Below are 144,179 nucleotides of genomic sequence, written 5' to 3'. Positions count from 1 at the left end.
CGGCGCTGTGCTCCACGTGGGTGCCTCCCGTAGCGCTCTCTGCCGGCTGCATCGGGCGACTTCCTGGAGGGGGGCTCGGGGAAGCTGCCCTGCTCCTGCCTGCCTGGCTGCTCGCTCGCTCTCGAGTGAGGCACGTTCTGGGGCCATAACGAGGTGGAGAGCTCTCGAAGTGAGGGGAGAATGGACATTTCAACACCTTGCTGCTGCCAATAAAGTTTCCTGAGTGCTTTCAAGCTCTGCAAGCCTGCAATCAGCCATCATACTTCAGCAAGAAGGTGCAGACTCAAACAAGCATTGGCAAGGCCAGCCACGTGGGGGCGACATCACGTCCAAGCACAGGGAAACTATAACAAGCATTGGCAAGGCCACCCAGACAACACAATTACAATAAGCATTGGCAAAGCCAACTAGAGAAAAAAAAAAAGACAAGCAGGACTACCCCGAGCCAACCATACAGTGGTAACACAACAGCCACACCCAATACTGCCGCACAATGTCCACAGGAGCCGCAGCAGGTGCGGGCACGCCACAGGCTGGCTGATCCAATCAAGGCGCCGGCAACAATCCTCCGCTGCCACCGGTGTTCTCCCACACCGCAGTAGCACCGCTGCCACCGTTCAGCGAGACCGCAGATCCGGCCACAGCGGCGCCAAGGTGGAAGGCCTGGGTAGGGCGCTTAAATCACTACTTTAAAGGGACCAGGGAGACCGATGGGACAGTCAAGCGGTCACTTCTCATTTACTATGGCGGAGCCGAAATCTATGATTTATTCGACATGCTTCCCAACACACGGAATGAAGATGACTACGACGCAGCGGTTAGAGCACTGAATGCGCATTTTGACCCCCAGATCAATCCGGATTTCGAGAAGTTCAAGTTCCGGAGGGCGTGGCAAACGGACACGGAATCCGTCGACATGTTCTATGCGCGGCTGCGCCGGCTGGCCAGCACGTGCCCCTTCGTAGACCAAAGAGTGGAGACAAGAGACCAGATCATTCTAGGCTGCTGCTCCAAACTCTTGCGCAAGCTAATCCTTCGCCAGCCAGGAATCTCGCTGGATGAGATCCTCGTGCTTGCCCGGTCCCATGAGCTGTCGGATGACCGGGCAGAAGAAATGGAGGCGGCCCTCCACGCCCCAGTGGCTACGGGGTCGGGGTTCAAGAGCACACCCATCAAGGAAGAAAAGGTGGAGCCGATCCAGCGACGTCCTGCTGCACCCCGCCAAGCGCCCAAACCCGCGCCAGGAGGGTCGTGTGGGTATTGTGGGGAAGACCACCCAGTGACGGCCGTCTGCGGGGCAAAAGGGAAGATATGCTCCCGCTGCGGGAGGATGAACCACTATGCCCGAGTGTGTCGGGGCGGGCGGTTCCGACAGCCGTCATCGCGGCCCAGGTCTGGGCCCCAGCAAGTGTGCCAGATCTCGCAGGAAGAGCCACTGGCGAACCAAGACCGCCAGCCACAGCCACGGCCCCCGATATACGAAGACGAAGATGACGAAGTCTTCGTGGTATCATACGTCAGCCGGACGGGATCCCGGCGAAGACCGCCGCCCATGTGCTCTGTCTCGGTGGGAGACACGGAGATCCAAGCCCTCATAGACACTGGGGCCTCGGTCAACGTAATGGACTCCGACCAATACGACCGTCTGTCACCGTGACCCCCCTTGACGCCGTCCAGGGAGCGCATATACACATACGACGGAACAGACCCTCTTCCTCTCCGTGGCGTCATCAGCGCCACCATCACCAGCGGGGGGTACTCCACCCAGACACAATTTCATGTCACGGAAGGTAAGAAGGGGATGCTGCTCAGCTGTCACACGGCGGAAGATCTCGGTCTAGTGGTCTTTGCAAACCAGATTCACGAGTCCCACGCCGAAGACATCCTCCAAGAGTTCCCTACACTCTTCACCGGCCTGGGGAAACTCAAGGGCAAATGTTTCAAATTGCACATAGACCAGTCAGTATGGCCAGTAGCCCTCAGGCATCGGAGGGTGCCATTCAACTTGCGCCCTCAAGTGGAAGAGGAGCTGCGGAAGCTCGAGGAGCTGGACGTTATCGAGAAGGTGTCTGGCCCCACCCCCTGGGTGTCCCCGCTGGTCGTGGCACCCAAGCCGAAGCAACCGGGGGCCATCAGACTCTGAGTGGATATGCGGCTACCCAACACCGCAGTGAAAAGGGAGCGGCATATCACCCCTACGATGGACGATATAGTGGCAGACCTCAACGGGGCGAAATGGTTCTCGAAGCTAGACCTCAATGCTGGCTATCATCAGCTAGAGCTTGACCCGAGCAGCCGGTACATCACCACATTTTCGACTCATGTTGGGCTCCGGAGGTACAAAAGGCTGAGCTTCGGAGTCTCCTCGGTGGCGGAGGAATCCGTGAGACTCTGTCCGGGCTGCAAGGGGTGATCAACCTCAGCGACGACATCTTGGTCTTCTCGAACACGCTAGAGGAACATCACGCGCACCTCAGGGCCATGCTCCAGAGACTGGCAGAATGTGGGTTGACACTGCATGAGGCAAAATGCTCGTTCTACCAAGACAGCGTGGACTTCTTTGGATATACCTTCACTCGGGAAGGGCTCCTAGTGGATCCGAAGAAAGCCGAGGCCATCAGAGCCGCCCAGACGCCTCGCAGTCCGACGGAAGTAAGGAGCTTCCTTGGGATGGCCACCTACTGTGGGCGTTTCATCCCTAACTTGGCCGCCATATCAGAGCCTCTACGCGCCACGATCACCCATGGGAATGGACACCAGCAGCCAACAAGGCGTTTCGAGAAATCAAAGAGGGACTCCTCGACAAAACGATCATGGCCTACTTTCACCCCCGAAGAAAAACGGAGTTGGTGGTGGATGCCAGCCCGGTGGGCCTCGGGGCGGTCCTCCTGCAGGAGCACAGTCACGAAGTGTGGAAGCCAGTCGCGTATGCCAGTAAAGCCCTCACTGATACCGAAACGAGGTATGCCCAGATTGAACGGGAGGCGCTGGCTATCAAATGGGCCTGCCAGCATTTCCATCTGTATCTTTGCGGACAAGAGTTCACTGTGGTGACGGATCACAAGCCACTGATCCCACTGTTCACGGGACTATCCAGGCTGGCGCCGCCGAGGATTAAGCGGTGGGCTGTGCAGCTCCAGGCGTATGACTTTAAAGTAATTTACAGACCCGGGGCCCACAACCCCGCGGATTATCTCTCCCGTCACCCCGAACCAAACACACCGTCCGCCGCAACGGAAGACACCTTCGGCACAGAGGCGTTTGTCCGCATGATCACACAGGGGCATGCCCCAAGGCCATGACGCTGGAGGAGATCAGTCAAGCCACTCGTGAGGACCCCACCCTCACGCTCGTCCGCAGGGCTCTGGACAGCAACGGATGGTCCCACTTCATGGACGGGGCCCGAGCCCTGCGACCCGAGGTTAGCCACGCTCGACAGCAACTGTGGCATGTCCGGAGTGAGCTCAGTCTGGGAGAAGAAGGAATAATCCTAAGGGGCCGCCTCATCGTAGTCCCAGAAAGCCTCCAGGACAGAATTCTTGCACTGGCGCATGTGGGCCACCAGGAAATGGCCAAGACTAAAGCCCGGCTGCGGGACAAGGTCTGGTTCCCAGCCATGGACTCGAAAGCGGACGAGATGGTTCGCCAGTGTCACACCTGCATCATCACTGGGGGAGACCCAGCCCCCGCTCCTGTGATCACCGAAGCAGCATGTGAAACGCCTTGGACACATCTCAGCATGGATTTCGGAAGCTTCCCGGACGGTCGACACATGATGGTCATTGTCGATTCCTTCTCCAAATTCCCGATCATCGAAATACTGTCATCCACTGCATTTCCCTCAGTTTCGGGCCCTAGGTCGAGTGTTCGCGACGATGGGGCTGCCAGAAGAAGTTAAGACTGACAATGGGCCCCCCTTCCAGGGGAGGGAGTTTCAGGAGTACCTGGCAAGTCTAGCGATCCGACACAGGAAGATAACTCCCTTGTGGCCCCAGGTGAATGGAGAGGTCGAGCGACTGATGAGGACGCTCAACCGAGCGCTGAGGATTGCCGTGGACGAGGGAGAAGATCCAGAGGCAGCCCTGGACCAGTTTCTCGGAGTGTACCGCCAAACACCCCACAGCACCACCAAGTGTGCCCCGGCTCACATCCTGTTCAAGCGGGCCCCGCGGGACCTCATCCCGTCCGGTCCAGGGTGGGTCCCCGTGGAGAGAGATGGAGCGGCCATCCAAGCGAGGCGTGAAGGCATGAATCAGAAGGCGAGTGAGTCTCGAAGAGCCCAAGAACCACAGGTACGAGTCGGAGACCGGGGTGGAAGTTCCGGACACCATATGAGCCCGAGGTGTGGACGGTAGCGGCGGTTCAAGGGACCATGGTGACCGCCAGGCGAGGCCAACAGGTCATCACAAGGAATGTGTCAAGTTTCAAGGCAGCTGCCGGAATGGACACTGATGGTGACGAGCCCCAGGCCCGATGCCTATCCCGGCGTCTCCCGGCAGGGTGCCGGTCACCTCTGCGGAGCGAGGACTGTCCAAGACCCACTGGCCCAGATCCGGATGAGAGAAGGTCGCTGACGGATCCTCCGTCCAGTCCCCCGGCATCGTACACCCGGAGCCAGAGGCCTGGTCTACGTCCCAACCCGGTCCCCAGCCAAAGACTGGCAGACTTTGTGTGCCCCTCCCCGTGAGGAGGCGAACGGGGAATTTGAACTAAAACAAAGGAGGGATGTAGAGAGCCACCCGGACTCTCCCCAACAGTGTAGCACATAACACGCATCCCTACACCCCTCGGGGCAGGCTCGTCCCGAGGGGATAAATAAAGGTGGGTAAGACCGCACGTGGTCTTCCGGCCCAGAACTATATAGTGGCGTCCGTGTGTCCTTTACTGCTGCACAACCACAGTAACTGCAACACCAGGCCATGCCGCGCTACACTGCCCTATCTCTTTACTCTACTGGCGCACTAGGGTTTCACCTCTCGATTTCTTCAACACATACAAGTACTGTACACCCTCCCCGCTGCCTCTGTATGCCTCAATGGCATGGTCTCTGATCCATTCCACTTCACACGTGGCACTCGCCAGGACTACTCTATGTCACCACTCTCATCTGCTATGGTAATGGAGCCCATGGTGGTGTTAATCCGATAAAATCATGCCCATCGGGGACTGGGCTTCACTGCACGCGGGCTAATAGTTTCCATATATGCCAACGATGTGACCCTCTACATTTGAAATGCCCAAGACAATCTGGCTCCAGTAATCCGTGCCCTTGAGAATTCCCATAGAAGGCCATGTTTTGGTGACAATATGGGCTTCTATGGGAATTCTCTGCGGCATATTATCAAGCCCATTATCGCCGCTTTAGCGGCAGTTTTCTGACGCTAAAACGGCGATAATTTTAGCTCCATGCTTGATAATATGCCCCTAAGTTTAGAAACTTGCACCAACGCAGGCACCCTTGCACCAGAGTGCAAGGGTGTCCACGTGCAGCGTAGGATTGTTAATGTGTAGGAAGGTGTCCCTTCCTGCACATAAACAATCCTAAAATGCCATTCTGTCACTTTCATGGTACTGCTTCATGCATATGAAAGCGGCGAAATGGCATTTTATAAAGGTTTGTTTATGTACAGGAAGGGACACTTTCCTGTACATAAACAAACCATGGCATTTTGCTTTTTCCATGTGTGCTGCACAAGGCAGCACACATGGAAAAAAGCAAGAACGAGGAGAGATAATGCATTTCTCCTCGTTTCTCCAACTTAAGACCAGGGTTTTCCTGGTCTTCATTTTGGTGCTACCTCCTATGCCTCCTATGTACGCTACCCTTGTACATAGGGGGCAGTGTCAAATACAATGGGCGTTGCGGTGGAACGCCCACCACAACACCAACTTCACAACCCTTTCATGCTAACCATAACGTGAAAGGGGACAGTATGTACAAGGCAGCATTAAGCCACGTTAAGTGGCGTAACGCTGCCTTGTACATATGGCGCGTGGAACTGGAACTGGAACGGCATGGTGAGCAAAAAAACGATGGATTTAGGCCCAGATCTCTGTACTGGGGTGAATGTATGACATTGTTCTGCATTCTGTCCATCAATTGTTGTTTTTGCAATTGTCACCCCGAGTGGAAAGGGTATGCCCAGACGTGGGTCCCTTGCTCTCCATGCCACTGGAAATCAAGCAAGCCTGGCTGAAGACGGCTGAAATGCCAGAAACCGGTCCTAGGATGCTTGTTTCCAGTCCAGGGAGGACCTGGCTTGGCAGTTCGGGCTGGACTGTTCCCATGAGGCACAGGGTCAAGACTGATTTGCATATGGCTGGGTTCAAACTGGAACGGCATGGTGAGCAAAAAAACGATGGATTTAGGCCCAGATCTCTGTACTGGGGTGAATGTATGACATTGTTCTGCATTCTGTCCATCAATTGTTGTTTTTGCAATTGTCACCCCGAGTGGAAAGGGTATGCCCAGACGTGGGTCCCTTGCTCGCCATGCTACTGGAAATCAAGCAAGCCTGGCTGAAGACGGCTGAAATGCCAGAAACCGGTCCTAGGATGCTTGTTTCCAGTCCAGGGAGGACCTGGCTTGGCAGTTCGGGCTGGACTGTTCCCATGAGGCACAGGGTCAAGACTGATTTGCATATGGCTGGGCTCAAACTGGAACGGCATGGTGAGCAAAAAAACGATGGATTTAGGCCCAGATCTCTGTACTGGGGTGAATGTATGACATTGTTCTGCATTCTGTCCATCAATTGTTGTTTTTGCAATTGTCACCCCGAGTGGAAAGGGTATGCCCAGACGTGGGTCCCTTGCTCTCCATGCCACTGGAAATCAAGCAAGCCTGGCTGAAGACGGCTGAAATGCCAGAAACTGGTCCTAGGATGCTTGTTTCCAGTCCAGGGAGGACCTGACTTGGCAGTTTGGGCTGGACTGTTCCCATGAGGCACAGGGTCAAGACTGATTTGCATATGGCTGGGTTCAAACTGGAACGGCATGGTGAGCAAAAAAACGATGGATTTAGGCCCAGATCTCTGTACTGGGGTGAATGTATGACATTGTTCTGCATTCTGTCCATCAATTGTTGTTTTTGCAATTGTCACCCCGAGTGGAAAGGGTATGCCCAGACGTGGGTCCCTTGCTCTCCATGCCACTGGAAATCAAGCAAGCCTGGCTGAAGACGGCTGAAATGCCAGAAACCGGTCCTAGGATGCTTGTTTCCAGTCCAGGGAGGACCTGGCTTGGCAGTTCGGGCTGGACTGTTCCCATGAGGCACAGGGTCAAGACTGATTTGCATATGGCTGGGTTCAAACTGGAACGGCATGGTGAGCAAAAAAACGATGGATTTAGGCCCAGATCTCTGTACTGGGGTGAATGTATGACATTGTTCTGCATTCTGTCCATCAATTGTTGTTTTTGCAATTGTCACCCCGAGTGGAAAGGGTACGCCCAGACGTGGGTCCCTTGCTCTCCATGCCACTGGAAATCAAGCAAGCCTGGCTGAAGACGGCTGAAATACCAGAAACCGGTCCTAGGATGCTTGTTTCCAGTCCAGGGAGGACCTGGCTTGGCAGTTCGGGCTGGACTGTTCCCATGAGGCACAGGGTCAAGACTGATTTGCATATGGCTGGGTTCAAACTGGAACGGCATGGTGAGCAAAAAAACGATGGATTTAGGCCCAGATCTCTGTACTGGGGTGAATGTATGACATTGTTCTGCATTCTGTCCATCAATTGTTGTTTTTGCAATTGTCACCCCGAGTGGAAAGGGTATGCCCAGACGTGGGTCCCTTGCTCTCCATGCCACTGGAAATCAAGCAAGCCTGGCTGAAGACGGCTGAAATGCCAGAAACCGGTCCTAGGATGCTTGTTTCCAGTCCAGGGAGGACCTGGCTTGGCAGTTTGGGCTGGACTGTTCCCATGAGGCACAGGGTCAAGACTGATTTGCATATGGCTGGGTTCAAACTGGAACGGCATGGTGAGCAAAAAAACGATGGATTTAGGCCCAGATCTCTGTACTGGGGTGAATGTATGACATTGTTCTGCATTCTGTCCATCAATTGTTGTTTTTGCAATTGTCACCCCGAGTGGAAAGGGTATGCCCAGACGTGGGTCCCTTGCTCTCCATGCCACTGGAAATCAAGCAAGCCTGGCTGAAGACGGCTGAAATGCCAGAAACCGGTCCTAGGATGCTTGTTTCCAGTCCAGGGAGGACCTGGCTTGGCAGTTCGGGCTGGACTGTTCCCATGAGGCACAGGGTCAAGACTGATTTGCATATGGCTGGGTTCAAACTGGAACGGCATGGTGAGCAAAAAAACGATGGATTTAGGCCCAGATCTCTGTACTGGGGTGAATGTTTGACATTGTTCTGCATTCTGTCCATCAATTGTTGTTTTTGCAATTGTACATATGGCGCAGCACCTATCGCCACCACAACATCGGTAAAAGTAACATTGTGGTAGCGATAGGAGCTTGTACATATGCCCCTCTGTGCCCTGGCATAGAACCTTCACTATAGGCCCTTCCCGACACCATTTCAGCCTTACATTGCAGTTGAGAGAGAGCGATCTGCACCCTAGCTGCTATCTACTGCAATCTACTTTCCAAATTGCCAGGTGCCGAAATGGACATGGTGAAGTGCATGCACTGAGCATGGAATGGTCTGTGGAGGTGTACAGTAAAGTCCCATTCCTTTATTCCCCTTTCATGCCCCTGGGACACAGCCCCCAGCTGCCACTTTTGCAAGACTCCGCAGCCAGGTTGTGTGCTCAAGAGCGTGGCCTGATCACTTTTTCACACCTGTACCCGGCAGATAATTTTCTTTCACCATTCGATAGCCAAGGACTTATGCCTTCAACAGCATTGAACACACTTCTATTCTATCAACTCCATGCTAAATGGTGCATAATCCATGTCACTTTTCCCACCCCTCCCCTGACACTCCAGGCACTGGAGCATATACTCACCAACTCACCCCCAGGCAAACTTGCTACCCACCTCTGTGCTACCATGCAAACTTGTGCACCGATCACAAAACTTGGTGCGTAACTAGCATGGGAGGAGGACCCAGACCCACCCATCACCGACGCTCAATTGTCCTATTGTACTGAGCTCACAGCACTTTCACCTAACTAAAGGCTGAGTCTAATACATTTGAATTTTTAAGCCAGTTATATCGCTCTCCTTCACAGTACACCTCTCCGGTCCACCGCAATCGCATTCGGCGATTGATTGAGTGGAGAAAGTCTCTTTTTTTTTTAACTTAGCTTGCATCTATAGCGGGCGCCATTGTCGCAGTCAGCACTCTAGTACTCCCCTGGGGTATAAAGCTCACCACATTAGCGGGCGCGCCAAAGAGAAGCCCGTCTGCGCCCGTCCACGCCGGGACGCGGCTAGCGGTTTGAGGATGCGGCCCTTTCCATGGCTGGAACCATTATCTGGTAGGAGATGCTATCCACGAGATTCACTACTCAAGCTCAATCATCATTCCTCATGTAGGGGGGTAAGTCTAAACTGCATGTAGATGACCTCAAGTGACATGAGGGAGGTTGGTACTGTGGTTATCGTGGGTGGGCCCCCAGTATATGCCTCCCTTAACCTACAGTGTCCCCCCTGTAATGTGCATAGAGAGGCGAAACATAGTGCGGAAACAGAGTCTCAGAGTGGGGTAGAACAGATAGGTGGCATGCGTGGGCTATACTTTAATGCCAGATCGATCTCAAAACATGTAATGGAGATCTGGGACTTGCTGGATGATATTAAACCAGACATATGTCTCATTACGGAAACCTGGTTGAACCAGGACTCCACCCCGATATTGGCAATATCCTTTCTGGCAGGTTATGTGGTCACCCGATTGGATAGACCCACGAAACGGGGCGGCGGGCTAGCAATTGCCATACGCTCTCCTTATTATATTAAGACTCTGGACACAGTCTCCCTATCAAATATAGAGCTACTTGTATTTAAAGTAGAGCGCAATTATATCCCAGTATGGACAGGAGCATTAGTATATCATCCACCAGGAGGCAGTATGAAGGAGTTTTGTACCACGCTAATGGAGAGGGTTGCTCCGCATATTTTAAGGGCTAACAAATTCCTTCTAGTTGAGGATTTTAATCACCATTTAGAACATCTTTCCAATACAGAGGCAGGCAGCCTAATGGCAGCTATGGAATCACTTGACTTATCATCCAGAGTTGATAGCCCTACTCATTGTGCTGGTCATATGCTTGATACCATATTTTCAAATATTCGTGAGCTAGTGGTCAAACCTCCTCAAAGTTTAGGTTGGACAGATCACTCAGCACTTAGTTTTACCTTGATGTTCCCTAATCTAACTGCCTGCAGGCAAGGCCACATTGAGCGCCGCAGGCCTTGGAAAAGGGTAACTGCCGCCACCTTCAACCAGGCATATAAGGCTCCTTCATTTATCCTGGGAGAAGATTGTGACGCAGCTCTGGGAAAGTTGGAGGATGCAATTACAGTAGCTTTGGATGGTATAGCACCATTCAGAAGGGTAAGAGTGCAGGTTAGAGCAGCCCCGGCTCCCTGGTACTCAGATTCCCTCAAGAGGGAAAAAGCCACATGTAGGGTCATGAAAAGAAAATGGAGAAAATCTAAGACAGAGCAGCATGAACAACTATATCGAAAGATGCATAGAGCCTACCTTAATAGCTGCAATATAGCTAGAAGAACATACTTGGGCTCCCATATCATTGAGGCAAAAAACTCGTCGAAGGAGCTATTTAAGATTTTGATGGAATTTACTAATCCCAAGGCCAATAACCCATTGCCACCGCCCACTCAGGAGCGCTGTGAAGAGTTAGCCACCTATTTTACGCATAAAATTTATGTAATTTATCGCTCTTTTACTCGAGTGGAGCTAGATCCTCCTGGAACTTCCTCACTGAAATCTCTAGATCTTCCCAGGCTAGAGCACTTCCCTCATATCACTAGTGAACAAGTGGGCTCTCTACTAAGGCTTGTGAAATCAGGTTCTCCTCTAGATCCTGTACCACCGACTGTTATGTCAGAGCTTAGCCCGGTCCTTGCTGTTGCGTTGGCAGAGGTCTATAATATATCATTAGACACTGCCACGTACCTGAGGAAGTGGAAAAGCGCACGTATTAAACCTCTGCTTAAAAAACCGCTAGTGGATTCGACTGACCATCAAAAACTATCGGCCGATTTCGCTTCTCTCGTGCTGCTCGAAGGTAATTGAGTCATTGGTGAATCAGCATTTGTCTCGCTACCTGGAATATAATAACCTTCTGGATTCTTCCCAGTCCAGGTTCCGTACCTCGCACAGCACTGAAGCTGCTTTACTGGAGGTTACGGATACAATAAGGATGTCATTGGACAGGGGGATTCCAGTGATTTTGGTCCTTCTTGATCTGTCAGCGGCCTTTGACACCATCTCTCACAGGATTCTGTTGGACAGACTGTGGGGGATTGCTGTCAGAAACCTGGCCCTCAAGTGGATACAAAGCTATCTGGCCAAGCGCACTCAGAGCGTGCAGTTGGGTATCTTTGTGTCACAAACTTCATCGGTGGACAGGGGAGTCCCGCAAGGATCTATCCTGAGTCCTACCCTGTTTAATATGTATGTGGCTCCATTGGCAGAAATCATCAGAAGCTGTGGGTTTGAGACTATCTCGTATGCCGATGACACGCAGCTGATTGTCCCCATTGGGGAGGACATTTCATCCACTCAATTAAAATTTAAAAGCTGCATGTCTAGCATCGCAACTTGGATGAGGAAGAACTTCCTACAGCTCAACTCAGCAAAGACAGAGATACTGTTGTTTGGGAAGGCCGATGAGATCTGGTCCCCTGATTGGTGGCCGCCTGAGCTGGGTGAGGCACCTGCCCCAAAAAAATGGGCCAAGAATCTTGGCATCAGGATCGATAACAAGTTATCCATGGAGGAACATGTGAAGTCTTTGTCAGGGACCTGTTTTGGAATTATGAGGATGCTAAGGAAGATTTTTCCTTGGATCCCACTCTCGGGTAGAACCTCCCTTATCCAGTCACTCTTGGTGAGTCGACTGGATTATGGCAATGCTTTGCTTGTCGGAATAAGGGAAGACCTATCATCCAGACTACAGGTGGTGCAGAATACGGCAGCATGTCTTGCCCTCAATAAGCCAGCCCTTACTCCCTCTGCTCCCCTTTTGAGCCAACTTCATTGGCTTCCCATCAGGAAACAAGCTATATTTAAGATGCTATGTGTGGTTTTCAAGGCCTTACAGGGGAGGGGCCCTGCCTACCTTAACAAGAAAATTTCCTTATATAACCCTATGCCGCATTTAAGATCTAGTAATCGTAATTTTCTGTGCTGTGACTTCATAGAATTAACAGAGTGAAAATGGGGGGCCGTGCCTTTTCATATCTGGCCCCCAGTCACTGGAACTCCTTACCAGAAAATATCCGATCTTGCACCGAGATATCTTGTTTTAAGAAACTTCTGAAGACGTGGTTGTTCTAGGAGACTTTGACTATGAGTGCTCATTTCTTTAAGCGCCGAGAGATCCCTGCTGGGATGATTCGCTTGCGCTGTACCAGTGAGCAAATAAATAAATAAAATAAATAAATAAATAAACTTTGCTGTATGTGTCTGTTGACTGATCCTTTTTGATGTTGATGTAATACTCCACAAGCCTCTTTCATACACCTGGCCTGCTTTAATGTAATGTAACTGGGTCGCCTCATGATACTAATATAGTGCATAGCTCGACTGTGACACTGTGCTTCTCATCTTCCCTCTACTCCTCCCTTCCTTATGTACTTTCCCTTTACTCTCTCTTTCTGCTTGTTGCTGACCTTTTTTCTGCCTCTTTCTGCTCATTGCTGATCATTATTTTGCCTCTTTCAACTCGTTTCTCACCTTGTTTTTGCCTCTTGATACCGGTTGCTGACCTTTAGTCTTCCTCTTTCTGCTCCTTTCTCACCTTTATTTAGCCTTTCTGCATATTGCTGACCTTTATTTTGCCATTGTTCACCTTTATTCTGCCTCTTTCTGCTTGCTTCTAACCTTCAGTCTGCCTCTTTTTGCATGTTTCTGACTTTTGTTTTGCCTCGTTTTGCTCATTGCTGACCTTTATTCTGCCACTTTTTGCTAGTTTCTGACCTTTGTTCTGCCTCTCTCTGCTCATTTCTCACCTTTATCTTGCCTTTTTCTGCTCGTTGCTCACCTTATTTTCCTTCTTTCTGCTCCTTTCTCACGTTTATTTTGCTTATTGTGCACAGCAAGAGGAGTCTCAAGGCCTCCGTGGTCCCAGCCTGCTTCCTGCCTCGTACAAGAGCCATCTTTGCTGCTGCACAGAGGGAGCTGCTGGAAAGGCAGCTCCCTGCGGGCAGGAGCAATTGTTTCATCTCTGTCCCTGCCTGCATGTCTGTGGGCAGGGAAAGAAATGAAACCTCAGTGGAAGAGAGAACTTTGACACCTTCCGCCTGCTGTAACAGAGGTGTTTTAGTATGTCGGGAGCACTAAGCTCCCGCCAAGCTAAAGAAAACAGCTATGTCGCAGGAGTGGGCACCCTGGGACATAGCAGGAACCAGCCCTGAAGGGTTGTAGTACCCAGGGCCGTGAGACCCCACCTTCTTTTGTTTGTACATGCCGACCTAGGGAGTTTGTGGTCCCCGGGGCCGCAGAACAGCCTGATATGGGGGCTGCATGGCCACCTCCTTTTTAAACAAAAAAGAAAGCCCCAAGGAGGAGGTGGTTCCCAAGATGCAGGGGGTCCGCACAGCCCCTTGCTCCATATTTAACTTAGTCCAAGGGAATTGGTGTTCCCTGGGACTCGAGGGAGTCTGTGCGGCCCCCATTTCAATTTATTTATAGCCCTGGGAGGTGATGCACCCCCTTCTTTATTTAAAAAAATCCTGCATACCCCTGGGACCTGGCCCATCCAGGGGCTATATTATAAACAAGTGAAGGAGATCACACTGTCGTATTCCCTCTGCAAAAAAGTGCTTTTGGCCCTCTCTGGGTGACAGGGGGACTCCAGGACCACAGTTACGGGGTCAGGGTGTTCCTACACTGCCCCCTTTTCTTTTTTTAAGCATATTTGTGGAAATAAACGGAAGCCGAGTCCCAGGATGGTTGCCTACTGACCATGTCATGAATGATGTAATATGTGACGTCATCAGCAGTGCATAGCTGGGGCGTGAGTTATAGTTCGCTAAACTAACTATAAAGGTGGAATTTCTCTGGTTTTGTAGGAGTGAAATGTCCAACTAACTATTACGTCCCTGACACCTGTGGTTTTTTCAGTGAATTTCTGAGGTTATTTAAATGCTAATTTCTAACTATAACGTGCCTGAAGCCTATGATTTTTTCATTAAATTTCTAAGGTTTTTTAAATGCTAATTTCTAACTATAACGTCCCTGAAACCTATGGTTTTTTCACTAAATTTCAAAGGTTTTTTAAATGCTAATTTCTAACTATACCGTCCATGAAACCTATGGTTTTTTCAGTGAATTTCAAATGTTGTTTAAAGGCTAATTTCTAACTCTGCCTACAGAGGTAGGACAGTTGCAAAAAGAGGAAGAAAGGCGCAGAAAGAAGCAAGAAAAATGTAGAAAGAGGCAACAGAAGTCCATAAAGTCGAAGAAAGGTGCAGAAAGAAGAAAGAGCTATGCAGAAAGAACCAACAGATGTGCAGGAAGAGGCCTTGTTGCAAAGTCCTCCTGTGCCCCCAACTTTTTACTGACTGGCACTGGTGGGAACTGACTCTGAATAACCAGGCGTGAGCAAGTGCTATGCTAAAAGACACTTAGAATACAGTGAAAACACCTACATACACTAGGGTACAATTTGGGTTGTGGGAATCCCGGTGATTGGCATAACCTCCTGTGTAAGGCCCTAGTATATAATAGGGCAGGGGGATTAAAACTACCTCTAAGTCAGAGGTGCAGAAAGATGCTTCTTTAAATAGCAGTCACGTTTGCAGAGTGGTGGAGTAAGGGTGGTGGGCCTCCGACCAGCGCTCTGGAATTCCACTGCATAGGACTTACAGGAGGTACCAGGAGGGCTTCTTGGCACCCAAACTCCCTCAGGAGTAAATTGGACTTCAGCCCCATGCCGTAGTCTGCCAGGAGGTGCGTTTGCAGAGTGGTGGAGAAAGGGGGCATGGCCTACGAAGACGTCTTAGCAATCTCACTGTGTGGGACTTACTGGAGGTAACAAGAGCAGTAGTTGGCCCCAAGGACATCCTTGGGGGCCAAATACCCCTCATATTACCTCCAGTAAGTCCCACACAGCAGCATAGGTAAGTACTCGTAGCAGGCCATGCCCACTTTGCCCACCACTTGACAAACGCACTCCCTGGTGCGCTCTTGAATGGGTATTGAAGTCCACTAGCCTACCTCTTACCTTACCTTCAGTAAGCCCCACACAGTGAGATTGCGGAGAGGTGGACAAAGGCCATGCCCCCATGCCCCCTTTCTCCACAACTGTGCAAACATGCCCCTTGGCAAGTTATAAGTTGGGGGATTATATCCTCTTGAATACTGAGGGTCCCTGGGGGCCAACTAGCCCACCAGGTACTTCCAGTAAGTGCCACACAGCTGGATTGCAGAGAGGTGGTCTGAGGCCACGTCCCCTTTTTACACCACTCTGCAAACATGACTCTTGGTGCACTGCTGCTCAGGGGATGAAGTCCACTTGTGTCCTGAGGTCCTCAGGACACAAGAGGACCTCATCGCCCCACCAGCAGTGCACCAAGAGGTGCGTTTGCAGAATGGTGTAAAAAGGGGCGTGACCTCAGACCACCTCCCTGCAAACCATGTATGTGGTGATTACTGGAGGTACCGGGTGGGCTAGTTGGCCCCCAGGGACCCTCAGTATTCATTGGGACTTAATGTCCCAACTTACAACGTGCCAGGGGGCGCGTTTGCACAGTGGTGCAAGGAGGGGGCAGGGCCACCAGCGTGATGGCGGCTTATTTATTATTTATTTTTTAGAAGAGGGCTGTGTGCCCCCCCTTCTTTTACTATTTTTGGGGCCCTGAGGACCCCATCCCCAGGCCCTGACCCCTTTTCTTAAACAAAAAAAACAGGAAGGGAGCCACGCGGCCCCCCTCCTGAGGCCAATTTCGGCCCCGGGGACCCCATCCCCTGGGGCAATGCCTCCTTTTTTTATATATTTATAGGGAAGGGGGGCCGCGTGGCCCCCCTTCCCTGGGCCTCTTTTGGCCCCGGGGACCCCATCCCCGGGGCATGGGCTCTTTTTTAATTAACTAATTACAGGGAAGGAGGGCCACGTGGCCCCCTTCCCTGGGCCACTATTGGCCCCGGGGACTCCATCCCCTAGGGCTTGGCCATTATACAAAATATTTTTACTTGAGGAGGGGGGCCGCGTGGCCCCCCTCCCCAGGTCAATTTTGACCACGGGGACGACATCCCCCAGCCATTCTTTTTTTAGTTAATGGGGAGCGGGCCGCGTGGCCCCCCTCCCAGGCCACTCCTGGCCCCGGGGACCCCATCCCTGGAGGTACATGGTGGGCTAGTTGGACCCAAGGGGACTTAATCCCCCAACTTAAAACATGCCACGGGTGCGTTTGCACACTTGTCACATCAGGCCCGCCCCCTTCCTGCACCACTGTGCAGATGCACCCTCTGGTGCGTTTTAAGTTGGGGAATTAATTCCCCTTCAGTCCTGTGGATCCCTGGGTGCCAACTAGACCACCAGGTACCTCCAGTAAGCGCCACAGGGCTGCGTTGCAGAGAGGTGGTCCAAGGCCATGCCCCTTTTTACACCTCTCTGCAATGTAGCTCTGTGGCGCTTACTGCAGATACCTGGTGGGCTAGTTGGACCCCGGAGACCCTCAGGATTGAAGGGGAATTAATCCCCCAACTTAAAACACACCAGGGGGCGCGTTTGCAGAGTGGTGCAGAGAGGGGGCGGGACCTGATGTGACAAGTGTGCAAATGTGCTCTATGGCGAGTTTTAAGTTGGGGGATTAAGTCCTCTTGAATCCTGAGGGTCACTGGGGGCCAACTAACCCACGAGATACATCTAGTAAGTGCCACAGAGCTGCGTTGCAGAGAGGTGGTCCGAGGCCATGCCCCTTTTTAAACCTCTCTGCAATGTGTTTCGGTCTCCACTGAGACCTTGCTCACGATAACCGTCAGCAAGGTCTCAGTGGAGACCGAAACGCATTGGTTTGTTTGTCCCAGGAGAAATTGTGGATTTAAAACAATAAAACATCAAGGATTTGAAACCGAAGTCAGCGTGCAACCCTTTTCTTTTCTTCCGTAGAAGGGAAGTGTTTGGGAAATTTCACGGCGGCCGGGCTCGGGCACAGACTCATGCACAGCCAATGAGCGGCAAAGTCAGCAAAAGGAGCCAAAAGACGATGTATATATATATATATATATATATATATATATATATATATATATATATATATATATATATATATATATATATATATATATATATATTCACTGAAAAAACCATAGGTTTCACACACGTTATAATTAGCTGGACATTTCACTCGTACAAAACCATTGAAATTCCCCCGTTATAGTTAGTTCAGCTACCCAAGATACATAAAAATATTACGAGGCCACCGGGTAGACCCATCATTGCTGCCTGCAATGGACCCCTAGAAAATGTGTCTAGATACATTGATTACTTTTTACAAGACCATGTGAAAGAATTGAAGTCATATGTGCAAGACACTAGCGACTTTTTGAGAAAGGTCAGAGATATAACATGGGATTAGAATTATTTACTTATTGCTCTGGATGTAACGTCTCTTTATTCTTGCATCAAAAATATAGATGGTCTCAGAGCAGTAGAACACTTCTTATCCAAAAGAGCTATCCAATTTGAACAGCACAACAAAATGCTCTATAACATGTTAACATTTTGTCTCAATAATAATCTCTTTTCCTTTAACAATCAAATGTATCAACAGACTCAGGGAGTAGCCATGGGGGCCAGCTTTTCCCCCAGCTATGCCTGTTTATTTATGGGTTGGTGGGAGGAGCTGGTCCTCATGAGGCAGCATGAACTAACATTTAAGACTCACATTGTAAGTTGGTTGAGATTTATAGATGACTTATTCATTATATGGAGAGGGAGTGAAAAGAGCGCATTAGAATTTATAGAACTCCTCAATATAAATAATGTCAATCTTAAATTTACTCATGATATAAGCAGTGCACAGGTTACCTTTTTGGATGTCCAAATCAAAATAGTCAATAATAAATTAACCACTACCCTATATAGGAAGCCAACTGCGGGCAACACGCTTCTCCATGCAACTAGTGCACATCCGACACACCTCATTAATAGCATCCCATATGGGGAAATGCTACGTATACGCCGCATATGCAGCGAAGAGGAAGAAGTAGATAAAATACAAGGAGAGTGTCGCAATCAGTTCCTGGCACGGGGATACAAGAGTAAGGTAATTGAAGCAGCTATCATGAAATCCAAACAGAAAGCTAGGACAGACCTCCTACAATATAGGAACAAGTCTGATAACAAGAAAAATGCAGTTGACCCTATCAGACTAATTCTGGGGTTTTCTAAACAGGATAAACAAATTCGCACCATCGTCAGACGTAATTGGCCACTAATTAAGGATGATCCTATCATAGGGAAGCTCATAACAAACAATTCCTCCATAACATTCAGGAAGACTGCCAGCATGGGCAATGCATTAGTAAAAAGCAGCCCAGAAGACCAAGGCAAAACAGCATGGTTAACGTCTAGGAAAGGTTTCTTTAAGTGCACCACCTGCAAAGCTTGCCAACAAGGTATCAATACTAGCTCCTATTGCACTGCATTTGATAATAAAATACATCCTATTAAACAACATCTTACCTGCAAGACTGAATTTGTAGTGTACGTGTTGGAATACAGTTCCAATCTTAAGTACATAGGAAGCACCAAACTAGCAGTGCACAAAAGAATCCTATAACATATGAGGGCCATTACTAATAATGATGTTACATACCCAGTTGCGAGACACTTCAAAGAAATCCATGACAGCAATTTAAAAGACCTCAAATATTATGCCCTAGATTCAGTTCCAGTACATAAAAGAGGTGGTGATCGCGAGGGTAAATTAAGACGGTTGGAAACTAGATATATTCTAGAATTTGATTCTAAGTACCCTAGAGGACTTAACACGACTGAGGATTTGCACACATACATATGACATTATCATTTTATCATCTTTTAGTATTGTATTGTATATGTGTCATTTTATCGAGTTTTAAAAGGTCCGCCAAGTAATTTATACCGATTGAGGTGTTTTGACATATACTCACAAAACAGGGAAATCCTTTTCCATTAGTTGGGGTTCCTGTTATTTTAGATAAGTATATAATATATCAACAGGTATATTACAATGTGATTCCTAATTTAATTTATATTCTATATTATATTTTATTATATTTGATAGTAATTTTACTTGGTGATTCCCCACAATACTCGAGATTACACATATATTTATCTACAAAGACTATTTGAGGCACTGCTCATGATCACTGAGAATAGACTGATCTGTACTCCTTGCGAGAACATAATAGAACAACTTTATACATGATACACCAATAAGAGAGGGTAAATTCAGGAATGGATGGGAGAGGTGTGTTGGAGTAATAACCAGGAAGTTGGATTTTAGAATATTTATATAATTCATATTTTACAGATTTTTATATTTATATGCACAGATCTATATTGAACGTTTTCTTAGAAATTGTTTAAAATGTGTATTATATTTATTGAATGTATTTATATGTAATATTTATTAATTAATTTTAACTATCCTCCATTACACAGCCAAGGAGTTATATGGACAGGTATACATCAAATAAGATCACCTCCTAAACCATTGAACCATCGCTCGTATTTCTCCCCTCCAAACCGTTTTTACCCCACACACATAGTTTTATCTTTGTCTTTATCTCCTACTACAATTGCCATGAATTTTATATAGTTTTCATTTTTTAGCCAAGCAAGTATATTGTATTTAAACTAAATACATCTTGGCTGCACTGCACTTTATTATATTATATATATAATTTTATAATATAAATTTAAAAAATTCAAACACATAATCTCACTCTATTCTTATTTCTTTTCCTCCTTCTCGTTTACCATAATTATGACAATAATTTTTTATGTAATAATAAGATTTTTTTAGGCTTTGCTATTTTGCACATGATTAGCTTATGACATACACATTGGATATACTTACTGACTAGAGTTAGCATTTATGCATTTACTGATGACTATTTTTGTATATAGCGGGCGTGGATTACTAATTCATTGGTACCATGAGGGTAGTATAATTACAACCACGAATGGTTTCTAATTCAAACATCTCAGGTATTATTGTAAACCACATATGTATTTATACGAGGCTCGCTGTATCTTTAAAGTATTTTGTCTATGTCTATCATGTACAATTGAAGCACTGGCACTTTAAAAATAGCTTTCACAGTCTGTAGCATGTCATGTGATCAAGGCCGAGGGACGGCCGAAACGCGTCATGGCGGACTAACTGGTGGTGTGTAACCAATAAACCTATTGCAGCACGGATTTGGGTCCATACTCGTCTTCTTTTCAACAGAAAACAGCGAAAACGAGGAGGTTAAATATATATATATATATATATATATATATTATCTACTGGCGGTCGCCAGTAGATAGTTATAGTTAGGACCGAGTTTCCATAGGAAATCTCAAAATTCTATTTTGAATAACTTTGGCGGCGATTGACGAATCCTCGCGAAATTTTCAAAACTAATGGGGTGCTCCGCTCCGCTCCTACCCTGAAAGTCTCGGGGTGATTCGTCAAGCGGGGGCCGAGAAAAAGGGGGGGTCCCAAAACACATTTTCCCCATGGATTTTTCCATAGGGACTTTAGTCACCGCTACAGCCCGAACGGCTGAACAGAATTACGTGAAATTTGGCAGAGAGGTAGCCATAAGGTCCATGAAGTGCCTTTTGCAGGTTTGGTGTAAATCTGCTCAGTATTTCCAGAGAAAATAGCATTTAAATCAATATATATATCTGTACGCGCGCAGCGTGCGCGCTGGGTGCTCGCACCTTGCCGTGCGCGAGCGCAATTCTGATTGGTTGTTAGATCTTAGTAAACATTCGAATCGGTCGAAACCAGGAAGTGTCGGCCACCATTTTGTCTCTCGCACTCTGAGGGGGGAAAAACAAATGTGGAGAACGTGAAAAGGGGGCAGGGTGGACAGTTCCTGACCCCCTAGCCGTGGTCAGGGGGTCCCAGAAGGACCCCCAAGGGCAAAATGTTTTTTTATTTTTTTTTCGAAAAATTGCCGCGCACCACCCAAACGGAAAAAATTCTGCGAAGTTCGCGCAACGTGCGCGCACTCCATGATTTAAAAAAAAAAAAAAAAAAATGTATTTGGCCCTTGGGGGCGAAGCGCTCCGTGCCCACCGCGTGTGCACGGCACTAACTGCGAAAAGTGGGCGCGAGGTGCGCAAAGCGCACTGCGAGCCCACTGTGTGCGCACGGTGCGCGAAGCGCACCGTATTCGCACGGCACGAACAGCGTAAAGTGGGCGCACTGCGAGCCCACTGTGTGCGCACGGTGCGCGAAGCGCACCGTATGCGCACGGCACAAACAGCGTAAAGTGGGCGCACGGTGTGCGAAGCGTACCGTGCGCGCGCCGAGAAAAAGTTTTGTTTAAAAAAATATATTAATAAATACATAACTTAGCATTTAAAAAAACGTACAAATTCACTGACAAAACCATAGGTTTCACACACGTTATAGTTAGGAATAACTATAACGGGGGAATTTCAATGGTTTCAATGGTTTTGTATGAGTGAAATGTCCAGCTAACTATAACGTGTGTGAAACCTATGTTTTTTTCAGTGAATTTGCAAGGTTTTTTAAATGCTAATTTCTCACTATAACGTGTGTGAAACCTATGGTATTTTTAGTGAATTTGTAAGGTTTTTTAAATGCTAATTTGTGTATGTATTATTACATTTTTTATATATTTAGTTTACAATAAACTACCTATGTATATAGTTATAGATTGACTGTATCCTGTAATATGGAATGGCTCAGCTCTTTTTTTTGTATTTGGATAAAGTTGAACAGCATAGTTAATATCTTCTATAAACTTATAAACAGTTTAAAATGTTTTTTTTTTTTTAAGGGTTTTTCACGGTGCGCGCACCGTGCACGCACCGTGTCTGCACAGGCAATTTTTTATCTTAAAGGAAATGTTTTTTTTCGATTTACGAGGTCCTTTAGGGACTCCCTGAGAAGGTCTAGGGGGTCAGGAAGTGTCTTCCCTGCCTCCTTTTCATGTTTTAGAAATCGGGTTAAAAGTAATTCATTTCTGATGCGTGCGAGCACCCTGCGTGCACGGTGCGCGCATGCGTGCGAGCACCGTGCGCGCACCGGCAATTTTTTTTATTAAAGGAAATGGGTTTTTTTTATTTACGAGGTCCATTAGGGACCCCCTGAGAAGGTCTAGGGGGTCAGGGAGTGTCTTCCCTGCCTCCTTTTCATGTTTTAGAAATCGGGTTAAAAGTAATTCATTTCTGATCCGTGCGTGCACAGTGCGCGCATGCGTGCGAGCACGGTGCGCGCACGGTGCGTGCACGGCAAGTCATGTGATTACGAAACAAAACTTTTCATTGGTTCATAGTAGTTTCTGTTCCAGAATCTTCAAACACCACACCCACTCCCCTCACTATTTCTTCTTATTTCCTGGGACAAGGAGCTGAACAGCTACTCTAGTAAAATTTTACTGGAAAATGGCAGAACAGCAGTCTACTTCAGGGAGTGAGGAGGAGACCTTTGTGGTACCACCAAGGAAGACGAAACAAAAAGACTCTTTCATCTGGAAATTCTTCACCTTTCCAGAGGGCCAAAAGAAGGTGAATGCTCCGAAGGTGACATGCACTATTTGTGGAACTGTCTTATCCAGAGGAGATCCCAGCAAGAAATACTCATTTACTATTTATTCAATGCTGAGGCACTTCAAGACAGTGCATCCTGTACCTTATGCTCGAGAGACAACTAGAGCCCTAAGGGACAACCCTCCACCTGCTCAGCCGAGCACATCATCTGCGGCCGCAGATTCACCGTGTACCAGGCCACTGGACATCCGCCCACTTTTTCAGAAGGTGCACATACATTGTAATGTGTGCAATGCTGTTCTTTGCTACAGTGAGAGCAGTATTAACTTGATTGAAAACAGAATACAGCAGCACACATGCTCCAGCCCATAATTTTTTTCATTTATTGTTTTTGTTCCTGTTGAACAGTTTTTCATTACCAGTTTTTTTTTGGTGCTCTAAAAAAATCAAAAAAAATACAAAATTGTTAAAAAAAAACAAATACAAAACAAAAAAGACAAAAAAACAGTTCTTTTCAGAACTCACTTCACTTCTCCAAGAAGAGCTATATTCCTAATATACTGTGTTGTAATTTTATTGAATGAATGTGTAGTGTATACATGAATGATTGAAATGATTGAAATGACTGAGTGAAGAGGAGGAAAGGACAGACAGAATGAGTGAGAAAAGGAAAGTATGATCAGTCATGAAAGGGAAGTGAAAGACTGACTGCAACAAAAGGACTAAGGGTAGAGGATACAGGTAAGAAGAGTGAATGAGTAAGGGAATGGCAGTGAGTAATGGAGAGTGAGGGAGGGGGAGTGAGAAAAGGGGAGCAAGGGACGGAGATAGGAAAAGGGAGTAACAGATGAAGCGGATGAAGTACAGCAGGGTAAAGGTATTGAAAGTAAGAGAAGTGGAGTGATGGTGAGATAAGGGGTATGAGGATTAGAAAAGGGAGTAAGGGAAAGTGAGAGATGGGGAGTGAGGGGATGGAGGGATTTAGGAAACTGGAGTGAGAGAAAGGGAGTCAGGATTTCAATGAGCAAAGGAGAGTGAGGGAGAGTGAAGGAAAGAATGTGAAAAGATGAAGGGGTGTGAGATACAGACAGGAGGAAGTGAAGTAGGAGAATAGGAGTGACTATGAGTAAAGGATAGTGACAGTTAGGGAAGGTGAGGGAAGGAGAATGACGGAGAAGGTTACAAAATTAACATAGATGGAAAATGAGTGATAGAGAGAGGAGGAGTGGTAGAAACAGAGATGTTAAGGAAATTAAGGGTAAGACACACAAAGAGAGAGAGACAGAAACAGAGACAGAGAGCAAGGAACTGAGAAGGAGTAAGGCAGTTAGAATGACTGAGACATAGGGAGACAGGGAGAGAAACATGGTTGAAAAAATAGTGATGGAGGCAGCAAACCTAGGGGAGTAGTAGAGAAGGAGTGAGGGAGTTACGAAAGAGCAGTAAAGGAAGAAGAGAGAGGGAAGGGGAATGAGAAAAGCAGAGTGAGGAGAAGTGAAGAAAAGGGAGCATGACAGTGAAGGGGTGAGAAATACAGATATTTTAAACTTACCTGACCAACAAAATAACTTAATTAGAAATAAATGTTTTTTTTTAATTACAAGAAAAATGGATTCAATTTCCTAAATTTTCTTTCTAGATCTGAAAAAAAGAAAAAAAGTAGTAATATTTAACAATACATTTCAGAATACAGTACACATATTTTCATATTTAACAAAGTAATTTTTTGCCCTTTTTTGCTGTTTTCAGAATATGTTGAATTTCACTGAAAATAGTGATATCAATTGTATTCATCACTTAACAGCGGGCAAAAAAATAAACAATCTGAAAGATTGTTTAAAAAAGCCCTGAATCTATCCTCAGTAAAACATACCTTGATAGAAATGTAACATATATATTAAAAATATCTTCTAAGAACAATAACTATTTGCAATAAATAACGTCTGTAAATCTTGTTGCTTAAGCACATACACCAAAATAATATCTGTCAGAGAAGTCCACAATAGAAACATTTACCTTTCAATGAGGCCAAATGGTAATTTTTAAATCCTTTTTAGGTGAAATATCCAATGGTAATCCTATAAAATCAAAATAATGGTTTCTTCAGATGCTGCAATTTGTACCTAAAATTTTGGTTTTAGAAAAATTAAGTAGGAATTTGGTAATTCTGCAGGCAAAAGTTGCTTGAAAATCAATTGAGAATCATTACACAGTGTCCAGCCTTTTTCACATTTTAGATAAACTGTGTAATGACCAGAAGTTATAGAAGGTCCATCATGGAAAATTATTGCAACTGCAACAAAAGTCTTTCCTGATATTGATAATTGATTTCCTACAAACTTCTTTATTAAAGTGTCCAATTTTGTTCCATCAGCTCTACAACGTTGCATCATTAAAACTATATACTGTCCATATTTCTTTAAAAATAACGTTGATAACATTTCTGATTCACATTGAGAACATTCCATGTTGTGATTTGCATCTCTAACTAATTTACTAAAAGTCACTGATTTACTCTCTGGTAATGTTAAATGTATGAACCTTTCAGAATCAACATTAGTGTTGCATGTGTTCATACAGTTTTCACAACAATGTTCCCATTTATAAGAGAGACCAAACATTTTTTTCTATTTCCACCCCTTCATCTTCCAGTACCATAAGCATATACATTAAGAATTCCTGTGCATCTTGCTGGACATTTTGTGTAAACTGTGTACATCCAGAACATACATCTAAAAGATTTCTAACATCAGAAGCACTTTCTATTTTAGTTTTATCATTACTCAACTTCTCATAAAGGAAACTCAGCAGAGAACAAAATCTTTTTTCATGATTTAGTATTATCTGCTCTTGCAAACTTTCAAGATAAAATACAACATTCAGCACTACATTAGTGTAGCAGTTGACACCAGAGCTATTTTCAAAATGACAACCAACAACCTCTTCAACATTGTCCTTTTTCTTTTTGCTTGCAATCACATCACTCTCCTTTTGTTTTCTCTTCTGTACATCCTCATAACAGATATTCTCAATTCTCCTTTTCCGACAAACAACACGTTTTTCAAACACAGGATACTGACCTAAATGAGGAGCATAGCTTCTTCTTAATCTATTATACTCCTTTACACAATTCGCATCAGCACTAACTTTTGAGTCATCAAAGTCTATCATGAATAAACCAGATAATTTTTTCCCTCGTGGCAAAGCAACATATGCCATACCTTCTTTAAACACACTAGAGCCAATGTTTACAAAAGCACTATCTACAGTTAATCCTTGAGATTTGTGAATAGTTACAGCATATGCTAGAGAAAACGGAAACTGCTTCCTACGTACATATAAGTCTTTCACAAGCAAAAAACGAACTGAACAACGACTAATGTCTTTAACCTCTTCAATCTGATCAAATTTTATTTTTAAAAATTCAATTCCATCTTTTTTCTGGTAATTAACAAAACCCACAACTTTACCCATAGCTCCATTCACTAAACCTTTTTCTGCATTCAAATTACGTCTTAAAATTACTCAACAGTTCATACATACATAAAGATTCTTTTCTAAACCAGCTGTTTTCGATATGTTTTTCTCCAGAGAATCCAATTTAGTTTTCAGTTTGCCTGTCAATATAATAGTTATTCCTTCATGCTGTATTTTATCCACGGCTTCCATTTTCATAATCTCTTCATTTTCCAATTTCAAAAGTTCTTCATTGAATATAGAGCATTCATGTAGTGTTGGCATTAAGCAGATTACAGTATTTTTTTCTGCAATTTTCTTGTATATTTTCTCTGGAACTATTTGTTCTGTTGGAAACAAATTACATAGCAATCGACTCTGTAAAGCTTTTCTGCCATGTTCTGTGAGTAGTCCAATTCTGATATCTTTGAGAATACTTACATAATCATCATCATTTGCTTGCCACATATTGGTAATGAGTTCTTTGTACTCAAAGTATGACCAAATATTCACATTACCTATACTTCCTAATGACTTTTTCGTGTCTTCATGTGAAAGAGTATTAAATACTGGTTGTCCTTTAACTGGAGTGAGCTGCAGTAGATCCCCAAAAACTATAACATGTTTTCCTCCAAATAACACGTCATAGTCTGTCTTTAGAATTCGCTGCATTCTTAAATCTACAAAGGCAAGCATTAAGTTTGATACCATGCTTACCTCATCAATAATGAGAACTTTCATTTTCTTCAACACTCTTGAAACTTCAAAACATGCTTCTCCTGTTAGCTTGTGGTATTCTATTTTGTTCTCATGCTCTACTGGTAACATTAGCAAACGATGTAAGGTAATTCCTTTTATGTTATATGCTGCTAACCCAGTTGGAGCAGTAACAACACAAGACAAAGTTGAATCAGTTTTTTTTTGTAGGTAGCTTCTAATTACTTTAATTAAGAAACTCTTTCCAGTTCCAGCTTGTCCACTCACATACATTCTGATTGGTTCAAATGATGTGCATGAGCACTCTTTACTTTCATGTAGTAATCCATGATCAATTTGTTTTGTGACTTCTTCATAAATCTGTTGTTGTTCATCATTCAGTTGCTGTTCCAAATTTGGTAAGTCTATTAAATCTTCCTGAGCTTGATTCATAGCTGTTTCCACTTCAGTCATGGCTATTGCAGCTTCATTTTCTACGATTGATTGTCCTAGGGGATCTTGACTGAGCATACCAGAACTTTGGCTGTCTTGAGAACTGTCTCTAGCTACTTCAGCTGCAATTGTAGCTTCTTGTTCAATTTCTTCATTTAACATTTGTACAGAATTTGTGAAAGTACTGCATTCTATGCTATCTTTACATGCATTAAAGGAATCTTCATAGCTCTGAAAATCTCCAAGTAATTCATCCTCTGAACGCCATGGTTTAAACAGCTGTAAAAGTGCTAAGTAGTAAAATTCCTTTTTGTCAGTAGTGTCGCAACTCAGCTTCCTGTGATTAATCAAACTTCCTTTTGTTTTTTCACCAAACATCCTTCCTCACCAATGACTTTATATTTTCCATTGTTGATGTCTTCTGTGGCATTCCGTGTAAAAATGTAGTTCTGCAGCACTTCAAAGTGACACATGTTCTCAAGATGATGACTTCTGTTTGTGTAATATGTGTCCAACATATTTGTTTTCAAAATGTCTGTACTTTCTGGTTCGTTCTCTGCTAAATATTCAATTTCTCGAATAGATTTCAGTACCCGATTTCGCATTCCTGCAAGGCCTAAACTTACCCAAATTATTCTTCTGGATTTGGAGTACAGACTTGCAGATGATAACCTATCTGAGCATTCGTATGACCCAATTTCTCGATGCGATAACATCTTTAAACTGAAACTGTATAGCTTTTTACTGACAGTCTTCTCGTGAGAAATCTCTTCCCACATTTCTTTCAATTCCGTTTTCTCAGATTCAGTGATGTAAGATGTGACATACCGAGCAACAGCAATAGAATTGTCAGCTACATACTGAATATCCATGTTAGCATTCCACATGGATAAAATGACTGGGTTGTAGTCATTTATATATTTTGACTCTTCTTTTCTTCTTAGGTTGTAGGTATTTTTCAGAGATTTTCTTGTAATGGTATGTCGCACAGCTGACATAAAACTGTTTACTCTTCCTTTTGAAAGAACAGATCGTGGAAATCCAAATCGACATTTTGTGTAGAATTTATCTTTAGTCTTGTACTTTCGTCGACAGTATTTTCCACACCGATGACTTTGAAAACGTAAAACTTGCTCTTTTAAGTTTTTTTCTTCTGTGCTTTTAGGTATAGCACATGTTGCATATTCTTCAATGAAAGATAAAACTGCATCATCAGAATCTGTTCCAAATTTTGGGGCATCCTTGATCCACAACAGCATATGAATATGAGGAGCACCTCTTGCTTGGTACTCTTTTCTCCAAAAGAAATCCACAACTTCTCCAAGAGATGGATTTTTTTTATTGCAGATGAAGGACATCATAGCCTCAAATCTATGATTGAAATATCTGCAAACATTAACCGGATCCAATGAGCACAATTCTCCTGCTGTCTTGTATTGGATATTTTCAATATTTGAATTTGCCTCTCGAAGAAAATCCAGTAAATCATCCCAAGCGTACTCAGCACAGCTTAGGGTAAGGAACCATGTAGGATTTCCTAAATTCCGTAACATACATTTCAATTCTCCATGGCGTCGGTACCAATATTCATTAGTTCCACGCTGACAAGCCATCAGATTAATCAATTGAGATTCCAAATGATCATCTCGCTGTTGCACTTTGTTCATAAAATCCTTTGTAGACCCATTATGTAGATGTACTCCAGTTTTTAAAATGTGATTTACTGCATAAGATAGTGCAGACAAGTCACTTTCAAATAAAAGATGGAACAAATAAGGAATACTTTGACGAAATCTTGGATCTTCTGCATATAATCTTGTAGTCCGATACTCAGAAGCAGGATTCTGTACTGGACGTTCATCATATCGTCCACCTTTTCCTGTAGGAAACAGCTGGGGAAAACAACGAGCTTCCAAGCTCTCCTCCCATACACTCACGGGAGTTCCTTTTGCTTTTTAATCTGAAACAGATCAATAGTGTTTCCCATAACTTCGTTAGAATGAAGAGGATGTATGCTGAAATGTTCATAAATTTCTTCTTCTTTTAACTTATCCACTTTTTCAATGTGCCCAGTTGGTATTCCTGTGTCTGCTAGTAAAACTTCTTCATCTTCATCCATATAAATTGATTCATAGTACTTATTATTTATTTTCAAATATAAATTTGCTCTTTGTACTTTTCGTACATCTACTAGCTCCTGCCAAATTTTCTTATTCTTTGTAGGTACACCATTAACCAGAATAACTAATGGTTCAGTTTCCAAACTATCTGCATCAATTGTTTCAATATTCTTTTTCAAATCTAATGGCAAATAGACAACTCTTCCTTTTAAACCTCTTTGTAAATCTGAAGGAGGTGATTTACCTGTTTTGGGCTCCATACGAACTATATTCTGAAACGTATGGACACATTGAATGAGTATAGACTCATACGTATTTAAATCACTAAGTTCTGCAGGAATATCAACCAATTCTAAATTATTATGTACAGCTCTAGCTGGCATTTTATTTTCTTCTAACTTGTTATAACAGTATTTACAAATACGCTGATCTTCACCCAAATCAAAACAATTTTCCAGAAACAAATATGTAGCAAAATCCTTCCACTCATAATTATTTTCTTTTTCACTTTTTTTATAGAGATCAACAGTCCTTGTTTGAGTTTTATAATGGCTTCCCCGGCAACAAATACAAGTAATATTTGGTCTTTCATTAGAGATGATAGTAAATTTTGTCATTTGATCTTCAAAATTTTTACTAACAGTGGGTTCTACAATCTCTTCCACATTTTCTTCAATAACTGTGTCATTTCCTGCACTTTCTTATTCTGGAACAAAGTAACAAAACTGAATATCATCAGTAACCTTCTCCACATCTGATACAGATCCACGCAACAGAGCACTGTTCAAATTATTTAACTTTAGTGTTGGACTTTTAGCAAAATACAATCTTCTCACAAACTTTCTCATTTCAGTATGATGTACTGCCAGCATCCTAAAATGGTGAAAAACACTTTGACAAACTTTCCTAGAAAGACAAGCCAGAGAATGTCCTTGCAAACCAGTATTCTTTCTCACTCTGCATGGATCTAGTCTTTGAAGCACCTAAACACTTAAACTTGATTTTTGATTCAATTTTTTTTCTGAATTTTTTGCCGCCGTGCGCGCACCGTGCACGCACCGCGCAATATTTACAATTTATTTTTTTGGGACCTTAGGGGTCTTTCATGGTCCCCCTGAGAAGGCCTAGGGGGTCAGGGACTCTCTACCCTGCCCCCTTTTCACGTTCTCCACTTGTGTTTTTAGCTCTCTTCTGCCTCTAAAAATCAAAATGGCGGCTGGGGGGTGCACGCACCCCACGATTTTTTGAAAAAAAATAAAATGTTTTTTTCACCCTTCGGGGTCCTTCAGGGACCCCCTGACAAAGGCTAGGGGGCCAGGAACTCTCTACCCTGCCCCCTTTTCACGTTCTCCACCTTTCCTTTTCACTGCCACACACAAAATGGTGTCCGACACTTCCTGATTTCGACCGATTCGAACGTTGACTGAGATGTAACCACCAATCAGAATTACGCTTATAGATATTTATGTACTTTTAACTGCAACTTTCTCAGGAACTACTGAACAGATTGACACCATATATGCAAAAGGCACATGCCTGACCTGAGGACTACCTCTTTGCCAAATTTCAAGTAATTCTGTTCAGCCGTTCGGGCTGTACCTTCGACTAAAGGTCCTATGGGAAAATGCATTGGAAAACGCGTTTTGGGACCCTCCTTTTTTCTCAGCCCCCGCTTGACAAATCACCCCGAGACTTTCAGGGTAGGAGCTGAGCGGAGCGGCCCATTAGTTTTGAAAATTTCACGAAGATAAGTCAACCGGCGCCAAAGTTATTCAAAATAGAATTTTCAGATTTCCTATGGGAACTCGGTCCTAACTATAACTATCTACTGGCGACCGCCAGTAGATGATTATATATATATATATATATATATATATATATATATATATATATATATATATATATATATATATATATATTTAAGCTCCTCGTTTTCGCTGTTTTCTGTTGAAAAGAAGACGAGTATGGACCCAAATCCGTGCTGCAATAGGTTTATTGGTTACACACCACCAGTTAGTCCGCCATGACGCGTGCACACATGCAGGAACGGAACCCATTCAGGGTAATGAATTGCCTAGTGACTACATCTCCCAACATGCTATGTGTGAAATTGAACTTTACTTAAAGAAGGGACTAATGGCGGTCTCATTAAAGCATGCTGGGTAAATGCGGCATAAATGTTCTGATTTCCTGCGTGGGGCCTCTGAGGAGAAGCGCAAAGGCTTCGAAACGCGTCAGGCCGAAGGACAAAATACTCGATGGGAATCTGCAATGATCTTTAAAATGGCTTTGTGAGTCACCTGCTGGCGAGTTGCGGCCTCAAATCTGAGCAAATTGTGGGATAATCAATATCGCGGCGGCTCCGGCCGTGGAGGGATCGCGCTGCCTGTAATTGTATCAGGACCTACAGAGAGGTAATGTTCCTCCCTGAGTGGCGTCAGCAGGTAGAATAATTGACATTGTTCGAATCTCATCGGGGAGCCCACTGGAGGGCTGGAAACGGGTCCTAAAACACATGCAGGAACGGAACCCATTCAGGGTAATGAATTGCCTAGTGACTACATCTCCCAACATGCTATGTGTGAAATTGAACTTTACTTAAAGAAGGGACTAATGGCGGTCTCATTAAAGCATGCTGGGTAAATGCGGCATAAATGTTCTGATTTCCTGCGTGGGGCCTCTGAGGAGAAGCGCAAAGGCTTCGAAACGCGTCAGGCCGAAGGACAAAATACTCGATGGGAATCTGCAATGATCTTTAAAATGGCTTTGTGAGTCACCTGCTGGCGAGTTGCGGCCTCAAATCTGAGCAAATTGTGGGATAATCAATATCGCGGCGGCTCCGGCCGTGGAGGGATCGCGCTGCCTGTAATTGTATCAGGACCTACAGAGAGGTAATGTTCCTCCCTGAGTGGCGTCAGCAGGTAGAATAATTGACATTGTTCGAATCTCATCGGGGAGCCCACTGGAGGGCTGGAAACGGGTCCTAAAACACATGCAGGAACGGAACCCATTCAGGGTAATGAATTGCCTAGTGACTACATCTCCCAACATGCTATGTGTGAAATTGAACTTTACTTAAAGAAGGGACTAATGGCGGTCTCATTAAAGCATGCTGGGTAAATGCGGCATAAATGTTCTGATTTCCTGCGTGGGGCCTCTGAGGAGAAGCGCAAAGGCTTCGAAACGCGTCAGGCCGATGGACAAAATACTCGATGGGAATCTGCAATGATCTTTAAAATGGCTTTGTGAGTCACCTGCTGGCGAGTTGCGGCCTCAAATCTGAGCAAATTGTGGGATAATCAATATCGCGGCGGCTCCGGCCGTGGAGGGATCGCGCTGCCTGTAATTGTATCAGGACCTACAGAGAGGTAATGTTCCTCCCTGAGTGGCGTCAGCAGGTAGAATAATTGACATTGTTCAAATCTCATCGGGGAGCCCACTGGAGGGCTGGAAACGGGTCCTAAAACACATGCAGGAACGGAACCCATTCAGGGTAATGAATTGCCTAGTGACTACATCTCCCAACATGCTATGTGTGAAATTGAACTTTACTTAAAGAAGGGACTAATGGCGGTCTCATTAAAGCATGCTGGGTAAATACGGCATAAATGTTCTGATTTCCTGCGTGGGGCCTCTGAGGAGAAGCGCAAAGGCTTCGAAACGCGTCAGGCCGAAGGACAAAATACTCGATGGGAATCTGCAATGATCTTTAAAATGGCTTTGTGAGTCACCTGCTGGCGAGTTGCGGCCTCAAATCTGAGCAAATTGTGGGATAATCAAAATCGCGGCGGCTCCGGCCGTGGAGGGATCGCGCTGCCTGTAATTGTATCAGGACCTACAGAGAGGTAATGTTCCTCCCTGAGTGGCGTCAGCAGGTAGAATAATTGACATTGTTCGAATCTCATCGGGGAGCCCACTGGAGGGCTGGAAACGGGTCCTAAAACACATGCAGGAAAGGAACCCATTCAGGGTAATGAATTGCCTAGTGACTACATCTCCCAACATGCTATGTGTGAAATTGAACTTTACTTAAAGAAGGGACTAATGGCGGTCTCATTAAAGCATGCTGGGTAAATGCGGCATAAATGTTCTGATTTCCTGCGTGGGGCCTCTGAGGAGAAGCGCAAAGGCTTCGAAACGCGTCAGGCCGAAGGACAAAATACTCGATGGGAATCTGCAATGATCTTTAAAATGGCTTTGTGAGTCACCTGCTGGCGAGTTGCGGCCTCAAATCTGAGCAAATTGTGGGATAATCAAAATCGCGGCGGCTCCGGCCGTGGAGGGATCGCGCTGCCTGTAATTGTATCAGGACCTACAGAGAGGTAATGTTCCTCCCTGAGTGGCGTCAGCAGGTAGAATAATTGACATTGTTCGAATCTCATCGGGGAGCCCACTGGAGGGCTGGAAACGGGTCCTAAAACACATGCAGGAACGGAACCCATTCAGGGTAATGAATTGCCTAGTGACTACATCTCCCAACATGCTATGTGTGAAATTGAACTTTACTTAAAGAAGGGACTAATGGCGGTCTCATTAAAGCATGCTGGGTAAATGCGGCATAAATGTTCTGATTTCCTGCGTGGGGCCTCTGAGGAGAAGCGCAAAGGCTTCGAAACGCGTCAGGCCGAAGGACAAAATACTCGATGGGAATCTGCAATGATCTTTAAAATGGCTTTGTGAGTCACCTGCTGGCGAGTTGCGGCCTCAAATCTGAGCAAATTGTGGGATAATCAATATCTCGGCGGCTCCGGCCGTGGAGGGATCGCGCTGCCTGTAATTGTATCAGGACCTACAGAGAGGTAATGTTCCTCCCTGAGTGGCGTCAGCAGGTAGAATAATTGACATTGTTCGAATCTCATCGGGGAGCCCACTGGAGGGCTGGAAACGGGTCCTAAAACACATGCAGGAACGGAACCCATTCAGGGTAATGAATTGCCTAGTGACTACATCTCCCAACATGCTATGTGTGAAATTGAACTTTACTTAAAGAAGGGACTAATGGCGGTCTCATTAAAGCATGCTGGGTAAATGCGGCATAAATGTTCTGATTTCCTGCGTGGGGCCTCTGAGGAGAAGCGCAAAGGCTTCGAAACGCGTCAGGCCGAAGGACAAAATACTCGATGGGAATCTGCAATGATCTTTAAAATGGCTTTGTGAGTCACCTGCTGGCGAGTTGCGGCCTCAAATCTGAGCAAATTGTGGGATAATCAATATCGCGGCGGCTCCGGCCGTGGAGGGATCGCGCTGCCTGTAATTGTATCAGGACCTACAGAGAGGTAATGTTCCTCCCTGAGTGGCGTCAGCAGGTAGAATAATTGACATTGTTCGAATCTCATCGGGGAGCCCACTGGAGGGCTGGAAACGGGTCCTAAAACACATGCAGGAACGGAACCCATTCAGGGTAATGAATTGCCTAGTGACTACATCTCCCAACATGCTATGTGTGAAATTGAACTTTACTTAAAGAAGGGACTAATGGCGGTCTCATTAAAGCATGCTGGGTAAATGCGGCATAAATGTTCTGATTTCCTGCGTGGGGCCTCTGAGGAGAAGCGCAAAGGCTTCGAAACGCTTCAGGCCGAAGGACAAAATACTCGATGGGAATCTGCAATGATCTTTAAAATGGCTTTGTGAGTCACCTGCTGGCGAGTTGCGGCCTCAAATCTGAGCAAATTGTGGGATAATCAATATCGCGGCGGCTCCGGCCGTGGAGGGATCGCGCTGCCTGTAATTGTATCAGGACCTACAGAGAGGTAATGTTCCTCCCTGAGTGGCGTCAGCAGGTAGAATAATTGACATTGTTCGAATCTCATTGGGGAGCCCACTGGAGGGCTGGAAACGGGTCCTAAAACACATGCAGGAACGGAACCCATTCAGGGTAATGAATTGCCTAGTGACTACATCTCCCAACATGCTATGTGTGAAATTGAACTTTACTTAAAGAAGGGACTAATGGCGGTCTCATTAAAGCATGCTGGGTAAATGCGGCATAAATGTTCTGATTTCCTGCGTGGGGCCTCTGAGGAGAAGCGCAAAGGCTTCGAAACGCGTCAGGCCGAAGGACAAAATACTCGATGGGAATCTGCAATGATCTTTAAAATGGCTTTGTGAGTCACCTGCTGGCGAGTTGCGGCCTCAAATCTGAGCAAATTGTGGGATAATCAATATCGCGGCGGCTCCGGCCGTGGAGGGATCGCGCTGCCTGTAATTGTATCAGGACCTACAGAGAGGTAATGTTCCTCCCTGAGTGGCGTCAGCAGGTAGAATAATTGACATTGTTCGAATCTCATCGGGGAGCCCACTGGAGGGCTGGAAACGGGTCCAAAAACACATGCAGGAACGGAACCCATTCAGGGTAATGAATTGCCTAGTGACTACATCTCCCAACATGCTATGTGTGAAATTGAACTTTACTTAAAGAAGGGACTAATGGCGGTCTCATTAAAGCATGCTGGGTAAATGCGGCATAAATGTTCTGATTTCCTGCGTGGGGCCTCTGAGGAGAAGCGCAAAGGCTTCGAAACGCGTCAGGCCGAAGGACAAAATACTTGATGGGAATCTGCAATGATCTTTAAAATGGCTTTGTGAGTCACCTGCTGGCGAGTTGCGGCCTCAAATCTGAGCAAATTGTGGGATAATCAATATCGCGGCGGCTCCGGCCGTGGAGGGATCGCGCTGCCTGTAATTGTATCAGGACCTACAGAGAGGTAATGTTCCTCCCTGAGTGGCGTCAGCAGGTAGAATAATTGACATTGTTCGAATCTCATCGGGGAGCCCACTGGAGGGCTGGAAACGGGTCCTAAAACACATGCAGGAACGGAACCCATTCAGGGTAATGAATTGCCTAGTGACTACATCTCCCAACATGCTATGTGTGAAATTGAACTTTACTTAAAGAAGGGACTAATGGCGGTCTCATTAAAGCATGCTGGGTAAATGCGGCATAAATGTTCTGATTTCCTGCGTGGGGCCTCTGAGGAGAAGCGCAAAGGCTTCGAAACGCGTCAGGCCGAAGGACAAAATACTCGATGGGAATCTGCAATGATCTTTAAAATGGCTTTGTGAGTCACCTGCTGGCGAGTTGCGGCCTCAAATCTGAGCAAATTGTGGGATAATCAATATCGCGGCGGCTCCGGCCGTGGAGGGATCGCGCTGCCTGTAATTGTATCAGGACCTACAGAGAGGTAATGTTCCTCCCTGAGTGGCGTCAGCAGGTAGAATAATTGACATTGTTCGAATCTCATCGGGGAGCCCACTGGAGGGCTGGAAACGGGTCCTAAAACACATGCAGGAACGGAACCCATTCAGGGTAATGAATTGCCTAGTGACTACATCTCCCAACATGCTATGTGTGAAATTGAACTTTACTTAAAGAAGGGACTAATGGCGGTCTCATTAAAGCATGCTGGGTAAATGCGGCATAAATGTTCTGATTTCCTGCATGGGGCCTCTGAGGAGAAGCGCAAAGGCTTCGAAACGCGTCAGGCCGAAGGACAAAATACTCAATGGGAATCTGCAATGATCTTTAAAATGGCTTTGTGAGTCACCTGCTGGCGAGTTGCGGCCTCAAATCTGAGCAAATTGTGGGATAATCAATATCGCGGCGGCTCCGGCCGTGGAGGGATCGCGCTGCCTGTAATTGTATCAGGACCTACAGAGAGGTAATGTTCCTCCCTGAGTGGCGTCAGCAGGTAGAATAATTGACATTGTTCGAATCTCATCGGGGAGCCCACTGGAGGGCTGGAAACGGGTCCTAAAACACATGCAGGAACGGAACCCATTCAGGGTAATGAATTGCCTAGTGACTACATCTCCCAACATGCTATGTGTGAAATTGAACTTTACTTAAAGAAGGGACTAATGGCGGTCTCATTAAAGCATGCTGGGTAAATGCGGCATAAATGTTCTGATTTCCTGCGTGGGGCCTCTGAGGAGAAGCGCAAAGGCTTCGAAACGCGTCAGGCCGAAGGACAAAATACTCGATGGGAATCTGCAATGATCTTTAAAATGGCTTTGTGAGTCACCTGCTGGCGAGTTGCGGCCTCAAATCTGAGCAAATTGTGGGATAATCAATATCGCGGCGGCACCGGCCGTGGAGGGATCGCGCTGCCTGTAATTGTATCAGGACCTACAGAGAGGTAATGATCCTCCCTGAGTGGCGTCAGCAGGTAGAATAATTGACATTGTTCGACTCTCTTCGTCAGCTGTTGTGCAGCGAGTGCAGATCCTTCTTTTCCATTCCTCTGTTGCTGAGACCTACGCCTCGCGGCCCCCGCTCCGCGGGTGCCGCTCGCAGGCCAGGTCAATTTGCAGTCTTGTGTAGCTGGACCAACACCATAGTGCCTGGAAGCACCAACGCGGCTAAGTCGAGCCAGCATCTCATCAGAGGACGTGAGGCGGGACTGCGAGGACCAGCAGGCAGCGCGGCGCTGATCGGCCGCAGCTGGTCCTCTTCCCGCCCCTCCACCGGTCAAATACACCTTGCCGAGCGAGCTGCCTGGGACTCTCTTCGTCAGCTGTTGTGCAGCGAGTGCAGATCCTTCTTTTCCATTCCTCTGTTGCTGAGACCTACGCCTCGCGGCCCCCGCTCCGCGGGTGCCGCTCGCAGGCCAGGTCAATTTGCAGTCTTGTGTAGCTGGACCAACACCATAGTGCCTGGAAGCACCAACGCGGCTAAGTCGAGCCAGCATCTCATCAGAGGACGTGAGGCGGGACTGCGAGGACCAGCAGGCAGCGCGGCGTTGATCGGCCGCAGCTGGTCCTCTTCCCGCCCCTTCACTTGCCTCTTCCATATATTTTGCTGTAACAACGCGCACGCGGGACGCGCGCGGGGCGACTACCGGGGCGAAGACCGGGCAAAGAGCGGGCCGTTTAAGGCCGTTCAAGGACGGCAGAGGACGGCCCTGGCCCAGAACTTTTGTGACTTCACCCCTGAAAACCAATACCCAAGATGTCGACCATACGCAACAGAACTCGAAGTTGCGCGAAAAAAGCTACGGCGGTAGCTCAGGTGACTGGTCCTATTGATCTCTTTATTTCACGCGTACATGAGACTATTGACCAAAGTATTGTTCTATTGGAAAAAAGAGTCTCTATGGACCTTGCTAACGCTAGGCGTTCATCCCTGGGCCCTTTGGCAAAGGCTAAATCTCCTGTTCCGCAGAATGTGAATAATTGTTCATTATCTATAACCTTGCCCACTAATCATGTTTCGACTGTACCGAATACTGTAGATCTATCGGTTGCCCCATCATACTCGGACCTGTCTTTTGAAGACCTGGAGGTTACACCAGATCTCGAAATCTGTCAGTCACCTGACAAAGTGGAGCCGAGTCTGAGTGGGCATAAGGATGCGGAAACAGTTTCTGTACCCATTGCTCCACGGGGAAGGGCTTCTAACCCCCATAAGGCCATATTGAAGGGCAAAAGTAAAGTAAAAGCCCCAGCTAGGAATCATAATTTGATCTCCCCTACCCCACAATTGACATCAGGTATCCCGTGCTGGGTGCAAAATATGGTAATAGACTTACAACTAGACCTAGAAGCCACTTTAGCAGCTCAAATTAAGCCTTTAATTTCTAAAGTGGATAGGCTTACTTCTCTAATACACTCCAAATGGCCACAAAAAAAGCAGGTACAAGTGCCTGTCCAGTCACAAGGGACCATAGAATCAACCCCTGAATGTCCAACGAGCACTCAGGCCCCCAAAGGTGTATCAAATAAGGCTCAAGGTACTACAGTCCATGGGAACCCAGTTATACTCCCTAAGCCGCAAACAGGGAATATTCCCGCTCAACCAATAACTGCTCAGATTACAAAGGGGAATACTCCTGTCCAGGCGATTCAACATCCTGTTGTTGCTAATATTGCTACCCCCACTATCCAAGCTAAAGAAGTAGCAGGGAAACCTAACTCAACTTCTGCACCTCCCATTATAAACAAACCTGATGGGCCCAAACTAAAGCAGACACGTTTTAGGTCCATAAACCTACCACCAGAGGTTTCCCCTTTTGTAGTCGTGCTGACGGCGGTTCCCCCATTGAAGGAGGGAGTAAAAGAATCGTTTACCGAGCTTAGGAACAAATGTGCTCAATGGCTCCATTTACATAAACCCCTACCTAACAACATGAACGGTGAAATTCTTACCGTGCGTAGAGGGGATTGGGTGGGCAGAAGCAAGAAATCAATAGTAGGGGACGTAATAACTGTTAATTTTAGGGATGTAGGGGCAGCAAGCTACGTGTGTAATGCACCCAACAGTGGTCCTGCGACCCAAATTAACCCACTTCCCCTGTCTTATTTTCTATCAAAGCCTGTACGACCTAACACTCCCTGCCCCACTTTTCAAAGCAACAGTGGACCTGGATATTTTCCACAGCAACCTGTTAAATCTTGGTTGCAACCACCTTATCCGCCCCCTTTTTTCCCACATCATGTTAATTTACAGCAGCAGCCCCCAAATGCCCCACTTTTTCCTATGCATCAAGCAAAAGCCCATTGGCAACACCCTTTTCATTTTCCGCCACCTTTACCCCAGCCAGTTTACCAATGGCCGCAATCTTTTCAGCCACCCCAATTGGATAAATATTCTTGGCAACAAACGTGGCAGGACCCGCCCCACTCTCAAGACCCCATGTCCTCACAATTCGCCCACCCAAATAGATATGCCGTGCTAGATGAGGTAGATTGACTCAGCTCACTAGAAGCATTGGATCTAAACAACCCTAATTTTGAGATGGAGTATTCTTCTTTTTCCCCGGCCAAGCCCCCAGTTGTACCCCACGAATCTATTGCATTGTCATCATTAAGACCTTCCCAGCACATAGGCAATCAGGGTAGCCTGGATATCTGTACAACTACTGCAAGCCCCAGCCTAAGTTCGGTTACCATCCTTCGGGAAGAGGGTCCTGCTTTATTATCACCAGTAAACCAGCAGGAGTTACCTGTTGCTGGTAATGCTGGGAAACCAGCAGGAATCTCTCTTATTTCCTGGAATATTGCTGGTCTTACTAGTAAATTGGGTACACCCTTTTGGACCAGCTTTTTGGGCGAGGGTTTTGATTTAATTTTATTACAGGAAACTTGGTGTCCAGACCCTATTAATATTGAAGGGTATGTATCTTTTTGTCTCAGAGCAACCAAATCCAGCTCGGGTAGGGCTAAGGGAGGCCTTTTATTGTTAGTGTCAACTAAGCTGCGTGACTGTACGGTCAAATATAGTACAACCGTGGGGACGCACAGCCAAGTTATAAGGGTGGAATGCAGAAAGAACATTGACTTAGTTATTGTTAACTTCTATAACAACATTTTTGACGCAACCAGGGGGGATATTTTACTGCCTTTAGAAAAGGAAATCATTAAAGCTCTAGATATCTCGAAAAGAAAGGCTGAGGTGGTATGGGCTGGGGATTTTAATTTGCAGCCTTGCCATCTATCTAACGGGAATATCTGTGGCTTTGATGTAGCATTAAATAGCCATTGGAGAGATCAGGGGGGGAAGGAGGATTCCCCCCATTTCCAACACTGCAGTTACGGTTCTACCCTAAATAATATGCTAGCTATGCTAGATATGACCCTGTTAAACTGCAATGTTAACAACCGGGCAATAACATGCCCTACATTCACGGGCAGAGATGCAGGTTCATTTATTGATCATATCTTGTTGTCTAGCAGTGGAGACTACACTGATTTATATGTGAATGAAGAAAGTCTCAGTGACCATAATAGCCTACGTGTTACCCTCTTGGGGCATGGCACCTCAACAGTTTCAGGTGGTAAATGTACAACCGATATAGTGCCTACTAGACCAAAGGGCCTTAGGGTTAAATGGACCGGTGTAAATTCCAAAGTTAAGCAGAAGGAGGTTGTCACCCAATGCAAGAATCAAATTAGTTATTGTCTGGATGATGACAGTGATTCTGGCTGTTTAATAGAATGTTTTGTATCTTTGAACATCATTATTGAGGGTATCTTCACTAAGACCCCGGCAGCCAATAGTGGTCAAAAACAGGGGTGGTTTGATAAGACATGTATCGTCGCCCTCCGCAACCTAAAGAATGCGCTAGGCACCAAACCTCGTGTTAAGAATGTGATACAACACCTCAGGGCTAGTTATAAATTAGCCATTAATAAAAGGAAAAGGGTATTACAGTCTGAGGCGTGGGACAAGCTGAGGGAGGCTGCTGAAACTAAAAACAGTAAACTCTATTGGGAAACGATTAATAGTCCGTTTCTCAGTAGAGAAAATGTTCCAGAACTGACCTCATACGTGGCTTGTAGCGACTGGGTTAATCAATTTTCTAAAATATTTAATCTTGGAGGACCAACTTCTGAGTTACCTCCACCAGATATAAACCCATGGTTGCCCCTTTCGTTGGCTATAACATTGGAAGAATGTCAGGAAGCAATTTCTTTGAGTAAAGGAGGCAAGGCACCTGGCCCCGATGGGGTCCCGCTGGATTTATATAAAGATGAAACAGCGTTATGGGCTCCCATTTTGACAAGGATTTTTAATTGTGCGGCTGAAAATGAATTCCCTTCTACCTGGGGTCAATCGATCATCATTCCTTTACATAAGAAGGGCGATAAGTCAGAGGCCTCTAATTATCGCCCAATTTCATTACTGGATGCTTCTGTAAAGGTGATGAGCAGGATTTTGCTGAAGAGGCTAGAAGACTGGGCAACTGATTTTAACATCTTAACTAAAGTCCAATACGGTTTCCGCAAAGGTCTGGGTACACTGGACCAATGCGTAAATCTAGACCTTTTAATCAGTAAATATACTGTGGCCAAAAGTGGCAACCTCTTTTTATGTTTTGCTGATTTGAGCAGCGCTTTTGATTTGGTTAACCATAGTATTCTTTGGGAGGTTCTGCTTGATGCAGGGGCACCAAGGGAAATAGTGTATTTTTTAGCCAGACTATACGAAAAACTTTCATGTAAAGTCCGCTATGGCACCCTTGGCGAATGTACCCCGTTCTTTAAAGTGTCTCGGGGCATTCGTCAGGGTTGTGTTTTAGCCCCGCTTTTATTTTCCCTTTTTATTAATGGTGTAGACCGATCCCTGACCAACATTTTAGCAGATGCCCCCCTGATTGGTGGTAAACCTGTTCCGCTGTTACTTTATGCGGATGACGCTGTTCTTTTATCTCGAACACAGTTGGGCCTACAGCGCCTTATTGATAATTTCACGCAGTTTACACAAGCTAGGCAGCTTCGTGTGAATAAAACTAAGACATACGTAATGTCATGTGGTCAGGCAGCCAAGCAGGTAAAACATACTTTCTTTCTAGATAAGGAAAAACTGACCTCTGTTAAATCTTTTTGTTATTTGGGAATAACATATAGTAACAGTGGGTCCTGGAATGCGGAATTTGATGCCGTAAAAATAAAAATGTTACGGTCCACTAGTAGTATTTTTCGTTTTGCCTCTAAACTTGGCTCACGAAGTATCTATGATATGATGAACATATATAACGTATGTTGTGCTTCCTCTGCTCTGTATGGGGCAGGGGTATGGGGTCACTGTGAGGGTATTTCCCTGCAGAAGGAGGAAAACAAGTTCTTAAGGAGGTTATTATGTGTTCCCCCTTCCGCCTCCATACAGTTGATCCATGACGAAGTTGGGATCGAGTACATCTCTGACTTAGCAGCAGTTCGGCCACTTTTATTGTGGCGATCTATTTGGGCTAAACCGGAGACCCGATTCACTCAGGATATTATCCTTGACTGTATAGGTTTGGATCATTCCTCACGGGTATTATGGTTAAGATACATCCATCATTGGTATCTACTTTTGTTCAACATTAATGTGTTCCGTGAGCCGGAAAAGGTTGTATCCATTTCAAAAAAAGAAATTAAGATAACGTTCCTTAATTTTCGTAAGGCTGAGCGAGACAAAGCTGTTGGAAATCTTGCTACTTTGAAATTTTACAAAGATCTAAATTTAGCTTCTGGACTACAATCCTATCTTGTATTTGTGACCCGCCCTTCCCACCAGTATGTATTAACACGGGTCAGATTGGGTATAGTACACCACTTGGTTGCTTTTCCAAACACAAAGACTAGTTTAAACACACCTTGTCCGTGTGACGGTACTTCTCGTCAGAGTAGTTGCCATTTTTTACTTTTTTGTAAATTTTATCAGTATTTTAGGCTTAAATACCTTAAACCAATTTTTATTAAATACAACATCTGTACCACACAAACAGCATTGATATTTTTATCTTTACTAGTGAACGAGGAGATTTGTTTCTTCTTGGCTACTTTTATTTTAAAATGTACAGCTGCCAGGAAAAGTATTGTACTTTAATGTTGTTTACTGACCTGTCTGTACTTGTGTTATACAGCTGCCAGGGTTTATTCATGATGAAATTAATGTTATTATCCCTGTCTGTATACATATGTTTTATTTCTCTTTGAATTTTATATCAATGTCTGTATTAAGGTATTTATGCAGTGTCCCACAGTATAGAATGATTATTTAATAATTTTAATATACAGTTCCCAGTAAAGGCCTAGTAAGTAATTTCTACTGACTCCCAGTTAGTCTATGTAAGAACGTCGTGTATTTTATAAAAACATGTTGATCTATAGAGGCATGATTACTTTTCACTTGCTGCACTTTAGCTTTTTCCATTTTTTAGGAAAGATTATTTGGTGATTTTAATATTTCAATTGTGTTTTTGCTTGTATGATTTGTATGTACAAATCGAATAAAAGCTTTTGAACGAACGAACGACATTGTTCGAATCTCATCGGGGAGCCCACTGGAGGGCTGGAAACGGGTCCTAAAACACATGCAGGAACGGAACCCATTCAGGGTAATGAATTGCCTAGTGACTACATCTCCCAACATGCTATGTGTGAAATTGAACTTTACTTAAAGAAGGGACTAATGGCGGTCTCATTAAAGCATGCTGGGTAAATGCGGCATAAATGTTCTGATTTCCTGCGTGGGGCCTCTGAGGAGAAGCGCAAAGGCTTCGAAACGCGTCAGGCCGAAGGACAAAATACTCGATGGGAATCTGCAATGATCTTTAAAATGGCTTTGTGAGTCACCTGCTGGCGAGTTGCGGCCTCAAATCTGAGCAAATTGTGGGATAATATATATATATATATATATATAAATATATATATATATGTGTGTGTGTGTGTTTGTGTGTGTGTGTGTGTATGTAAAGCCAATCCTGTTTCATGCAGTAGAGAGTAGTAGAGTAGTAGAGAGTGAGTAGTAGAGTGAGTAGTAGAGAGTAGTTGAGAGCGAGTAGTAGAGAGTAGTAGAGTGAGTAGTAGAGAGTGAGTAGCAGAGAGAGAGTAGTAGAGAGTGAGTAGTAGAGTAGTAGAGTGTCATGATTCAGGCATCGCATGCCTGCATCGCCTACGATCCCCAGAATCCCCGGGGATAGCGTGGGCGGAGCTGCGAGCATAAAGAAGACGAGACGCACACAGGACGCTGTGCGTAATTCCTGATTGGCGAGTTCGTCCTTTCCGAAACCCGCTCCGAGGTTCACGGAGCAGTACCAGATGACCATTGACCAGTGCCTGTGGTGAGAACGCACTTCCCCGGTCATTCTGAAGGAATCCCCGACAGCTGTGCTAAGTCTCGCCTACGTCGCCTGCTCAGCTGAGACGAGCGGCGGTAGACGCGTATCATTCCCGACATCGGGGAAAGCCAGTGCCGAGTGCCGCGCTGCAGGACCGGAGCGAGAAACACCAGGTATTTTCTGCCTAAATCTCCCCCTCGGACTGGAGGCCTTTCTCCCTGCACACTGCCACGGTCTTTGGTGGGGCAGGGAATGCTGTTGTCTTGGCGCTACGCAGGGGATCCTGCTCGTGCCGTCCGCTCTTCCACCTAATCCTTTGGTGGAGGAGCATTGTTAATTTACGTATGAGAACTTGAGTCCAAGGGTGGTGTATGTAACCGCAACGGATAAGTGGCTCAGAAAAAAACCACTTATGAAACACTATGGACGCTTAATCTGATGGTATCTTAACCACGTCTAGCCAGGTGAACCAGGTTGTTAGTATGGCTTTACCTGAACGATCGCCATTTCCTCACTAGTGACCTACGGAGGCTCTTCTGATTTGCCAAAGCGAGGCTATGGGGGCTTTAAGGAGAGGCTCCGGGTGTTCCTAAACTTCCACGCAGTTCTTTAAGGGGGGCACTCAGTAATTCCAAGGAGGGTGGTGGTGGCCCGCATTTCTTAACTGCTGATGCCTGTGAGGTGCCTGCTTCTGGTTTATTTGGTGGTATGCGTATGATGCAATAGTGCTACTGGCAAAAATAAAACAATACTCAATCAGCCATCAGCCTATAAGGAACGGGTGTCACTAGAGAGAATTGATGAGTGTAGCTTATATGCTGTAACGCTTCATTTGTGTTTGTATGTTTGTTTCCTTTACAGGTTCTACTCCCCGCTGTTCCCATCCTTCCCTTCCCTCGCTTGATTGCTCCAACCTTCCGTGCCATTAGTGCAGGAGTTGGGGACGTCGAGAAGTGGACCCCCTATAGCATCGCTCGAATCCTGAGGAGTATTGGACCTGGGACGGAATCGTCACATAGAGAGTGAGTGGTAGAGAGAAGTAGAGAGTAGTAGAGTGAGTAGTAGAGAGTAGTAGAGAGTGAGTAGTAGAGAGAGTAGTAGAGTAGTAGATAGTGAGTAGTAGAGAGAGTAGTAGAATAGTAGAGAGTGAGTAGTACAGGGTAGTAGAGAGCGAGTAGTAGAGCGTGAGTAGTGGAGAGTGAGTAGTGGAGAGTAGTAGAGAGTGAGTAGTAGAGACAGAATAGTAGAGAGTGAGTAGTAGAGAGTGAGTAGTAGAGAGTGAGTAGTAGAGAGTAGTAGAGTGAGTAGTAGAGAGTGAGTAGTAGAGAGAGAGTAGTAGAGAGTAGTAGAGAGTGAGTGGTAGAGAGTTGTAGAGTGAATAGTAGAGAGTAGTAGAGAGTGAGTAGTAGAGAGTGAGTAGTAGAGAGTAGTAGTAGTAGAGTAGTAGAGAGTGAGTGGTAGAGAGAAGTAAAGAGTAGTAGATTGAGTAGTAGAGAGTGAGTAGTAAAGAGTGAGTATTACAGAGAGAAGTAGAGCATAGTAGAGAGTGATTAGTAGAGAGAGTCAGTAGTAGAGAGTAGTAGAGTAGTAGAGAGTGAGTAGTAGAGAGTGAGTATTACAGAGAGAAGTAGAGAGTAGTAGAGAGTGAGTAGTAGAGAGTGAGTAGTAGAGAGTAGTAGAGTAGTAGAGAGTGAGTAGTAGAGAGTGAGTAGTAGAGAGTAGTAGAGAGCGAGTAGTAGAGAGTGAGTAGCAGAGAGAGAGTAGTAGAGAGTAATAGAGAGTGAGTAGTAGAGAGTGAATAGTAGAGAGTGAATAATAGAGAGTGAGTAGTAGAGAGGGATTAGTGGAAAGTGAGTAGTAGAGTGAATAGTAGAGAGTGAGTAGTAGAGAGAGAGTAGTAGAGAGTAGTAGAGAGTGAGTAGTAGAGTAGGAGAGAGTGAGTGGTAGAGAGTAGTAGAGAGTAGTAGAGTGAATAGTAGAGAGTAGTAGAGAGTGAGTAGTAGAGAGTGAGTAGTAGAGAGTAGTAGTAGAGAGCAGTAAAGAGTAGTAGAGAGTGAGTAGTAGAGAGTAGTAGCAAGTGAGTAGTAGAGAGTGAGTAGTAGAGAGAGAGAGTAGTCGAGAGTAGTAGAGAGTGAGTAGACGAGTGTGAATAGTAGAGAGTAGCAGAGAGTGAATTGTAGAGAGAGAGTAGTAGAGAGTGAGTAGTAGAGTAGTAGAGAGTGAGTAGTAGAGAGTAGTAGAGAGTGAGTAGTAGAGAGTGAGTAGTAGAGAGAGAGTAGTAGAGAGTAGTAGACAGTGAGTAGTAGGGTAGTTGAGAGTAGTCAGTCAGTGTCAGTCAATGTCAGTCAGTGTCAGTCAGTCAGTGTCAGTCAGTCAGTCAGTGTCAGTCAATCAGTGTCAGTCAGTGTCAGTCAATCAGTGTCAGTCAGTGTCAGTCAGAGTCAGTCAGTCAGTGTCAGTCAATCAGTGTCAGTTAGTCAGTGTCAGTCAATCAGTGTCAGTCAGTGTCAGTCAGTCAGTGTCAGCTAGAGCAGCTCTGCTGCCCTGGTTCTCTGGCTCTAAAGCAGCCCTGCTGACCTGGTTCTCTCCCTCTAAAGCAGCTATGCTGACCTGGTTTCTCTGGCTCTACAGCAGGTCTGCTGACCTGGTTCTCTGGCTCTAGAGCAGCTCTGCTGACCTGGTTCTCTGGCTCTAAAGCAGCTCTGCTGACCTGGTTCTCTGGCTCTAAAGCAGCTCTGCTGACCTGGTTCTCTGGCTCTAAAGCAGCTCTGCTGGCCTTGATCTCTGGCTCTAAAGCAGCTCTGCTGACCTGGTTCTTTGCCTCTAAAGTAGCTCTGCTGACCTGGTTTCTCTGGCTCTACAGCAGCTCTGCTGACCTGGTTCTCTGGCTCTAGAGCAGCTCTGCTAACCTAGTTCTTAGGCTCTAGAGCAGCTCTGCTGACCTGGTTCTCTGGCTCTACAACAGCTCTTCTGACCTGCTTCTCTGGCTCTAAAGCAGCTCTGCTGACCCGGTTCTATAGCTCTAAAGCAGTTCTGCAGACCTGGTTCTCTGGCTCTAGAGCAGCTCTGCTGACCTGGTCCCTTGGCTCTAAAGCAGCTCTGCTGACCTGGTTCTCTTCCTCTAAAGCAGCTATGCTGACCTGGTTCTCTCGCTCTAAAGCAGCTCTTCTGACCTGGGGGCATATCATCAAGGGCTTTATCTCCGCTTTTCTGGCTTTAAAAGCTAGAAAAGCGGAGATAAAACCAACGCCCTATCAGCAAGAGGGTGTTAACATGTGTATTCGCATGTTAGCACCCTTTTACACTACGCCTACCTTTGTATCTCTAATGAGATGCAAAGTGGGCGTTCTTGACATACACTACATGTCAGGAGAGCAATAACGCGTCTTTGCGCTATCAGCAAGGATGCCCTTGCATTTTAGCAGACTTAGTTTTTGGAGAAAACTGCTGTTTTCTCTAAAAACTAACGTCTGCTAAAATCCTGACTAAGCCACCCCTAACATTAGGGGTGGATTATGCTGATACGACCACAGGGTCGTATCAGCAAGGTTATCGCCCTTTTGCAGGGGACATCGCTGGAAAACCAGCGATGTTCCCTTCAAAACAGCAATAACATTGCTTTTCTGGAATTTTTATCGCCCTGGAGCAGCGCGTTGATGATAACGCGCTACCAGGGCGATAAAAAGCAGAGATAGCCAGCTATAAGAAAATTATCGTTAAGCACGGCCAGCGATAATTATCGCTGGCCGTTGCTGATATGGCCCCTGGTTTCTCTGGCTCTACAGCAGCTCTACTGACCTGGTTATCTGGCTCCAGAGCAGCTCTGCTCACCTGGTTCTTAGGCTCTAGAGCTGCTCTGCTGACCTGGTTCTCTGGCTCTAAAGCAGCTCTTCTGACCTGGTTCTATGGCTCTAAAGCAGCTCTGCTGACCTGGTTCTCTGGCTCTAGAGCAGCTCTGCTGACCTGGTTCTATGGCTCTAAAGCAGCTCTACTGACCTGGTTCTCTGGCTCTAGAGCAAACTCTCCTGACCTGGTTCTATGGCTCTAAAGCAGCTCTGCTGACCAGGTTCTCTGGCTCTAGAGCAGCTCTGCTAAACTGGCTCTCTGGCTCTAAAGCAGCTCTGCTGACCTGTTTCTCTCCCTCTAAATCAGCTCTGCTGACCTGGTTTCTCTGGCTCTAGAGCAGCTCTGCTGACCTGGTTCTCTGGCTCTAAAGCAGCTCTGCTGACCTGGTTCTCTCCCTCTAAGGCAGCTCTGCTGACCTGGTTCTCTGGCTCTAAAGCAGCTCTGCTGACCTGGTACTCTGGCTCTAGAGCAGCTCTGCTGACCTGGTTCTCTGGCTCTAAAGCAGCTCTGCTGACCTGGTTCTCTCCTCTAAAGAGCTCTGCTGACCAGGTTCTCTGGCTCTAAAGCAGTTCTGCTGACCTGATTCTCTGCCTCTAGAGCAGCTCTGCTGACCTGGTTCTATGGCTCTAAAGCAGCTCTGCTGACTTGGCTCTCTGGCTCTAGAGCACCTCTACTGACCTGGTTTCTCTGGCTCTACAGCAGCTCTGCTTACCTGGTTCTCGGCCTCTAGAGCAGCTCTGATGACCTGGGTCTCTGGCTCTAGAGCAGCTCTGCTGACCTGGGTCTCTGGTTCTAGAGCAGCTCTTCTGACCTGCTTCTTAGGCTCTAGAGCAGCTCTGCTAACCTGGTTCTCTGGCTCTACAACGTCTCTGCTGACCTGGTTTTGCTGGCTCTACAGCAGCTCTGCTGACCTGGTTCTCTGCGCTCACGATGCAGTTTATTATAAGTACACAATATTATTTTTATGAATATCTTAGATAATCTCTTGCCCTAATATGTATATTAAAGACACATACATACCATTTTGGAACATAAAATCTTTTTGCAGGTGTCGCGCACCCAGCGCGCCCCAGCACGTATATGATGTCACGTGGGACCCGCCAACGCACAAGCATCTCGTACTGTAATGCGCATTTGTCGCGAATGCGCAGAAGCAGGAGTCGCGGACTGGTCGCATACCAATCGCGCACATCACGTAATATTCAATGTGTATGATGTAGCTGAAAAACACTCAGCCGTCGCACACCGTACGTGGATCCTTCACGACTCTTCTAAAATGGCGGCTAGAATCCGTGCACCCACCGTGATGTGTACGCTTTGAGTGCGCGACTCTGAAAAAAAAATTGAATTCTTTTTTTAAAGAAAATAATATAAATATATGAAAAGAAAAAATTAAAACAAAAAAATTAATCAGATTTCAGTTTGAAATTTTCTGAAAAACATATATTGTTATTTAATGAATAAAATATTTATAAATAAACAGTTAAAAAACTGTAGAAAATTGGTACAAAAAAATAGGTATAACTACTATCACACTTAAAAATTAGCATTTAAAAAACCTTTGAAATTCACACAGAAAAAAACCATAGGTTTCAGAGAAGTTATAGTTAGAAATTAGCATTTAAAAAAGCTTTGAAATTCACTGAAAAAACCATAGGTTTCAGAGACATTATAGTTAGAAATTAGCATTTAAAAAACCTTAGAAATTCACAGAAAAAAACATAGGTTTCAGGGGTGTTATAGTTAGCTGGCCATTTCACTCGTACAAAACCATAGAAATTCCTCCGTTATAGTTAGTTCTGCTAACTATAACTCGCGCGCCCGCAATGCACTGCTGATGATGTCACATATTGCATCCTTCATGACATGGTCAGTGACATCACTGATGACATCACTGATGACATCTCAAATGACATCACTGATGACATCATTCAGTGAATGTGGTTTAGTTTGAAATTTAAATATGTATTATATATATACCAATCTGTATTGAAGATTGAGTGGATATATAACTGTCTGGATAGAGGATTTAGTAGCTATCTGACTGTCTGTTTAAGTGAGTAATTAAAAGTGTCTCACTTAATACATGGATAAGTAACTAAACTATGTGAATGTGTGCATCACTGTCTCTGTTGTTGTATAACATGCTGCATCAGTTGGTCACTAACTATAAGTTAGTGACCAACTGTTTTACAGTTTTGCTAAAATAGTAAATAAACTTCTATAGTAAGGAAAGAAAGTTATTAAAACGTTTTTTTAATACTAATTTCAGGAATCGCGGTACGTCCGCATAGATCGCAACTTCCGGATTCACGTACAGGACGCAACTCAAAAGTTTTTTTAAACAATATTATATATCAATATAGATTCATTTAGGTTTTTTTAAAATAAAGAGGTACAGTTATTAGTAAATAAAATAATATTAGATATACCAAATATTGTTGAAATGTAAGATTGAAAGAAGCTGCGGAAGCGAGTCCGGTACGCAGTGGTACCGTGTAACAGTTGTGCACCCCGTGTGACAAAAAAAAAGAGATTTGATTGATTAAAGAATGATCCTGTCATCCTTAACTTTGCCAGATCCCACCCTCTTTCTTCTAATTTTGGGTGTGGTTGGCAACAGCCATACCTTTTGAGGAACATCACAGTTTTGAAGGTATTTTTTGGTGTTTCTAAGATTTTCCACATAATTTTGGATATGGCAACTCCACAGGATTTGCAGGTGAAGGAGAACCTTCTGGAGGAGGAAGAGGAGCCACGCCGTAAAAGGAATAAGAGTGTGGTATGGGAATTCTGTACCATACCTGAGGGGCAGAAGAAGGTGAATGCATGGGAGGTGCCTGGGTAAATGGCTGAGTATATAGTTACTGCCTGGGTGATTGGAACAGTGCGAGAGTAGTGTCAGGGTGATTGAAGGAGTGCATGAGTAGTATCTGGGTGATTTGATGTCTGCATACATAGTGCCTGAGTGAATGAATGAGTGCAAGGATAGTGTTTGAATGTATGGATGAGTGCATGGGTTCTGCAATTTACAGTATATTCTATCCTTTAAAACTTAGTCCTATTAGCTGTATAATACATCTTAAAATACTTCTTCAAATGAGAAGATACATCATTCTTCAAAACTCTCACATTTTCAAATATAATAAAAAGTACTTTCAATACCACCTGTCCTGCAGAAGGAAGAGAAAGTAATATATACATCTTCTTGTACGCAAATTTCGAAAACGTGGTGTGAAACTCATGTATTCTAGTATGTGTAGGCTTCTATATGTATTCTGACACATGTTGTGCATCTGCTGACTCTAATTTCAAAACTATGTAGTTTATCATACAGGTGCACAAATCTTAACAGTTCTACTAAAGTATTCAGTCACAAAAGCAGACATCTGTTATCTATATATGCGTCTGAGAAGCCCTTGGATAGATCGTTCAATACACACCTGTGCTGTATAACGAGGAGTAAATACCTTGCAATAAAAATATTTTTGGGGGGTCTATACACTTTTGTAAAAAGTTAGTATGACACTGCTCCTCAGAAATATGATGATACTTTTCAAATACTCTAAAGAATGAACATTATTTATATTAGAAACAGATAACATATAATTAAAATGTAAAACATTTTTCAGGTTATCATGCATATTGTATTATATACTCTTACCTTTCAATTAATTTAGCAAATCTATTTTAAAGTGATAATATCCTAAACAGCATTAAAACTGTTTTCAAACTTCAACAGTAGCTACTATAAAGAAGAAAAAGGAAAACTGTTATTTAATGATAATATATTAGAGAAATTATAATATATTTTTAAGAACACAAATTTAATTCAGATTTACATACCATTTTCAGTTTCCCTTTTTTTTTGCTGTTCTCAGATTACAAATAACTTTATCATACACAATGATTTCAATGTACCATCATCATTGAACAGAGTGGAGAAAAACAATCACAATTATTGTAGAAACAAACCTAAATCAGCAGAGACCATCATTATCAATATGTTTTGCTATGCATTCTCCTTTCTATACTTTCTTAATCAGTTCTTTCATCTACATTAATTCTATTTTTGACCACAAATACATTTCACAAAACGTATAATCTCATTTACAATATAGACTTCTAATTTATAAACTATTTGCTTTTAAACACAATTTTCCAAATGTAATATCAATTAGGGCAAATAATAATCAAAATACTAATTATAAATACTAATAGTTTACAGTGGTGTCTACTTTCTGTTGACATCTTATGAAATAGGCCGAATGATGTACTTAAAACTTTGGCTGGAGAAATAACATATAAGAATTTGGTAATTCATAAGGCAATCTAGGCTTGAATTTCAAGTGGGCATCATTGCAAAGCATCCATCCTTTGTTACACTTTAAATAAACAGCATATTGCTCACATGTGGTAGTAGGACTATCATGGAAAACAATAGCCACTGTGGTAAATGTTCTTCCTGAAATAGATATTTGACTTCCTTTAAAATGTGTAATTTGTGTTTCTAATTTTCTTCCATTTGCTCTACAACGTTGTAACATTAATATGAGGTATTGTTCTATAGGTAATGTAGACAACAACTCTGATCTACAATGTGAACATGTCATATCCTGATTTGTTGTTTTTATTGATTTGTTAAAACGAACTTATTTGCAGTCTGGTATTGTTAAGAATAGGAGTAGTTATGTTTGTATTTGAGTGGTAGTAATAAATGAACACTCTTCACAGTTATGGTCCCATCTGTAACTTAGTCTAATTAAGTGATCAATGTTTATTCCTTCGTCTTCTAATACTCCAAGCATGAACATTACAAATTCTTGTGCATCTTGTTGTATGTTTTGAGTAAATGTCAAGGAACCACTACATAGATCTAAAAGATGTTAAATGCCAGAAGCAGTATGTATTTTATTTCTGTCACTTACCAACTGTTGAAATACATGATGTAGTGCAGAACAGAATCTTTTTTCACGATTTTCCATGATTTCATGATGAATATGTGGTAGATGAAACACAACATTCAGAATCATGTTAGTATAACAGTTGATACCTAAACGTTTTTCCAACTGGTATCCTACAATGTCATCAACACTTTCTACTATTTTGCTTTATGCCTTCAACTTTCCCTTTAAATGTTTTTTTTTTAACCTCAGTTGAATGTTTCACATATTTTCATTTTGGACACACTACACTTTTCTCATATATGGGATATTTATCTAAATGAGGAGCATGAAGTCTTCTTAAATGATTGTACTCTCTTCCACAATTTGCATAACCTTTTTCTCATAAAATCTATCAAATACAAACCAGACAATGTTCTTACTTGAGACAGTGCAACATATTCCATTCCCTCTTTGAACACCGTACTTCTCATATTTACAAAAGCTCTGTCTATACTTAAACCTTGAGATTTATGAATAGTTACTGTGTATGCTAGAGACAGATAAAATTGTTGTCTGCGAACATACAAGTCTTTTACAAGCAAAAAACCCAAATGCCCAATCTGTTTTACGTCTTTAATCTGATCAAATTTTATACTCAAAAATGTTATTCAATCTCTATTTTGAAAATTTACAAAATCAACAACTTTTCCCAATGCCCCATTTACGAATCTTTCTTCTACATTCAAATTACACCGCACAATTACTCAACAGTTTTTACATACATGTAAAGTCTTTTCTAATCCTGCAGTTTTAGATACAGACTTTTCCAAAGAATCCAATTTAGCCTGTAGTTTCTCAGTAAGAAGAATTGTCGCTCCCTGGTGTTTGATTTTGTCATTAGCTTTAATTTGTACAATTCGTGGTTAATACGAATTAGGAACTTGTGGATTAAATGTAGAACACTCTTGCAGTGTAGGCATTAGAGAAACTACAGACTTGTTTTCTACAAGCATATTGTACATTACTTCAGCTGCTGTTTTTCCAGTTGTAAACAAGTTCCTTAGTAGCCGACTTTCTAAAGTTTGTTTACCATGTTCCCTCAAGATACCAATTCTTATGTCTTTAAAAATAATTTGATGATGTCCACCACCTTCTTGTCGCATAGTCTTAGGAAGTTCTTTATATTCAAAGTTTAACCAAATATTTATTTTTCCTATACTTCCTAAAGATTTGCTTGTCTCATCATGGAGAAGTGTTTTAAAAACAGCTTGTCCTTTAACAGGAGTAAGTTTTAGTAGGTCTCCATATACAATTAAATGTTTTCCTCCAAACAAAACATCGTAATCTGTTTTTAAAATCTGTTGCATTCTCAAGTGTACAAATGTGAGCATTAAGGTTAAGACCATGCTCATCTCATCAACTATTAAAAGTTTCATTTTCTTCAGAACTCTTGAGACTGGATACCAAAGCTTCTTCAGATAGCTTCTGAGATTCTAATTCATTATCATGTTCAACAGATATGTGAGTAATCGAGGTAAAGTAATACCTTTAATGTTGTGTGCTGCTAATCCAGTTGGATCTGTTACAACACAAGATAAATGTGATTCTGTAGTTTTGTGTAGGTAACTGGTCAAAACTTTAGTTAAGAAACTTTTTCGTTGACCTCTGATGTAAATTAGAATAGGTTTAAAGGATGAACATTGCCACTCTTTTTTTCCATGCAGCAAACAATGTTGTACCTGTTGTTTGACTTGTAGATATATTTATTTGCGTTGAATATTTAGTTGCTCCTCTAACTTTCCCAACTGAATATTATCCTGTTGTCCTTGTTGCATTGCAGTTTCTACCTCATTCATGGCTTTCGCTGCTTCATTTTCAATAATTGGTTGTCCTAGTGGATCTTGACTAGATGGACGAGAAGTTTGACTGCCTTTTGAACTTTCTCTAGTTATTTCAGCTGCAATAGTACTTTCTTGTTCAATCTCATCATTTAACATTTGTAGATAAGATGGAAAGATTGTGCACTGAATGCTGCCTTTTGTTGCATTTAAAGAATCTTGATAGCAGTCAAAATCTCCAAGTAATTCTGTTTCACTATGCCAAGGCTTGAACAGTTGCAGAAGTGCTAAATAGAAAAAAATTCTCTTATCTGCAGTATCATAGCTCAGTTTTCTGTGATTAGTAAGATTCCCTCTGAATCCAATCACTGCACATCTTTCTTCTTTTATATTTTCTCTAACATTCTTTTTAAACGTATAGTGCAGAAGTATTTCATACAGATATAGGTTTGCAAGATGTGGACTCCTTTTGGGATAGTATGTATCCAACATATTAGTTTTAACAATATCAGTACTTTCTGGTTCATACTGTGCTAAGTATTTGATTTCTTGTAAAGATTTCAAATCTCTATTTCATGTGGAGGAAGACCTAGACTTACCCAAATGATTCCTCTTGACTTTGAATATAATCTGACTGAGCTCAAACGATCCGAACATCCAAAGAGTAACATCTTTCTATGGGAAAGCAATGTCAAGCTGAAGCTTGATAGAGGAGAGGAGTTGGCCTAACGGCTAGGGCGGCCGGTCTCGAATTTGGGGAACTGGGTTCGAGTCTCGGCAATGACGCTGAACATCCTGTGATTCTGGGCAAATCACCTAATCTCCCCGTGCCTAACAAAAAAACAATGTGTTCTCATATAACGTAACTAGTGCTATGTAAAGTGCTCTGATCCCCGATTTGTTTCAAGTTTGCGCTATATAAAACCCAAGGGAGCTTAAAAGGGTGTGGTAAAAGGCTTTTGTCAGTGAACAGTTCGGCGTGGGTGTAACGGTGCTAGTCCTAAGCTTCAAGACTTTGTTGTAGAAATGGCAAATGACTTTGTACCGTTCTATCTAAACTCGGGCAGTACCCAGAGTTCTCGGCTTCTTTCTTACATAATTTATCAAGCACTCTATGCCTGAAAGGAGATATATATGTATAATAACTTTGGCATAGCTTGACGAATCTTCACAACATTTTTAAAAAGCTTCCCCTTTTTGGTTCAGCTGCTGTGTCGAAAGATTTGCAGTGATCCGTCAAGATGGGGCAAAGAAAAAAGAGGGGTCCCAAAACACGTATCCGCATGTTATGTCTATGGGGATTTTTCATTTTTTTAACATGACCGTTCAGTAGTTTCAAAGATATTTAAGTTTAAAAAATATAGATATCTGAAGACGCAACTCCTTGCAGTGGACTTGTGGATCCTACTAAAATTTGATTGACAGACAACACTTCCACCAGGAAGTGTTGTCAGCCATCTTGGGACTCGATGTGAAGACGAGTCTCACAAAAAATGTGTTAAAAACATGAAACGGGGCAGGGTGGGAATACCCTTACCCCCAAATATGGTGGAGTCCCCTTGGGACCCTGCAGGCAGGTGAAAAGCATTTTTATTCACAGGTGGATCTGCGGATTCGCTGCAAAATTTTGAAAATAAGATGAGCGTGCTCCTGGAAATTTTTATTATTAGGCTCCCAGGCTGGCCAAATCCCGGGGTCATGAGAGTAATGAAGGAGGGGGGGTTCATGGAGCCCCCATCCTAGGCTTTAGAAATGCCCCAGGGATGGCCACCTTTCCAGGGCACTTAATTCTACAAATGCAGGGGCCTACCAGGTCCCCTGTAGTCCCAGGGACCGCCACCTTCTCAGAGCACTGAACAATAGAAATGCACGGGGCCTACTCAGCCCCCCTGCAGCCCCAGGGACTGCCACCTCCCCAAGGCTGTAAATGTACAATAGGGGTGGGACGGACTGCAGCTCCTCCACTGCCCCAGAGACTGCTACCTCCCCAGGGCAGAAATAATATATTTGCTTGAGAGCCATGCTGCTCTGGGGACTGCCACCTCCGCGGGGCACACGCAAGATACTTAATGGGGTTTGTTGCGGACCCCCAGCCTCGGGGACCACTACCTCCAAAGGGCTAAATAGTTGAAAGAGGGGGGCCAAGTGAGCCATAGATGGCCCTGTGGACCGTCCACCCCCAGGGCAGGCTCCTGCTATGTCCCAGGGTGCCCACCCCCGGGACATTGATGTTTGCTGTTGCTAAGCCATAGCAAACTCTATTCTGCTTCTAGTAAGCGAGAGCATATAAAATGCTATCTCTTACTCAAAGCAGAGCAGAATGGCTTTTGGACAGAGTGTGCAGCATGTTTAGCAGCTCCCTCTGTCCAAAAGCAATGTCACCTTTTGCAGCATGTGGGGCGCAAGCAAGGACCGCGGGTACTTGAGGCTCCCACCGCAGTTCCCAACAGATAACAGTGAGGGCACCCAGAGAAGAGGCCTGCCCCTGGAGATGGGGTGTCTGTGGCAGAATGCGGCCCAGGAGGGGGCCGCACAGACCCCTCCCTATTTTTATAGTGGTCTGGCCAGGCGGAATGGGGTCCCCAGGGTCGGAATCAATGCAGCACCCCTTTCCTGAATAAAGAAAGGAGGTTTATTATTTTTATTTTTAAATCTTGGCAACTCCCCGAGTCCTCACCCTATTTCTCCACCATTCTGCAAAAGTGCCTCTTCGGGCACTGCTTGTTGGGGGAAGAAGTCCCATTGGGTCCTGAGGGTCGTTTGGGGCCAACAATCCCTCCTGTTACATCCAGTAAGTCCCACACAGGGGGATTGCTGAGAGGTCTTTGGAGGCCATGCCCTCTTTCTCCACCACTCTGCAAACTCAGGTACCCGCATAATTATTTTCACAGGAATTGCAATTGGAATTGGAAGTACATTTGTATAGCGCGAATTGCTGCCCGGAGGCGTCCAAGCGCTGAGAATACCAGTAATCCAACCAGTGGATCCAGAAGTAGGAGGGGAGCGAAGTTAGACTGAGTGAAATAAAAAGGTTTTCAGCTGTTTGCGGAAGTCCGTCAGCTTGGGGTTGGCTCTAAGATGCGGTGGCAGGGCATTCCAGGCCCTAGCTGCGTTGTAGGAGAATGTTCTGCCTCCGGATCTGGTTCTTTTAATTCTGGGGGCCGTCGCAAGGAAGGTCTGACTAGAACGTAGGCATCTTGTGGGCGTGTAATGGGAGATTAGGTCCCGAGTAATCCTGGGGCCAGTATTCCAGAAGGCCTGGTGAGCTATACACATAGCTTTAAACATTACTCTCTGTCGCACCGGAAGCCAGTGGAGGGAGACCAGGCCCGCCCTCACTGACTGTCTGCGGGGGAGGTCTAGTAGAATGCGTGCTGCGCAGTTCTGGACTGTCTGCAGCCTTCTCAGAGTGGCTTCAGGGGCGCCGAGGTATAAAACATTATTAAAATCAAGGCGTGCCTGGATAAGACCTTGTACGGCCACTTGTTTGGCTTCCAGGGGGAGGAGAGGGAGAATTTTCTTTAGCATCCTCATGATGCCAAAACAGGTAGCTGAAAGTTTTGTGGATTGTATGTTAAAAGACAAAGAACTGTCCAGCCAGACTCCAAGACTCTTGATGCTATTTTTAGGAGTTGGGGGAGGTCCCAGACTGGGCGGCCACAGGGAGGTGGGGAGGCTGAGATCTGAAGAGCCTAGGAACATGAGCTCGGTTTTGTCCCCATTCAATTTTAAACAGGACAGGGACATCCAGGTCTTTACTGCCTCTAAACACTCTCAGAGTCCACCAGAGGCAGATGGATTGGCAGCCTGTGTCATGGAGACCACCAGCTGCGTGTCGTCCGCATAGGAAATGATCTTTATACCGAATGGGCGGACGACATCAGCCAGTGGCCTCATGTACAGGTTGAAGAGAGCAGGACTCAAAGAGGAGCCCTGGGGGACTCCACAATTCAGGGGTCTCCTGGTGGACACCGATTCGCCTTCAAAGACACGGAAAGACCTATTCTCTAGGAAGGACTGGAACCACAACCAGGCTTTGTCCTTAATCCCGGCTTGGGATAGGCGTTCCATCAGGGTGGTATGGCTGACCGTATCAAAGGCTGCGCTGAGATCAAGGATTTTCCTGGCTTCCTCTGTGACCATGAGCAGGGCGGTCTCGGTCCCATGCTTTGGCCTAAAGCCCGTCTGGGTGGGGTCCAGTAGATGGTTATCTTCCAGGAAATTTATTAACTGTGAATTAATATATTTCTCCAGGATCTTACCTGTCCAAGGGAGCAGGGAGATGGGGCGGTAGTTACTCAGGTTGGTAGAGTCCAAGGTAGGCTTCTTCAATAAGGCTCTAACCATCGCCTGTTTCCATATGGTGGGAACCGTGCCAGAGGAGATGGAGGCATTTAAGACCTCCCTAATAATAGGTAGAGTGACCTGCGAGGCTGCCATTATTATGTCTGGAGGAGCTGGGTCTTCTGGGGATCCGGAATGAACTTTCCGTGCCAGGGAGTCCAGAGTGGCGAGATCCAGAGGGGGTAAGTGGGTGAGCAAAGGTTGCTGATACGTGGAAGGGGGGGTGGCGGGATCTGTAAAGGGGATAGAGGAATTAGGGTTCATAGGAGGGAAGGCAGAGTAGATAGAACTTATTTTCTGATAGAAAAACTCTGCAATATCGTCACAGTGGGTAGTGGACGTGTCCACCTGCAGGCAAGGGGCCTGTTTAGTGAGAGTGTTGATGATCCGGAAAATTTCCTTAGGCTTCGATTTGGCAAGTAAAACATTCGCGGAAAAAGTATGAGGCTTGTGCTGCTTTTATCATAGTTTTATATTCGCTGATGGCATTTCGGCAAAGAGTTTTATTGTCTGTGGAGTAATCAGAACGCCAACGTCTCTCCGATTGCCTGCAGAGACGTTTCTTGTCTCTCAGGGTCTCAGAATACCACGGGGAGGATTTGTGGGGGCGTTTGAGCGTAATTACCTTTTATGGTAGGACAACGTCAAGGGATTGAGTGATCCAACTGGCGTATGCCTGATAGGCAAGGTCGGGGTTGGCATAACTCCTAGGTGGATTTTCAGCAAGTTTGCTGGACCACTTGTCCGCCGCTAAGCGGGACCAGTTAATAGGGATCAAAAAATGATCTGTCCATGGCAAGGGAATCAGTGGTGTGATTGAAAGGCCGGGGCAGTTACTAAAGACCGGATCCAACAGGTGGCCCTTCACGTGGGTGGCCGAGGGAACCCGTTGGGAGAGTTGCAGGGCTGCTAGATCCTCTGCTAAAGTCAATGCTACAGGGTCTAAGGATGATTCAAAATGAAAATTGAAGTCTCCCAACAGGATATAGTTAGAGGTGGTATTCAGACGTTCAGCCACACTAGAAGGTAAGTTGACATGGAATTGTTTCGGGGGGTCGGGGGGCGATAAATAAGAGTGCCAGAGAGGCAACTATTAGGTGTTAATTCGATGTTGAAAGTAAGACTCTCACAGTCCGTAATGGTTTCCGAGACCACTCGGCAGTGGAGTTGTTCTTTGTGGATTATCGCCACACCTCCTCCTTTCCCTTTGGGGCGGTCTTGGCGGGAGATTCGAAAACCTGGAGGAATGGCTGCTATGAGCGCATGATCGGCCTCAGGAGATAACCAGGTTTCTGTAAGGAACAGTATGTCTGGAGTGTGTTCCTCTATTAGCAACGCAATTTCGGTCGCATGTTTTGGGAGGGAACGACAGTTCAACAACAACATACAAAAGTTGTGGAGAGGTTCCAGATTACATGTGGGTCTGAAGGAATGGGAGCAATCAGGGCATATGGTCGGCAAGGTATCAGCTTGGTAGCCGTTTCGACTACAGTTCCTGTTGAGTATCCTAAGACTGTGAAGAGTGTCAGCACTATAGGTGATGGGGCCTGAGGACTGAGAGGCAGGAGGACCTGGCCCACCCGAGAGCCTATATTGAATGAAGCATGGGAGCACGCATTTCGTTTTTAAAATTTTTGAGTAAGTTTCAGATCCACCGTGACTCCTGCTTTTTGGCCCAAAGACACCTAGGGGGTCAGGGTGTTACTGCCCTGCCCCCCTTTTTTTCATTTTGTCTTGTTTTCTTTTTTATTGTATTTTCTTATGACTGTTGTACCAAGTCACAAGATGGCTGTCAACGCTTCCTGGTTTGAATTGTTGGCATCCAATCAGATCTCAGCACAAGATAGGGAGGTGTCATCGATCCACCACATCCCTATATATAAAACTGGAACTTTCTTTTAATTTCTCGGCAACTACTGATAGGATTTACACCAAATCACAAAAAGGCACTTCCTTGAACCAACATCTACTTTTCTGCCAAATTTGGTGTAGTTCCATTCAGGAGTTTGGGCTGTGGACATGTCTAAATGTCCTTTGGGAATTAACATTGTAAAAACACGATTTTAACCTCCCCCCGGTTCTCGGCCCCCGCTAGACGAATCTCTACATCATTGTTAATCAAATCTAGCGTTGGATTATTTATCCAATTATCATTCCCTTCAAGTTCTCCCATTGTGTGTAAGATATCAATATCCTCTATCGCTAAATTTGATGGCATAACTGTTTTGTTATCATACCACCTTGTTTGAATTTTCGTGTAAAATTAAACAGATCAATCATATTGTTCGTGTAATTAAAGGGAGCTGTAGGGCAAAAGGATAAACCTGATGCTAAAACTTCTGTCTGAGGTTTAGAGAGTACACAGTTTGATAAATTTACCATTGTCAGTTTATCCATCATTTAGATACTGCCTGGCCTGTTGCCTTGTTTTTCTGTGCCTCTCTTCTCTCCCGTCCTGTCCTCGACCTCTGTACTCTTGGGCTCGTTGGCTGCCTAGCGTCGCCAATCTTCCTCTTGTCATTAGGTCGAATTTTTTAAAAATGTTGGATTTTGCTCCAACTGTTTCAGATTGTACTGATGCATCATTCTCACTGGCATCACTTTCTATCTTGACCTAGCAGTGTCTGTCATCATTCCTCTTTTGCCTGAAATGTTAGATGTAGCAGAGGTAGATGGTTTTGGCATTTGTGTTTTATTATTCTCTCTCAGCTAATCACATTTTTGCCCAAAAGTAAGTATGTGACCTTTTTCATAATCAAAGACTTTCCGTATATTTCGTGGCATATCGAATGGTTACGTCTGAAGGACTCTCGCAAGAGTCTAGCGGGAGTCTCACTTCTAAGATAGAGCATTCTGATTGGCCCAGGGAGCTTTTTATTCCTTGGTCCATCATACTACTGTGGGAATCAGACTCCTGCGGGAGCGAGTGCTCTGATTGACTTCCAGCAACATGAGAAAAATGTTGCTGGCAGCCGTAACAGGACTCAGGGACTTAGCGCCCATATTTAAAAAAAAAATTATGTGAGGGCAGGGTAGAAATACTCTGACCACTAGACCTATGGGGCGACTTAAAGGGACCCCCAAGGGGCCAAAATGTTAAAAAATTCTGCAAAGTTTGACACAATTTCGCAGGAGTCCCATGACATTGCAGCAAAATAAAGGAACCCTCTCTTTTTCAATATGTATATAAGGAGGGGAGATCAGTAGCATTTAAGATGAGGGGCTGTGTAGCCCCCTCCCCGAGCCAATGGGTTACATCTCTGGGGCTGAATTTGCAAAAAGAAAAAGGGAGTGGAGCAGAGCAGCTCCCCTCCCCTAACCTATGAAGGCCCTGGGAGCACCATCCCTAAGGACGATTTTAAAAAAAGGGAGGGAGCAGGAGGAAGGGGTGCTATGAGCCCTGAGCCTTGTCAGGCCCAAAGGACCCCATCCCCTGGGGCCAAAATATAAGAAAAGGGGACACAGTAATTTCCCTGCCCACACTAGTGCAGGCAGGGATACATGTGTCTGCTCCCCTTTAGTGTGGTGTGAGCATTTTTAAATCTCTGCCAAATGGGAGCAAACACTAAGGGCCTCATTATGATGTCGGTTGGAAAGGCTCCGAGTGGCATTCGGTTTGTCTCAATCCGTGTCGGAACCCATGTTTCCGACCAACTCAGAAACATTTCCGACGACCAGTTATGATGCAATTTAACTGTTCGGTCTTTCCGACTCGCTTCCCATTGGCATTCGAAGAAAGAAAGTCAGTCAGAGCCGATTCGTACAGGTCTATGGACTGGTGTCGGAAGTCGGCATTGGGGGCCCACAGCAGGCAGCCCAACACCCAGAGGCCTCTTTTTGGGGCCTGTGAAGATACCCATAGGTGGCCTCTTTCCATCCATGCATGGTGTTGCAGGTGCCATGGGGTGCCTGCCACAGGTTACACTGTTTTCCGCAACCACCCCCATCCTCAATGGGAGCATGTGTTGCCAATTGGAACACAGGCTCCCATTGAAGTCAATGGGAGTCCGACCGAACAAAGTTCAGAAACATAATAATCGGTCAGTTGGACTACCTGAATCCGAGTTGGTCGGAAATGATTCAGGCAAGGAGTCGGTTGTAATGCTTTTCACCCGACATCGTAATGAGGCCCTATATCTTCTCCCACTCAACAACGGTTGCCTGAACCATGCATATGCCTTAACCATGCATATGCCTTACCCACGCATGTGCATGGTTAAGGCAGTCAGCAGTTTAGATGTGTGGATGGGTGAGGAGAGGAACAGGAAGGATCAGGAGAGGAAGGTCTGGGATATGGCTTGGTAAGTGGGGCTGTGGCCGGGTTTGGAGGGAGTAGTTTTTAGGGCTGGGAGCTATATTTTGGGCTCAGGGCAGGGGGGGTCTGGGTCATTTTTAGGGCTTGGGGTTGGTTTTTAGGGCGCAAGGCAGGGGCAAGGGCAGTTTTCAGGTGTGGGGGTCAGTTTAGGGCTCAGGCCGGGGGTCTAGCATCAGGGTCGTTTTTTGGCAGGGGGCAGTGTTATAGGGATCAGGGTAGGGGGATGGGGTCGTTTTTAGGGCAGGGCTGGGTTTTAGGGCTCAAGGAGGGAGAAGAGACACTTTCAGGGCTGGGGGTCAGGTTTAGGGCTAAGGGTGGGGGTGCTGGGGTAGGTGTCGTTTTTTGGAAAGGGGGCAGGTTTTAGGGCTCAGAGTGGGGAGCCATAATAGTTTTATGGGCTCGGGCGGGGTGGACTGCAGTGCTAGGACGCAGAGTTGGGGCCTGGGGTGTGCACTTTATCACACATATCCCTTTGGCAATTAGTAGCCTTCATCATCCTTGACCGCTCAGTGGCCATCGACACAGTCACTCACCGCACCCTAATACGCAGACTCCACAATACAGGGATCCGGGACAAGGCCCTCGACTGGATCCACTCCTTCCTCCCCGGCAAAACGCAGCGGGTCAGACTCTCTCCTTTCCTGACTGACCCTACACCAACCACCTGCGGAGTCCCCCATGGGTCCTCCCTCAGCCCCACACTCTTCAACATCTACATGGATCTGCTTGCCCCCATCGTCAGAACCCATGGACTCAACATTGTTTCATATGCAGACGAAACCCAACTCATTCTCTCTCTATCCAATGAACCCAACACAGCCAAACACAACTTCCAACAAGGCATGGATGCTGTCGCTAAATGGATGAAAAGCAGCTGCCTACAACTCAACACCGACAAAGCAGAAGTACTCATCATGGGCCCAATCCCCGATGCCTGGGACGACACCTGGTGGCCCCCCGTCCACGGAAGACCATTCCCCCCATGGACCAGGCACGCAACCTTGGAATCATCCTGGACTCTGAGCTCAAAATGGACCGCCAGATTAACTCTGTCACATCCTCCTGCTTCCACACCCTCTGCCTCCTACGTAAGACCTTCAAATGGATCCCCCTCGAGCACAGATTGACTGTCACTCACGCCCTCATCACCAGAAGACTCGACTACGGCACCCCAGAATAAACTAAAACCTCACCTGCAAGCTACAAAACATCCAGAATGCTGCCACAAGACTGGTCCTCAACCCGCCAAGACACTGCCATATCTCTCAGCACCTGCGCACACTCTGCTGGCTCCCCATCGAGACTAGAATCACCTTCAAGATTCTCCCCCACAGACACAAGGCCCTCCACAACACCAGACCAGCATACCTGAACAGCCGACTCAAATTCCACGCACCCCAAAGAACCCTACGATCAGCCCAGCTCTCCTATGCTGTGGTCCCCCGCACCAGAAAGACCAGATCGGGAGGCCGCTCCTTCTCCTTCCTCGCGACCTGAGCCTGGAACACCCTACCGCTCCACCTCAGACAGACAACATCACTCCCCATCTTCACGAGAAGCCTCAAGACCTGGCTCTTCGACAGACCCCCTCCTTGATGGACTGGAACCTGCACCCCCCCCAGCACCTTGAGCCCCCTACATGTGAGTAGTTACACTTAACAAACACCTGATTGATTGATGCCAGGAGCTGGCTGGGGCTGTGGGGCCTTGAGGCTCCCCCGCGACCCCCAACTCATGTGTAGGTGACTTGGGTGGGCACTAGGTCACCCACCTATGTCCCCAAAGGCCCAGAGGATGGGGTCCCAGGGGCTATTTTAGACTTGGGGATGAGGGCTGCATGGTCCCCCTCCCCTTTTAAATAAGGCACGGCCCAAGAGGATGGGGTCCCTGGGACCTATGAAGGCTCAAAAAGGGTGTCAGGTGACCCTCCTGCCTTTTTTAATAAAACATGGCCCTAGTGGATGAGGTCCCCAAGGCGTAATAAGGGTCAGGGAGGGAGGCCACATGGCCCCCGCCCTTTTAAAATGTCATGCGGCCCCAGTGGATAGGGTCACCAGGGCCTAATAAGGCTTAGAGAGGGGCACCACACTGTCCCTTCCCCTTTTAAAAAAACAGATGACCCCAAGGAATAGGGTTCCTGGGGCCAAAAGAGGCTCAGGAGGGGGCTTCATGGTCCCTCTCTCATTTTCTATTATATTTGTTCTCTGGGGATGGGGTCCCAGGGGCCTATTAGACCTTGGGAAGGGGGTCACAGAGGATCCTCCCCTTTTTATTGTATTTGGCACTGGAAATGGATCCCCAGGACCTATTAAGGCTCAGAGACAGGGGCTGCATTCCCCCATTCCCCTAGATTTTGACCATAGGGGAGGGGGTCCCCGGGGGGTCAAGAAAGTGAGGGGAGGGGGGCTTAACTCTCTCCCCTGTTTAATTGTATTTGGCCCCGGGTGGGCACTTGAGACAACTTTGCAAACAGCATCACAAACTTAATCGATCGCCTAGTCCTTGGCACCAGCACCTTCATCCTTCTAGGAGACCCTACCCTGACTCAACTGCCCTTCTTGACAACCTTGTGAACCTGGAACTAACCCAATTCATCACTGAGTGCCCCCCCCCCCGCCTTCTGGACACATCCTAGACACTGTATCTTTCTACAACATTACAGCCCATCACCTAGACAGACCACGTCATAATCACTTTTTCAAGAGCCCCCACAGCGGGCCCGCCCAGCATGCAGACCATGGAACAACCTAAGAGAACCGGAACTGTGCCAGTTTTATGGTAAGTCTAGCACCTAACAGCACAAAAGCGCACCTCGTAGTTATCAGACTGGTTGAAAGTCACATATTTAGACTGACCACAAAGGAGTGCAGGCCAGATACAGGAACCAGGTTAGTCCTGTTGAAAAAGTTACCTTCTAAATTCCACCACAAAGAGTTCCATTCATGTGGACTAGGTTATGAGGAGCAGGGAGAGCATCACGGATGATCATCGCTGTAGATCAAAAAGCAGGCTAAGAGTCTCAGACAGTCATTGCTGTAAACCCTGCAAAAATATAATTTCTCCAAAGAACGCTGACTTATGCCTACCGGTTTCATGACTTGTCATAAAGAGATTTAGTCACCCAGTTCCTCAAATGGTTCTTAGGACAATGTTACAGTTACTGAATGTTTCCATTCCAGCGTGTAGCGTGGGTGAAATACAATAATGGCAACTAAAAGGGTTCGACATGTTATTTTCTGTCTATTTGAATCCACAAGAAATTGTATTTCATTATGAAATATTTTCAGCAAACCATGTGCCTGGATTTTGCTACTGTTACAGTTTTGTAGATCATATTATTGCTCATGGAAAATGGCACACACTTTTAAGGTTGGAACTGGGGAAGAGCATTAAGTACTGATGCAATGAATATATTGATTAACAAGCCTTGAAAATGCAATAGGTTTCGCCTTTCATTAAGTTAAAGCCATTTGCTTTGCTATACAATACCATTAGCAAAGCAAATGGCTTTAACTTAATCAAAGGCGAGACCTATTGCATTTTCAATACTTGTTGTCCTCGCTCTCAGGGTGAAAAAAATCATCTCTGCAGCAGTACCACCCTTCACTGCCTTTAATGTAACATCAAAGAGACTTGGTATAGTTCTTTCACAGTCTCATCATTTCAGAACTGATGCGTTTTCAATATTATATACAACAAAGCCATAGTTGTAGCTTTTTTCATGCAACTAACAACCATTGACAAAGACAATAGACCTGGCTTGTAGGTATAATGTTACTCGTTGCATGATATATCTGGATCGAATGACAGAAACAGCAACATACCAGTCGGGCGGCACACTGTGCTAAGCACAGATTTTTAGTTTATGTGCGTTTAAGCCCGTCCTTAGCTACATAGGCGACACCTCTTTGAGAGACCCCCCAGTTTTTTCATCCCACTAAAAGCCCTGTACCACGAGTAAGCTGGCTCCATATAAAATGCACTCTGAGAACTCCGAGCCTGGAGCTTGTTGCCTCTGTGTCAACACCAAACCACGGTTTCCTCCTCTGTGTATCTGGATGCTTGTGTTAACCCTCGTATTCTCATCTGGGAGGCCCATTAACAAATAGCGCACTGACCCTGTTGCAGCCCACCGGAAATGGCATGCGCCACTCAAGCCGCAGGCCCACGCGAGGCACTGATGTCGGAGAGTCCGGGGCTCAGCGCCTTCCCAGCCGATATTCCCCGGCGCTCATTTCGCAGCAGTAATTTCGCTCATCTGGTTCCCATTACACTCCATGCAGCATGATGAACTGCTAGTGACAATGCACATGGCTTCCCAGAGAGCACTGCTTCCCTCGCGCCCAGGTTATTGCGGGGATACAGCTGGCATATTGGACAACAGTCCCAAGGATTAATATGTGCCTGAATTAATCACGCCTTCTCGGCTCTACACCCTATGCCTCTCACTTTTAGCTCTGCTATTTTCTTTTCTTCTGCAGCTGTGGAATGTTGAACGCTGCTCACATTGTCGGACAAATAGTTTCCATGCTCCATGTTTTTTGTTGCCGAACGAAACCTGAATTAACAACTGCCTTACTCTGCAGTACAAGCCCTCGACTGTTCTCCTCAGCCTTTTCCAAAAACCAGGAGATGGATATAAAGTGAACCGCGTCAATTTAAAGAAAAATAAAGTAAAATATTATCCTAAACCTAGGCACCCACTTGGATGGCCTCGCCTGCTAAAAGGTTTCTTATCTTTATGGGGCCATGTGTTTGGCCCCATAAAGATAAGAAACCTTTTACCTCAGCAGGAAAGCGGACGAGCTCGTCCAAGTGGGATGGCTCAAAAAGCCAAACACAAACGTCATGTAGAGTTCTTTTCCAATGGCTGCCTATGGTTTAGCATAAACAGTGACGCCAGCCAATGGAAAAGAGGGGCGGGGCTTAAAGCCCTTCACAGAAAAATACCCAAAACGTTAAATCTCGCCAGCGAGACTGCGCAGGCGAGACCTAAAAAGGCATGTTTAATTGTCCCTTCTATGCAATGATTGGAGTTGTGCCGTGGCCACCCCAGACTAACAACTGTCCTCTTAAAATGTCATCTAAGTCCCCTGGTCCACCAACCAATACACCTCATCCTTGATATTCACCTATATAGGTTACCTTTTACAGTGTGGGCAAACGATATCAGCACTTGTCTTATCTGAGCTTTATTCTGTAAAAATGCACATGCAAATGCTCCATGATGATTTAAATATAATTGTTTTTCTTTTAAGTACAACTGCTGCTAAAAAGAAGCAGAGCCCTTTCATCTTTTTACCCTATAAATGCACTCCAACTATAAATCAACAATTATAAGAAAGACATTAGAGCTCCAGTTAGGTAAATGGGCAATGAAGCATTTGAAAACATATGTTCATTTTTAGTAAATATTATGTAGACGTTATTGAAACAAATGTAACTGTGACCTCTATTACATAATCAGCCCCCAAAATACAGAGTTGTCCTCCCTTTGTCAAGACCAGATTCAGCTCTACTGGGCCTTGAAAATTCTTAAATCACACAGAGTGCTTTGCCCATCCTTAAAGTAACTTCTCCACCTGTTCTATACAACCTTCATGCATGACAAAAATATCAAGCTCAAAAAGGTGCACCTTCCCTCTGAACAACAAGTGGAAGAGATACCCCCTCCCCAGTCAACGATAGTGAAAGTGATTGATACATGGAATTCTCTGCCTATTACTACTTAACAGTTTTATGGGCGCCAATTGCAAACACCTCGGCGGTGGTTTGAATCTATCAATACCATCTATGGAGCATTCCATTCCAGTATAATTGTTCACTCAAAGAATGCTCCTTCTCACTTTGATAAGCCTGGGCCTTGTTTGCCAGTTTTTTTGGCAGAGACCATATAAGTAATTCCCTCATATAGTCCAGCTGTGTTTTCAGAACTAATATGTCATGCTGTAGGTTGCATACATGTTTGTCTTCTTTCTGTTCAGTAGTCTGTTAATTGCTGTAGTGTTACACTGAAACTTTACCTATTGCGGATTTTGATATCTTCTTTTGGCGGAAAGTCACTTTACTCTTGTCGGGGCATATTATCAAGGACGGCGTTAAAATTAACGCCAGTTTAGTGGCAGAAAACTGCTGCTAAAGCGGCGATAATGGGCTTGATAATATGTCCGGGAGAATTCCAATAGAAGCCCATGTTGACACCAGAACATGGACTTCTATTGGAATTCTCAAGGGCATATTATCAAGCCCTTTATTGCCGCTTTAGGGCAGTTTTCTGCCGCTAAACCGGCGATAATTTTTAACGTCGTCCTTGATAATATGCCCCCAGGTGCTTCCAAAAAGTCAACAAACTGATCTCAATTCTTACACAAAAGAGGGTCCTTTGACTTCAGCTGCTTCGTTTTTTGACTTCTAGATACAACACAGCAGAGACACAACATCTTTTGAACATGCAGTTCTGAATACTGACCCTTTATGCTGGTCTAGGTGAAATCTTACATTCTACCACTAATACAGGTGCCCATTTTTCAAAGAAGTAAGCTATGGATTGGTGACTGCCTATAATACTAGGTTTGGGGCTTTTGCATTATTTTTGGCTCTCACTTCATATTCATTTTCTGGATTTTTACCTGGTCTAATCGTTTCAAATGCCCTCATATTTGCCATCATTTTAAAACAATGAGTTCAGTGTGCCCTTCAGAGTAGGACAGGCAACATACTATCCGTTTTGTTTTTATCGGGGAGCAGATTTGCTTTACAATTTAGATGAACATTACTTTAAACTTTCAAAAACTTTTCCCACTAGCCATAAGACCTTTGTTTCAATGCTGCTCCTCCACGACTGTGATCAACTTACTTTTGGAAAATCAAAATGTGCTTTCTGCAGATTGGCCAGAGTGCCTTCAATCACTTGTTATTCATCGCTCACTGTGTGGGGTTTTGCAACTTCCTACTCTCACTCTCACAAGTGCTGCTCGTAGATTACCTTTATTGTTGCCTTGTGTGCTTATTCTGTTCTGCAGAAATTGGTGCCATTAACATCACATTATCCCATGATTTGTATTTCTCCTGGTGTGGCATCTATGACTGGTTCGCCCTAGCCCTGCACCCCTTTATTTCACTGGCCCTTTCCACCTCATCTGTGTTTAGTATTTCATCATCACCTTTATTCCAATTAAGCAAACTTCAAGCCACTGTCATCGTTCCTGCGAAGAAGTGTTTCTGAATGCAGTTTTTGCACCTTATTTTGCTCCTAGTGCTTATTGTTTTGACACTATGGCTAGTGCCATGTTTGTTTATTTTGCCAATCAGCAACTGTATAACAAAATATAACAAATTATAATGGCAAGTAATCAAATAGAATGGCCAGGTTTATACATGTATTCATAAATGATATTGTTTGTACTGGTGCTCATCTTATTGCACACCTCTCTAACTTCTGTTAGGGTCTCTAATGGTAACCTGTTGCTTATCTTCCTCTAGAGTGATTATTATTGTATAGCAATATGTTTTTTATATATTGTCTAGTTTTTTTTATATTTTTTTCATAAATCAGTAATTTTAATCATGACATACAACGTAATCTGGAGTTCAAATCTCAATACATTTTCAATAGAAAACCCTGCTCCAGCACATTTAGTTTCACATCCGTGTAATTGCAGTTTTTATAATTGCTTTAATATCTGTATTTGTAGACTGCATGTATAAAATAGCAAATAGATTTCATGAGTTTTCTCTCACATTACAACACGTCAAAAAAAATTCTCACAAAGGTTTTGGAAATTATTATAGAAGCAGCATTCCCAATCCTTTGGCTAAGAGAGGAACAGATCTGCTTCTGGTAAAATGGTCTCTCTGTCAAGGCTCCAGTTTGATAACATCCTAGCTTCTCAGAAATGTAAACTGTCCTTGCCGGAAGCACTAGGGTGTTTGCTTTCAGCATTCAGGTATGTGACTAATCTAGTTCACTCCGTGCGATGGCAAGACTTTCAATGCTTGCTAACTGATATTATGTGCCAATATTTGCTAAAGATGGAATCGATTTACTGTATTATTCTGTCTGTGTTCTTAGCATTTATATTCTGCTCATTCATGATCACTACAGTTATTTTAATATCGGCTGTAATAGTTTTACATATAATATATGTGTTAGAAGGGCTTCAAATAAAGCCTTATAAACATAAAGCTTCAGATTTCTTGTGTATGCTGTATTTAGGGAAATGAAATGAAGACCCGCCAGCAATCCTCTGTTTCTGACAGGTAATATTGTATTGCAGTTACATTCTAAAATGCAAACTTTCTTTAAATAAGTTCATAGAAGCTTGTCTGACTCAACATTTCTGTTTTTCTCTTTCAAGCTGATAAGCTTGTGTTCCAGTGCTTACCTGAAATCCAAGGGAAATCTTCTGGATGTGGTCAGGATACACACCCGGCATGCACATACCAGCCACTGTCCCTTTCAGGGTGAGCCAGAAATGTTCCCACATTAACCTGTGCTTAGCCTCTATTGTGTGGCTGTCTTGGAGGAATAAACAAATCCAACTGCCGACTTTACCCAGTCATGTGAGTTAGGAACAGGCTGCAGGCACAGAAAAACTAGGGCAGGAAAATGCCAACTTTCTAAAAGTGTCATTTTCAAAACTGTAACTTAAAATTCGATTTGGCCATTAACATATTTCATTTACAATTTTGTAGACACCAAACATGAAATCTCAACCTATCCTTATTCAACAGTTAGCACTTATTAAATAAAATGAGGCAATTCAATGTTATCCTGTGGGAGAGGTAGGTCTCACAGTAGTGGAAAAAGATTTGTGAGTTTTTTACTACCAGGACATGCAAAACTTAAAAGTACATCCCCAATCTTTAATTACAATGCAGACTACACTATGGGCTACCTAGGCCCTTTAGGGGTGTCTTAAATGTAAGAAAAGGTTAGTTCAAGGCTTGGCAAGGGGGTTATTTTGCCTAGTCGAGTTAGCAGTTTCAAACTATATTCAGGCTGCAATGGCAAACCTGGGACACGTTTTAAGGGGCTACTGAAGTGGGTGGCACAATGGATACTGCAGACCCATTAGTAGTATTTAATGTATAGGCCCTGGGTATATGGTATATGACTTTATTAGGGACTTATAAGTAAATTAAATATGCCAATCAGGTGTAAGCCATTGTTACCATGTTTTAGGGAATGAGCACAAGCAGCTTAGCACCAGTTAGCAGTGTTAAAGTGGGCAGAGTCCTAATGCCAGTAAAAAATAATTCAGAAAAATAGGAGTTGTTAGAAGGTGTGGATGGCTCAAACAGATTCAGATAGAATTGAAAAGAAAGGAAATTCTTTTATTGAAAGTTTGTTTTCTTTCAGGATTAGGTTTTACACATCTTTTCTTTCTAGGTAGCATTCTCTTGTTCATCTGAGTGACTTTGTTCTTTTCCTCTCGGGCAGGTTCTGCTGCTTCGGGTACTGGATGCAGTAAGTACATATTCTTCCTGTTTTCCCTATTTGACCGTTCCATTTTCTCTGCAGGGTTTGATCTTTTTTTCTTTCTCTTATCTTTTCTGACTAATACTTTCTTGTATTTTTCTCCTATCCTCTGGTTTCTTCCCCACCTCTCTTCTCATTAGTTTCTTCTGTCCAAGTGTTCTCTTCCTCGGCTAACTCTTGAATACCTTTACTATGGAGATTCTGCCTATTGTTTCTTCTGTCTCCTCAGGCTTCTTTTGTTAGCCAGAAAAGAAAGTCTGTACTTCCGTCTGTTATAGATTTGTAAATACGGGGCGTGGCTTGGACGGCAATGAGGAAAGTTGCCTGAGTCGACCGCTCCGCTATACCCAGGGAGCAGCCAGAAGATTTCGAAACCACCCGCCACACAAAAACGAGGAAGAATGACCTCCCCATGCGTCTGAAGGGGTCGAGAAAAGGAGAGAACCTGACTCAAAGACCCACTGCGGTGATTTAATGTACAAATCGCAAAGTTTAGGGGAGACGGAAGAACACTTACGATGGCGTCTCGAAACTGGAACTACATATGAACTCTAAAAGAACAAAGGAGAAACAAAAACATCGGAAATAAGGAACCCTCGTGTCTCCGTCGGTGATTTGAGGTCAGTGTGGTTACCCCCCCCCCCGCCACCCCTCCCCCCGTGACACCGCCTGCAGCGAGTCAAAAAAAAAAAAGGGGGAAAACGGAAAAAAAGACCTATGTAATGTAGCGAACGCATTGACAGAAATATCGCCGTTGACGGAGTGGGGGCTGATGCGGAGGTAACGGAGGGGGACCGAGATAGCCTACCTTGGGCACCAGTATCGAGAAGGCCCAGATAGCTCGGAACGCAAATCGAAACCAAAACCTAACACAGGAGGCCGCCATTTTAGATGCTGTATGTTTGCTATACCAGTGCGCCCAGAAAGAGGACTTTCCCTAACTGCCTCAGGCCTGCAAGGACCGCGACCCAAACCGTGCCTCAATCGCTGAAGGTGAAGCGGCGCAGTGCAGTGAGGGGTGAGCGGATTACAGCAATTGTAACAGTACAATGGAGCGTAGACAACCCCGAAGCCATCCCGGAGGAATGACCAACGGAAGAGCCACCATCTTATGAGAAACTAAATGATACTGATTTATCTCTATTCTTGTTGTCAGTGGATTTGGCATGCACTTTGATAGCTGATCCGGGAAGAGACACACACACTTCTAGCCTTGGAGCGTCCCGTCATATATCATCGTATTTAAATTAAATTTATTGAGAACCATTGAATTATATCGTCTTTGACTGCGCTACCTGTGTCTGCAGTCATATAACTGACGTCCAACCTAATCCAAGAAAATCCAGCTTAAATATTCTTTTGATATTTATGTCAGTACAATAGACGGTTTACCTGATGAAGGCAGTTATGTCGAAACGCGCGTAGTTCCCATCTACCGCATTGTTTTTATCATTCATATGTCAATTTAGCTTTTTTGTTATCTGTTTCTTGATATCAATATATATTCTTTGTATTCTTTTTTCCCTTTTATGGTATTTTGCTTGCTGACTTTTAAATATTGTTACATATTTGAGTGTTATACGCTATATCAAACTCAGATTGAATAATACATAAAAAGAATATCAAATGAAGAAATAAAAATATTTTTCTAATCATAAGCGTATACAAAGTTTTTGTCTATATGATTAGTACTTCAGTGGTTACATTCATGTTTTATATTGTATATATGTTATTTTGCATATTTATCCACTTGTTATAGTTCTTTACCTACATGCAAAGCTGCTCTTAGCCAAGGCTGCAGACATAAAGAATCACTGTTAAAGAAACACGGAGTGGCACGCACAGCCCTAAAAGACAACATAATCAGGAGGGGTGGCGTCAACTCGAACAGCTCGGAGACAATCTGACAAAAAGAAAGGCCTTCCTACCCCGGTAGCAACTCAAGAAAGAGGGGCACCGGAGAACGCCACCAAACAACGCGGCGAGAGGTCACAACAAACTGACCTAAAGGAGAAAACCAAAGGGGCCCATAGCGAACCCTCACAAGAACAAGGGTACCACCCCTTAGCCCACAAAAGAGGCAGAAGATTCGAGCTACAACAAGCGAAGAGAGAGCTGACAATCATGGCAGGGTGCGAGGGAAAAATCCAGCAGCAACCGAAAAAGAACAAGGGAGACACTCTAGCAGACTCACCCATTAAGCACCATCCGGACATCAACAGCACACTCAACATGATCCTGAAAAAGCTGGCAGAGGTCCATGACCTAGTCAAAACCACGAAACAGACTACAGAGGCAATCCAACTGGAGCTAGCAGCGGTGAGAGCGGACATCCACGCGACAAATAACAGACTGATGGCGGTGGAGTAGAGAGTAAGCGACATAGAAGATGGAGACCAAAAAACAAATAAAAAACTTATGGCCCTAGCCAAGACCACAGCTGCCCTACAGAAACAGACAGCGGATCTTGAAGACTGAAATAGAAGGGGGAACATAAGAATCCTAGGAGTTCCTGAGGGCAAGGAAGACAAAGCGGGATCCTGCATGGCCTTCATCAAGGAAATGATCCCCAAAATAACAAATATCAAATTCGACCACCCCTTCGAACTAGACAGAGCATACAGAGTCCCAGCCTTCAAGTCAACTGCTAGGGTGGGTCCTCGACCGATAATATGAAAGCCACTACGCTCCCAACATACAGAGACTATATTTGGAGTAGCAAGGAAAATCCAAAACATGCAGTGGAATGGGCAGAAGATAATCTAGACACAAGACTACTCCAAGCCCACAGTGAACATAAGAAAGGGGTTTCTGGCCCTGAGAGACAAACTGAGGAAGGAGAACATCATATTCTCATTTGTGGGCTCAGCAAGATTCAGAATAAGTGACAAAGGAAGAACGCTCATCTTCGAGGACCCAAGAGAGCTAAGTAGATACCTACAAGGACCGACGCAGCAGGAGATAGAAACATCACAAACAGAATCAAGCAAGAGAAGAGCTTCGCTGGAGCCAAGAGGGAGCGTGTAGTTTGATAGACAAGGAGAACTCAGGAGCAACAACAGTATCTACCTCAGAACTACCACGATAAGACAATACAGAGAACACAGTACGCAAAGGAAGGTCAGGAGCGAATAAGGCTGTAAGTCCAAGGACCCGGAGGCTCACCCGAAAATCTTTGTACCTACCTCAGACCAACTGGCCTTACCTCAAGGAATACCTCAAGGACTAAAACAATACCTACCTCATGACGCTGATGGAAGAACCAAATTAGGAGCAAGCGGAGGCTCACACGACAGGGGATCATGATCGACAATATATACCTATATATCCTTTTTAGTGGTAGAGTTAAGTGATAATTGTAGGGGCTCACAGTGGAAGGAGGGATCGGGGGCACACAAATATGCAATGGACTACCAATACACACTTATGCTAGGCCGTATGAGTGGAAAAAGACACATGGGGGAGGGTGGAACACTGTGAGAATGGGTGGTGAACGCACTCGCTTTAAGACTAAAACAATTTTTGTCGGTATGCGTGCAGCGTTGCAATGTGCTTGCGGGGCATATGAAATGACTGAGTAAGTGGCCTAGTACTAGAATTACTAAAGGAGTGTGGAACACTAGCACACTAAGCTACCGGCTCCGTGGGGGGGGGGGCGGATTGGAGACCTTGTCATCGCACATCCAGTGTACAAGGCTTTAGAACAGGGGGGAGGGGAGGGAGGGGGAGACGGGGGGAGGGATTGTCTGTCTTGTCTTGTCTATATACTCTGAATCTATCCACTGTCTTATATGCTACCTACTTCTTTCTATCTAAACGTCTTCATACAAGAAGCAACATGAATGCGCGGTCTAGGGAGGAAAACAAACCAAGAGGGGGAGGGCACAGGTACCAATCACCACCACAGATAGGTAATTCAGTCAAGAAAGGAGGGCAGGTACACAGGGCAAGGAGGTGGAAGGCGTGTCGAATGGTGAGCACATACAATAACCTATGACACGTTAACATGACTTCCTTGTCAGCTAACCTTAAGATAGTCTCCCTGAACGTCAAAGGACTCAACCACCCAATCAAGAGAAAAGAAATCCAAGACTACCTAGCTAAGACCAAGGAAGACGTGATTCTGCTGCAAGAAACAAAGCTGTCTCTCGATGACGCCAAGCAAGTCAAAGCCAGATGACTAGGCCAGGTAGTCTGCTCCCCAGCAACACGGAAGCAGCGGGGGGTGATCACTCTGATAAGTAAGAACTCTAGATTCACAATAGAGAATCAACGACACGATGATGCAGGGAGAATATTGGTAACACAACTGAGAAGAGGGGAAGAAAACATCCATGTAGCGAACATCTACGGCCCTAACAACAATGACCCCGCCTTCTGGGAGGGGGTCTTGAAGAAATTGGAAGCAATCCCCCAGAAAGACCTCACAGTGGTGGCCGGGGACTTTAACATAGCACTCGACCACACACTAGACAGACAATCACAGTGCCACTCCCAACCCTCAAAGGCACATAACACGCTAAAGAACATATGCACAAGATTGAACCTCAAAGACCCATGGTGACTACAACACCCGGACACTAGAGACTACACCTTCTACTCCAACCCACACAACTCTTACAGAAGGATAGACTACATATTAATCACAGGTACTCACACTCACCTAATAGAACACACTGACATAGCGACAAGAACACTCTCAGACCACTTGTGCCTACAGCTACAGCCTACAGCTGAGCGGGCGTCATAACAAAGACATCCAACATAGATGGAGATTTAACACCGACGTCCTGGATGACCAGGATAACAAAACCAGAATAGAAGAGGCCATAAATGAGAACCTGTGGCACAATGACAAACCCAACACTGACCCCAAGGTCGTATGGGATGCACTGAAATCCACGGTCAGAGGCACATTAATAGATATCAAGGCCAAAATGAACAAAAAAGCTAACCAAAATCTGACTCAACTTGAGAAAGACATCAAAAGATTAGAGACGATTCACCTCACAGACACAAAGCACAGTAGCACCCTAACAGAACTCACTAGGAAAAAATAAGAATATAATAAAATCCTGAGTGAGAGAGCCGGACTTTGGGTGAACAAATATAAGGCTATTAACATCTGCGAGGCTAATAAAGCGGGGTAGCTCTTAGCCTCCTACCTGAAACACAAACAAAGACAGTACACCATCTCATCAATGACCGATGCACGAAATGAATCACACACAAGACATAAAGAGATACTAAGAACGGTCCAATAATTCTATCAAGAACTATATAAAAAAGACCAGTCCTTGGTCCAGGAAGAAAGCGCAAGTTACCTTGACAGAGCCCTCCCAAAGATAACGAATGAAGAAGCACAGACACTAGGGCGGGAGATATCCTCGGCAGAAATAGAGATGGCGATCAATTTACTAAAAGAGAACAAGGCTCTAAGCCCAGATGGGTACACGGCCATGTTCTACAAAACGTTCCTAACGACCCTGTAGCCAACCATGAAACATCTGTTCAACCACTGCGAGTGAGAGGGGAAAGTGTCTCAATCTATGGCAGAGGCAAACATAATAGTCATCCCGAAGGAAGGAAAAGACGCACAACTTCCACAAAACTACAGGCCTATCTCACTAATCAATGTAGACTGCAAAGTCTACGCCAAAATCCTGGCCTCAAGACTAAACACTGTCCTCCCAAGACTAATAAGCAACTCACACGTAGGGTTCCTAAAGACCTGCATGTCACATGACAACACCAGACTCTTATGCCACATACTGGAACGCTCTTCCACAATAGTTGAACCTGCAGTGACCATTACACTAGATGCCGAGAAAGCGTTTGACAGGGTATCGTGGGACTTCCTCAAAAAATGCATGAGAACATATAACTTCGGGGAATCACACATACCAAAGGTAATGGCACTATACGGCGACCCCAGAGCTAGAGTTGTAGTAAATGGGGGGGGTCTCTGACCCCATCGCTCTACAACACAGGACAAGACAAGGATGCCCCTTGTCCCCCTCGTTATTCCTGCTGGCCTTGGAACCCCTAATCAGGGATGTTAAGGCCAATGAGGAGGTGAAGGGGATCACCATCAATGAGAACACAGTCAAACTAGCCGCATACGCGGACAACATCCTAATAGTGACAGAGCGTCCCAGGACTTCTATCACAGCTCTCATGGAAACCATAGGTACATACTCAAAGCACTCAGGATACAAGCTCAACAAGGATAAGTCGGAGTGCAAACCACTTAACATCCACACCACTAGAGATATTCTAGGGAGCGCGGGCCTAGCATGGCAAACGGGCTTCATCAAATACCTTGGGATACACTTCGGCAAAGACCTAAAATCCACACTTGACCAAAATGAAAGACTACGACTAGAAAAGACAAAGACACTGTTAGAGTCCTGGTCCTCCAAATTCATAACGTGGTGGGAAAGGATAGAAACAATTAAAATGATGATCACCCGATGATCAACTATCTGCTGGGGATGCTCCCCCTTATATTCACTGACGACTTCCACCGCAAGATGGATAAGATGATTAATACATTTCTATGGAGGGACAAAAAAGCGAGAATAAGTTTGAAAAAACTAAGACTAGACAAAAAACTCGGAGGCCTAAACGTAGCAGACTTCAAAACCTTCCAAACTGCATTTCTAGCAAAACAGGGCTCCTACTGGCTTTTACCCAGCCAGGAGTACACGCCGATATGGCTTGCACTTGAGAGAGCCATACTAAACAACCTAGATCCAATAGCACTCCTCACAGCCAACAACACATACATGACTCCAACCCAATACTCAAAAATACCAAAAATGCACTGCTTAAGATAGACCAAAAAATGGAGTACAGTGTAAAAAACTCAAAGTGGGAATCACTGTGGGCAAACACCAAGGTTAGGTACAGGGAAAAACCCCTCTCCATGGACACATGGAAGAGGCTAGGTATCTCCTACCCAGCGCAGCTGGAAGAAGGAGGAAGCCCCACCACCTTCAATACGTTAAAAACGAAACATAAGCTACCAGACATAGAACTCTACAACTTCATGAAAATTAGGACAGCCCTGACAAAAGTGAAACTAGAAAATCACAAACCCTCAATCATTTAATATATGACGAATCTCAACAGATTAGGCCATCGGGTTTCACATCTATACAAGCTACTTCGCCCCAGCACCACCACAATGAATGACAAAGTAGCCAAATACTGGGGAAAACACCCCCACAACACACTCAGCGAAAGAGAACTCTGTCTCCTCTGGGCCTCCTCCTCCCAAAACAAAATAACACCAGTATTAGCACAGACAAAATTCTGGCTACTACACAAGACTTACTGGACCCCGGCTCGCATGGCGGCACTGGGGCTCAGGGAAAATTATTTGTGCTGGAACAGCGGCAAAGAAAAGGGGGTCCTAGCTCATCTGATCTACTATTGTTCCAAAGTCAAAATATTAAACTTCATAAATATAGCGTTGGGTTGCACATTAAAACCAGACTTCACTACCCTCACTACCACGTTCGCGACAACAGAACTAAATTCACAACACGATAGAGACCTAATAGAACTCCTATTGACAGCGGCAGTGAAAATAGTACTCACCACATGGAAAGACCGAGCCAAGGCAACTTTCAAGGGATGGCTCAACTGGGTGACATACCTCAGAGGACCCAACTGCACTGCCCTGCGGAACTCACCATGGAAACAATCCTCCAGAGGAATGTGGGCTTCTCTCGATGAGTTCCTGGACCCCTATAAACCCCCGTGAACAGGAAACAAACTTACTATTAGGGCCTGAAAAAAGAAAAGCCCGGAAATGTACCCCCCGAAAGATAGGTGCACAAACATGAAGGATGTAATCTTCTTGTATACTATGTCTTGTCTCTCTCCCTTATTCTCTATCCTTTTCCTTTTCACCCACTCTTATTCTCTTAGCAAGACAGTGGATAAGGGGGACAACCAAGCATATATACTGTGTAACTGTATCCACGACAAATACAGCCAGTTTGGCTGCCACCCTGTAACGATAAAACATTGATGTCTATATTTGCAAAATCAATAAAAAATTTGTTGAAATAAAAAAAAAAAAATTAATACAAAGGCCCATTTTTAGCTCCAGAATAAAAGCAGTGAAAAAAAGCTACAGCTAAACCTTTAATTTAAACATTGAAATGAGTGTACCAGTGACCCCTACATTTCCTCTTTGTTCATCCCCTTCCTCCTGAATGACCATTCCAGCCCTGTGTACATGCACTAACCTGGGTAAGCCATGCTCCCTGGTGAGCATGGCTAGGGCTGGGTGCCTCTGCAGTCCCTCTGACTTCTGGGAGGCCCTGTGTGGCAAGTGTGGTAACCTCCAGACAGAGTCTTCATTTTTCTTTTCTGGGTAAGAGCTGTAGTCCTGAGAATACAGCATCAGCGTGTGTGTTTGGGGTTTCCTCTTCTGTGCCATCTCTCTTCCCTTCCAGATTCAATCTCTCCTCTGTACGCTAGAGTCTGTTCCTTCAGCATCTTGCGGTCCCCTTGTGCGATGCCCCCCTTCCCTTTCCTCTCCTTTCTTACGTTCTCCTCCTCTACCTGTCCTTCCTCCTGCCTGGAAAATGGGAGACTGTTTTTATGTTTGCTACTTTGTTTTTCATTGTTCCTTCTTCATTTTTTCTCTTATGTAGGATCAACATGGACACTGCGTGGGACATTGACGGCATGATCAGTGAGTAGGGGCATTCATCAGTCTCTAATTCACCAACCTCCTCACAAGAGGAGGTTTGTAAAGCCAAAAAGTTTGCGGGAAGACCACGCTAAGGCTGACATTACTAACAATTTACATACAACATTGTTGTCCCTTTGTCGAGACACGATGGATATATACTTGCCACTGTTACTTGCAGTAGGACAAGCCTGACGTGTTCACTGCAGCACACCACCTCAGATGGAACCTAATTTTCCAGAAATCGCATAAAAGTGTAATCACAAGTGTCATTTCAGGAGGGTCTGGTGAGAATGTTTTGCCCAACTTCTCAGCACAGTGTAGTTTTGGGGTAGTTTTACCTTAATTTTCAGTCTATCTTACCCTTTTTCTCACTAAATGTGTGTGTGTCTGGATTTAGCAATACAGAGACAAGAGTCGGATCATGTGCACTAACAGTGGAAAATTGATGATGAATAAATCACAAAAGTGACACCTTCAAAATAATAAAGCTGCTCTTTTGTATTCTGCTCTGCAATGAAAAGGTTGTGTTTTTTCATGATTGGTCAAATGAGATTTCTGTAGACATAATGTCAAAATAGGTTAGGGCACAATTATGGTGATGGTGGGACCGCCACTGACAGCCCGTCGGTGGTGGTCCCACCGCTATTGCAATAATTTTTACTGCCACATTTGGATGGCGGGTGCATGGTCGAGGGTGGACAGACCATCCAACACTAATGCTCTGTAATGCCTACAATGATGGCGTTGCGTGCCAGGCACCACCGCAGGCATTACTATGTTCCATTACGCCGGCCCTTTCATGGCGGAGAACCTGCCATGAAAAGGCAGATGGAAAGGGACATTGGGGGCCTGTAACAGGCCCCCCTTACCCCCTGGCCCTCTGATATGGGCACTGGGGGGCACACTATAAATGCCTGTACTTTGTGGCAGGCACCGCATAGTGCCTGACACGTAGTGCAGGGGTATGTAAGGTGTTCCACTTTTGCATTGCAGCAGGTGCTGCAGCCAGAGCACCTGCCACAATGCAAAACATAGGCATTGCAACTGCTGTGGTGGCGGTCGCATTGTAATGTCTATCCTGACAGGCGGTCCCGATTCCCCATAGGGTGTCCGCTCGCCATCCTAATCGTTCACATAGTTAGGGCAGAGAAGCACATAGCAAGGTCGCCAATAATTGTGTGAATATTCTACAGTTCTGTGATCTGGCAAAATATTTAACCCTCTCACAGGTGCGTCTTCATGCTCACGCATCTCCTCTGGGAAGACTGCAATATTTGAGAATTACCGTGGGAGGACAGCACTGCTGGCAGGTCACCAAAGGCATTCAGGTAATGCCATTGCTGGGTTCTCAAACTTACCTGCAAACCTGCGAGTTCGGGCCCTGCTCTACCCCTCGGCCCTTGCAGGAACTTCTTATTGCATTCTCTATTTATGCCTTTTGGAGCTCTGCTTCACTCAGTGGAGGAGGGGCTAGGGTCATGTTTCAACAGCTGCTTCATGTCCTTCTTGCCAGAGGAGGGCTATCACTTGCTTGTGGACTTGCCCAGGTATTATAAAGAAATAAAGTCCAATCATGGTTTTGCACAAAATCTTATCATTTGAAGATGGGGGTGCACTATTTTTTGTATATATTTTTCCCACTCTGCAATGGATGTTATCATGTAATTTCCATTTGATTTCCTTTTCCTGTCTTTTTACTTTTTAAGGACATCCTTCCATCCTTTCTTTCCTCTGTGTTGCAATGCAGCCTGAGCATTTTTCCAGTGGGTTCTACACTTTTTTCTTGATGTATTGGAGTAACCTCCAGTTTGCTTCTTCATCCTGCAAATATTTTCTTCCCTGCCTTCAAGGATCACATCCTCCAGTCATCTAACTTCTTGGAGGTTTTTATGTTGCTCGCTTTTCCTCCAGTTTGCAACCCTTCCTGTGGACACCTGTCTTTCCCGCTTAATCCATCCATATTGTGTAAGACTCAACATATTGTTGCCTTATCATACTTGGCTACACGCAAGCAAAATCATTTTGGCCACCCCTCCATGTCTGCTTTGTAGACTACTCCGCAGCATAAACACCTGGGTACCAGTAAAACTGGGCCAAAGAAACAACACAAAAAAGATCACCACAAATAAAGGCATAAAAAAGGGCTGTGTTCTTAACCCCTTGCTGTTAAACTCAAATACTGCTGATCTATGAACTACAATGATAAAGACCAATTCCTCCCCTCCTAGAATAGGATGACACAAGACACCATTCCTACAATATGCACATGGTGTAGCAATTTTAGACCATATGAAAATAGGATTACAGAAAATTCTTGATGAGAAAAAATACAATGTGAGCAATAGGTTGGAGAACATACACTGTTAAAGCAAAGTAACGATATGTTGGAACACCGTTAATATGGGCAGGGGACTTCAATTGCATACTGGATGGCAATCTAGACAGGCACCCCCAGAAACTGCACACTAAACCACACATGACAGCAGCTGTTCAAGAGGTGATGAGCCACTTACATTGTGTCGACATCTGGTGTGCAATACATGTGAGTAAGCGGGGGTACACCTGTTATACACCATCTCTGGAGGTCTCCAGCAGGCTGGGCTGCTTCCTGCTCTCCCAGGAAGCTTGTAGGGTTGGGACGCAGACCAAAATACTGGGCTGATTCCTTTCAGATCACACCCGGTGTTATTGGAGTGGGGGCTGGAGCGGTTTTGGCCGAGGGTCCCGCTGTGGAGCCTGCGGCCGGAAACGCTCTGTGATGAGGTGTTTCAGGAAGAGCTTAAAGAAGCCCACGACAACTGGGTGTGCGGAGTTCCTTGATGGGGTGCACCTTCCCTGCCTCATGGAGGAGCAGACGATGGCCCTTGATGCAGCGCTCCAGCTGGATGAACTGCGAGAGGCTCTACAAAGTATGGTGTGATTCAAGTCGCCAGGCCCAGATGGTATCCCGGTGGAATGCTATCAGACGTATGCAGATTCACTGCTCCCCTGACTGTTGGAGACCCACCGGAAGGCCAAACAGTTGGGAATCCTACTGCACTACATGAGAGAGGCACAGATTGTTATGCTGCCCAAACCGGACAGAGACGCATGTGACCCAAGCTCTCATACACCCCTGTCAATGATGGGCATTGACGCCAAACTACTTGCTAAGGTACCAGCAGTCCGACTGGGCAGGGTGGTGACCCATCTGGTACATAAAGACCAGTGCGTGTTCATGCCAGGAAGAGGCACGCATATGAAAATACACCGCTTTTCACATGTCTTACATTCTGTAGCCAACAGCAATATACGGGCGGCAGTCGTTGACTTGGATATTGAGAAAGCATTCGACACGCTGTGCTGGGAATATTTATGAGAGGTCCTCGAAAGAACAGGGTAAGGTACAGAATATATGACCTGGTTTAGACTACTTTACCACCAGCCAAGAGCCTGAGTGCAAAATGGAGGTATAATATCAGAGGCGTTGAATATTAAGAGGGGCACGTGACAGGGATGCCCACTGTCGCCACTTCTCTTTGCACTGGCGATGGAACCATTAGCAATCCAGCTGAGGAGAGATATGCCTCAATGGGGTATCTTCGTTAATGGCCTCGAATATATACTTTCCTTATATACAGATGTTGCACTCCTATACATTCGCCGGCGGGAAGAGGCAATCCCGGCGCTATTGGAGGTGCTGGGGCCTCTTTTGGATTGGCGTCGGCCCTGCATGTCAACTGCCAGAAGCCAGTTATTTTTCCACGGCACTTGCATGAGGGGATGCAATGGCTTTCCAAGATGTGGGTTTTGTCTGGGAAAATGGTCACTTTCAATATCTGGGTATGCAGGTAGCCCATCAGCCGCATGATCAATATGCACTAAATATGGGAAGAGTCATTTCAGGCCTGAAGGAATCGATACGATTCTGGAACAACCTCGCCATCTCTGTAATCATAACAGTGGCCGTGGCGAGAATGGTGATGCTACCCGCTGTTTGTATGTACTCCAGAACTCCTTTTGTAGTATCCTGAAGTCCACTTTCGACACCCTGAATAGTCTCCTAATCTCATTGGTGTGGGCCGGGAGATACAACAGGGTTAAACTTACAATACTCAAACTAGACATGGACCTGGGGGATTGGGGCTTCCAGACTTCAGACTGTACTATCTCGCAGGACTATTACAATACCCGGTACAGTGGTGCATGGTGGACCGTACTGTTGAAAAGGAGCTACTGGGGAATGGAGCAGCAGGAATAGTTTGCTGAGATACCTCATGATGGGATCACAGACACCCAAGGACTGCCCACACATAATACGATGGGTGGCGGAGGCTTGGAGGCAGGCAGTTACCCTGGTCCTCTGGAGAGTACCCTACGCCCGAGCACTTCTGCTTCATTAGCTACAGGGTTTCTGCCAAATCCAGTCAGTCATGGACATTACAAGGTACTATGAAGGGGGATGTACGACGGCGGGAGACATGTACTTAAATGAGACCTTCCTAACTACCGAGGAGACAAGATAATGGTTCCAAGTGCTGGATGGACACTTTCTGCATTATGCAAAAATATTGTGCATGGCCACGAGATATGGACCTCATTCCTGGATGAGACAAAGGAATCGCACACACTGACATTGCTGCTCAATCCAGGATCCACCAGAGGACTCATATCATGCATATTTAGGGCCCTGAAAGAAGATCGCAGGGTTGACATGTCCATTGTAAGAGAAAGGTGGGAGTTGGTCCTACCGTCCCCACTCACCCAGAGCGAGTGGATGAAGGCATTAGTACAGGTGCACAAGGTGACCAGCAATGCTAGATTCAAACTCACCCAGTTCTACTACTTGCACCGCACATACCTGACACCTCAGCGCATGGCCCTATTTACCCCAAGACATTCCGCAGCATGCCTAAGATGCGGCACAATGCCAACCCATCTTATCCCCATGACATGGAAATGCACACGCTAACAATCATATTGGCAACCAGTGACACAGATTCTCCACTCTACAACAGCGGTGTAAATAGAGGTCAACGTTAATCATTGCCTATTGAGGGTCCTCCCGACACCACAAAAGAGGACACGAATGTGGCACAAGTTTGCACTTCTATGCCTAATTCCAGCAAAACGACGCATTGCAATAAACTGGACACATGCCTTTCCCCCCAGACTAGATAGGTGGAGAGCTGATATGCAAGAGTGGGGTGTAGCGGAAGAATGCCGCCTAAGAATGGTGCGAGTAGATGAGAAGGCGGAGGAGGACCTTGAGGAATGTAGACACATGCTGGAGGGATTACCTTCAGTGATATGCAAGAATGAAAGGGAGGTACACCCAAACCAGACACAGAATCATACCACACCTGCGCACACCCCGATGACCAGGGATGGGTCTCACACCTGAGTGTAAAACACCACGCAAAACAGGGGGAATGGAGATGGTAACCAGAATGACTATCCAACAGCACATGCCCTGATCCACGAAGGCCACGCCCTAGATGATCTACTTTTCCCACTCATAAGATGGGTTCCATCGCAAGTCACTGCCAAGATTTTCTATTGTTAGGTTATCCATTTCATCATTATTCTTTGAACTTTTCATGGATAATACTATGAAAAATGTTTTTGCGCGCACTGTTCTACTATACTAGACAGGGGGAGGGGGTCATATACGATGTAAATATTCCTAATGTACCCTAAGATGGACCTATAAAGTGGACCTACAGATAGATTAAGGGGTTGCCAAAGATATAATTGCATATGATGATCTGTTTATGGCATACTGTACCCTGTATATGGCGAACGTGTAATATGATTCCTGTGCAATGTTATAAATAAAGACAAGTTTAAAAACAAAAAAACGATATTCTAGAATTTAAAGGAGATAGCCAAGAAAGTTTGGAAACTCAGCCGGGTGAAGATTACAATAATACTTACAACTACCTAGAAAAATGGCTAACTTACATGACTAAACCACAATTTCACTTGAGATCACTGGCAAAAAAGCTTGCAAGCTAATATTTGCACCATGTCACCTAAACACAAAACTATATAGTCCATCTGCTGAAGCTACTATAAGGGTAATAAAAGCTAAATTGGTACCAACTATTTAATATGGGTAACCAGCTTTCCCATGGAATATGGCTGCATTATTGCACAAGATACAATGCATCCTCCACAGACAAGTATTCCAGCTACCAAAGTATACGCCTGGAATAGTTTACAAAATCAATAATACCTAGTTTGTAAATCCCAATCTCTTAGATATGACTACTGTTAGACCTGGCACCATTGGTGTGGGTCTCCCTTCCATTTTTTTGCTGTTTCCTCCTATGATTTTGCTGTGTGTTGGACTCCGTTTTGCTGGTCTAGACGCTTTGGGCACTCTGCCACTGCTGTTCAGTGCCAAAGTGCAAGTGCTCCCTTTATAAATTTTGGCTATGGATTAGTGCTTCCATGATTGGCATATTTGATTTACTTGTCAGACCCTAGTATAGTGCACTGTGTGTGCCCACGGCCTGTAAATCAAATGCTGATAGTGGGCTTGCAGCGCTGATTGCGCCACCCGCAGAAGCAGCTCGTAAATGTAACTTGGGCCTGCCATTGCAGAGCCTGTGTGCAGTCTGGGACTGCCATGTCGACTTGGCAAGTGCACACACTTGCCAGGCCCAAGGTACCCCTGTGGGCAGGGTGCAATGTATGTAAAAGATAGGACATGCCCTGGTGTGTGTGGCATGTCCTGATAGTGAATTACTGCCAAGTTTGTTTTTCACTATTGCAAGGCTACCTGTTCCCATAGGACAGAATAGGGAGTTTGGAACAAGGTAGAAAAATAAAGTTTAGAATGCCTGAACTCAGAACGTTAAAATGCATCTTTTAGTGAGGGTGATTTTTACATTCTGTGTTTGAAAATACCACTTATACCACTTATTGAAAGTATGTATTTTCTTGCCTAACCATCCAGTGTGCCTCTGCTAGGTTTGTGTATTTCATGTCTGGCTTTTGGAAGACAGGGGCTGGAGAGGGGCTGCAGCTCCAGAAGTCTGACGAGTCAGGGCTTGGCTGAATAGACCTGGGCTGCATTTAGAGTAGGGGGAGGAGATTTCCTTTTCACCTGAATGGGCCTGGTCTGCCTTCAACAATGCTGTCTCCATCTCCTGCCAGGACGTAGGGCTGACGCCGGCTGCTGTGCCGCATCGACATCGCACGGTCGTAAGGAACAGAGGCTTCACCGCAATTTGTCAAGTCACCTCCCCGACGCAGTAAGGAACCGACGCTTCACCTCCCCTGCACCGCAGTAAGGAACAGAGGTTTCACCTCCCCTGGGGTCGTAAGGAACCGACGCCGCTTAGCACCAATGAAGCATCACTGCGCCGATGCCATGCGTCATCTGTGCCTTCATCATATCCAAGGTACTGTTCTTTGTGGGCCCGATGCCGCGCACCTCGCGGTTGGCGCCACACTTTGGGATTTTCATCTGACACGACGTCGGTATAACTCCAGGTGGAGTTATTTGTTGGTACAAGCTTTATTTGAGTGAATAACCTATTTTTAAGGACATCTTGATAACTATATTGTGGATTTTTGTCATTTGGTCTTGTTTTGGTTTAGATAAAGGTTATTTATTTTCTAAACTGGTGTGGTGTCCATTTGTAGTGTTTTCACTGTATTACTGTATGTGTTCACAAATGCTTTACACACTGCCTCTGAGATAAGCCTGTGTGCTCGTGCCAAGCTACCAAGGGGGTGAGCAGGGGTTATTTTAGGAGTGTATTCCCCTTACCCTGACTAAAGCAAGGGCCCCTATTCAGACAAAGGTACCTAGCTCTGCCAACTAGAGACCCCCGTTTCCAACAACTACCTGATTTTATATGCAAATCAGGGGTCATTAAAAATGGTACTGTAAGATATTTTAACTGCTCAGACAGTGACTGGTTAGGATACTTAAACTAAGGTACAGCTGATTTAGGGACGAATGTAGATATTTTTAGAACAAGCAGCGTTTCATACACAGTTTGAAAGAGAACAAGCAGCGTTTCACACACAGTTTGAAAGAAATAATGAAAAAGCAGGTATTGTAAGATATAGAACAACAGACGAAGATTCGCTATGCACATGCGAATTTAACAGGGCTTTTCTGCCATTTTTGAAGCTCCTCGCTTGAAAAAATGCTCAAAGTCAGGCCTGCAGGCGAAATATATTGCTAACCCGGTTATTAATATTGTCATTGTGCTTCAACTCTTCTCATATGACAGTTCTGGCCCATGAGAAGTTTTTTAGACAATGCTGAGCACTTTTAAAGCGTGGAACCAATTAAAACAGTTTTGACTATTGCAACACTTATAAAAAAGTTTTAATGAATGTTTTGCAAGCCAGCAGACGGGTCTTGGACACTTTCCAAAACTTGCCTGAAGACTAGCATAATACGAATTTTACAGGCGGAATCGTAAATTTGAATCAATCACATGTGCTTGTTTTGATTTTAATATTAGTGGCCTATTTTTGTAAAGGTTTTAATTAACCTTATACAATAAAACTTTTACATACCTACATATTGTGGGAAGGCAGTGTGGCTTCATGAAGGAATCACCCTAACCGCGAACAGGCCAAAACCTGAAACTGGTCCGCGTGCAGCCCTTGACAGTAAAGGGGAAAGCACACAAAAAATATACAGTATCATTTCTTTTATTTGTATAACGTGAATCTGTTTTGATGTTTTTGTGAACAGAAAATTATAAATATCTCCAGGCTCATATGTCACATCTTCAAGTTCAATTAATAGATGTTTTAATACCACATCCAAAAATACCCCTTTTATGTTGGGCCTGGGCAGTGCATGTGCTGCGAGGCATGCTGTATTGGAGTATGTACTTGAAGTCCCGAACACTCTCCCTCCATATTTTTAATTGGCTGTGTCATTGCCCTTCGTAAATGCTGGCATCTGATTCAATAATAGGCTTGTTAGTCCCTCCTTTGTACCGCCTTGTCTTCATTTGTATTCTCCCATGAGGACTGGTCCTTTTACTGCAGTTGCGACACGGCGCTTCTTCTTTAGTCAATAAGCACTAAGGGGCATATTATCAAGAAACGGCATTAAAATTATCGCCGCTTTAGCTGCAGAAAACTGCCGCTAAAGCGGCGATAATGGGCTTGATAATATGCCCTTGAGAATTCCCATAGAAGCCCATGTTCTGGTGTCAACATGGGCTTCTATTGGAATTCTCTGCAGCATATTATCAAGCCCATTATCGCCGCTTTAGAGGCAGTTTTGTGCCGCTAAAGCGGCGATAATGTTATCGCCATGCTTGATAATATGGCCCAACGTCTTTTACAGTGATTGGTACTGGTGGTGTTATTTGGTGGAGATTTTACGGTGCTTGATAATATGCCCCTATTTTCTTTAATGAGTTTCTCCTACTACAGACACGACGTGCTTTCCTAAAATTCAGCGCGCCATGCGTGCTTTCACTTTCAAGCAGCCCCGGACAATGGCGGCCGCCTCTTTGAAATGAAAGAGGTCTCGCATTTACAAGAGTTTGAGCTATTGCCATTGTAAATGACAACAGCTTAAACTTTCGTAAATGCCAGACCTATTGCATTGCAAATGCTTGTTTAACCTTGGAAATGTGAAAGGCAGATGTGGTTCAACAAGGATTGAAACCGGCATCTGCAAAATACACAAATATCTCTCCAACATGAACTACTTTTGTACTTGGATTGAAACATGTGAGCAGTAGGCTCCAGACATCTATTCAGGAAGCAGCCTAACCCTCACCTGGTCCTATCCTTGCTCCCCTCAATTAAAATACATGACATACAGGATGAAGCTGACCTTATTGTGTGCACATTTACAGCCTGCATTATCTTACTGCAAGTATGGCGTGTGGCCTGCAGGTTAGAAATTCATGTCTACAGTGGGTAAATTAACCCACTGACTGACTTTGAATAAAGAATCATGCATGTTATATACAGACAACTGATTACGTTACATTTCCAGTACCAGAGCCTGTTTGCTTCAGGGGATGGAAAGAAAACAGGAACACACACACACTCACACATGCACACATCAACGTACACATGCACACACACAAACACACACGCACTTCAGCATTTGCTGCATTAACCTACCCAGCTCTTTTACTCATATTTAAGCCTTTGACGTGCCAGCTGCACCCACATCTCAGTAACAAAAACCTCTTCAGGTATGCCATTGAGGAATTAATCCATTATCTAACGATTGCATAGGCATAATTGTGTTCATGTCAATGAGCAACTGCGAGCTTGTTTTGTCATCACTAGGATCTCAGCAGACAGTGAGGATCAGTACAGAGGAACACAGTTTGAGCCCTCTAAGATATTAATTCTGGTGCATTCATAAATCCCAATTCTGCCAGTAGAATGAGTTACAGGTCAAATTGAGAATTACAAATGATGCAGCAATTTAGAATGCAGCACATGTAGAATTATCTCAGGATAAACAAGCTCTGGGGTTTTTGGGTACCAATTCTTCAAGTCAGACCTAGAGGTGTTTCTCACTTAGTTATTAACCTGGAATTTAGGAATGGCATTGGGAATTTGATGCAGAAACACAGATTTACAATGCTATTCCCAATTCTACAATCCCAGGTGCTGGGACAGAATAGTCCTCTGCATAATACGATATGCATGGCACGGCCCAGAGTTTTCTTGATCCCGAATGTTGATCCCTAATGTAGCATGCGTGTGTGCCATGACATAGGCTTGTCTCATGGATTGGGAGGGGTGCAAAAAGCTCTACTCTCATAGTGGTGGAAGGCTTTGCCTTCACCAGGACTTAAGCAGCACAAGCGCAGTGGTGGCAGCATACTGTATGATGATCAGTAGTAGTGAACATGACTTTTTCACCCTATGCCACTGGAGTGAGGTCTACAGGCTCACTTCCCTTTTTAAAAGTTCTCTGCTGAGTACTTTACTCATCCTTGGCCTCATCAGGTAGATGGGGAGTGCTGCACAGCGCAGAAGTAGTGACTCTGGTTTAGTTGCATGTGTGCCAGGGAAGGATACAGTACAAAGATGGAGAAGTACTTTACAGCACATATGTGGTTAGTACATGTGTTGGGTGTATGTATGCCTGAGAAGAATGCATAACATTAGAGATGTAGTGCTGTGCAGTGCCGGCATGTGCTGGGTGTATGCTGCTTACGCGAAGTACAATACATGATGGATGAAAAGCTGTGCAGTGAGCTCATAGTGAGTGTGTGTGCTGACAGTGCAGGTGTTTTGCACTAACACACTCTGTTTAAGGAGAGTAAAGCTTCAGTTCTGAACAGTGCACGGAGACTGAGTGTGTGTGCTGGATGCATGGGTAAATGTGAGGATACAATACATAGAGGTATAAGTGCTGAACAGAAAGTGTGCTAGGAATGTAACAGAGCCTGGAGAGAGTCACACAAGTCACCCCAACCTGTATTTTCCTGGGTATCTAGTTATTAAAAATATATATGTTTATTAAGTTTCCCTTGGTGCTGAGTGAGCTAGGGTTCAAAATCCACAGCTAGGGACATTGCAAAAAAAGTGTCAGTTTTCACTGGAAAAATGTGATGTGCCATGTTGCGTTTTGGGCCGTGTCCTGCCGCGGGCACTAGGCCTACCCACACAAGTGAGGTGCCATTTTTTTTAGAGACTTTGGGGAATGCGGGGTGACTGAAGTTTGTGTATCCACACAGATTCCAGAACTTTCCATCACAGAAATGTGAGGAAAATGTGGGGTTTTTTGACAACTTTTAAGGTTTGCAAGGAATTCTGGGTAACAGAACCTGCTGAGAGTCACACAAGTCTCCCCATCCTGGATTCCCCTGGGTGTTGTGTTTTAAAAAATGCATAGGTTTGCTAGGTTACCCTAGGTGCCGGCTGAGCTAGGGTTCACAATCTCACCTAGACACATTGCAAAAAAAAGGGTCAGCTTTAAGTGGAAACATGTGATGTATCCATGTTGTGTTTTAGGCCATTTCCTGCTGTGGGCAGTAGACCTACCCACACAAGTGAAGTACCATTTTAACCAGGAGACTTTGGGGAATGTGGGATGGATGGAAGTTTGAGGATGCACACAGATTCCAGAACTTGCCATCACAGAAATATGAGGCAAATGTGTTTTGTTTTACAAAGTTTGAGGTTTGCAATTCTGGGTAACAGAACCTGGCGAGAGCCACACAAGTCACCCCACCCTAAATTTCACTGTGTGTCTATGTTTTGTGCTAGGTTTCCCCAGATGCCAGCTGAACTAGGTCCCCAAATCCACAGCTAGGCACATTGTGAAAAAGGGTGAGTTTTCACTAGAAAAATGTGATATGTCCATGTTGCCTTTCAGTCCTACCAACACAATTGAGGTACCATTTTTATTGGTAGACTTAGGGGAATCCAGAATTGTAAAGCAACTGTTATTACCTATTGACTTTCTATGCATTTCTGCCTTGCGAATGTAAGGCAATGTGTAAAAAAGAAGTCAATTTGAAAAATGTCCTATAAGTCACATGCTGGTATGGGCATCCACAATTTCGGAGATGTGCAAATAACTACTGCTTCTAAACACTATATTTTGTTCCCATTTCGTAAATACATAGGTGTCCTTGATACCTAAGTTTCACTCTTCATATTTTACCAAATGAATTGCTATATATCCGGTAAACGATGAAAAACCATTGTAAGATTCAGCTCAGTTATTGACTCAGGTTTTCTCGGGTTCTTGGTGAAACTAGAAGTCCTATATATCCCCACAACCAAGAAGGGTCAAGCGAATGTAACGGTATTTTGCTTTGAAGAATCTGTCATACTTAGAAGAAGTTACAGGTGAAAACGTTGGAACAAATGGCAGTTTATTTCAACTCACTTTCAATATTTCTTATTTTCAGTTGTTAATTTGTATATAAAAAAACACCTTGAAGGATCTACATAAATGACCCCTTTCTGAATTCAATTCAGAATGTTGATTACGTTTCAGAAATGTATGGCTTTCTGGGTTCCATTATTGCTTTCACACCCATTTCTACCACTAACTGGAAAGAGGTTGTAAGCACAAAGAGTAGCAAAAATAGGCTATGGCCTAGTAAAATGGCAAAACTATGAGGAACATTTTGGTTTTCTGACACAAGTCTGCCTGTCCCTGAAATCTAGGAAGATTGTGATTTCAGCATCACAAACCCTTTGTTGATACCATTTGCAGGGGAAAAACAGATGCTTTCTTCTGTAGCACTTTTTCCCCATTTTTAAAAAACAAAAACAAATGTAGCTGTATTTTGGCTAATTTCTGGGTCCCCTCCAAGGGGATATACCAACCCTGGGTACCTTTAAAATCCTCATGATGTTGGAAGAAAAGAACACAAATTTTGCGTGGATACCTTACGTGGACAAAACTTTATAGAAGCCTAGCAGCAAAAGGCTTAAAATCACATTTATTAAAAATGTAATTAATTGGGTGTCTGGAAACACAAATAAAACACAAATAAGTTAACAAGGAGACGCAGGCAGCAATTTGCAACATAAATCAAGAAATTAGGTTGGTCACATTTAAACTTGAAGCAGCTCTTCTGCGCTTATGCTTCTTACTGTGTGCAGTACAGTAGGGTCAGTGTACCAGAGTCAATGATGTTTCGATCCTTACAAAATAATCGGATCATCATCAGGACATTAACAATTCATGGCTAAGAGTTATTAAGCAGTGGTAAGAGGAGATAACTAAAAAATGAAGGAAAGGGAGGAAAGAGGGAAGAAGAATTAGTTGCCAACGGGATGATATCTGGGTTGATACCACAGTCGTCCATACTCGAAGGGGGAGGTGCATTAAGTGCTTAGGTCCAATCATACATGTGTCCCATACACAGGGCGTATATTGTGCCAGTGGCCCCAGGGGAATCTGTTCTATATTGCCTCACTTAAATGGTAAAAATGTAAGAATTTTGCCCTGTTAAATAATCCATGTGGCCAGGGACTATATGGAGAAGCCGTGGTAATTAAACATAATGCAAACCAAGCTATTTTGTAGAGACCTGGGTGAGGATACGGCCGTCTCAGGGCATATAGACAGGAAGAGTGATAATTTATTTAGGGAGCTTTAGTTCTTCCCAATTAATCTGGTTAGGGAAGTGGTAAAAAATGTACCTAAAAAGGATGATGTCTGGGGAGCCACTGAACAAAGGATTGAAATGTGTCAATCAGAAAGCCATTGTGAATAAGCGCTCGGATTGGGTGCTGTGAAGGAGGAGATAGTGTAATTTAGATGTCCTAATGGAAAGGAGCCAATAAACACAAACACAAATGGACAGCTAGGGCAGAGTTGCTAGAAGGGAAAATTATGGGTGAAATCCAAAGACTTTGGAGTAGATCCCTCACCCACCTAATAGTGGCATGCTTCATCATTGGTATCCATCCACACCCTGGTATGAGAGTACAACCAGGGTGGACTCAACCAAAAAACGGATGTGAGTTCTTATATAAATCATAGCTGGATATGAGGCAGGGATCCAAAAGGTAAGAGGTAAAAATGCCTCAGAGTAAATCCAGGGAAATTTCCTTTAATAAGTGGGTACCTTAGACAGAACTAATAACAGAGTTTGGGTCTTGTCGTTGAGTTTCAATGTCTCAAAAACACCCTAGTTAAGCCAACATGTTTCAGCCCGCCTTAAAAGTCCACATGGGTCTAGGGCCTTCATCACGGCTAGGGGTGTCCCTGCCTATCTGAGCAGTCATGCCATGGAGAAATGAGGCCTAGGACTCTCACCTTAACTCAAGGAGACTTTCCTTATGAAACCTAAAAAATAATGAGTGCACCATAGGGTTATAAGGTGCTGGACTGTAACTGTCATCACAATCTCTTACAAACAGTAGTGAATTCAAAAAACCATTTAGGCAGTTGGAAAAGTACGTGGGAACCTCCGACCGGTAAAACAGCCCCTGTACTCTATCAGACTCATGTTCTTTTTTTAGAAAAAAAGGAGAATATGTTATGCCTTGCTGTCTCCTAGCTGCTTAGCCAGAGTGTGAGTTGGTATTGGAATGTTGATGTGACTGTGATGTGTGGAATGCTTGGGTTCCTGTGTGGATAAGTGGTGACAGTTGGAGATGGGCTGAGCAGCAGGCAGGCTGCTCCTGGTGGGGCCGGCGATTATGGAACATCATACTATTGGACAGATGTATATATTTAATATCTTGCATCTAAGAAGTTAATAAAGAAAAACTTAAAAGACAACTTGGCTACGTCTGGTAAGGTACAACATAATTTGGCGATGACCTAGACCTGGACTCAAGCGTGCTACAACATTTACAGAAGTTGTCTACGGTTTGGACATGAAGAACACAAAGGAACATAAAGTAACTAAGTGGAAAGCGTCAAGAATGGAGCTCCGGGCAAGCCAGCTCCACCAGTATCCTTGTCAACCGACGGCCCCAGCCTGGACATGCTTCATTGAACTTGTGGGAAAGTGGTGTGATTTCCACTACTTCCACATGTGTGTGATCCAGCCATATCGTTCTGCAGAGGTCTACATAGTGTCTATGGTTTGTTGAAAACAGGAGTTTACAAAGTCATTTTTAATGCTACTACAGAAGTGCTCCTTCATTGTCTTTGCGAGTGCACTGGATCGAGATATTTCAACACACTGCGACAAGTGGCTGCACAGACGGAAAATGTACTTGTATTCTACTTTGATTTGAGGCAAGTAGGACTCTGTGTCAGAGTGTGGACGTCAAAAGGGCCACACACCAGCAACATGGTTCAGTACAAGTTAGGATGTTGTTTTACATGTTTTCACAAGATGCAGCATTCGTACAATGACCGTTATATACCACAGTCTGTGACTTTATATTTGCTGAGGAGACACTTGGAGAAAGCAAGCACTGAGGTTTCCCAGTGTCCTTGGTGAGGCAACTTTAGTCTGTGGTTTTATTTTTAAATTTGAGACTGGTCGGGAGTATGGGTAGTTAGGCGTGCATGCTCTCTTTTCGAATAGATATACAGTTAACCAACAGCGCAAGCAATCTTACCTGTTGCTGTACATGCGCAGCACTTCAAGGATCTTCTGTGACGGTGCGCCCTTTATGTAATTGCTTCTACGCAGCTCAGGGCTGCTGAGGGATGCCATGCAGCATGAGTGCGTCGTGAGCCATCCGGCGCAATGTCTTCAGCGTGCCGCCATCTTTGTTTAATGGTCTTTTACATTGTGTTGTTGTTCTTCTAGGGATAAGCCTCTCGGCATGTTCAAAAGGTTTTGGCCACCAATGCTTCTTTCCAGCAGAAGGTTGGTTTTACTACCATCTATGGGGAAAGTTGCCACCAACACACGGAGGACATGATCCACTGGTCAGTTGCAGTTTGTTTGTTATTCTCCACTGTCGGCTGCTTTGTGGAGTACTCTATCGCATTTTCCTAAGTCGAGAGTGGCATTTCTGCTGTATTCCCAGTAGTGCTATGTGAATGTAAAGAACATTGTCTTGCATGTCTGCCTGTCTTCGGTGACACGCGCACCCTGTCTTTTGGTGGGAGTTTGCCTGCTGTTACTCCGGCTTGTGGCACTGGTTTGCGGTGACAGGCACACCATGGACATATGTGGTCAACCTGTGCAAGTTAGCACAGTTTTCTAGTCGGCAGGCAACATGTTGATGTGACTGTGATGCGTGGAATGCTTGGGTGCCTGTGTCGATGAGTGGTGACAGTTGGAGATGGGCTGAGCAGCAGGCAGGCTGCTCCTGGTGGGGCTGGCGATTATGGAACATCAGACTATTGGACAGATGTATATATTTAATATCTTGCAGTTAAGAAGTTACATATATTTGCAATGTTGCATATATAGTCATGCTAAATTGCAAAGCTGTAAAGTGAAACACCTCAAATCACTGCAAAACATCACATGTGTGCATGCTCATAAAGCAGTAAAGGAAAACATGCAAATAAACATAGAAATAGAACACAACAGTCTCTCGTACTTCTTACCCTTTATTTGGGTGGTTCAGATATCATGCTCATCTGGCTGGAGGCTCCCTCCTTTAGTCACACACTTAATTTTATAGAGGTATAATATTATTTAGACATCTTGTGCTAAGTTGACATTAAACAACTGGCGTTGGTATAGTCCCCGGCTTATGCAAATCCAGGGACTAGTGTGCAATGAACACAGTATTCACTGATACCCAGGTGTCCTAGGTGGAGTGAGTACTTTGCTTTCTGCTAAAAAAATCATATGCATCTCACACATGTACCTGGTGGGGGTATCACGTGTGTGCAAGTGCCAAAGATGTGTCACAATAATAGCATGCTGAGTGTCCACTATAAGCATGGGATGTTTTAGGCAGTCAAATGCCCTACTACCCTCTTGTGAGTAAAGACTACTGTGTGCAAAACTTTGCGTTAAGATTAACCATGCTGTAATAATTGGTGCATGGATCCTCGGTTTAAGCTGAAGCCTCGTAAATTCAATTCCCAGGGGAGGCAGGGGTGCCATTAAGCAGCAGCGTAAGGCATCTGAGGCCTCTGGCCTCGCTCAAAACTTTAGATGCTGGTGTGTCTGGAAGCAGCCCATGCAAAATGCAGCCAATACGCATGCCACATGCATGTCATATATCAAACTTTATGAAGGGACAAAAAATAAAATAAAACTAATGAAAAATGCTATAGTGTGAGAGTGTGGAAAGCCTAATAGCACGATATGTGTTGAATTTTAAAATAACAGCAATTATAAGTACATCAATGCACCAATGAAACAGACATTCATTCGAGACCCCCTGAATGTCATATATGATGCGTGATTCTCTTGGCATATATTCATATTGCCTAGGATTTTGGGGAAATTAGTGTGAAGGATAAACTCGGCAATATTAAACAATAGGCGGTGTTTACTCGCTGGTGGGGGTAAGAATGTGTAGTGGCAATGTCAAGAGGTTACCCGTGTTTTCCCTCCAATTCTGTCCAAGGGATCTCATTGTTGAGGCCAGTAGTAGCACTTATAATTCTATACATTTATCATTGTTGATAGGGGTACAGTTTTTTCTTGGGTGCTAGGGGTGGTAGTTTATCAATGACATAACATGTAAAGTCATTTTCTTGAGTGTACCATGGACAGATAATGGCGCATCAGTTTCGTAGCTGCTTCCTTACACCTGAAGGTGCTTCGTTGCTCGTTGATTCTGACGCAAATGTTTCTGGTGCTCATTCCAAAGTATTCCAGGTCACAGAGGCAGATGAGAAATGGTAAATTGGTGATATTTTCAGGATTTGGCAGGGCTTGGCTGAAAGCCTTGCAGAATTTCTCAATTGGCTCATTGCCAACTGCAAGGGCCTTACATTCGCCCTCGAACATAGCAAAACAGAAATCTCCTTTCTTGACTTTATGATCAAAACACATGATGGTGAACTATGTACATCCCTTTACTTTGCTAGCATATTTGAGCCACCACCCCACAGCACTCAGGGATTCACTCCCCTATTTCCTATTCTTGCGTATCAGGAGGAACTAATGCTTCAAACAAGACTTCTTCAAGAAGTTGAAACACTATGTAACAAACCTATCGCAAGAGGCTATCCATGCAAACTGGTCAAAAGATCAAGGAAAATGGCTTGGCACAGTCCTAGGGAGGCATTACTTGCCCCCTAAGGAAAAGAAAGACAATGACAGGTTTGTGTGTGCCACTAATTTCTCCCCCATTTCTAACCAAGTGAAAAAGAATATTCTGAGACATTGGAATGTACTGAACTCAGGTGATCTCACCCTTGAGCGACCAACTTATGCATACCACAAACATTAAAGCATCAAAGAGCACCTAGTAAGAGCCAGCCTACCACCTACCAGGGCCGATCGCACACTCAGTGACTTATGAGAGTTGGCCCCTTTGACAGGCCAATATAAATGTAGAAATTTTAGGGTATATGAATTTACTCTTGAGGCAAAAGAACTCATTCCTAATTATATGAGAGTCACCCTGCAACAGTTCTCGAATTCTAACACGGCTAATGTAATTAACGCCATCACTTGCCAATGCAATTTAGTCTAATGAGGCCACACGACGCAGATCAGAGTGCATACTTGTCAGCGTAGAAGCAGTCTAATGCAAAGTTGCAAATGCCCCATTGGTAGAACATTTTGGAGGACTCAATCATAACAAGAATGACCTGTGACGTCAGGTCTATTGCAGCGGCGAAACAACCTGCCTAGGGCGGAGCTATCGACAAATCTAAATAAATAAAGTTAAAGGTATCAAGTTAACCCCTTCGCAGCGGCACAAATTTTGCGGCGGTGCTGGGGGGGTGAGCGCGGCGCCGCCATGCTCGTGACGGAACCACTCCGTCATGAGCCACGGGCGTGCTGTGCTCATGACGGAGTGGTTCCGTCACGACTCCGCCCACTTGCATTGTTCGCCCGCACAGGCGGGGAATCAGCGCTGCGTGGGCGGAGCGGCCGCAGCGGCCGCAACATGACGGAACCACTCCGTCATGAGCACACGGCGCCCGTGGCTCATGACGGAGTGGTTCCGTCCTGAGCAGGCAAGGGGTTAAAGGTATCATTTGGCTATAGCAATTATTTCAGTCCTGGTCCTCATTTGATAACTGCTCATCCTCCGAATATCCAGTCCCTTTCAGCACAGAACAAGATCCATTGGAGCATCAATTGAGTGTGAATGGTAGTTAGAGGTTAGAAGAAAATAATATAGAAACTCAGCAGTGTACCTATGCTGCATTTTGACTAAATCTGAAAGAGGTATCCAACTGTTTATTGGACAAAATAGGCCTAACATGTTCACAGCCCGTGTCACACCCCTGCGCCTCACACAGACACCTTGGCTTTTTGAAGCCTGACTCCTGTTGTTTGTGTCATGGCCACCGCTGATTTCCCACAGTGGGAGCATTGCTCTTTTCACAGGGAAAATCACGAACGTGTGATGCTTGAATGAAATGTTGCAGCTCTCTTTTTAAATTGGTACTGTAGAAGCAAACTAATCAAACCCAATCGAGATCAAAAACTTTTTTTCTATTTTAACAAACAGCATATGTAACTCACAATCCACAGCATTCCCTGCGGAAGTCTCTGGACATTACCGTAGAAATCTGCCAAAGGCTTAATTTTTGTGAAACAGGATACACATTTGAGTTTTTTTTAATTAAATATAGCACAGCATGAGTTTCCTGTGTGCTCGATCCGTGTCTACCTCGATTTGAATGTTGCAGAAGACTCTTTCATCATGCCACCAAAATGCAAGGTAAGAGGTTTATAAAAACGAAAATGCTCTGGGACTGAACTGCAGCAATTCTGCTGCAGGCTGACTAACAGGGGAAAGAAAGATCAGAGGGATTTTTATTTTTAACAACACCTAGTAAACTCGATGAAGACAATTTTGTTTTGACATGTTTTTCGCTCAGCGCCCACACGAACTTGATTCCGCATGCCTTCATCTGTTGGCGCTGAAAGAGTGAAGTTCCTCTTATTTGGTCGTTTTTGTGACCCTGAGAGGAAAAAAGGAACATTCTTCCTCTGTTTGCCGTCCAGTGATGATGCTCGCGTCGTCTGAAAGGAGTTCCTTTGAAAGGCCTTCATCAGCATCCCTCCTGGTGATTGTTTTTGCCATGTTTTGATTTGAGTCCTATGCAGATTTTTTGATTTAGTTTCATTGCGTTTGTTATTTCAATATATTTCAATATATTACCAAGCATGGTTTACAGTACAGAGGTTAGTAATCTTGACCTGCAGAAAAATCAACTTCCAACATGTCATCAAGATGAGCATATATAGAGAAAAGACAATATAAATGCTGTTCGTAATTCTACATTCCAGTTGTCGGTATGGTGGAGTCGATATAAATGCAGGTAATAAATACTATGATATTGTGGTAGAATGCCCTACCAACACCTGACCAGATCACAAAGAACAGAGGGGCATATTAACAAGCCAGGCGATAAAATTATCGCCGCTTTAGCGGCAGAAAACTGCAGCTAAAACGGCGATAATGGGCTTGATAATATGCCTCCGAGAATTCCAATAGAAGCCCATGTTAGAAGTCCTTCACATTTAACATGGGCTTCAATTGGAATTCCATAGAGCATATTATCAAGCCCATTATCGCCGTTTTAGCGGCAGTTTTTGGCCGCTAAAGCGGCGATAATTTTATCGCCTGGCTTGTTAATATGCCCCTTAGGGGCATATCAACAGGGCTTTATCTCTGCTTTTTTGGCTTTAAAAGCCAAAAAAGCAGAGATAAAACTAGCACCCTATCAACAACAGGGTGCTAACATGCAAATTTGCATGTTAGCACCCTTTTACTCTACGCTTCCCCTTGCATCTCTAATGAGATGCAAAGGGAGCGTTCCAGAGTAAAATAATAGGAGAAATGTCGCTAAGCGACATTTCTCCTATTATCAAGAATATCGCTAACCCTGTTAGAGACAAAAAAAGCAGCGCTACCCGCGGTTAATGCTGCTTTTTTACGTCTGGTATTTTTCTGACTTAGCCATGATATCCTATGGAAGGAGGATATCATGGCTAAGTTTGTCTGTCCCTATCAACAAGCTAACGTGAGATTATCGCTGGGTTTCCAGCGATAATCTCACGTTAGCCACTTAGCGTGAGGATTTTTATCGCTATTGAGATAAGCGTTGCTAATAGCACGCTATCTCAGCGATAAAAATCAACGCTAGCCGGCGATAATTATCCTAGCGCTAAGTGCGCTTAGCGATAATTATCGCCGGTTGTTGTTGATATGCCCCTAAGGGGCATATTATCAAGGACGGCGTTAAAATTATCTCCGCTTTAGCGGCCGGAAACTGACGCTAAAGCAGCGATAATTGGCTTGATAATATGCCCTGGAGAATTCCTATAGAATCCCATGTTCACACCAGAACATGGGCTTCTATTGGAATTTTCCAGGGCATATTATCAAGCCCTTTATCGCCGCTTTAGCGGCAGTTTCCTGCCGCTAAAGCGCAGATAATATTTTACGCCGGTCTTGCTAATATGGCCCAGAAGTCTCTGAAGGCTGCCACCCATCCCTGAGGGAGGAGGAGCCCAAATATCCATGGAAAATGGTTTAAAATGAGTCCCTTTTTGGACCTGACAAGAAGGTACTGCTTACTCAAGAGGAAACTAGGAGGCTGTATACTACAGAAATAAAAATATTTTCAAAGGGGAATTAACCATTAATTTTGCAGCAGATTGTTCAAAGTATTTTGACAAAAAGTCATTCATTATAAGGGAGATACGAAACAAAACCCATGATTTATTTATGTTTCACTGTCGGGCGTGGTACCCTGGATCATTATTTACCTACAGCAATAAATCATATATGTGCAAATCAGAACATTTTGTGCCAACACTGGAGGCTCATATAATGCTTGTCATTTATCACTTTATTAAAACCAAAGCAAGAGGCTACACTTCCATGAAATATGACATTTACATTCAATCGACAGTGAGCAGAAGTCAAAACAACCACCCTTTGAAGGAGCAAGATCCTTTTTTCATTGGCACTAGTGCTTATTTTGCAAAAGAAATATATATGCAGGAGCCCACAGTTCTTAGGTGCCCACTGCCTGAGATGCAAAATGAGGTGGTTTCTGAATATCAAGACTAGCTAGACTTCTTTCTGCCTCATGCCGCTTCCTTCAACCACCATGCTCTTGTTCAAATTCAAAATATTTTATCAATTTTTCAAAGATTAAATACAACACAAAAAAGTATACAGTTATGGTATATTTAACATAAATATACCAAACTGTTAAAATACAGTAATTGAATTTTAAATTTACCTAAAAATGAATAAGAGTCATGTAATTAGTAGAAAAGGAAAGTTGAATAAGGAACAAACAAGTGCTACTTCTTATGTCACAAGCGTTTAACTATATCTTTAAAAAATAACTTATGTAATCAATGGATATATTGCATGTACATGGCAATATAATCATCATCCGGTCTCCAAAGCTTTTTAAACAAATGAGTATTTCTACAAGGGTCCGTAAAATCCAATTGAGTTCCACATCTAGTAAATGTAATCCAAGACTACCAAGTATGGACTGATAATGTGTCTGTGGAACTTCAATTAGTAGCAATGGATTTAATGGCTATAAAGAGTAGGAGGTCAAAAAGCTTATTATGAGGAACCTATTATTTGGAGGATAATGCAGTAGATATACATATAATGAGGTCATATGTGAGGGTGTCAGTGATGGGAAATATTTTCAATGTAATATCCCAAATATTTCTCCAAACTTTTAAGATTATAGTACAAACACACAAAACATGTCCCCTCATTTTATTTGCAATGCCAACAGAGAGGGAAATTAACAAGTTTAGCCATATTTTTCTCCAATTATCTAAGGAGAAATCTGTAGAAAGTTCTGTGTTCCAGTATTTAATAAGAAAGTTCTAGTTAGGTTCATGTGAGTTGTTTAATTGTTTGTAAAAATGTTGACACTGTGTGTGGAGGAGCAGAAAGCCCCTGATAGAGATTGCTGAGTCAGGGGTGATAGTATAGGGTATAGTATTTGGAAAAGAGTTAAGTATAGCATTACAAAGGATATCATTTTTATGGGCTTCTGTATGAGGTTATGGAAACTAAGGGGTTGATTACAATGGCGGAAGGACCGCCACCGCCAGCCATGCGGTGGCAGTCCTTCCGTATGCCGACCGCAAGTTTTCCCCTGCCATCGCCGGCGGGGGAAATCTCACCGTGACCATGGTGGTAGCAAAGACCGTCCGCCACGGAACCGCCACAGGCAATCCTTAGGATTGCCTGGTGGAGGAGTCTTCACCAGTAAAATGGCGGCGGTGCCCAGCAGGCACCGCCCGCCAAAATACGATGATGGCTGGAGACAGCCTTTCCATGGGGGTGGATGGAAAGGCTGGCGGGGATTGGGTTTGGGGGCCCATTGCGGGACCCCTTGTGTTGGGGGAGGCGAGGGTGCACTTTGGGGGTACCCATGGTACCCCCCTACATTTCACAGCCCTACATGGCAAGCACTGTGTGGTGCCTGCCACGTAGTGCTGTGAGATGCACAACATGCGTTTTAGCAACGCAGCGGGTGCTGCTGACAGCAGCAACTGCCGCAATAGTAAAATGCAGGATCCGACCGCCACGGTTGCGGTTGAATCCTGATCCGGTGTGATGGACCGCCGCATGCATGGAGGCCGGTCCCAGTTTACACCAGGTTGGCGGATGGACTCCAGTCCGTCTGCCATCCTAAAGAGCCCCTTAGTTTGTAATTTTGAAAATCATAATAAAATACCTTTATCAAAAGTATCCACAAAGTTCAGTTCAGTTCATTAAGCTTTAGTAGACAATAAGTCATGAAAGCAAATAAAATATAACAATACAACAATAAATATCAAGATAGAAAACAATTGCAATCAAGTATGGGAGCAGAAGAATCGGAGCATACAAGAATATTATGTTATGTTATGTTAATGTGTTTATAGAGCGCTCGTGTACCCAAAAAGGCGTCTTAGCACTGGCTGAGACTGCAGATCAAGGAAAATATTCAACATGGATGCTAAAGAGAGGAAAATAACCAGGCCTTCAGTGCCTTCCTATAGGCCAGGAGATTAGGTATGGATCTGATATGAGGAGGTAGGTAGTTCCAGTCCTTGGCCGCTCCGACCACGAAACTTCTCCCTCCCCATTTTGTATGTTCGAACCTGGGAGCCACCGCCACGTTCTTGGAGGCAGAGCGTAGTGTTCAAGTGGGGATGTACCAGGAAAAGCTATTCATAAGGAAAAGGGGACCTTGGTGGTGGAGTGCCTTGTGAGCCAGACAGAGGGCTTTGGAAGTGATCCTCTGTCTGACTGGAAGCTAGTGTAGTTTCTTGAATTCTTCTGAAACTGACTTGAATTTAAAGATCCAACAGAGTGTGTGAGCTGCGCATTCTGAAGTATTTGTAATTTATTCAGAACATTTTGATGGGCTTATAGGAACAAACCGTTACAGTAATCAATCTGAGATAAAATTCATGTTGAAATTGCTCTTTTTTGGAGATGAAAAGGAATAAATGGTAGGATCCTCCTGACCATCTTTAAGATTGTGAAAGTGGTTGCAGTAACTGCCTTTGCCTGATTCATATAGGATAGTTTGTCATTAAGCATGATGCCTAGGTTTTTTACCTTGAGAATAAAATGTCTTGCAACATCAAAACAGCAGGTTTGGTCCTCCCCAGAGATAAAACATAAAAATGGGTGCACACATTAGCTGGGGAAGTCCACATGAGGGTGCTAGGCGACACATTTTGTATAAAACACATCCTTATAAAAATGTTAAAATAACAAACCCAATTGCCAATATTCATGAGTGCATGCACTGGCAATAGAAATAACACATGATCTCACTCTTAGAGTTATAAAAGAATAGCATAGAGAAACAATTAGGCCTTTTGACATAATGCTTTCACAATAGCTCTTGTCAAAAGGTAACTATCATTGCAGAAAGCAAATGACCAACGCCCCCATTATCATTTCTCCAAACATGTACTAGCAACATTTGCGTAAATGCATTTCGACCACCACATCCAGGCAGCCTGGGGACACCTGGCGACCACGTATACCACCAACCTCAAGGTGTCACTTGTTAAAATCCTAGCAGCCACAAGGTAGCTCCTAGCACCTACAGTACTACACAGTGACAGAAGCCACCTTTTCCTCTGTGAAACATATGCTGGACAGAAGAATAAGAAATGGGGTATATCCTCAAGGAGGCCCTTGCACACCTGGCATTCACTCCCCTTGTATTTCACATTTGCCCACTTCGCACTAAAGGCCATTATTGGTAGGGATTGGTATCTAATTTGCAGAAACAATTTCCTGGCTAAGGGGAGAGTAATCTTGTCAATAGTACCCTCGTGGCTAGGGCTCATCTTGAACTCCAAGAAGTCAAGGTACCTCTAGTACTACCAATAACTTCCTCATATATTCCCCGCCAATATGGTAATTTAATTACCATACTTGTACCGGGGTGAGATCTTCTGGTGCTGCCCAAAACCTTTCCAGACCTAGCTTCATAAATGCAGTCCTGGTATACCTGAACTAAGGTATAGACTAAATATCAGGTTGGGCTAATAGATTTTTGAGCGGAATTCTATAGGTTCCTAGGGCAGATAAGGTCCAAATTCTATGTCAGTAGCGTATAAGCGCAGCTTTCCAAGCAACGTTTTTGAGTGCCAAATCAAAATACAATGGAATCAGTGGCATAATCGTTGGGAGTGCAAATAGCTGCCTAATGAATTTGTGCTCTGTTTGCAATAGAATATTGCAGTTAACATGCCCCCATCTCTGCGCTCCATAAAGTACTGCCCCCAGAGCCTTTATATTATACTTCTCAATCGCCAGGGTGACTTTTGGGGAAAAAGTTTTGTTAAAAAGGATTAATAATCAAATAAAGTAAAAAATATCCATATGTTCCAAAATTTGATGTTATGATTACATTTTATCATAGGATGATGCCAAAAAGATAGTTTAGTAGAGTCTAAAATAGGCGAGGAAAATGAAGAATCAAAATCATGTATGGTTAGTTTAGTAGATGTGATAATGGCAGATGATTTGAGAAGCTTATTAAAGTTAGCCATATAAAATAATGCCACTAAAGAAAATGGTAATACCAAATGTTGTTCAACTTGGAGCAATTTAGTTGTGTGAACAGTGTTAACGTGTGCAAACCATAGAAAGCCTTGTATCAAAATAAATGCTTTATGATATTTTTTTAAAATCAGTAAACCAAGTCTCCTATTAAGTTTTGAAAGTTTGAGTTTGGCATAGCAAAGTCATGGACGTTTATGATGCCTGATAAACTTAGAGATAATGCGTTCTTGTTTTTTTATATAATGTGAGAGGTAATTGTAATGGGAGCATTGATAAAGTATACAATAATAGAGGAGCAAGTGCCATTTTAATAGATTCAATTCCCCCCCATCGTGACAGGTGCAATGCAGACAGGCTACAAATTGTATTTGTGACCCTAGTAAGCAAATAGTCACATTTTAATGTAATTAAGTGTTTAGGAGAACGTGAAAGTTGGATTCACAAATATTTGAACTTCTCCGTTTGCCAAGTCTATCACATTATGCAATTTCTGAGGATCACACAAAATAGTAAGGGAAAGTGCGGAGTAGATGACAGAACACGCATAAAGGTGACTTGGATTGACAAAACACACCGCAAGCATCTACTGTCCCAAGAATACCATAACTTATGCCCAGTCCAGCGTATCTACTGGACTCTTGTTAAGCTGGATGAAACTGCATCATTGTGGAAATTAGGAGCTTCTCACAGTAGCCTATTTGTTGACATTTGACGTCCTCTGTGTATTTAAAGAAGGCAGTATTTATTCACCTCTTTTCCTCCCTTGCATTGCCAGTGGCAGCCTAGGGTGACAGCTGCCTTGTGAGTGCTGGGCTTTACTGTACTTATTGCCTTTCTCAAAGAGAGTGGTGTTGGGGGAAAAGAACGGTGGGGCTAACAGAGGACGCATAGGGCCGTAGCACAGGAGTGCTGCTTTTAATGCTTCAGCTTCAAAGCACGTGCAAAATTCTTCTAATTTGCATTTGCCTGATTGTGCAAAAATCCACAAAAATGAAGCAAAATTATATGAAATGCAAAAGTGGCATGTTGCACTATATTTTAGCGCTAAGTGCGTCCTCACATCCATTTTGAATGTGAGGACACGTTTGGTGCTAAGAAAGCGCAAACAAACACAAGTGCCAGGAACCACAACTACTCGCATTCTGGTTCATTAGACTTGTTCTCATTCTCTTGCACTAAACCTTTTCTGTGTATATGGCATAATTATGCCACGTGCCATAACTGCATAATTTTATGTAATAAATTTCAAAATTTGAAATTGTGCGCGAGGATGTTGGTGATCATGTCTAAAGTACACTATATATAAAAGGGTTCTCAACAAATGCGAGAGTTTCTGATCATGAAATTTCATGTGATGTGACCAGGTAAAACTTTTTATTCCGAAATTGCAAACTTCAGCATCCACAGAATTTTGCAACTTAATGGTGATTTGTCTGTTCGCATAGGGATGCAAAGTACAAAAATTCCATTAACACAGCAAAATTGTGCAAAATTCATTGGGGCAGATTTACAATAACTGGCGCATCCCTGCATATCAGCAGGGATGCGCCAGTTATTGTGTGTCACGGCTCCGCCACCATGGATGCGCCACATTAACAATGTGGCGCACCATGGCGCAAAAACGGACAGATGCGTGACGCATCTGTGCCGTAAAGGCAGCGCATTGCTGGAGTTGCTTCGCAAGCGCGACGCAGCTCCAGCAAGGCTCTGGGGTGCCTTATCTTTACAATGCTGCGTCAATCCTTACGCCTGCTTCAAGCAGGCGCAGGGATTTGAGGCAGCATGGGCTCAAAAGTGACTGAGTGAAATCTTGTAGATTTCACTCAGCCACTTTTAGGAGGCGTTCCTGCGACGGAACGCCACCCCCCCCTGCACAGGAACGCCTACTTGTGGCTCAGGGCTTTACAACGTGACACATCTCCCAGATGCGTCAAGTTGTAAATACCCCGCAGCATGGCGCTGGTTTTGCGCCACCGCTGCATCACAAAAGTGACGCAACGGCGGCCTTAAAGAGGCGCAAGGGGCTTGTAAATCTGCCCCATTGTGTTCTGTCTAATGTAAAAAATCTTTTCTGTGAATGTGTCATAACTATGTTCCGTGCCATAACTGCAGAATTTCAGGAATTTCACGTTAAAAAAAAGCAAAATTATGTGCAATTATGCTGATGATTGTGTCTACAGCATACTACACAGAAAAGTGTTCTCAAGAAATACGAGTTTGTGATCATGGAATTTCATGTACTGTGAATAGGTCAGGGTAAAACTTTTTTTCAAAAATTGCAAAATGCTGAAGCGAACAAAAAAAAAATGGGCCCCTTTTTCAGCGTCTGCAGATTTTGGCCACTTTATGGTGGTTTGTCTGTTTGCAATGAGGTGCAAAGAATGAAGGGGTATATTATCAAGCCCATTATCGCTGCTTTAGCGGCCATTTTCGTCCGAAAAGCAGTGATAATGGCATCGCACTATTAGCAAGGACACGCTAGCGCGTGTTTCCTTGTCTCATCACCGGTTTTCCTTACGCCTTAATGAAATGCAAAGTAGGCATTCCCAAGAAAAACAACATTAAGAATATCGCTATCTGTCCTTCGCGGTATTTACAAGCCCGCCCAGGACACCCATAGCGATATTAAAAGCCTTGCTAACCGCGGTTATCGCCGGTATTTTACGTATGATAGATTCCTGACTTCACTATCTTTTACATGGGAGGTGGATTGTACAGCTAAATCCACATCTCCCTATTACTAAGGATTCCCCGATCGCTGCAGGTTTATCGCTGGATTCATAGCGATAAACCTGCATTTCGCCTCTATCGCCAAATTTTTCATCGCTGTGGAGATGAGCGTTGTAAATTACGCGAAATCTCGGCGATCAAATCCCTCGATAGCCGGCGTTAATCAAAATCGCGCTAAGCGAACTCGGCGATATTTATCACTGCTCGTTGATGATATGCCCCGAAATTTCCATGAACACTGCCAAATTCCACAAAATTCATGGCATTCTTTTTAATGGAAACTTTTTCTGTGAATGCGGCATGAATATTGTACATGCCATACCTGCATTTTTTCAGGAATGTCATGTAAAAAAATGCAAAACATACAAACAAGTGTTTTCACAAATAAGAGAGGTTCTGATCATGGAATTTCATGTGATGTGACTAGGCCAGGATAAATCTTTTTTTTTTTTTTTTTAGCAAAACCTGCTGAAGCAAAAAAAATGCAAAGGGACCTTTATTCAGCATCTGCCGAATGTTGCCGTTTTAGCCTGTTTTGTCCGTTTGCATAGGGGTGCAGAGATCGAATATTCCATGAACACAGCAAAATTGTGCAACATTCATGGCGTTGTACCCAATAGAAAGCAATCACCAAACAAGTGTGTAAACGTTTTCCGTAGTTGGATTTCATTTGTTTTGTGTTTTGCACGAATGTGTCGCCTTCCGCTAGAAGTGACTACTGCTCTCTTAATTTTCTTTCTGCCTCTGTGTCAGTTTTCAATTGAAAACAGGCATGGGAAAACAGGGGATGTGTCCCGTCAGCTAGACTGCCGACTTTGGTGCTGGAAATCAGGGTTCGAACCTCGTGGTCGCGTCCACATCCTGTGATTCTGGGCAAATCACTTAGGGGCATATTAGCAACGCTTTGCGATAACTTTTTTTAACGCCGGCTATCGCAGGTTTTTATCGCCGAGATATCGCGTTATTATCAACGTGTATCTCCAAGGCGATAAAAATTCCTGCGATAGCGGGGAAATCGCCGTTTTGCAGGGAACATCGATTAAAAGTGCGGCGGTAAGGAAACTTGGGGGGTCCTAGAGGGCCCACTATTTCCTCAGTGGCATGGGATGCATGCAGCGGGGCACATGCTGTGCCCCCCTGTGTGCATGCACCCTTTATCCTGCACGGCATGGACTTTACCGCCCATGCCGTGCTGGAACTGGCTTTGGCGTTCCCATTGCAGGGCCTTTTTAATAGGCACCGCTGTGGGAACACCAAAGCACCTCCCGCCAGACCAGGAGAAAACTCCTAATCTGGCGAGCGGTCTGGGTATGGGTTTGGCGGTCCTGGAGGCGGGGCGCTGGTCTGGCAAACTCATAATCATGCTGTCTGTTTTCCCTCACCCTCAACGAGTGTGAAGACATTAGAATATTTTATGGGGCGATATGTCGGTAATCCGCCCAACAAATTGTGCCTTTTATAAGAGAGTAAACATTCGACATACATGACCGAAAGATGTTTGGATACATGTGCCTATAGTCACCAGGAAAGATTATATACCATCTATCCGTTTTGTGATTTTCTGTGTTTTTTAGAGTGGCTCCAACTAATCACGCTGGTTTCCTTTACGATTTTTCAAGAATCTCCAAAATAGTATATAGTAAGTAAAACCGATGCAAAATATATATTCTTGTTTTTTGATGCTCAATGTCTCAAACTATTAATTCTCAATATTCTGATGCCTGCAATTATTCCAGACGCTACCGGCAGACAAGAGTACATAAAAATGTTTGGAAAACTTTATGACCCGATTTCTGGATACTGTTGATTAAAGTTTATTGGCTTAGTCATTACTCCCTGGAGTTCATCTAATTAAAAAAAAAATCTGTTTATATTAAGCTGGGCCACACATGCCTCTTGTACACCACCCCGTTTCCCGCCAGTCTTCTGCTATTTGTTGCTGCTTTGTCACACACTGGAAGCTGAGCTGCTAGCCATGCCATTACATTGCTCATGCTCTTTAAATTGTTACAATAGTTTCCTTAATTAAAAACACGAAATATGGTAAATGTTCATAGTGAAAAATACTGAAAAAGAGGCTGTTAATGTGTGGCAGCTGGCACTCCCCTCTGCATTTTTATATAACTTGCTACCTGCGTGACAGCTTCAAAGGGTACTGCCTTTCATCAAGTGTGTGAATTGTACTATGTTGTCTTACCTACACAATGATTTGCAATATGCAATTTTCAACTAAAAACTATTTAAATAGGGAAGTCTCCTCCCCAAATAGCGTTAGCATATCTTTATTTACTCATGAATTATGTGTATAATATTTTTGGTTTAGATACATTTCTTGATAAAATATACACAAACATCTTAAAAGCTTAAAGACCTTGAACCTCGTTTTCGAATCTCTGCTTCTTTAGATATTTGAGGTCTCCGCGTTGGACCGAGTCAAGTGCAGTTCTTATTAGCAAATGCAATACTTCTGGTGTTGGCAGCCAGACTATTCCCTTTTTTCAGTTTATTTCTGCCATTATTTTTTAAATCTTTTTCGCAAATAAATAGCGAGTTGCTAAGCTAGATATGTACAAAGGGTTTCAAATTTAGGGGTATATTATCAAGACAGGCGATAAAATTATCGCCGCTTTAGTGGCAGAAAACTGCCGCTAAAGCGGCGATAATGGGCTTGATAATATGCTCTATGGAATTCAACTTGAAGCCCATTTTAGATGTACTTCACATCTAACATGGGCTTCAATTGGAATTCTCCGGGGCATATTATCAAGCCCATTATCGCCGCTTTAGCTGCAGTTTTCTGCCACTAAAGCGGCGATAATTTTATCGCCTGTCTTGAGAATATGTCCCTTAGATAGTCATGAAGATAGGATTCCAAAGATAGAGAGAATTGCAAAGAGAGATAGATAGATAGATAGATAGATAGATAGATAGATAGATAGATAGATAGATAGATAGATAGATAGATAGATAGATAGATAGATAGATCGAATGATTGATCGATCGATCGATCGATCGATCGATCGATCGATCGATCGGTCGGTCGGTCGGTCGGTCGGTAGGTTTGCACTTCTTGGCATGCATACTAAAACAAGATGACAACCTAATGCAGAACTGTTTCAAACGGTAACAATCTGGTATGCTGTGAAATGGCAGCACTCAAATAAACAAAGGCAAGCAAAGAACTAAGGGGCATATTATCCAGAAACAGAGTTAAAATTATCGCCGCTTTAGCTGCAGAAAACTGCCGCTAAAGCGGCGATAATGGGCTTGATAATATGCCCTTCAGAATTCCAATAGAAGCCCATGTTTTGGTGACAATATGGGCTTCTATTGAAATTCTCAAGGGCATATTATCAAGCCCATTATCGCCACTTTAGCGGCAGTTTCCTGCCGCTAAACCGGCGATAATTTTAACTCCATGCGTGATAATATGCCCCTAACAAAGCTAGAATATGGCGTCTGCTACATCAAAAAAATATGAAGGCCTGGTAGAAAGCCCCCTGCTATTTCATCTCAAAACACAGGACGAAAAAGCAACACGAAAATTATAAGCAACAAAAGACATTGGCTCTGGATGTGGTGTTTGGAAAGTGCAGAATGCCATCGCTCACAATGAAGTCAGTCAGTGGCTGGAGTAAGCTGATCCATTTCCCCATGTCCTATGCTGTAGTAGGCGAAAGAAAATGGTGAATGACAGAACAGACCAATGTATGAAGAGAACTGAATGAAAGCCCCTATAACTAAGTATGTTATACATGTAATTTTAGTAAAATTAAAAGGTCCTGGCTAACGCCAGATCTCAAAAGAAGAGAGCATGAATAGAGAATGCAGGGACAATGTGCATTCTCTGAGTTACACATGATGACATCCTTATGCTATAATGCATTATGTCATGAGGAGGGCTCCTGTGCTTGCTTTCCAGGTCTGCTGCTGCCTTTACCGCTCACTTCTTTTTTGAGTCGATTTTCGGACTTTGTGAAAGTGCTATGTACTGTGTCACAGTGTTGCTGTATATTCCCTAGGATAAACTGAAAAGCTGTTTTAGCTGAAGCCCTCCAAAAAATGCAGAAATCTTATGTCATAATCGGACTCCCATCCCTACTACTTCATGTGATATCTGGCAGTCCGCCATGGCTGCTCATATTATGGCAACTATTTCTGTATAATCTTCAGGGCTTGTCACTCTAAGGAAAGAAAATTCAGAGATACAGCATAATTTCTCCCTGAAGGATAAGTGAGCAACAGACTTTTGAAAGAGTTTTTTTCCTTACACTGTATTTTCCAAGGACAGTGAGACTTTTCAAGTAAAATCAGCTTTTCTACCCTAAATAGAGAAAAAGAAGATCATTGAGCAATGCAGAGAAGTAGCAAAATTATAATATTGTCAGATATATTTATTCATACTGCCCAGTTCGCAGGGAGGCACACTACAGCGGCAGATGCTCCCAGCTGCTGTCAGACAACATTACGCAAATGGAGTCTGCATCTGGATATTGTACTCACCTTTTGGTCTGAGGAGCTCTCTGGAGCTGGGTCCCATTGCAACTCACCAGAATGTGAAGTTTCCCAACTTCTGTTACTGAAAATTGCCAAAGAAGGAAGTTTGAGAAAACGCAATGTTTGATCCCGGGACAGTTGAATCTGTGGTTTACCTTCTAATCAGTTCTGATAACACTAATGCTCAACAAGTTCAGGAATTTGCAAGTTAGAATGATTCTCCTTACCCCAGCTTTGCCTAGGAGAGAGTGGGGCACAGAACATCTTCTCATTTGGGGAGACCTTATGGGTTTCCAGTGTTCTTTGCCATCTAACTGTACAAAGACTTCAAAATGTAGATACACTTTTAGTTTCTGAATAATTAAGGGGTTCGAGATAGACCTTTCAAAAAATGGTCAATATCAAGGAGAGTACACATCATTAGGACAAAAGCAGTTTTAATGCTAAAATATGGACCTAATAATGACTAGACAATGACTGTTCCATTTTTGGAGTCCCTCCTTGTTTGCATATTTCTGTGTAGTTGTTTAAGAAACTCAACCCATCTCCAACTTCCCTTATCTTAATTTCCTCCTCTGACGCATGGTCAATACCAGTATAAATTTTTGGGAACCTCTTTCCCCTCACTTTTGGCACTCCAATAACCTCAGCTCCTTCTCAGTATATAGGAATCAACACCCCACCAATTAAGTGTTTTTGTAATCTTCTATGGGTTGTGCAGCTATGGTTTTGTGTAGCTGGAGGCCTGCAATGCAAGGTCCTGCATCAAGATGCGCAACGCAGCAGTGTTCTGAGGAGCTGTGGGATGATGCGTCGCACTGTGTTGGTTCTGCAGGGACCACAGTTGGGTGGGTAGAGAACCTTCAGGCCCACTTCCAAGGGTCAAGGACTGGGGTGACACCACTCGAGGGCAAGATTCACAGCAGACTGAATGCAGGCACTGGGTTCAAAGTTGTGGCCTTTTCTGTCCCTGAGGCTCTTATCAGGAAGCCATTCAACTAGCTGTTAGAGTTACCCTTGTGGTCCTGGATTCAAGATGCAGGTCCAGTCCTTCTTACTCAGGCATCAGCGCAGCAGGGCAGCAGGGCAGCAGGGCAGAGGACAACATAGTAGTATAACTTCGTGCAGAGCAGCACAGCAGTCCTTCTGAGTCTTACACAGGCCCAGAGGTGTACGGCAGTGTTGCGTCTGAAGGTACATAATCTATACCTGGTGCCCACTTTGAAGTAGCAGAAGTTTCTAGAGGCTTCTATCCCAGAGGTGCTTGGAATTTCCTGATTCCCTGCCCTGACCCCAGCGTGTCTGGGGTCACAAAAGACCAGTGTCAAACCCTTTGTGAGTGTGCTTAGGCAGGGCCTTTGTGATGTGCAAGTGTGGTAGCTGACAGCTCCTCCCCCCATCAAGAAATGGCCCTTCCTGCAAACACCTATTTCCTCTTTGTCTCACTATCTGGGAGCAATGCACAAAGACCAGCTGCCAGCTACACCTAGTAACGTGACCCAGGATACAGGCTGCAAGCACCAAACGGTTAGAAATTCCAACTTTCTAAAAGTGGCATTTTCAGAATTGTGTCTTGAAATCTGACTTTACCATTAAACAGAGGTTTAAATACAATTCTTTAGACACCAAACTCGATATTTTGTTCTGCTCCCAATTGAAAGTCAACATTTATCAAATGTAATAAGGTAAACCACTGTTATCCTAAGGGAGAGGTAAGCCTTACAGTAGTGAAAATGATTTTAAGAGTTTTTTACTACCAGGACATGTAAACATTAAAGGTGTGTGTCAACCTTTTAAATACACTGCATCCTACCCTCTGGACTGTTTAGGGGCTTCCTTAGTGGTGACCTATTTGCATTAAAAGGGAAGGTTTAGGCCTGGCAAAAGGTTTATTTTGCAAGGTCGAAATGGCAGTTTGAAACTGCACACACAGGCTCCAATGGTAGACCTGATATATTTAAAGGACTACTTAAGTGGGTGGCACAATAAGTGCTGCAGGCTCACAACTAGCTTTTAATTTACTGGCCCTGGGTACATGTAGTACCACTGTTCCAGGGTCTGACAAGTAAATTAAATGTTCTGATTGGGTGTAGGCCAAAATTACCATGTTTAAAGGAGAGGGCACAAGCACTTAAGCACTGGTTAGCAGTAAAGTGTGCAGAGTCGTAAAACCTAACATACATGGGGTCAGAAAACAAGAGGGTGAAGGAAAACTGTTTGGGGATGACCTTGTAGAAAGGGACAAGTCCAACAAGATACATGTAAAAATTAGCCTCAATCTCTTACCCACAGCTCCTCCATGTTCCCATAATTAAACATAGCACCACCAACTCCCACCACTGTCATATAAACCTCCCACATGCACAATCACTTAATATTATATTATATGGTCTGGTCGATCTGCCCCATAATCTCCTACTGCCTATCATTATTCCCCAAGACTCATGCCACGCACCAAAAAGCCTCCTTCAAACACCCTGCTCCAAAGGGCCCTCAAACATCTCCAACTCTACCTCCCCATTCTTCTATGCATCTCTGCTCATCAACCATGGTGCCACCTTTCTTTGTACTGGAGGCATTGTACTTCATTCCCTCCTTAGGGTCCTACACCTTAGCGGTGCACCCTGGGTGGTCCCCCATGCACAATACAGCTCAGTTTCTCTACTCTCTGCAAAGACTACTCGGTGGAGGGCATGGGGGAGTCACTGCTCACTTTCCTATAGCACCTCCGTAAATTCGCCCTTATCTTCCAGAGAAAGAGGAAGTCCCGCCACTTCTACCCCACGTGTCTCACCATCAACCTGGTGTACGGGCCATCTGAGGACTCTCATGAGCAGGGCTTCATCTTGGGGGAGACCAACTACCGCATCTACGCCTACACAGGAATCTACATAGGTCCGGACATTATTTGCCTGACCTCAAAATGACGCCCACCGCTGCCTTCATTTCCCCGGCAGCCACAATGGCAGACTCCAGCTCCTTCTCCGATACCGAGCAGGTCAGCACTAAGCACTTTCATCTCCGCTTCCACGTGGTTTTCAGCAGCAGCGTCATCCGGGCGAATGTTTCCCTGACAATGGAATCCCTGCAGGATGCTCTCTCCACTCTCTACATCTTGATTGCCTCGACCGATTCCTGGATCACTGCTTCCGCCGGTCCACGTTTTTGGTCGCCTGCCCGACCATTGCCCCAGGATGGCCCCCATTGGGACGCTCTCTCCCCCCCCCCAGTCATGAATGGCCAGTAATGAAGCTCATGTATCGCTCCCCCTCCCTGTTGGTCCCCCCACAATGCCAAGTGACCTAATGCTCTGTTTTGAATTTGGCGCTGGACTATGCGACCCCACCTAGGTTATGGTTCCTCCTACTCTAACTTTTTGGGCCCTCATGAGACACTTTTCTTCCACTGCCGGTCTGCCAGATCTGATCTGCTTCCCAGCCCCCTGTTTCTACTCCCCTCCCCATTGCCTCTATCCTCTATTGGGGACTTGTTCTTCTATGTTTGACTAGCTAATGTAACTATGCAAAACTGCTATTCTGTTATTCCTGACCTCTGAGACCTGAGCAACATGGCTGATGCCCGGTGGAGCTGCTAGATAGCTATAGAGGAGATTGGCCCTGGTTCACCCCATCGGCCATCACCTACCCAGCCGGACATTGGGCACATTTATCCTCGTCTCCCCGCTGTGGCTCCTTCCACCCCTCCCTCCTATGTAATGCAGTAACATTGGTTTTTGTTCCTGTGCTTTACTATGCTCTTGTAACGGATGTAACTTGTAACTTAATGATCCTCATGTAAAGCTCTCAGATGCCTCCGGGTCTAGCCAGTGCTATATAAAACTTGTCAAATAAATAAAACACACCTTGTCTTCTACATAAAACTCCTTTTTGCTCCCCCTCCCTAGTGTGTCTTCACTACATGGGGTCTGTAGTGTTACCCTTATCTATGCTGCAGGCACCTCACACTGTACTACCTGCTGTGCACCATTTAATGCTTTCTTCCTGTCCACTTCACACATACAGTGCCTTATCACAAAGGCAGCAGAAGACATTCTTCTGCCTCTATAGTACTACCACCCCACTGAGGTTCCGTGAGAATCGTAATGACATTTTTGGGTATGTTCGGATATGGACGAGTTTGGTATCTACGAACCGCAAATGACGAGTTTAGTGGGTGTACGCGTTTTCGCTACGCTACTATGTATGGTTCGTCTCATTCGTGGGTGTGTCCATCTGAACCCACGGGTTCCATTTTAGATACGGTATCCATTTTGTCTCTTGCCCTCAAGTAGCCAGCGAACAGACACTGTCCGCTTCGTGACCCTGGGATTCCCAAACTTTTGCGGAGGACACGTGTTCCTTTGAGGGTGTCTTTATGATGAGGGGGATGACACTGCAAGGGCAGATGGCTCCGCTCGAGGCTCATCTTGCCGTGCTAGTCTATTGTTTCAGTCGTGCATGCATTAGGCACGAATCCTTTGATCCTGCAATCATGCTTCCGATATTGCTCCCTACGCTGTTTTCCAATCTGTTGTTCATCCTTGTTTTTCCTTTGCACCTGTTTCTGTCCCTTCTCCTAATTCGTTTACAGCCAGAATGGAATGTGCTTAATGTGGGGATAACGTGCTTTCACAGTTGGGAACCGGCAATACTGCTGTAATTATGTTCCGGGTTTCTGAAAACATGAATGCGACCCTTTTTGAAGTTTACTGTGGGAACTGAGTTGTAACCTTTTGTTCGCCATGTTGTTCAATGACGAAAATGTGTATAAAAGGAGCGATCCACTTTTGCAATTTGAAGCAGTCTCTCAGAACCTACACGTTGTGTACTTCTTGCGATTTCTGTATCCCTGCAGTAAATAAATACTGATCTTTGACGCCGCAGGAAGTGTCCCGTGTCTCTGTGTTTTGTACGCCGGAACAGGTAACCCACGAAGGTTTCAGGTGTTGTCCCCTGGCACCGCTGGGCCTTAGAATAGCCCAGTCCTTCAGTTGGCGCCCAACGTGGGGCGACATCAGCGGTACCGGTCCAAAGCCCGACGATCGTGAGGAACTTTGTGTGAAATCTCCGAGGGAAGGTGCACCCCGCTTCATCGATCCAGTTGTCGAAATAAAGGGTCCGAAGACTTTTCCCGCGAAGATTCCCGCCTCCTGACGGCTGCGACGGACTGATGCCCTGACTGTCGACCTGTTTTGGCGCCTGGCGTAGTCCTTTGTACGGCGAGACGATAGACGGGCCTTCCTGGTGACGCCATTGCTCTTTCAGTTAAGTATTTGTGGGTCGCTCCCAGAGTCCATGGTTTTGTAGTTCCTTTTTGGGACGGTTACTTTGTATTTTTGTAACTTGGTTAAACTTGGTTGTTTGCATGGTTCCATTGCATTTGTGGTTCTTAGTTGTTGGTTCTTAATTGTTGGGTTTTATTTGACAATTGCAATTGCCAAAAACCGAGGGTCTTGCATTTTTGCGAGGACATCGTAATTCGATAGCCCTTGAAGTTTGGAAACTCGGTTAGTGTGCACGATGCCTGGCCGTAGTACTTTGTTTGGTTTCCGTAAATGTTGCAGCACGGATTCCCGGCTGGAGGATTCATGTCCGATACCTCCAGTTGGAACTCCAATTTATGAGCTCTATAGTCGCCACGGAGTAGGTCCTATCGTATATAATGAATATTGGATTCGTTACACTAAAAATGATGGTGTTCTTAGTTGGCCACCACATGGTAGTTTCGAAACTGCAATATTAGATAATCTTGAAGCTAAATTGTTTAAAAAGAAGGCTAGGCCGGCCATGTTTGATTCCTTCCGGTTATGGCGTAAAGAGGCCAAGCAGAAAGAAATCAAACAGACTAAGAAAAATAAGAGAGAAGGTATTGTTACGGTAATGCGAAATGCAGAACAGTATGAGCGAGACAAAGACGAGAAGGAACAGGAAGTTTTTGCTAGACTGCATCATATGGCGGTGGATAAATGTTATCCGGTTCTACCGTCTAGTTCTGATAGGAAGGGAGAAGAAGCGGTAGAGGATCCATTATTGTCTTATCTATTGAAATCACCACCTCCCTATGCACAGGATACTATGGTTCCTGTGATTCCTCCTGTTCCTCAACCTGTTGTTCTGGCGGCTGCTGGTCAGCCTGTCGTTCCTCCTGTTCTTCCGAATCCCCTTGTGCCCCAAATTGTCCCTACTCCTTTACCCGCTCTTCTTCCTACTGCTCCTTTGCCTGTACCTCATCAGCCTATTGTTACTACTACTCCTGCTATCTCGACTACTGCTACTGTTTCTATGTTTACTCCTAATGTTGTTGCTCCTGTACTTCTTTCTTCTTCCCCTTCTGTTCGTAGTCGTATACCTAATGCTGTTGCCAATCTCTATTCTCCACTTTTTGGACCAATGCTTGGGTCCGATCTTTCTGATGTCTCTCAGAGGCGCAGTCAAATTCCTGATGGTAGAGAATGTGAGAAGTTAGTGAAAATGACGCGTAAATGGATTAGGCATCCTGCTAAGTACACTTCGCGTATAGTTTTCGATACGTTTTCTCAGTTTAATGAGCCCACACAAAGATTTGTGTTCGAGGAAATGTGTAAATCCTTGAGAGAAGAGTGGGATAATGATGAGGTAGACAATGTACCGCCCGAGATGACTGAACTTCAGCATCAGTTTTCGAATGGTATGATTGTGGGTGGTAATGTCCGACGTGCTTTAGAGCGTCTGTTATCTTTTCGATCTACAGTACAACCTCGAGCATTGTTTAAGGACGAAACTGAGGAGTGGATGGCACAACCTGGTCAGTACCCTATGCGGGAAGTTCCCCCAGTGTGGATGCCAAGTGATCCTGCTGCTAACCCTGTTATTCCACCACACTTTCAGAGAGTTTGGATACACCTCCCATGGAAGCGATCGGAAGTTTTGCAGGTGAAGCAAACTTTGCCTGACCTCCGCAAAAATCCGGCAGGTTATTATAAGGAGTTATCTCAATTAGTGGATGCTACTGTTATGAACCTCGCCGATATCGACATGTTGTTCGGTAATGTAGTACCTCAAACGATTTGGGCGAAAATCCGTCAAGAGAATCACGCAGCTGAGTTAGGCGGTGATTGGGCTGCTCTTGCGGCGGCCGACGGACGACAAGTTGGTGGGTCTAAACCTGAACAGATCATTGAGAATCTGCCCCAGAGGATAATTACACTTATGAAGACGCTTATGCCAGCAATGAGAGTTAACTGGGACAAACTGTCTGCGTGCAAACAAAAGAAGGGCGAGAGTGTCTCCGATTTCTTTACGAGATTTGAGGAGGCATTCATCGATCACAGTGGTCAGGATATGAGCACTGAGGGAGGTCAGAGACTGTTTGTTGATAAATTTGTATCGAATTTGTTGCCTGAACTAAGCAACAAATTGAAGAATTCTGAAAGTTCGTGGGCCGTTTCTACCACTGCTCAAATATTAGCCACGGCCCAATACTACGAAAATAGAGAGAAAGAAGAAAGCGAACGTGCAGATAGGAAAACGAAGGATCTTAAAACTAAGGTCTTATTGCAGCAAGCGTATCCCCCGCGCTCGAATCAAACTGACTCGCAACAGCAACATCGATTACAATCACAGTTTTCTAGGTCGCAGTCGCGTACTGACTCCTCTACACCACGAACTATGCTGGGGTATAATCAATGCGCATATTGTAGGGGTGAGGGCCATCTGAAGTTTAATTGTCCAGTTTTGCGTGACCGGAACAATGGTGTTTCGGCTCGAGGAGGTCGTAGTGGTCCTCAACAAGCATCACGTGGTAGAGGTCGCGGTGTTACTCAGAATCAGAATGAGCGTTTTGCCACTTCATCAGACTGGCAAAATTGCTTTGATCGGCGCGATTCATCGTCTGGTAGATCTGCACAGTATCATGTGGACGACTATTATGTCGAGCATGATGCTGATGCTGACGGTAATTATTAGGACAGCCATAGACAAAGAGAGGGAGTAGTATCAGTTCCGGTTGATCAGAGAGGGCCTTACGTTGCAGTTGCCACATTGGGCGTAGTTGAGCCTTTTCTGTTGGACACTGGTGCAGCGAAAAGTTCCATCATGCATTCGAAACTCCCTGGCGCGCCTTTGTCTGGCCTAACTAATGTTTCCGTTGGATTCTCTGGCGCCCCCGTTAGCAATCCAGTTTCTAGCCCGTTGCCCCTTACAATTGGGTCTCGTGAGTTAGAAGCTCCTTTGATTTTGACTAGTGGTTGCGGTGAGAATCTTTTGGGCCTGGATTTGTTGAAGCGGTTACATGCGACTTTGTACTGTTCTCCTGCGGGAGTGGAGCTTACGTTGGGTCAGAGAGTGATCTCTCCTATGTATTTGTCAACTGATAAACTCCCACCGGAATTGAGTTCTCTTCCTGAGTCTTTGTGGGCAACAGGTCCCAATGACGTGGGCCTGCTGGATATACCACCTTATGTTGTTCAATTGAAATCAAACGTGCGCTTACCACGCATTCCCCAGTATCGTATCTCTCTTGATGGAGAACGAGCACTATTAGCGATCATTTACGATTTGATCGATAAAGATGTCATCGAAGAAACTCGGGGTAACGTGTGTAATAGTCCTGTGTTACCTATTTTGAAACGCACTGATCCATCCAAGCCTCCTGTGTATCGTTTTGTTATTGATTTAAGAGAGGTAAATAAAATTGTAATTCCACAGTTTCCCGTGGTGCCTGACATTACAGCTTTGCTGACTCTGATTCCAGCTTCTGCATCATGGTTCTCGGTAATCGATCTGAAGAATGCTTTCTTTAGCATTCCGATTGCTGAGGAAAGCAGAGATCTATTTGGTTTCTCATTAGGTGGTCGCAGCTTCAGGTTTAAACGCGCACCTCAGGGCTACTGTGAGAGTCCATCGATCTACAGCCAAGCTCTTAAGAGTCAACTTGATGCGTTTGTGTTACCGGCTGGTGCGGCCTTGATTCAGTACGTTGATGATCTGTTGGTAGCTGCTGACACTGAACAGATTTGCAAAACTGCTACAGTATCACTGTTACAGCATCTATGTGACTTACATCACAAAGTGCCACCTTCTAAACTACAATATTGTTGTCAAGAAGTAACCTATCTAGGTCACTTATTGTCAAAGGAGGGAAGAAGGTTGACCCCAGAACGAATTGCAGAGATCGCTCGAATGACTGTGCCAACAACTCAGAGAGATGTGCGTGCCTTTCTAGGTATCACGTCATACTGTAGACAGTGGATTCCGAACTTTTCACTGTTAGCGAAGCCATTGATAGCTCTCACGTGCAAGGATGTTTCGACTCCTTTGCCATGGACGGAAGAATGTCAGAAAAGTTTTTCTGAACTGCGTGATGCGTTGTGTTCGGCTCCTGTGTTAGGTACTCCTGATTACAGTAAACCATTTACACTATACGTTCACGAGAGAGAAGGTTGTGCGTTGAGTGTTTTGACGCAACAATTTGGTGGTAAGCAGCGTCCATGTGCATATTTTTCCTCGACCTTAGACCCGGTAGCTAGGGTGTTGCCGAGTTGCTTGAGAGCGACAGCGGCAGCTGCGGTGTCTATTCGACAATCCGCAGGTCTGGTTATGGATAATATGCTCATAGTGATGGTTCCGCATGCAGTTGACACTCTCCTGAATCGTACAAAAACTCAACATCTGACGAGTGCAAGGTTGTCCGATTATGAGTTGACACTTTTGGCAAGTCATATACAGATCAAGCGTTGTAATGTGCTGAATCCGGCGACATTGTTGCCGACTAATATGGAATCAAATGATGTACCACCACATGATTGCTATTTACGAACTGAGGAAGAAACGAAGGGTCGTGCCGAATGGTGATGTGACGACTGCGTATGCTGTAGTGACGTTGAGTACGGTTGTGGAAACTGCGAGATTGAGTCAGAATTCAGCGCAAGCGGCAGAGTTGATTGCGTTGACGAGAGCGTGTGTTTTGTCTAAGGGAAAGCGAGTGAATGTGTTTACTGATAGTCAATATGCGTTTGGCGTTGCACATAGCTTTGGTCGATTGTGGAGAGAAAGAGGATTTATGACATCGCATGGTACGAAGATCCAACACGGACAGCTTGTGAACAATCTTTTGGATGCACTTACATTGCCTAAGCAGGTGGCAATCATTAAATGTAGTGCGCATCGAAAGATTACGGATGATGTTGGTCGTGGTAATGCATTTGCGGATGAGATTGCTAAGGAAACGGCTAAGAATCTTGCGACCCGAATGTATGTTACGAGTTCAGTGAGGTGGCCGACGGAGACTGGTATGTGTGAAGACACTGTTGAGAGCGTGAAAGCAATTCAGAACGAGGCCACTGATACTGAAAAGACCAAGTGGAAAGAAAGCATGGGAAAGTTAGACACGCATGGATGTTGGGTTGACTTGTCGGAATGTCAGAGGTGGATGTTACCGGATGCATATGTGCTAGCCGTTGTGACTATGGCTCACGGCTTGTCACATATTAGCGCGAAAGGTATATGTAAGTTGTTGTCTCCTGTATGGAAGAATGATGGTATTGCTAAATGTGCTGAGAGAGTGGTTAAGAATTGTATGGTGTGTTTGATGCATAATCCTGGCAAGGGCCACCCCACTCCACCCGGCCATTTTGCTCCTCCTACATGTCCCTTTGAGGTTATCCAACTGGACTTCATCCATATGGAGAGATGCAATAACATGAAGTACGTTTTAGTTGTGGTTTGTGCGTTCTCCAGATGGATCGAGGCCTATCCTCTTAAGGATAATACTGCCCTGTCCACAGCGAAAGTCCTACTGAAGGAATACTTTCCTCGGTATGGAATGCCACGGATTGTGTGGTCAGATAACGGAAGTGAGTTTGTGGGAAGCGTGATGCAGAGTGTGTGTAAGGGCCTTGGAATTCGACAAAAATTCCATAGTGCCAATCATCCCCAGGCAGCGGGTTTGGTTGAAGGGTACAATGGTACTCTGAAACTGAAACTTGCAAAGATACAAGCTACGACTGGTCTGTCATGGCCTGATGCCTTGCCTCTGGCTCTCTTATCAACCAGGGCGACTGTGCACTCTCGAGTAGGGCTTAGCCCATATGAGATTGTGTTCGGCCGCCCTGCAAACATTTGGGGAGTCCCGAGGCCTAAGGCCTTTGATAGTCTTGAGTATCCAATGTTAATTGATTATCTTCATGATCTGACTGCTAAACTGAGGTTAATTCATCAACAGGTCTTTGAAGCTCTACCGGCACAGACAAAGGGTCCTGGACATCGGCTCCAACCGGGTGACTGGGTTGTCACCCGCAATTTTGGCAGAAAACGCAACTTGGAGCCGAGATTTGTGGGTCCCTTCCAAGTATTGCTGGCTACAAGGACTGCAGTTCGGTTGGAAGGCAGAAAGAACTGGGTGCATGCCACCCATACCAAAAAGGTTCCGATCCCTTCACCAGCAGATAATTGGGTGAGAACTGGTATTGCGACAACGGAAACCGAGACCCCTCTATGTTACGTGCCGTTTAGCGATGCTCAACCTGTAGGAAACAATTCATTGCAGCCAGACACATCTGTTGAGTCGTCAGTTTTAGAGAACTCAAGGTCTGAATTGCCATCTGATCGATTGAACACTGTTTCACAATTCGAACAATTATTTGAAGAGCAGACTCGACCTGGAAGAAGTCGATATTTTCTTCGTTCACATGACAAAGACTAATAAAATTTGTTTTGGACTTATATTATCCTTTACTGTTGCCACGAACATTAAGAACAATTGCATCCTTTACTGATTTTCGAGTTCCTTTTCATGTGTACTTTTTACAGCTAAGAGACTTTTTTTAAATTGTATGTTCGCTTAAGAAAACCTATCATCCGGGTTGACCGTAGGGCCCTGCGGGTACTTCCTTCTGTTTAGCAGGTTCCTGATACTAGGTCGGTTACCTCTTGTCGATTCCTGGGAACTCCTGGGAATTGATAATCGCTACTCAGAACGAAGTGCTTCAAGGAGGTTACGGACGGTTTTAGAGGATGGCGTTCTCTGAGCTGTTGGAAGTAGAAAGGATGTCGGCGCAAAGATCAAAGTTGCATAAGATTGTACGAACAAAATGCTTTTTGTTTCAGGTATTCCTGCTGTTTCTGACTGTTTCTATGCTATTGGTGGGTGGAGTGTATTTGGGAATACAGTCGTTATTGCCTTCCATTTCACCTACTTTTTCTCCTAAACTATGTTCTATTACCACCGTTTCTCCACATTCCTTTCATCCTCTGCCCCAACATGAACAGGTTAGACGTGCGGAATTCATGAATAACTCCTTCGTTCAACTCCTACATCAGCATCAGTTGGTGATGAATACTACCAACTGTTGGGTGTGTGGGTTAATGCCACATACCATGGATAGGGTATTCCGTATTTGGTTCTTCCTTACAGCTCCCAAGGGTCAGCTCGAGCATTCCAAACTATGGTCCGTAGTGCACTAGATTCCTACCCCAGACGAGAGCCACGTTCTGCAAACTTTGGTCCTGGTCCGTACCACAAGCCTTTGGCGATAGCGATTGCTGATTTAGATAGAGATATTTTCGATGCATCGCTTATTCCAGATGAAGAGGTACAAGCATATAAAGATCTGAGTGAGGCTGAGTGTAGTATGTCAGTGGGTGATAGACAGCTTAAGAGCTCGTCTCCAATATGGATCGTACCCCACCTCGGTAATTTCTGCTTGAAAGGTCTTGATCGAAATCCGAGAGCCCAGCTTGGGTAGAGTGCTTGTACTGATACGTACGTTCTACCGATGCTCTCTTCCCCTGTTTTTCTGACTGCCAAGGGTACCTATTTCGTATGTTATGAACGTGCATATACATGGTTGCCCCGTGACTTCTCGGGTACCTTATATTGCGAATCTTTTGCCACCGACTTTTACGGTTGCCTCAGACTATCACAAGACTAGAATTGTGAGAGGCGTTATTAGCGAAGAGGATACTGCCGGTCAAGAAGCAGGAGATTTCTTTAAGGGTTTCTTGCCGTTTTGGGGACCTATGGTTAATAGTAGGAACCTGAGACAGTTGACCCGTGTGGTAGAATTGACTGCTAACATAACTGCAAGTGCTCTTGGTAATTTAACAGCAGAACTTCAGGCGGATAGACTCATGACGTTGCAGAACCTTATGGTTCTAGACGTTGTTCTTGCAGATAGAGGTGGTGTGTGCAAGGTGATCCATTCGAGCTGTTGCATTTTCATTCCTGACAACGCTCCAACTGTTTATCAAGCCATCTCGAAGTTGCATAAGATTTCCGAGTCCATACACGTGGACGAAGGTAGTTGGACGCTTCTAGGATGGTTTTGGGGCCTGATATCAACTTGGGGTTGGAAGATTCTGATGATCATAGGGGTTGTTGTAACGTTTCTGTTCACGTGTTGTCTTTGTGTGCAGTGTGGTCCTGCCTTATGTGGCCTCTGTGCTACAACGTGTATAAGACGGCCATCTGTTACCAAAGAGACATTGATGGATAGAATGATGTTCCAGCAACAACTGAACGATTTGATGAATATCGAAATCGATTCTGATCTCGACTAGTGCTTGCCTACATGAGGGCAAAAGGAGCGTCTGAGGTTCCGTGAGAATCGTAATGACATTTTTGGGTATGTTCGGATATGGACGAGTTTGGTATCTACGAACCGCAAATGACGAGTTTAGTGGGTGTACGCGTTTTCGCTACGCTACTATGTATGGTTCGTCTCATTCGTGGGTGTGTCCATCTGAACCCTCGGGTTCCATTTTAGATACGGTATCCATTTTGTCTCTTGCCCTCAAGTAGCCAGCGAACGGACACTGTCCGCTTCGTGACCCTGGGATTCCCAAACTTTTGCGGAGGACACGTGTTCCTTTGAGGGTGTCTTTATGATGAGGGGGATGACACTGCAAGGGCAGATGGCTCCGCTCGAGGCTCATCTTGCCGTGCTAGTCTATTGTTTCAGTCGTGCATGCATTAGGCACGAATCCTTTGATCCTGCAATCATGCTTCCGATATCGCTCCCTACGCTGTTTTCCAATCTGTTGTTCATCCTTGTTTTTCCTTTGCACCTGTTTCTGTCCCTTGTCCTAATTCGTTTACAGCCAGAATGGAATGTGCTTAATGTGGGGATAACGTGCTTTCACAGTTGGGAACCGGCAATGCTGCTGTAATTATGTTCCGGGTTTCTGAAAACATGAATGCGACCCTTTTTGAAGTTTACTGTGGGAACTGAGTTGTAACCTTTTGTTCGCCATGTTGTTCAATGACGAAAATGTGTATAAAAGGAGCGATCCACTTTTGCAATTTGAAGCAGTCTCTCAGAACCTACACGTTGTGTACTTCTTGCGATTTCTGTATCCCTGCAGTAAATAAATACTGATCTTTGATGCCGCAGGAAGTGTCCCGTGTCTCTGTGTTTTGTACGCCGGAACAGGTAACCCACGAAGGTTTCAGGTGTTGTCCCCTGGCACCGCTGGGCCTTAGAATAGCCCAGTCCTTCACCACCACTCGCATTTTCTTTGGACTAACCACATACCTCCACTGAGCTACCTGGTTCTTGCCTTCCTTTTACACCTCCTCCCTCAAGATGCTAGCCTTTGGGCAAAAATGTGATATACATTGTGATCACCCCATGCATCAAATAAAAAAAACCAACTAGCCCATTTTTGCCTCTCCCATCCTGATTACTTGTTGTCCTGGGTGTCTAAGGGCCAACGGACATCAGAAATCCATAAACAATATCCTTCAAATGCAGAACTGCCTAGATGCAACCCACCCCACCTCCCAAAGTATTTTACTCTTTGTGTGACGGAGTCACCTTTGTCTCTTCCATCTGCCTCCAACAGCCTATAGTGAAAATGAGACTGCCCCTTTTCCCTCCTGGTCCCCTGTCTGTCTGCATGTCAGGCATGTCAGACATTTTTACTGGGCCTGTGTCAGCAGACCTACTGCGCCTGGTGCCATCTACTGATGTAAGCCATGGAAGGTTCCACAGACCTGGAAGAGGCTTGCTTTAAAATCTTTCAAAAATGTTGCGATGCAAGCGCAAGATCCCTGAAAGTGTGCAGAGTCTAGGGTACAAAAAGTTGCCGCCCCCTGCCCCTCACCCCACTCCTCCAGCTGCGCCTCTCTTCTGACGAGCCTGCTGCATGTTGTGGGTGCTTTCGTGATGGTCCTGAGCAGGATTCCGCTACAGCAGCATGACAAAGCTTCTCGCTTCCTAGGATTATGGAAGGCAGAGTCCAAAGCTTGTGCTACCCACTCCTCAAGAGAAGTCGACCTTGGTAAAAACATGACCATCATGTGCCGACCATCCTGTGGAAATCATACCCAGTTCTTGACAAAAGTTTAGGATGCACTTTTTATCAAAAGAATTAAAGAACACTATGGTGCCGATTACGAACCGGTAAAAACCGGGTACGAACCGTCGGTCGGAGCGTTTTCCCCGTCCGACTCGTACCCGGTCGTAAAACTTCACAAACATGGAATTACGATTCGCACGGAAACACCATTTCCGTACGAATCGTAAAAAACACCGACCGACGAAAATATACATACGAATGTGATCCGGGAATGCTGCGACGTGACGTCGGGACGCTTGCAGGCAGCGTTTCACGACCCAGGAATTACAATTCGAACCGACAGCAGTCCGGACGGCAATATTTTCACGGCACCCAAAAAGTGCCGGAAAAGCGAAGTACGGCGCGAATCGACCAGAGTAGGTGGCCCGGTACGCACCGTACCCCCCCCAGCCCCCGTGAGTACGTGCCGACCCCCCCAGCCCCCGTACGTACGCGCCGACCCTCCCCCCAGCCCCCGTACGTACGCGCCGAACCCCCCCAGCCCCCGTGAGTACGCGCCGAACCCCCGTGTATTTACACCCGTGTACGTTCGAGTCGAACCCCCCCGTGTATGTACACCCGTGTACGTTCGAGTCGAACCCCCCCGTGTATGTACACCCGTGTACGTGTTGAACCCCCCCGTGTATGTACACCCGTGTACGTGTCCAACCCCCCGTGTATGTACACCCATGTACGTGTACACCCGTGTACGTGTCGAACCCCCCCGTGTATGTACACCCGTGTACGTTTCGAACCCCCCCGTGTATGTACACCCGTGTACGCGCTGGGGGTACGCACCGTACATACGTACATACACGGGTGGGGGTACGACTCGAACGTACACGGGTGTACATACATGGGGGGTTCGACACGTACACGGGTGTACATACACGGGGGGTTCGACACGTACACGGGTGTACCCGGGGGGTTCGACACGTACACGGGTGTACATACACGGGGGGTTCGACACGTACACGGGTGTACATACACGGGGGGTTCGACACGTACACGGGTGTACATACACGGGGGTTCGACTCGAACGTACACGGGTGTACATACACGGGGGTTCGGCGCGTACGTACGGGGGCTGGGGGGAGGGTCGGCGCATACTCACGGGGGCTGGGGGGGGTTCGGCGCGTACGTACGGGGGCTGGGGGGGGTTCGGCGCGTACGTACGGGGGCTGGGGGGGGTCGGCGCGTACGTACGGGGGCAGGGGGGGGGGTCGGAGCGTATGCGGGCACGTCTCCATGGTTGCTATGGGAGGTCGGTGCGGACGGTGTTTTTTCCATACGGTTGTAACATCGGACGCACGGGTTGGATCGTGATTCCGCGGTCGGACTTCACTTTTCATATTTGTACGGTAAATCGTCCGAGGACGTGTTTGACACATTTTCCGACCCGAGGACGTGTGGGGAATGATTCCCAATGCGATTCGTATGGACTTTTTACCATGCGAATCGTGATTGCCAGTTTGTACGGCACTTGTACGATTCGTACGGTAAAAAGACCGGATACGAGTCGTACGGGGAAATTTTTTACCGGATCGTAATCGGCAACTATATCTTCATGAAGGATGATCATTATAATGTAGCAAAAAAACAGATGACCCAACTCACATCTCATGTCAATTCATGGGTTCAGACTCAGGAAAATACTGTGGAACAGTAGAGGGTAGGGGAATCTTCTGCACAAATTTTAAATAGAATTGTTAAGGGATCTGCACCGTTGTGAACCATAGAAACTCAATGACCAGATCTCTGAATTAAGAACATGAGGGCATATTATCAAGACAGGCAATAAAATTATCGCCGCTTTAGCAGCAGAAAATTGCAGCTAAAACTGCGATAATGGGCTTGATAATATGCTCTATGGAATTCCAATTGAAGCTCAGGTTAGATGTCCTTCACATCTAACATGGGATTCAATTGGAATTCCATAGAGAATATTATCAAGCCCATTATCGCCGTTTTAGCGGCAGTTTTCTGTTGCTAAAGTGGCGATAATTTTATCGCCTGTCTTGATAATATGCCCCATGATTCGTTTTGGAAATAAAGGGAAATCAATGTTTTCCTACTGTTCAGTATCATGGAAAATAGTTTAAACATAAATGAATATTTAAATTGGGAAAGTGTCTTCTCACTTTGGAGTATGTATTTTTAGAGCTAGACAATATTTTTTCCTCATCCTACTCTTTCCTCTTCCTTTCCTGCCTTCCTTTCTTCCTTACACTAATTTTGTATTTCCTTCTATTGTCATATTTCATGTACTTTTATTTATTCAAATGCACATTGATTATCGTCAGATAGATGCAATACCCTTTTCAGTTTCTAAAGAACTGTATGAAGTGCACCACTTAGGCCTCACAATCCACCTTTTCTAGGGGAATTTTTAGTCACATGTTTTCTTATATTATTGCTTCCATTATTGAAATGTATGATGTGATGGCAGATAATGGCTGCAGAGCTCCATCCACTGTGGGAATTGCCATGTAATTTATTGACTAATAATTTACCAGCTTTACGCGTTGTTCTCTGCTCTAATGCTACTTGTATCTTTCACTTCACTTTTTAAAATTCATTCAGGCTCATTTTTACTAAAATTCCGACAGCCCGGCGTGAAAGTCTGCACCACTCTGTTGTACAAAGTGCAATAAAATTATGCAGCACCATATTTAAAAAGAGTTGCGCCAATGATGATATGGGTGTGCTCGCACAAAAAATGTCTGACACTAAGGGGCCTATTAGGATGGCGGGCGGGCTTACGACCGCCCACCACCCTAGCGGTGCTGGGACTGGCCACCAGTGGTGCGGCGGTGCTGCACCGGCAATTAGGATGCCACCGCCACAATGGCGGTGGCATCCCCCATTCACTTCATTGTGGCGGGTGGTGCACACAGCACCGCCCGCCACAATGCTTTGCTTGCACATTGTGCATTTGCATGCACAACATGGCAGGCACTGCGAATGCAGGGGGGTACCAGAGGTACCCCCATTTGCCCCCTCACCCACCAACATCCTGGGGGCCCACACCGGGCCCCCAACTGTGGAATCAGGCATGCCATTATTGCCGCCACGGAAAGGCTGCTTCCCGCTCCCATTGTAATATGGATGGCGGTGTGATGGCGGTGTCTAGCAGACACCGCCACCATATTCAACCCTTTTGTGCCCGTTCGACTCATCGACTGGGTGGAAAAGTGGCAGACGGTCTTCCCGTCAGCCGCGGTACCACCCGCTATCATAATATGGCTGGGGGGAAATGGGAGGCGGGCGGGGGATGATGTCGGTTGGATCGCCACCGCCATGCGGGCGGTGGCGATCTGCCCGACATCATAATAGATCCCTAAGCATTAAGCCATGCCACAAAATCGAATTAGTTGTATCTTACATGAGATTTGCACTCGGGGTATAACTCCACTGCAATTTCTTTTACTCAGTGACAACCTGCCAACTGTAAGTCGCAAAATGAAATGTACTAATGGGTCTCAGACACACTAGCGATTTCCAATGGGTTGGCAAATGACCTGCCTCATCAATATTCACGAGGCAAGTCGCAATTTGCGACCCATTGGGAATGGGCAGTAACAAAGGGATGGTGGCCTGCTGGGGACAGCAGACCACCATGTCTGTGTTTACTTTTAAATAAAACGTTGTTTTTTTTTAGGCAAAAATTAAATGTTTCTGTTTCATTTGGGAAGAGTAGGCACTGCCTGCTCTTAACCCCTTCCCTGCTCATGACGGAACCACTCCGTCATGAGCCACGGGCGCCGTGTGCTCATGACGGAGTGGTTCCGTCATGCTGCGGCCGTTGGCGGCCGCTCCGCCCACGCGGCGCTGATTCCCCGCCTGTGCGGGCGATTAGCGCGAGTGGGCGGAGTCGTGACGGAACCACTCCGTCATGAGCACAGCGCGCCCGTGGCTCATGACGGAGTGGTTCCGTCACGAGCATGGCGGCGCCGCGCTGCCCCCAAACCCCCCCAGCGCCGCGGCAAAATTCGTGCCGCGGCGAAGGTGTTAAAAAATGTTTTCGCTGCCAGTCACAAAGGGGAAGTGGTCCCCTGGGGACCCCTTCCCGTTTGCGGCTGGCTTACCAATTGCTTGAAATTGGCAGTGAACTGCAATTGTTTTTCGAGAACATTCTGGTCGCAAAACAATTGTACATGCCCTTGCGACTCACTATTAGGAAGGGACACCCTTGGTACGCCCCTTCCTAATAGCAACTCGCAAACCCTATTTTGCAAGTCTGTAATAGGTTACTGACTTGCAAAATGGGGTTGTTACATGCTGACAGCCATTTAAGCTGTCGCATATGGCCTGATTTTCCGTTTGCGACTGCTAACAACGGTCGTACTTCTGGCCCTAAGTCTAGTAGATCAGGTTTTGCATAGAAGTTTATTTTATTTTTTTGCGCTGTTCCTGCCCCTTGCGTGACCTTTGCATATATTATCACGGAGTTCGTGGTCTGCAATGCAAAGTGTTTTTGGCAAGTCACACAAGTTAACTTCCAGTGCAAACAAGCTTTTGTGCATTAAAGTTGAACAGTGCCGTCTTTTGCACAGCTCTGGAGCTCAAAGCACTGATTAGCATGGCACAAACTTCTGCACTAATCAATAAATACTACATGTAGGCCTTACTACCTTAGAACGACTATGGCTCTCTGTGATCTTTTAACTGTCATTTCATGCTCATTGGAAATTCCTTCAACAAATCAGAAGTGAAATGTGACATATGTACGCAAATCCCACTAGAGATTTGGGCACTTTGTGCTCTGACCTCCTATACTGTTTTCAAAAGAGGCCCTTTAATTTGCAATAACCCGACCCATTTGCGTGTTAAATAATGGTTTCTAACTGTACAGAATTTAAGAATGTTCGGCACAAGTGTTTCTCCCTGCATTTTGAGCCTATTTTACAAATAAATCCAATTTAGCATTTTTATATAATATAAGCAAACATTGTTGAATAGCCAGTTCAACTAAATTGTTTTTTTAAATTCTGCTTAGAAGTTAATAATGCAATGAGGTATGACTAGTAACCTGTAACCGGTGAATTATTGCAAGCAGCAGTTAGACCATGGTTAAATGCAAGGTGACATGCATAGGGCCTTATTCGGTTTCCCTACAGCGGCTTCCGGAAATGTGCTGTATGAGCAGCAGGTACATTTGTTAATGAAGTGTGCATTCTTCTCCCAGTGCGCTGTAATACCGTCCCTTGGGGCAGAACGTCCTGGGGAGTAACATGAAGGATTATCCCCAGGTGCCTGTAACCGCTGACCTTCTTTAATTAAGGCCTATGACAGACAGACGGCCGCGCGCCGAAAGAATGCGCGCCATTTTATTGGTCCTTTGTGTTTCCCCCGCGCGCCCTCAGATCACAGGCCAGAAGGCGCTCTGTCCATCGGACAGATACAGTGCTCCCTTTGTACTGAGGTCCCCCCTGAGCAGGGAGGAGGCCCAGCGGGCCTGTTTATAATTTTGGATAATTTTATTTCATTAACGTGAGGCAGTTAGAGGAAATGAAACACCTTGCTCAGTCTGGACAGAATAAAGAGCTTAAGTGGCCGCGCGTTAAATCATAGTCCAATATTTACTCGGAATCCAAGATGGGGGAAGCCACAAATTGAATTGCGGTTTGCTGCAATCAGCCCTAAAGTGATTGTCAATTCTTAGGAAACGTTACAGCCGAGCAGCGCTCCATCAGAGCACAGGCCAAAAATGCAAAACCGCTGTTTTTTTCCGCGTGGAATACTTTTACGAAACCCTTTCTTCTTCAGAGCCTGTAAGGCTTGCTGAGCCATTGCTAATCTCGTTTAATTTTTCATGACATCTCATTGACATGGAAATTCATTTAGCTGTAATCTTTGATCGCTCACTGTTTCTGAAAATGAATTCGCATTCGCGTTTCCCCGTTTACATTGACGGGATTGGTTTTTTACTTCAGAACAATGGTGTGTGTCAGGCATGGCGTGGGGAGAGGGGGCGAGGAGAGCAGGGGAGCTTGCGGTGAGGAGAAGAAGGGATGGTTATGTTAGCGAACAAATATCACCCTTTATTTTCATCTCAGTGGGGGTTTTTTTGACCCCATGGCCCGAGGCTTCCGCAGGGTGTGTGTCCTGTAACATCCCCCAGTGATGCACAGATACAGCCCCAGCCCTGAGGTGATCTTTTACAATAGAGCCCTGTCGGAGTACTAATCACCAGCAGGTTGCATAGATAAAGCAGAACACAGGACCAACAAAGGCCAAGGTGCAGCGAGAGAGAGGGGTTTGTTTCTTACATTTGCTGGCTCAGACTTTAGGAACATTTCTAAACGTCAGCTCAAAAATACAGCCACAAAGCTCCCTTTGTTTTACCAAACGAGCTTCGCCAACCCGATATGTTTACCAACAAAGAGCAATTGTATAGAATTTGTGGTAGCTAGAAAACGCATAGTTACACGCACGCAAAAATAAATCTAATTAAATAGCATAAAAATCAGCACGCGACAGTTCACTGAATCCTTCAGTTAAAAAGCCCATGTAAATAGAACTGCACATACCTATACAAGCACAGTCATGGAAATACTGAATAATGGGCATAAGTAAGAAATAACTGCAGAGTAAGCACAAGCTTTATTTAGATATGACACTTGCGAATGCCATGATGTTGATTGAGATGTATTTTGTAGCTGGCTACCACCTTCCAAAGGTGTAATTGCAGTTACATTTACATAGCACTTACCACATCAAACAAAACGGCGAAACGCTTTACTTCCGGCATCACACTGCTCCAGAACCCATGGTTAGTTTAGTCCAGTATTACTGGCTATTGTTGGCTACTGGGATTAACCTCACACAAGGGGAGAGAGGTTCTTAAATTGAGACCTATTATTCCGTTCTCCCTAACAAACTATATAATTAAAAAAAGAATAGGGCTACTCCATGATGCTTAGTTGGGACAAATATGCCACTGGGAATCGCAAGCCCCCCCTTCCCCTAATAAAATATAGCACCCTTCATCAATGGGCATTTCCACACTTGTGACAGTTCAAGTGGGATACAACCACCAATTGTGGGAGGGAGTTTTTTTTTTTAATACTTGTACGGAGATTTTGTCTCCTGCTACCAGAAGGAAAATAATGTTGAAACAGTCTACACTAACGCTACCAAATGATTTATTAATGATTACTTTTACTGGGGATTAAAATGAGAGAGGAAATACCCAACTGGTTATTAGCTATTGATGGTGTTATTAGTGCCCTAACATCTGAAAGGGTCTACATGTTTCAGCTGTTGCAAAGAAGGGCCTCATGGATTTCATCAGGACCTATGCTATTCTCTAGCCGCAAATCAAAATCGTCTATATATAAAGCCTACTAGACACAAATATCCCTAATCACATGCCAAGTGTCCTAGCAGTCCTACTGAAGACTGTTTTATTGTTAATTTACTTCTGGCATCTGGAGAAAAAGTCTGTCAAAAAAATAAAAAACATCCCTTGCTCCCACTAGTGGTGGCTGTAGCCCACTTGAACTCTCATGAGGATAAGTGTGGGAATGCCCAGTGATAAACCATACCACATTATGTGGGTGAGGGCCTTGCAATTCCCAGAGAAACATTTGTTCCAATTAAGCTTCATAAAGTAGCCCTATTCCATTTTTGTGATCATATAGGCTACTGGGATCAGTCTTGTGTACCCAAACAATCCATTCCATGCATTCACTCCAGTTTCTTTGTGGCAATTTACATTAACAGGAGCTATATGTGATCATTAGTACATGTTTTGTGGGATTAATTGATGTGCTAGAGGAGATTAAGGGCCTAATTTGGAGTTCGGTGGACAGGTTCCTCTGTCACAAACATGATGGATATCCCGTCCACTGTGTTACAGGTGTCATTGGTTGTAATGCATTTGTAATACGGCAGATGGGATATCCATCAAGTTTGTGGCAGAGTAACACGCCCGCCATACTATATACCAGGCCCAAAGTATTGTTAGGTTGCAGGGGTATGACTTTCAGAGCACGGGGGAGAGTTTGTGATCCAAGAGAGGAGGCTTGTAAATGTGCTGTGGGTAATTTGTAGAAATACAATATTAGATATTAAGGTAAACATGCATGTGAAAGAATATGAGAGGAGGCATACAGATGGTGGAATGGAAGGAGAGGGTCACTTGAAAGAAAAAAGGAAAGGTACAAATCTGAAATTTTAAGTACAGGCTGGTTTTTCATGCCAGATTTTGGGTATATGGAGGATATTGTTGAGGTAGCATGCAGCTTGAGGATGCAAGACTGTAGAAAAGTAACAACATTATTTGCGTGTGGAGATTGTGCTATATTAAGTATTTTTGATAAGCAACAGGCAGTCTATCCACTGCAATGCTACTACTAGACCAAAACTCCGGCTGGGTCAGTTGATAACCTCAGGGGTTGGATGTCCCAAGTAATGGCTGGACGCATATGTTGAGAAATATCAAGAAAGCAGTAATCTCAAGATCATAGCAATGTGAGAAAATACTTGAACAAACAATAAACACATTGAAAAAGAGATTCTACAGGTGTCTTCTAATGTTCATCCTCAAGTTTGGCTTACAATATTGATACCAAAGCAGAGTGGGATCCATTATGTTGCCTTTGGATTGTATAGGCACAAGATGGAGGGTAAGAACATCTTCCCAGACAGTTTAAGTATGTTGCCTGCATGCCACTTGCTGGAGCGTGGAGATGCAGGTACTAGGGTGAGAATGATGGTGACAGGGATCCTTTCAAAAATTATTGAAGACTGTGCTAGAAAAGGGTTCCTGATTAGACTTTCTGAAGCACCACCTTTTGATAGTTATCAGGGGTGAGAGATGGAACTGCAGATTCTCTTGTGCAGGTTAAAAGGGCCCATTAGGTGAGGCCCAGCCTTTTGTCGTCCTTGATCACATTTCAGTGCAGAAAACCTCATACCTCTTTATTCCTCTGTAGTGGGTGCTCCAGGCGGGACACTACCCAGCTGTGAGGGGGATCACCACACAAAGACTGTGTCTGGACAGAAGCCTGGAAGGGACATTTGAAAGGAGGACCACCCCAAACTGATTCTGAAGCATGACACAGTAGATGCGCTCATAGTGTGAGTCAAGGGGAAATTCTGTTCTTATACAATAAGCTGATTAATAGCTTCCCATTCAGACGGTGGGGTGGCACTGTTTGCAGGGGGAGTTCTTAACAGCACTGGATTGGGAGATACCCCTTTGTCACAGTCTTATAACACTCACCTTAGGCAGCCCTCTCAGGATAGGAGCCTGGTACCTCTTGACAACAGACTGGAAGACCAGTTAAGCTGACAAATGAACCAGACCTGGGAACGTGCTTTTGGAGACTAAGCTGTACAGTACACGCATTAAGTCGGAAATACATTTGTTAAATTAGGGGCATATTATCAAGCACGGTGTTAAAATTATCGCCGCTTTAGCGGCAGAAAACTGCCGCTAAAGTGGCGATAATGGCCTTGATAATATGTCGCAGAGAATTCCCATAGAAGCCCATGTTGACACCAGAACATGGGCTTCTATGGGAATTCTCAAGGGCATATTATCAAGCCCATTATCGCCGCTCTAGCGGCAGTTTTCTGCCGCTAAAGCGGCGATAATTCTAACGCAGTTTCTTGATAATATGCCCCTTGGTAAGTTGGGACTCGCATTTTCTCGTTGGCTGAGGTGATACCTAAGGCAGGCAGAACCTACCACTCCCATCAGGGGCGGGTGATTACACTGACTGTATAACCTGAGCTCACCCTTGGGTAGCTTGGCACTGAGCTGGCAGCTTATCACAGAGTCACTGTGTAAAGCATTGGCACAGCACTCACAATAAGTACATGGAGCATCACAAAATAGACTTCACTCGGAATGTATATAAATAACGTTTGTATTCAACACACACAATAATTAACACAACATGAACATCATGTATTTCTGGGCATAAATCACACTTGGAAAGATTACTAGCAGTACTAGGCACAACCGTGTTGAAATTATGTAAATAATAAACACACTTGGGAAAGATCCTATTTTACTCCCCCCCACCAGTATCCTTATGCAGTGCAAATACGTCATCCAGCCAGGCCCACAAATGGCAGAGGTCTGTCGTTGCATGCCCAGTGTTTTTATAACTGTCGCTGGTGAATGCCCAGATGTGCTCCCCGAGTCTCCAGTGTGGACTGGAGTTGCACTAAAAGGCACATAAAGAATTTTAGAGCAGAGAAATGCTTTCTAGGCGAGGCATTTCTAACCTAGTAATGACATAACCAACTTTGCCAGAGGAAAGGGTTTGCCTTTGTGAATTCAATGATAGGAAACAGGAGGAGGCTGCTTCACTGCAATCCAATATTGCAGCCTGAAGTAAGTTCAACCATTTCCCCATGTTAGCTATGGGAAGAGCAAACCTCACAGGTAGTGAAAACACACATGGTTATTCCTCACTACCTGAGCAGGGAACACACATGTGTACCTGCCAGGCCTTTCACCTACTACTTGCTTTACACCTTCAGACGTACCCTCTTTGTGCTCTAGTGGTAGTGAAAGGTCCTCTAAGGATGGCTAGTGATTTAAAAAGGCCAGCCTGAGCAGAAGCGCAATTGCGCACACACAGACCTGCAATGGCAGGCTGGACACATGTTTAGAAACACCATAGGTGCAAGTGTGCAGACCGGCCTGCATTGGCAGGCTGGACACATGTTTAAGCACATTATTGGTGCAAGTGCGCAGACCGTCCTACAATGGCAGGCTGGGCATATGTTGCAAAACATCGTAGGTGCAAGTGCACTGACTGACTTGCAATGGCAAGCTGGACACGTGTAAACATGGTATTGGTACCAGTTTGCACACCGGCTGGTGACCTGTTTTACAGACATCATGTAAGCACCACTCCCTAATGGAGGAATGGTGCATGCACCTTCACACTGCATTTATTGTGGGAAAGTTCCCCAGGCCATAAGGCCCCAAAAAGAGAATCAGCAAAACCCAGGAGGTGTCCCATGGGGTGAGCCGAATCCCTAGGTAGGGAAAACCCACATGGGTTTACCCACTGTGGGAAAACCCACAGGGACTAGGCGTCACTGCCTAGCCATTCACCTACTCTGAGCTTTATCCCTCAGAACTTACCCTAGGTCCGCTCTGGTGGTAGTGAAAGGCCTGCTCACGTTGGCTAATAGGTAAGAAAGGCCAACCTGAGCATGATACATGTTTGACAGGCTATTCTGGTGGGTGGAGCAATCAGTGCTGCATCCCACCACTAGCCAGTGCAGTATCCGCCCTTGGTATGTGGTGTACCTTCTTACAGGGTTCTTCACAAGTACAACACCAAAACCCATCATGTAATCACCCCTTCCTGGCATGTGCATGCACTTTCCTGCTGCAGTACAGTGGGAAATGCCCAGAGTCCAAAGGTCATGAAAGGGGAGTCAGCAAAAACCAGGATGACAAAAAGCAAAAGGTTTTAGGGAAATACCCCTAAGAAGGACTATGTCCAAAATGACCACATCCCAGCCTAAAGCCAGAGTAGTTTAGTCATCACTTTGATAAACTTCCCGGCTCAAGCGAGAGAGCCTGGACAATGGCTCACCACTGCAGTGGTACCCCATCTAGCTCTAGGGCCCATGATCCTAGTAGGATCCCCACCCAGGGTGTTATACCTTCCTTTCCGGGGGTGGTACTTCCGTCCCTACACCCAGGCCACCATAGTTCACTCGAACATCACCAGGCCAAGGGAGCCAGCAACCGCCAGTGTCCATAGGCCAGTTCCCAGTCACCCAAGGATCTCAGCCCTTGGTGACTCCAGAAAGGATGGGCCAATGGCCCCAGATGTCTTGTACCGTTCTCCCGATTTCCTTTTGACAAGGTCAGAAATGACTTGCTGCACCTGGTCTTCCAGCCCTGGGTCTTCCCTTGTGACTAGACTTTGGCCAGGGGTGTGTTCTTTCTTCCCCTGCCCCCCTTTTTGCGGGCCCATACCCCCCGTTTGGGAGTTGTACCCTCCCGGATCATAAACTGATGGGTTACCGGTTCCTGTCGCCTTCCCCACCCTGAGGATCTCCCCATCCTTAACTGAACCTTCTGGGTGGGCCTTGGCTCATGCTCACAGTGCTTTCTGAATATCAGCCTTTGTGGCACTTACCCTGTCAAACACCCCCTCTGCTGGCAGAACCCTCCAGCTGCATCACCTTATACAGGACCAGATCAGCCAACTCAAATAAGTCCCCCTTAGGTAGGACCCCAGGCATAGGGGTTACATTAGCAGGAGCTGAAATAGAGATCTACAGGGAACAGAAATTACTGACCCCGAAGTCCATTCATCCTTCCAGCACACCTTAAGAAACAAAGGAACACTTTGCCTATGTGAAATCGTGGCGCTCAATTAGTTACTGTGCGATCCTGTGCAAATTCAAGTCCTATCCCACCGCTTGACCTCCTAATGTTGGTACTGGCACTTTTTGGTTGGATGAGGCAATACCTAAGCCAAACAGAACCTACCAGTCCCGTCAGGGGCGGGTGATTACACAAAC

Source organism: Triturus cristatus, chromosome 5_2 (genome assembly GCF_964204655.1).
Source record: "Triturus cristatus chromosome 5_2, aTriCri1.1, whole genome shotgun sequence".
In the NCBI taxonomy this organism is placed as follows: domain Eukaryota; kingdom Metazoa; phylum Chordata; class Amphibia; order Caudata; family Salamandridae; genus Triturus; species Triturus cristatus.
This window is presented reverse-complemented; position numbering follows the sequence as displayed.